The sequence below is a fragment of the Chenopodium album genome, chromosome 12 (assembly GCF_948465745.1).
Source record: "Chenopodium album chromosome 12, dcCheAlbu1.1, whole genome shotgun sequence".
Taxonomy (NCBI): Eukaryota; Viridiplantae; Streptophyta; class Magnoliopsida; order Caryophyllales; family Amaranthaceae; genus Chenopodium; species Chenopodium album.
The window spans coordinates 17,015,006-17,135,712 of record NC_137845.1 but is presented as its reverse complement, the minus strand read 5'-3'; the positions used below and the strand labels follow the sequence as shown (position 1 = coordinate 17,135,712).

The 120,707-nt window shown below is 34.4% G+C and overlaps 4 protein-coding genes across 6 annotated transcripts; 3 read left to right on the top strand and 1 right to left on the bottom strand.

Moving 5' to 3' along the window:
• The first annotated feature begins 28,823 nt into the window (after positions 1-28,823).
• LOC145572159 (uncharacterized) lies at positions 28,824-31,415 on the top strand. 2 transcript variants are annotated; one of them, XR_014096695.1, is made up of 3 exons: positions 28,824-28,912; positions 30,606-30,770; positions 30,869-31,415. XR_014096695.1 is itself a non-coding variant. In XM_081631179.1 (3 exons), the coding sequence occupies exons 1-3, from the start codon at positions 30,344-30,346 to the stop codon at positions 31,190-31,192; spliced, it is 639 nt and encodes a 212-aa protein (XP_081487305.1). In that variant the 5' UTR covers positions 29,438-30,343; the 3' UTR covers positions 31,193-31,415. The 2 variants fall into 2 exon arrangements, 1 of the variants encoding a protein (XP_081487305.1); XM_081631179.1 differs by lacking the exon at positions 28,824-28,912 and adding an exon at positions 29,438-30,493.
• Positions 31,416-33,118: 1,703 nt separating this feature from the next.
• Positions 33,119-41,620, bottom strand: LOC145570995 (nuclear pore complex protein NUP98B-like). Its single transcript, XM_081630103.1, has 11 exons — positions 40,720-41,620; positions 40,366-40,479; positions 37,786-38,004; positions 36,538-36,681; positions 35,888-36,327; positions 35,622-35,661; positions 35,451-35,508; positions 35,157-35,295; positions 34,936-35,052; positions 34,650-34,827; positions 33,119-33,774 (listed from the first exon to the last, which is right to left on the bottom strand). The coding sequence occupies exons 1-11, from the start codon at positions 41,618-41,620 to the stop codon at positions 33,227-33,229; spliced, it is 2,898 nt and encodes a 965-aa protein (XP_081486229.1). The 3' UTR covers positions 33,119-33,226.
• A 12,928-nt stretch (positions 41,621-54,548) lies between these two features.
• On the top strand, positions 54,549-58,453 carry LOC145572158 (UPF0664 stress-induced protein C29B12.11c-like). The gene is made up of 5 exons (XM_081631178.1): positions 54,549-54,788; positions 57,111-57,216; positions 57,666-57,737; positions 57,822-58,033; positions 58,119-58,453. Exons 1-5 carry the CDS (start codon positions 54,679-54,681, stop codon positions 58,222-58,224), a joined length of 606 nt encoding a protein of 201 aa, XP_081487304.1. The 5' UTR covers positions 54,549-54,678; the 3' UTR covers positions 58,225-58,453.
• Positions 58,454-88,333: 29,880 nt separating this feature from the next.
• On the top strand, positions 88,334-101,439 carry LOC145570428 (cysteine-tryptophan domain-containing zinc finger protein 3-like). 2 transcript variants are annotated; one of them, XM_081629501.1, is made up of 14 exons: positions 88,334-88,915; positions 91,507-91,579; positions 91,666-91,796; positions 91,955-92,314; positions 92,402-93,690; positions 94,243-94,556; positions 94,646-96,264; positions 96,369-96,526; positions 97,008-97,168; positions 97,560-97,720; positions 99,463-100,151; positions 100,230-100,291; positions 100,457-100,555; positions 101,029-101,439. In XM_081629501.1, exons 1-11 carry the CDS (start codon positions 88,754-88,756, stop codon positions 99,658-99,660), a joined length of 4,626 nt encoding a protein of 1,541 aa, XP_081485627.1. In that variant the 5' UTR covers positions 88,334-88,753; the 3' UTR covers positions 99,661-100,151; positions 100,230-100,291; positions 100,457-100,555; positions 101,029-101,439. The 2 variants fall into 2 exon arrangements, with proteins under 2 accessions (XP_081485627.1, XP_081485626.1); XM_081629500.1 differs by having other exon boundaries at positions 100,450-100,555; positions 101,029-101,438.
• The last annotated feature ends 19,268 nt before the right edge of the window (positions 101,440-120,707 follow it).

The following is a 120,707-nucleotide window of genomic DNA, read 5'->3' as shown; positions in this document are numbered from 1 at the left end:
CTACCAAGGGAAACCAACTCATTTATGATGTTAGTAAAACAGGTTAGCATCTCTTGGATGGTTTCCTTAGGTTGCATCTTAAATCTTTCATACTTTGACATAAGCAGATCGATTTTTGAGCATTTAACCTCATTGGTTCCTTCATGAGTAATCTGCAGCAAATCCCAGATTTCCTTAGCGTTCTTGCACCCCATAACACGATTGTGTTCATGAGGTCCAAGTCCACAGTGGAGTAATTTCACAGCCATAGCATTTATTTCCATTTTATCAAAATCCTCTTTCTCATATTCAAACATAGGCTTAGGGATTACCTCATTCTGAGCATTTGTTTTGGTGACTTCGAAATCACCAACCTCAATGACCCTCCAGACTTGGTAGTTCTCCGCCTTGATAAAGATTTTCATGCGGTTCTTCCAGTAGGTATAGAACTTGTCGTTGAACATAGGAGGCCTTTGAGTTGAGTATCCTTCCTCGAGCTTTTCATGAGTATTCATTTTCTCCAAGACCTTTCTTTTTCAGGGTTTCCTGATTTTCCTAGAAGTTAGGCTCTGATACCAATTGTTGTTTCAATGAATACTACAAGAAGGGGGGTTGAATTGTAGTATGAGAGTTTAGCCAAACTTTTTGCGGAATTAAAACTAAGGAAGATAAAGGAATAGAAAGATAAACTGAAGGAACTAAAAGATGCAAGAGAGATTTTTACGTGGAAAACTCTTTGGCCTTAACAAGGAGAAAAACCACGACCACTTGGGATTTTGGGAAAAGAATCTTCACTAGAACAGGGAAAATGGTCCTATTACAAACTAAAGACTCAAACTTCAAGTTCCTCAACAAACTTGAAACCCCAAGGAACAAGTCACCCAACATGTTACTCTTCTCTTTCTCTCCTCTTTCTCTTCTCTTTCTCACTTCTCTTTCTCTTCTTTTTCTCTCTTCTCTTTCTCACATACAGAAGTTCACTCAAACTTCCCCATTCCCAAAATACAACTCAAATGAAATAACTCTAGTATAAGAACATAAGAACACTCTTTTTCATAAGTGTGGAATTGACTCTTGACTCGATTAAAGAAAACAAAGGTTGAAATCTTAGTTGAGCAAGGGTAAGTTTTTCCATCTGAAATCAACAGCTATTTATAGATTAAAATTCGTTTAGGAAAAACTTCTTTGTGCAGCAAATCCATTACGCCACTACTCCAACCCACTAAGATGAACATGTTCCTAATTTCAAGGAAGCATGAACTCCTTAATGTGCTTTGACCATGATATGAAAGAGATCATGGGGAGTAGGCCGCAAGTTTTTCGAAAACATGGAAGATTTTATTTCCAAAAGATATTTTCAAAAATCAAAAATAAAATAAAATCTTTTCAGTTGAGAAAAAGATAATCGTTAGAAAATAATAGTTTTCCTAAAAACTAGCATGCACAATTTTATCAACTTAGACCAATTCCACACAGCTTTTTCGAGTGTAACTAATTTCTTATACTTACATAAATCCTAAAATATAAAAACATATTTAGTCTTCATGTTTCTCTGATGAAGCTTCTACTCCGAGGCTTCTGTTCCTCAAGGGGAACTTCTCTTCTCTGGTGAAGCTTCTGTTCTGAAGCTTCTGTTCCCTGAGGGGAACCTTCTTTTCTCAAGTCTCCATTTTTGAAGCACCAGTTCCTCCAAAGGAACTCTTCTTTTTGGATAGCTTTGCTTCTGGCCTTCTTGTTCCACATGGTATCTTTGCACGACACTTAATTCTCCTAGTCATTGCATCTGATCACACACTTAAACAATCAAGCTCTTATTTGTCTGTAAGTAAGTGAGGTTGTGTCATCATCAAAATCATTAAGTCCAACAGTACAGGTTAAAGAAAAAGAGTTAGTCAAATTTGACGAAAAAAAAGAAGAAAATCATACCTCACCGTTGTAGCGCGCCCGATCGGGTGCGAGAAAGAGGCCGATTGCGAAGGAAAATTGTAATCCCCCGTATTTTTAAATAATTTATAAATGAAATTTTATTTTATTTATAATATGTATTTGTATTTTTTTCGGAATTTAATTTCAAAAGTTTCAAATTATTAATTTGGGTCGAAAATTATTTTAGTACAAATTATTTTATGAGACTTCATTCTACAATTTATGCCATACAAACAAAGTCTCCATTTCATTTATCTAATTGGCCCATTATTTTATGAGGCCCAATATTCCTACTTACCCTACAACTCTCTCTCCTATAAATACCCCATACATCCCCAAAATTTCCCCACACAAAAGGTTAGTATTTTTTTTCCTTTTTCTTTTATTTTTCTTTATTTTCCTTTCTTTTTCTTTCTTTTTTTCCTTCCTCCTTATTCCTCCTTGCTGCTGCCCGCTACCACCTCTAGCGCACCCACCTGCCGCCACTGCCGCCAGACCGCCGGCGACCCTGCTGGCCCACCAGCAGCCCACGTGGCTTACCCCTTCTTCCTCCTCCTTTGTTTTCTTTTTATTTTTGTCTAAATTTGTTTAATTGTTTTGCGTTTTGGTTTTATTGTTTGAAATTAATTTCATTAGTATGAAAAAATATATTTTGATGATTAAAAGTTATAATTTAGATTATATAATGGTTTTAAATTTTCAAATTTTATGAGTTTTAAAACCTAGGGTTTTAATTTATTGAAATTTGGATTGTAGGGTTCTAATAATCAATTAATTTGGGCTTTTTGTTCCTATTCAATTTCTATTAATTAATTAAGCATAAAAACATGGTTTAAAGGAAGTTTTAAGGAGTTTTAATTAAAGTTATATTGCTGGAAATTTGTTTGGGTATTAATTTATTGTTGTTGGTTGTTTTCTAGGAGGTGATTATTCCTTAGAAGACTTTTAACTGATTAAAAGTGGCACAAAGGATTGTTTATACGAGGTACGTACATGTCTACTTCGTTGTAAGTAGTATCATGTTTACGTACCAAAAGGAAAGAACTTAGTTTCATGTTTAGAGAACACTTGGATGGAAATTGTTTGGTTATACATTTAATTAATTCATGTGCTTATGTTTATGAGATATGTTTTGGTGAATTGATTATGTTTGTATGGAATTATGGATGCAAGCATGTTGAATTATATTGGATTAATTGTTTGTATGGAATGTTGATACAAGCATGTTTTTATTGGATTGTTAACCATATTTTGATTATTGAAGGATTGGAATTAAAGGGTTTAAGTGGAATGAATTTATTAATTATTCCACAAGGTTATTATTATTTTATTTATTACTCAAGCATGACTTGTTAGTATGTTGATTAAAAGTGGATTAAGCCGACATGGCTAGGTGGGTTGACTATGTTCAACAATTTTGGATAATTTGGAAGTTTAAAGGATTTAAAGGTCAATTTGTGATGTGATCACCATTGTCCTAAATAATATTAAAAGTGAATTGATGTATGATTGTTGTGTATGGTCTACTTGAATGAGTCGGCTATTAATTAAATTGGTAATCACGTAAAGTAAAACAAGGATGAGCAATAAAACTCTAGAAAGTGTGCACTTCTAGAGTATTGACAATTATGGGTTGGGGTACACGGTGGTAGCCCGTGGCTTTCCGAGGCTTGTTTGATCAACATGTCTTCTTCTCTTTTGGTATTTACATTATTATTTTATAATGAAAGTTAAATGGGATCCTAGACTAACTTTGTGAGAATGGAGTTGCGCCCATTCTTGTATTGTGCTAAACTTTTATTTTAAATGGTCAATTGGGACCAAAATGATTTGGTGGGTTGGACAACCTCGTCTATTGCTTACTCCAAATTAAATTAATCAAAATTGAATATAAAGAGTCAAGTGTTTGGAATTGGTTAGTAAGTATGTTGAGTCAATTGAATTGTCTAAGTGTGGGGTCTTGATTAATGAAATCGTGTTGTATGTTTATTTACTTTAACTAGCTTTTGGACCCGTTCTACGCACGGGTTATGCTTAAGTTATAAATTTATTTGAAACTTTACAAATTATCTTGTCACCAAAAAAAAAAACCCTTTACAAATTATTTGAATGAATTATTTTATCGTCTTTTGACATATTATAATATTGTATGAAATAGTGGTAATAGACTAATAGTTGTAGAAAAAATGGCTTAAAATCGTAAAATCATATCTCTATCGCATGATATATTAATCAACAATTTGTATAAAAAACTACTTTATAAATACCAAACACTTATTATAATTTTACAATTTTTACATCAAATGTGAAGGCATGATATTCTTCTTTAGTCTTTACCAATATATGTCTCTTATATTGCGCTTAATATCTTCAAAATTAAAGCCCCATGACACGCAAACAATGTCATCCCATGGAATTTCCATAGTATTCTTGCCACCTCAATATTTCCCTTTTCAATCATCATCCTCATTGTTGTAGAAATTTCACATAGAATTTTGAGAGATGTTTCTCTAATTTTTTAGTTTTTGAAACTTAATGAGTGTGAAAAAATCTTTATTGAAAATTTGTATTTATATAAGAAGAGGGGGAAGATAAGGGGTCAAATTAAAGAAATGAATTATGAATGTGAATAAATTGAATTGATAGATGGAATAATGAGAAGAGGAGAAGGTTTAGGAAATTTAATTTGTTATTGAATTAAAATAAAGATTACAAAATATTAAAGTTATTGAGAAATAAAGGGGGAGATGAAGAGAGAATTTCTTTGAAAACATAAGGAGGGAGAATGAATAAAGAAAGGTGAAAAAGAATGATGACATGTGTCAATTTTGGTTTGTGTTTTTAAATACTAAGTATAGATTAATTGAGCATGCTAGGTTTTGTACGTTGTAGCTTGTATGTATTCAGCTTTGCTGATTGTGTGCTTTTGTGTGTGTTACTTCTGGTCATGGCCTTCGCCTTTCAATGACCCTGTGATGATCCAATTATTACACTTTATTATTGGGGAGCAGTATTGCACAGGTTAGCATGATGATATGAAGTTCGGGGATTTGACATACGCATTATCAAGGGATTGGTGTGATTGAGAGTATTCGTTCTTTGTGTTGAACTTATTTATGTTTCACTATTTTAATTATGTTTTGGGATTTTGAACATTGGTTTGGTTTTAATAAGGGTCTTTATGGTTCCAATTTGTAAGCTTTGACTTATTGGTTTTCTAAATTATATTATTTTAAGATTTAACTTGGATTTCCGCTGCGATACTTTTATAAAGTCTTAACGTTTTAACACGTGGCGGTAACATGCCAATGGTTCTCCTCTATTTTTATTTAAAGTAAGTGGTTTGGAAAAGGGAGAATTATTGGGGTGTTACAAAAATCGCCCGACCGGGCGAGATCCCGCCCGACGGGCGCTAGATGAAGGTTTGGAAAAAGGAAGAAATCGCCCGATTGGGCGCGAGCCTAAGGGAAAATTTCAGAGGCAATTTTGCCTGAATGGGTGAAGGTACGCCCGACCAAGCGCGAGAGTTGACAGAACGAAATCACAATTTTCACCCGATTGGGTGAAGGGGCGTCCGATCGGGCACGAGAGCTTGAAATCAGAAGATCCATTTTCCGCCCGATCGGACGAGACCCCGCCCGACCGGGGGCGCCTATTCCCCAGCCGTAACACCCCTTCTTTTCTCTATCTTTCTTCTTCCTTCTTCTTTCTTTTCCCCTTATTTCCTCTTTCCTCCATACTTTATCTCTCTAAAACTCTCAAATTCTCTACTTTCTCTTTAAAATCTCCTCTCCAATTCTTACCCAAATCCAAAAATGTTTACATATTTCTTCTCCTCTCTTCATCCTCTACAATTCTACACCACTTTTGTTCACTTTTGAACAAATTTGTTTCAAGCCCACTTCCAATCGTGGCTTCAAAGAGGGCAAGAATGCTAGGAGGACGTGGTTTGGGTTTAAGCCAAGCCTACAACCCGAAGTTGCAGTTGGAACAATGGCCTAGTATCCGGATTACAACCTCGACCCAAAAAGACCGGCTCATCAAACTCTATGAGTGTGAGGTAATTCCTTCTCTTTAGTTACACCGAGATTCCCTTGAATCTTTGGGTTTATTTGAGCAAATTAGACGATTTATGAATGATATTAGTATGCGAAAATTCATCGATATGCATTATCCGACCTATCATGAATTAACTTGCGAATTGCATGTAGATCAAACTAATAATGGTCCTAATTTTCACTTTAGGTTGAACAATAGAAATATTAGTTTGACTTATGTTGAATTTTGTAAATTGTTTGATCTTGATCCCCATCCCCCTACCGCTTGTCATGAAAATTATAAAATGGAAGATATTTTCACAATGCTTTAACGGCCCTACCTTGTCCGAACTCTCAACATACAAGTGCCTAAAATTATAAAATGATTTTCGAGGACTTGTTTTCTAGCTAGACATGAACCGCATAATATGCAAACAAATGAGCTAGCTATTATAGGCCACTATGTCCATGGGTTTGGTAAATTGAACATTGGGAAATATATTATTCACCACCTAAGTAGGCATGCCACATCCAGTGGTGGCCCGACTAGGACACCTATCCGATTAGGAGGCCTCGGAACTAGGATAGCAGTGAAAATGGCCGAGTTTAGTGAAGCTAGAAGTGAAGGTTTCACTAATTATTGGGGGGGGGGAACTCTCATGAACAAGAGATATTTGTAGAGTTTGGATTGGGTTGCATTAGATCATCAACAAATCCCCCAATGGTGTGTCAGGGTAGGAACGAACCCTTTGCCTATTTTTCCCTTCCTAACTCTGAATTGACTGCCTTTCCCCCTAGGCAAGATTCTTAAACCTATGACATTTTAGTTGCCCATGCCCAGGGGCAAGCACCACCACCGCCACGTGCACCACAGCCACAGCCTATGGTGCCACCATCACCACCTCGTGTCCCTAGACCACCCCTTAAGCATGATCCCGAGACTATCTAGGACTTCTAGAGTATAGGTCAGGTCATAGGTTGCATAGAGCAGACCCAGGGAAACCTTAGGAGGATGGTAGGCTCCCTAGACCAAAGACTAGGGTATGTTGAGAGGAACCAGGGTAGGGCCCTATTTCTGATGTACGATGACTATGCTCGTCGGGGTGCTATTCCCGACGATGCCATTTGGACTGGTACCAGCCACCACCTTAGAGATATGTATCCCACCTCTCATGACATTTACACTGATTATTCCTCTTTTACCGGCTATGCACTAGTAAAAAAATGTAGAATGGAACCAGTTCAAAACCCCCTATGGCACCGATTTTAAACCGTTGAGTATTTGAGAGATGCCAAAAGTGGGATTTTTGCCACCGGTGGCCAAAAAAGGGTTTTTTGCACCGGTTCTAATTCAAAACCAGTGCCAAAAATGGCCCAAAAAAATTTAAAAATTTTTTTTGTATTTTTTTCACTTAAATTGATGTATAAACTTACATATTTTCATTAAAAAAAAAAGGTTGTAATATTACAATTTTGGTCCAAAAAAAAATACAAGTTTGCTTCATAATTTTCTGACAGAGACAAAAGAAACAAAATAAAACAAATAACCAAATAAAGATATTCCAAGGTCACTGACTTGAGGGTACCACAGTGTAGACACCTAATTGTGTCTCCCAAAAAACCAAACCCAGTGATGAATATCTTTCACTTCAACGATTATTGAGCAAGGTGAAATGTGAAAGAGTCTCGTGATTCCTCTGTTTTTAATAAAAAAAATACTTCTTTCTGTTTTCAAAAATATTCCTTTTTGTACCCTATTTATGTAAAACGTCCAATCCAATTTAGTTTGATCCATGATAAGGGTCCAATAATGATGTAGTTGGATGGGGTTTGAAAAGACCTTTCCAAAGATATATTATAAGCCCAATTCCGATGAATAATGAGGAAGTTATGGCCAAAATACTAAACTGGGCTCAAACCGGAATTTACCTACGGCCCAATGATCATGTGGAGGGTCCAAAGGTTTAATCCCATTCCTAAACTAATTAGGATTTATTAGAAGTTTCTATAAGTTTCTAAAAGATCTTAATTATCCTTTTTAAAAAAGATAAGATCAAAGAATTCGAAATTGAATAAAACTTCTCTTTTTGAGAGTCCTTGTTCTGTGCGAAATGGAAGATGTTCAGATATTATTTTCGTTCCTCATAATATTTATCCAGATCTTATATGGTTTGATAGATCTTGAAATTATCTTTCCAATGATATATTATAATATTAATTCCGAGCTATAACGAAAAAGATATGAAAGAAATATAAAACTCTATCCAAAACTGACACCGTCCCACTATTTCGGCCATATATTTTATTCTACAAAATATTATAATCTGATTCTAATTGGGTTGGAAATTAGACTTCAATAGCTTTCCAACGACATATTATATGCCTTATTTGAACTTTTGGATCAAAAGTTATGATAAAAATAAAATCCGCAAAAATTGCTGACTGACGAGTTTTATTTCGATTCGAATTCGGATTCTTTTCTATTCCTTCGACCCTCTTTTTAACTCATAAATAGAGGTCACATCACCCCTTTTTCAATCAACAACAATTGACAATCATCAATTCTCTCTCTTCTCTCTCTCTCAAGCAATAACTTTTCTTTCTCCCTCTTGCTTTCTAGCTAACTTTTACAAACAAAATACCGCATTCACAAGTTCTAGACAAACCTAGCCAAGTTCGAAGTTGGCTTTGCCCTAGACGTGAAAGGTTGATAATTTCTGAGGGTTTGGTCCCAAATCCCTATTTAAATTAATTTTTTAATTTAATATTTTCATTGAAGTTACTAACGTGTGTATTTTGTTATTAGAAAGAGATACGAGGTAACCAAGTAAGTTGTTTGAATTGCTCTATATCTTTAGAAAGCATATTTAGATTTTATTAATTTCTAGTGTCATGTTAGGATGCTTTTATTGCTTTCTACTATCATGTTTAGGTTGCTTCCTATTTTCTTATATCATGTTAGTACCATGTTAGGGTTAAAGCTTTGATCAATGTTTAGTGACATGCTAGGGTTTGTTATTAATCTTGTTAGTATCATGCCTAGGATCTTGCTAATATTACTATGCTTTGAGAATATTATTATGATGATTATTATCATGTTGCTTGATATATTATTGTTATTGCTTGATCACGCCCTTTGTTGCAAGATTAAAGGGAATTTGTATTTGTAATCACGCTTAATAAGATAATTAATAATCTTGTTTAGGCTAATATGATTATAATTCAAGTGATCGCCAATAACAGTTTTGTTTGTGCATTAATATTCAACCAACTTAAACAGGTTTAGGGTTAATCTAAGGATTGTATGTTAGTCAGAAAGCGCACATGAATATGAGAAGAATAAAGTAGAGGCTTATTTTTAGGGCAGGTTCAATCTCTTTTAGGTTGGATTTGTACCTTCATCCCCGAATACCCAGTCATGGTTCTAGACCACTATGGAGTTAGCGATCTCTAGGAACGGTTTACAAGTTCCTAAAACTTGTTGGCGACTCTTTTGCTCTAGCTTCCTTCCCTTTGGACGCCACCATACTTAAGTGTAAGATCACAGTGGGGCTCAAGTATGGGATGCTTGAAATATTCCCCACAGTTTTTTGGCGACTCCACTGGGGGGGTTTCTATTTTAACTCCTAAAATTTATTTTGACGATAATTTAGAATGAGTGGATGAGACTCGAAAAGTTCTAATATTCAAGTGCGTAATTTTGATTGACATTATTGACATATGCATAAAAAGGTCCGAATTGGATAGACCATCCGTAATGCGTCAAAAATATAGGATTTTTACATGTAGGAAATTTGGGAAATAGGATTAGGCCAAGAATTGCAGCCCAATCGAGAGGTCCAAGGATTGCCATGAGCTTGCCCGACCGGATGGAGGCTCTCCCGGCCGGGCGAGGCGGAAGAAGGAAGAGGCACTCTTCGCCCTGTCTCGCGCCTGACCGGGCGCGAGAGAAGTACCCCCTCGAGAAAAGGCGGGCCCGACCGGGCGAGATGGCGCCCGACCGAGCCCGTGTTTTTTCGACGTTTTTTACTTAGTTTCTAATTAGGATTTTTAAGCTTTGTTTAAATACATTTTGTTTAGTTTTGATACAATGATCTCTTTCATTAGCTAAAATATTCTCATACTTAGTTTTAAGCTTAGATTTCTCTCTTGTTTCTCTCTCGACAACTCTTTGTTTATCCAATTCATTATTTCCGTTAATTTTGGTAACAATTTCTTCCCTTTTTATTTTCAGTAATTTAATCGCTTTGATTCATCATGTCTTGTTTAATTACTTTGTTTAGTTTAGATTTTAACATGTGTGAGTAGATTATTTTCTAAGGTTATGGGGATCCATAAATAATATGAAGGGGTAATTTATTATTGTTGATTATCAATGCTTGATTAATTTCCTATTGATTGATTTAATACTATGCAATTAGATTAGGCCTGGTTTAATTGTATGACTTATGCAATATTGATTCGAGATTCGAGAATTGACGTTTAGGCTTAGTTTCAGTAGGTAGGTTAATTTATAAATGGTTAAGTCAAGATTCGAGAGATGCGATTTAATACCGGTAGATTAATTATGTGATTGTAATACGTAACGAAAGCCCTTTATGATATGATCTGGTTAATTATTGCATTGTTGATTGATTATTATGTTTTACCCTAGAATATTGTTTATTGGTAAACTTATACCCTAGACTTTTATTTATTGATTTCATCCTATTTTAATTCTCCTTAGTTTAATTCGTCATATCTATAGTTTAGTTACTTAATAATTTAGATTATTTTAATTAATTAGGAATATAAAGACTTGTTTCCATGTGGATTTGACCCTACTTCCCTGTCTACTTTAGCTAGAGGACTTAGGAATTATTTTTTATTAGGTAATACGGTTTTAGCCTGTCAATATAAACTAAACCCCCCCTCCTAATTCTCAATTTTCCTTTCTCAATATCTTACTCTCTCACAAAGAATGTAGTTATCAAGAAAAGATTGAGTGATTGTAGGAATTTTCTAGGTGAGGTTCGGGTTTCGGGTTTGAATGTTGCAAAAGAAGAGAATAAATTTCAGTTTGGATTGGATTCTAATTTGAAAAACCGAATTAATTCAGTTTGCTTTGAATTGGGTTGAATCTTAATATGGTTTGGATTCAGATTAAGATTTCCGAAACCAAATTAATTCGGATTGGATTCGGTTTTGGCTATAATCAAAACCGCAAACCGAACTTTCACCCCTAGTTAACAAAGAATGACTTCGGCAACAATGTGGGTAATGTCTCAATGACTCAATCTCTAATTTATTTCCTTTTTTCTCCTTTCATAGTTTATTTTGAAATTTACCAATTGTAATTGTTTAACTTGTGGTTGTAGGAGTTTGACTACGTCGATGACAAAGTCTTGAAGGATAAATTGTTCGATTCAGGTATTATGACCATCATAGTCCATGTTTTCTTCTATTTATTCTTACCTATAATTTGGTTGTATTTTATTTAATAATTATTGTAAATGCTTTACTTATGTGAAAGTGGGGTAAATCTTACTCTTAAACAGTGCTAGGATTGAGCCCAACATGTATCGTCTATGTTTGATAAATTATAGTCTTTGTTAAAAATAGTATAGTTTATGATTGGCTTTTAGTAATCATTCGCATTCAAAGTCATGAAGAAGTAATTTGCAAATAAAAGCAATTGTTTAACAAAATTTATTGGAAGTGTCTTTTTCGATGTCGAAACACGAAATTTCTTACTCTTTTTACCTGCTACAGGATAGCTAGCAAGATCAACAATGGAAATTGTGCATTATATATGTTAATATGTATGGAAATATGGAATAAACAAGGCAACAACTTTGAGGTTAGGTTACAATGTTATATACTACGTAATGATTAGAAGAAAATGATGAGGTTAGGTTACAATGTTATATACTATGTATCATTTAACGTGAGCGAGGCATAATGGTGCATTGGTGCTTAAACCAACCTTTTACTCTTTTCTCATCTTTAAACTCTTTTCATAGATAGATTACCTTATTAACTCAATACACCCACTCTTTTGTAGTCTTGTTAGTAAATTAGTTTTGGCCAGGCCTAACCCTTAGTGCATGTGCGGCCTGTGCAACCGCTCAGGGCACAATATCTCTTGGGGCCTCAAAGTAATACAATATGTACAAATTGTTGTGATAATGATGTAGTGTGATTGTTAATGTTCTCTTCTAACTAGTTTTGCATACATTCACGAATTTTGCCAAATTCTCTTCGATTTTTTTTGCATTGGTAACCTCGGTTGTGAGAGGACTTCTTAATGTTCTTTTTACCTTGAATAAAATTTGGTTTTTGGCATGGATGACAATATAACATTAAAATACATAATAAATTTTTTATTCTCATATTCAAAAATAATTTTTTAAAGAACGTGTGTCAAAATCGCAAAAATTATACAGCATTCCTTTTTTAGGGAAAAGTCAGGGGTTTAAAACCCACTAACCCAGCATCTTGTTTATTTATTTATTAATTTTTTTAACTTATCCCCAAATCCCAATTATACAGATTGGTCAGCCTTCAATTCGTGGGCTTCTTTTCATCTCTTGGAGAGTTGGAGTCTTGTATCTGTTCTTCAATTCAAGTATAGTTTTTTTTTTTTTAAGTTTTAAATTGTTAATTAAATTCAAAAAAATTTATATACTTATATTATTAATTATATTGTTAATTGAAGATTTGAAGTTGTGAATGCTTGATTGGAATTGTAAAATTGTTAGGATTAGAGTAATTTTGAAAAGAACATGTATCAAAATCGCAAAAATTGTAGAAAGTCAAGTTCAATTGCAATTTAGTTAAACTTTTTTTTTTGGCTTTTTTGTTGTTATAATTGAAATGTAGTGTCCACACCCGAATTGGAAAAGTTAAATTTTATTTTGAATTATGATATTTGATATTCCTATATTTGTTTGGAGAGTCTAAACCTATAACGAGCAATTCCTGGAACCGCCACTGCTTATATGTACCTATTTTGTTGGCATGTTTTGACCGACATAATATGTTAAAGAATACTTACTTTGCCCGAAAATATGTTTTCTAAAAACTTAATTGACTTACTTTTTCTGACAATTAATAATTGTAGACACCTAATTGTGTCTCCCCAAAAACCAAACTCAGTGATGAGTGTCTTTAATTTCATGTCTTTGATTATCAAGATAGGTGAAGAGTTAAAGAGTCTCGTGAATTTCCCTTTAGCCTCGGCCATTTCTAACCTTTCCTAAACTATTTTAAACCAAAATCATTCATTTTGTGTCATTAAAATCATTCATTCCGTGTCCAATTTATAAAAACATCTAAACCATTTTATTTTGGTCCATGATCTCAGTTCAATTATTGTTTAGTTGGATGGGGTACGAAAAGAGCTTTCCAGCGATATATAATAAGCACAAATTCGACTTATAATGAATAAGTTATGGTCAAAATACTAAATCGAGTCCTAACTAAGCCTTACCTACGGCCCTATGATCATGTGGGGTGGTCCAATTACCTTAATCCCATTCCTAAATCCATTAGGATTCCTTAGGAGCTTCTAGAATCCTCTAGAAGGTTCTAATTTATCCTTTTCCCCAAAAGATAAAGATTTAAGAGTTTGATGTTGGATAAAACATTTGTTTTTTTATAATTTTAATCCCGGTCAAAATAAAATACGTACGGAAATCTAATTAACCCAATTCTATTGGAAGTCGGACTCTATACAGATTCTTATATTTTCAAAACCATCGTAAAACGATAGAACAATCGTGCCACGATGAACCTGTATTGCCGCAGCGCGATGGACCTGTTGTGTCGCGATGAACCTAACGCATCGCGATAAAAGCTGTTATATTCTGATTTGAATTTTAACTCTTTTATGATCCTTTTACCCTTTTTTTCCTTATAAATAGAGATCGTTTTATCCCGTTTCCAATCACCAACAATCATCATCAATACCCTCTTTAATATTCTCTCTCTTGATTTTTCATGTTCTTAGCCTAGCCTAAACACATCCAAATTACATCCTTGATACTCTCCCCAAACAGTCACAATACCTCATTCACGAGATTTGAATACTCCTACCCAACCTCGACGTTGCCTTTGACCTCAATATGAAAGGTTGATAGTTCTGAGGTTTTGGTCCCAAATCTATGTTTCAATTACCATCTCCGTATTTTAATAAGTGTTACGGTTTGACTTTTTTCACTATTCACATAATGGCATTGACTTGATTAATTTACTAATATATAAAAAAAACAAATGTTATTGTATAACAGATTGTTGGATTCGTTATAATGTATACTTTCATAATATCAATTTTATTATAATTTTACTAACATATAATTACATAAATTAATGGTCAAAATCGTGTATCGACATGCGTGTTTGGTCAAACTGTAACACTTATTAAAACACGGAAGGAGTATTCGTTTGATTTATTTACTTTATTGATTTAATCTTTCTTAAAGTTTATTAACGTATATATTGTTTTAATAGCAAGAAAGCCGAGGCATCAAGGTGAGTAAATCTACTATCTTTACTCTTAGATTTTGGAGTAGAATTCATGTTTAGAATAATATTTTAATTTCTAATATCATGTTAGGATGTCTTTATGATTTCTAGTATCATGTTTAGGATGTTGATTATGATTTCTAGTATCATGTTTAGGTTAAAGCTTTGATTTGTTATTATTATTGACATGCTAGGATTTAATTTGTTATTAATTCATTTAGTATCATGCCTAGGAACTTACTATTGATGATATTATGATGATTTGATTATGATGATGATTACTTTTGAATTTATTATATGTTGTTTGATTATTCATGATTTATTGTTATTGCTTGATTACGCCCCTTTTTGCAGGTTTAAAGGGAATTTGTACTTGAAATCACGCCTAATAAGATTCAAATGATGCATCCGGACTCATAATCATGGATCCTCTTGAACACCATAATCCTTGACCTTAGAGAACTAGAGCAATGGTCAGGTGGCAAACTTAGTGCATCATATTGTGACTACTTGTGCATCTCTTAGTTATGCATACCTTGTTTGTGATTAAACTAACCCTTTGTGTTGACTTGTTTCTTGTAAATAAATTCTAATCAACTAACCAAGGACTAAAACCTAGCAATCCATATGCTTAAAACCTTCGAAAGAATCACCCAAAACATATTAGATTAATGTTCCAGTATCAGCGCGTAAATCTGGTCTGTAGCGCAAAGCGCTAGCTTTCAACGCACCGCGATGGTCTTATCACACCGTGATGGTTCCAGCATCCTGCGATAGTCCCATCGACATGCAATGTGTGTTCGTGTCCAGTCACCATAATTAACCGGTTTAATAGATAAATGAGGTCTTAATTACTTGGTCTTTGTTTGAGTCTAATCACATGGTCATTACACGAGTTTTGAACATATCACCTTCACTCACGAGTCTTTTCACCATGGCCATGCTAAGAGTCTTGTATGTGTTTTTTCTGTCATTTTTGTAGGGGGGGTAAGTCGGATATTATCCTCCTAACATAAGTCATGTTGCTTGAAAACTTGATTCCCCATACTTGATTCCCACAAAATATGCACCCATTTTTTGCTTCTTCAACCCAATAAAAGTACAAGTCAATTTGAGTCAAGTCATTAAAAGAGTCAATGGTTTAATTTTACAGTGTTTAGTAAAGGAAAGAAGGACGTTTAATCAAAGATAACACTTTCGTACAAGTACTCCTTTTCCAAAGTCTGTTTCAAACAAGAAGACAGGCAAAACCAATGACAGTTAGGCAAGCAGATGTCGATAGACGCCAAGAAATCGTGGATAACCTTGCTGAAATGCTCAAGGGACTTAGCAATCGAATGGAGAATGCGGTGGACCCTAACAAGAAAGTACCAACAGAGACAATCAAGCGCATTGAAGATAGATTAAGTCAAATCTCCAACGACTGTAAGTACCTTGGCATAAGCTCTAAGGGGTTCTCAATGGACAAGGACCTTCTTCTGCAGAAGTTCTCAATGACATCCCTAAGTTCAAGGCTACCTGAAAATCCCTACTTCCACTTGAAAGCTTTTGAGACAATCATGGAGATCAAGGGCATCGACAAGAAAGTCTTCCCCTCGTTTTTCTCTCTTTCACTTGAACTAAAATGTCAACAATGGTTCTTTTCTATAGGTGCTGAGAAAATTGCTGATTGGGACAATATTACACATGATTTTATTGATAGATACAAATGTAATATTCAAGTTGAAACTGACCATAGAGAACTTGAAATTCTTAAACAAAAAGAAAATGAAGGTTTTACTGCATTTTACAATAAATGGAAGGCGAAACTTCCGCTGAAATGATTGAAGTCCCTAATGAAAGAGAATTTGTGAGAATGTTCAATAGGAATCTTCAAGAAAAAAAAAGGAAAATTTGCCAATTACTACAGCGTGTTAATAGCATTTTGAAAATTACTACCGCGAATTAAAAAAAAAATTGAATTACTACTGTAAAAAAATTTGAAAATTTTATTTTACTACCATACTCAACTTTAGACCATTTATGACGTCATTTTTCTCCTTAATCCACATTTAACCATTAGTTAAGCATTTAAAAGACCAAAAATAAAAAGAAAAATAAAACTAAAATTCCCCTAACCCATGATTACCGTAGCTAAACTAAAACCCCCTTTTCCATTCTTTCTCTCTCATAATTTCACTTTAATCCTCTAACCTTCAACCTCCTTGAAGAACACCACTCTACAAATTAGTGTCACGAATCTTTTACTTTGCAAAATTGACAAGAAATTCGAGCAGTGAAGGAAAAGGGAGGGATCACTAAAGTAGGAGGACCGAAAAGAAACAATTTACGATTCCACGTTAGAAGTCGTTGATTACTTAATTCAAATAAAAATCACATAATATGCTTAATTAATAGGTTAATTCGAAGAAAAATACAAAAGCCCTATGTTAATTAACCAAAATCATAATCTATTAACCCTAAAATTCAAAAACCCTAAAATTCAAAAACCCTAAAGACGAATTTATAAGAGGCCGCGAATTAAATGTTCACTTGCAGCACTTGGAGGATAGATTGGAAGAATTAGTGTTAATTTGGAGCAAAAAACTTGGAGGATGTTTAACAATGGTGAAGGAGGAAGATTAGTTAGTTAGAGTAACTAACCATGGTTTAGGGGTGTTTTGGGTTGTTTAAATGGTTAAACATGGGTTAAGGGAAAAAATGACGTCATAAATGGCCTTAAGTGGAATCTGGTAGTAAAATCAGTTTTTTAAAAATCTTTACAATAGTAATTCACAAGTTTTTTAATTTGTGGTAGTAATTATGAAAATGATATTAATACGCGGTAGTAAATGGCAAATTTTCCAGAAAAATATCAAAAGCATCTAAAATATCAATTCAATCTGAGCATCTTCAAGGTCGTTTACAAAGTAGGCATTGAAATTGAAGATGACCTTATAAAATCAAAGGGTGCTAACACTAGTAACAACAGTGGCTGAAAAGGAAAAAAGAATGACCATCATTCTTCTTCTAAGAACACCCACTTTAGTAATAATGTTAGTACCTTTAACCTTAATGATGTCTTAGCCATGGATAATCAAGGGCCGAGAAGATAGTTGAGAAATGAGTTCACCCCTATTGGGATGAGCTATGACAGCGCCTTCGGTCGTCTTTATGCCAAGGAACTCATTACTCCTATTGGACCTATTCAAGACCCTGCGCCTGAAAACAGGCCATCCAACTAGAATCCCAATGCCCATTGCAAGTATCATCAAGGTAGGGGCCACTCTACTGAAAGTTGTTGGAAGCTCAAAGAATCCATTCAATATTTGATTGATAACAACTAACTTCCAGTGCCTTCTGTTGGAAAGAATCCGAGCATCAACAATTCTCCACTTTTCGACGCCTTGTCTATTTCTAATGATCAAACCTCACCCGATCCATCACTCCTTATTAAGCCTGCTGAAGATGCTTCCATGGAAGAAGTCAATTCCATTGAAGAAGAAGAGGAGGTTTTCTTCGATGCCATGACTGATTTCCAAGATGAGACTACTAATAAAGATATTGTTAGTTCCTCTCAAAAGACTACTAATGGAGATATTGCTGGTCTTTGTAATGTTATTCAAGAAATAAATCTTGAACTTCAAGTTCTTCTTAGAAGGTAGATAAACTTAAAAGGAAGCCTATCCTTAAAAGAAAATGTGACTCCCATTCTTCCTCTCATAAACCAAATACCGTTGAAAGAAAGCCATTTATTTTCAACGTTAGTTACTAAGCATCAAGAGAAAAGGAACAAGAGGGCTTACATGCTTATAGACACGACTTATGAAAGATCCTTTGACATGCTCCTTGACAGGGGTATGGTCAAGCCTTTTAAACCTAAGCCATTTGAGTCCCTTAAAAGAATGGACAGATTCTATTGCAAGTATCATCAATTTAAAGGTCACACAACCGAAAATTACTTTAAGTTCAAAGACTTATTGATAATGGGCAACTTTTCATCAACACCCCAAGAAAATATGACACTATCCCTACTACCAATGATACCACTATCAATGGAATTTGAGACAGTGATGACGAGGATATATAACTCAAGAACATGGTTGAATCAGCACTTGCTGCACTCTACCCACTCGACGACATTGATGATATATGGGATGAATACTCCCCAATTACTATGCTTACAAGGTCTAGAATAGTGCAACAACTAGTCACGAATGTGTCTCCACCTGTAACTCAACAAACTCCAACATCCATCATTGAAGACAACAACATAGTCGAACAACTTAAGAAGACTAAAGTTGAGATGAATGTATGGAAACTCTTAGCCTCATCTCATGAGCATAGAGTAGTAGTGATGGATGATCTAGCAAAAGTAGGAATAGATTCTGAGACTACTTCAAAAGGGTTGACCAATTGCCTCACAAATAATGGAAATTATTATAATTTTTTATTTTTAAATATCAAAAGTGGCATGTTGAGAAGGTTGTAAGTCATCTGACCTATTTAAGAAAAACACCTCTTAAAAGTCAACCTACAGAGTATTTTAAGTTAATCAATAAATTTGCTTAGTTTGGGAAAACCGAGCAAGTATTTGCTTATTTTTTGACAAATTTACCTTTATATTATTGTTTTAATTAACAATTTTTTACTTCCCGTTCAAAAACGAAAAAAAAAACAATTTTTAACCACTACTTATTTGTTTTTTTATTAGAACTAGGTTAAAATCCCGTGCAATGCACGATTGTTAAATATTTTTTATAATAATATTACAAAATACTACATAAAGTATATAAAAGATATTCAGAAATACGGAGTATTTCATTAGGGTATATATGGAATATGATTGTCAAATTGGGAAAAAAAAAATCACAAGGTATAAATAGTATACTTTTAGATTTTGCGGAAAAAAAAATAAAAAGGAAAAAGTGCGGAAAATTTTTTCAAAAGGTAATGACAAGTGTTATGAATGGATTCGCGTTTAGTATAGGTTATTAGATAGATTAAGAGAAAATATTAAAAAATAATAATAATAAAACGAGCCTGATAAATTAGTTATATTACACACGCACGCATGCTTAATTTGTAACTTTAAAACACTTGCTCCACAACATAGTAAATCACAGTAGTTAAACACAAATATTCATTAAAGGCGGATTTACACTAATTTAGTGAAAATCGTGCCTCATAAGGAAACCGTTTTGTTTCCTGTTTTCTCATCGCACGTGCTTTGCCGTTTTTTTAAGTTTACAAAACCAATTATTTCTCTCTCTTTTTCATTTATTTCAGAAGCTTCTTTCCCTCTCTTAGCTTCTTTCTCTCTCTTCTTTCTTCCTCAAGTTGCGATTTCGTTCGAGTTCTTCGCCGTCTTCAACCTCTCTTCAAACGGCGATTATTTTCTTGTTTTTTTAGTTGCGAAGTTGTTATTTAAGGTTCGTTTACTTAATTTTTTTAGATTTTTGTTAGTCTAAGTTGTTTTGATTCTTCGATTTTAGGTTTTTTTATTTTCTTTCTTTTTAATTTCGTTTTTTGTAGTGTTTGATTGCAATGGTGAAGAAGAATACTACAAAGAAGTCGTCAGATGATGCTGAAGGTGTGTTTTTTGAATTTTTTTAAAATTTTTCAAAATTTTCAACTGAATTTTCACTTTAAATCTGTTCTTATATGTCGAATTACTAGTGCATGTTATTTTCAGATTTTGCACTTGCTTTTTTACTTATTTTGTATGCAGATTATGATAATTGGATTTGAATTTTGAAGTTAATGTGTTTATTTTTGTTTTAATTTTTTGTTTATTGTATTTAAAAGGCTAAAAATTGCTTATTCATGTGTTGTTATGTGTTAAACAACTTTTGCATGTTATTTTTGTGAATTTGCTCTTTGATTTTTTGCTTTTTTTAAACGGAAACTATGATAATTTGAATTGATAATTGTATTTATTTGTTGTATGTGCATTAACTAGTGCATGTTATTTTCAGAATTTTCTTTTTTTTTTATTTTTCAATGCTTAGATTTTAGGTATAGTATGCTAATTGGAATTGATCTTGGTTTTAGGTTGAGTATGCTAATTGGCAGTATGTCATTGTGTTTAGAATGGTCAGTTTATGCATATTTTTTGCTGTGAAAAGGGACACTTTATGCTATTAAAAGGGTCACTTTGTGCTGTTAAAATGGTCACTTTGTGCTGTTAAAAAGGTCATTTTTTTCTGTTAAAAGGGTCACTTTTGTAGCTTATAGTTTTGCTAGAGTAGCTTATGAATTGTTATTTTATTTTTTTTTTTTTTTTTGTATTAATCAGATGTAGGTGGTTTTGGTTCTATAGGTGGATATTGATATAAAGAGTCTATTGTGAAGGCAAAAGTAGTACCTAAGAAAGCAAAAGCAGTCCCTAAGAAAGCTAAAACAGTGCCTGAAGAGTCTCCTAAGGGTAAAGTGGTGCCTAAGAAGGCCAAAACTTTGACTAAAGAAGCTCCTAAAGGTAAAATAGTACCTAAGAAGGGCAAAGTAGTGCCTGAAGAGTCTTTTAAGGAAAAAATAGTACGTAAGAAGAGAAAGATGAGTTCTCAACTGGAATTGGATTATGATTCTGACTCTGATACTTCATTGTAAGTGAACTTGTTTTGGATTTGTTTATACATGATTTGACTGATACTTGATTGGTTCTGACTCTGATTTTTTTTAAAAAAATTATATAGGGACCAGAGTCGTTTGATTACAAGGTGTAGACCATATACTTTGGAAAGCTTAATGTAGGGATTTAGTGTTAATAAAAAAAACAAGTTGTTCAAGAAGTTGGTTTTGGTGGTTTATTAGATTTAAAGTTGAAAAATCTCTGTCGTAAAATGCTTCCTTGGCTCGTTAAAAACTTTAATGGTGGTAGCTGCATGTTTACTATTGGTAGTGGTAAAGAATTCATAGTTACTAGGAATGATGTATGTGAAGTGTTTTTTTTTCCTATGAGTGATGTTCCTATTCTTGAACTGAAGAAAAATGCTGAAGATGCAAGTGTAGATAATTGTATTATTCAGGCATGGAGATTTGATTTTGATATTTCTAATTAGAAACCTATTCCTTTGTCAAAATTGGAGGTTGGATGAAAGCTTTGGTTGGTGGAGGGGAATTTAAGAGGTATTTGTGATTCATGCTATGTCTAGCTTTTTAGCTCCTACTACTAATAGGACTGCTTCATTGAAGTTGCTAAAGGTTGTTGAAGAATTTGATTAAATCAAAACTTTTTATTGGTGTTCTTATGTTTTGAAGAAGTTAAAGAAATCTGTTGATAACTATAACAATGATCCAACTGCTCAGAATGTTCGTGGATGTTTAGTGCTTTTACAAATTCTGTACTTTCATCGTTTAAATTTTCAAGGAGTAAAGGAGAGTAGTAGCATTCCTTTGATTCAGCATTGGACAGATGCTAAGATTAAAAGTTGGATTAATTTGGAGATTAAAGCTGGTAGTTTTGGATAAGGACCATTGGATACTACTACATATCCTGTGTCACATGCTCATGTTAGTCAATCTGTTGTTGTTAAGCAACCTGTTACTTTGGGATCTGCTCAGGGTGATTTAAGAATTGGTGGAGGTTCTTCAAGTGGTACAATTGGCCGCTTTGTTCAATTTGAGCTTCCAGAAGGTGTGATGACTGATGAAGAAATAAAAGAAATTTCAACTGATGTAAGTGTGTTTTTTCATGTGTAGAAGTTATCCTTTTATGTGCATAAAAGTTACCCTTTATGTGAATAGAAGTTACCCTTTATGTGCATAAATGTTTTCCTCTATGTTTACAAAAGTAACCTTTTATGTGATCAAAAGTTACCCTTTTTGTGCACTAAAGTTACCCTTTATGTGCATTAAAGTTACTCTTTTTGTGCACTAAAGTTACCCTGAATATTCAGTTTCAGTTACTTTTTTTATTATTTTTCTTTGTCATATTTGTTTAATTCTTTCTTTGTTTCTATGGTTTGTAGGCTATTCATGAATCACTTCTTTTGCTTAAAAGAATATGGATGTTCTATCAAGTGTTCATGCAAATGGTTTTAAAACCTTGGGTGATTTGGTTTCCAATGTTCTTTCTAAAAGAACTGTTTCATTATCTTTTGAGGATCTCGTTCCAGTTTTTCAAACTCAACAATTACTCTCTGATCCTCATTATCATAAGCTTATAGATGGTATTATTGAGGAGTGTATTAAGTTAAAGTCTGCACATGAGTTGTTTCGTGAAGCGTATGGTGGTAAACAACATAATAACGATGAAAATGCTGATGAAGTTGTTCCTGAAGTTAATGTTGATGTTGGTGGTAGAGTTAATGAAAATGAGGATCAGGGAGGAGGAGTCAATGAAAATGTTTCTGTATCTAAAGAAGTTATTTTCGAGCATATTATCAGATCGAATAAATCTTTATGCTCAGTTAACTGTGGGCCATTAGGTCAAAATGTGCTTGTTGTTACTCGTTTTTTGAAGGCTCGTGCTCGGATTTTCAACGGTTTGCCTCGGATACATTTGGAAGTTCTTAATTATTGGTTGCTGAAGGATGAATCAAGCATAGGAAGTTAAGTGTCATTTTCTATGAGTATTATTTTTTTTTCCCTTTTTTTTCCTTTTATTTTTTTAAATGTTGATCTTCTTTTTTATTGTGCGGTGAGAATCTTGTGACATTTGGAATGAATTTTCTAATTCCAAGAGAAGATATGGTGTCCCTTAATGCTCCTCTTCAGATTCGATGGTGCATTGTTGATTGCTTTGCTCTGTATTTGAATGAGAGAGCTTGTTTTGAGTCTTCTGGTCCTCGAAGATTCTTTTTTGGTTCGAGGAAAAGTGTAAGTAACTTGAAATTTTTATACTTAAACACATTCACTTTATATTTGTATATAAACAAGATCTTATACTTTAATAGTTTGCGTTGTTGCATGTTTGTGAAAACATTGGCCGACGTGACATTTCAAGTGTTGTTAACGATTTGCATGGTGTATGGGAAGGGTGGGTCAGGAATGAGAATCCTGAATGTGATATAATGGATGCTGAACTAGTATGCTTCATGCTAAACTAATATAATACCCTTAAAAGAGTTATATTCCTATTATGTGAGATGATTTGTCTAAATCACTTTTAATTTTTCTGTTTCAGATCTATATTCCTATTCTTATTGAGAATCACTACATTTTGTTTGTTCTTGATCATTCAAAAGAGTTGATCTATTATCTTGACAATATTATTTGGCGTGATTCTAATCTTCAGTCTATGAAAGATTTGTCTGCTTAAGTGGTATGTTTCTGGCTAAAGTGGTAACTTTTTTTAGTTAAAAGGGTCACTTTTTGCAGTTAAAAGGGTTAATTTTAACTTTAGATTTTAAGCTTTTTTTTTGTATTTAATGTATTCTAAACTTTTGTATTTTTTTATCAGTGTAATCAATTTGGTGCTTTTCTTGGCAAAAGAAATCATCCAAAGAGTTCTCAGATACCTTCTTATTGCTTTGAAATTGTTGAGTTGGAATGGAGAAAGGATAAGGTTGACAATTTGGACTGTGGGATCTTTGTCATGTATCACATGCTCCATTTTGTTGGTGAATCATTCAAATTAAATAATCTCAAAAAAGTAATTATTCATCTATCTGTCTTTTATTTTTCCCTTTCTGTTTTATTAATTTCATATTGATATTTTTTTTTCTTCTGTTGTGAGGTTGCTAGAAGAAAATTTTTGCGTGGAGAGATCTGTACCGCACTTGTATTGTGTGATTTGAATGAATCTAGGGATAATGTCTTGTCAGAAGTAGCCAAGTTCAATGAGAGGAAGAAAGATGCTGCTTATGTTGAGGAAGTTGAAGCAAGATTAAAGGCTGCAGTTGCTGAGAAGAAGAAAAAAGAAGCTGAAGAGAGAAAAAAGATAGCAAAAGGACAAGCAAAGGCTGAGGCGAAAGAAGAAAAGCCCAAAGATAAAAGGGGAAAAAAGCAAACAAAGAAGTACACTCCTTCCAAAGACTGAAATGTCATTTTAGTGATTAGGTGTAGAAATATTTTTTGAAAACTTAATGTATGTGCATACATCAATTGCAATGATGTAATTAAATCTTCTATGGTATAGTGTTTGGTGGGTTTTTTTAAAAAAATTGAATGTATTTTTTGGATGCTTTGTTTTGAAAACCGAATGTATGTGCATACATTAAGTAATTTAAAATTTTATTTTGTACATATTTTAATTGTGCATTTATACATAAAAAGGGACAAACACTTGATGTAGGTAAAAAGAGTTGCTTCATGCAAGTAAAAGGTTCAATTTAGTTTTTTTATGGGTTACTTTAGTTTATAAAAGGGTAGTTGTTTCATTCTAGTGAAAACTGGAAGCACGTAAAAGGGTAACTTTTTGCATTAAAAAAGGTCACTTTATGCACTAAAAAGGGTCTCTTTTGTGGATAGAAAGGGTAATTGTCATTCTAATGAAAACTAAATGTCTATGCCTTTTTTTTTTTTAAGCACCTACATTCAAAGTAAGTGGGTAAATTTATGCATCAAAAAGAGTCACTTTATGCACTTAAAAGGGTCACTTTTGTGGGTAAAAAGGGAAACTAAACATATGATAATTAAGTAATAAGAGCATCATTCAAATTTTAATCAAACTAGTCATAGAGTAAAATAAAAAAAATAAAGTATAACAATACAAATTAATATAACATTAATAAAAAAAAATGTTCTAAGGTAGTAATAAATTTTTCTAAAAGAGTCGTATGTTTGGTGTCTTTGATCCAAAATCTGAATGAGGTGGCAGTGCTGGTTTCCTTTTTCTCTTGCCTTTTTCAAGTCCTCCTTTTGCTCTCTTGCTTCTTCATTTTGTTACAACTCTTTTAGGATCAAGTATTGTTGGTGCACTTGTGCTTGTACTGGATGCCGAAGAAACATCATTGCTATGAGTGCTGTCTGCCACATCAGGAATGTTAGAAGCAGCTTCTGCACCTTCTTCTCTCTGAGCAACAGTAGCAAGTAAGTCTTCCACCATTTTTAGACTATTTCTGAAGCTTTCTTCCATAAATGCTCTTGTCTCTTCATTTTCTTGACTTTTTAAGATTAGATTGTAGTATTTCCTCATCATTGTTTGCCTCCATGGTATATATGGCTGTGTAGGATCCTGACTCTTCAACCTATTACATGTCTCTGTTTTTGCAAACTTAGTCCATCTTTTTGTAACATACTTGTCTGGTATTCTTGTTACTGAATGTAGGTGTAGAATTCTGATGCAATGATAACATAGCCATCCAGATGCTTCAAAATTTTTGCAAGTACACCATACACTTTGGGTCTCTTGTACATAGTTTATTTGATGTGCAGACCATGGCTTGTCTTCTAGGGTTACTTGATATACTAAGCATTCTTCAGTTGTCCCTATCATTTGAACAGTTGTTGCCATAGAGTATCCAAACTCCTCTTCAAAGTCTCGGAAGAGTGATAAAGTGAATACTTGTCCACCAAAATCATGAGCTAGATTTAAGCTGTTATATATTATGTGTTATTTACGAACTTTTGAGTGAACTTTTCACCTGTGCAGCATGCTTTAGCATTCCAGACAGTGGCAATGAAGTGAATTCTATTGACTTGCTACAGGTAAACTCATCATATTTCTCTGTGCTTCTCCAACGATTGGTTGTCTTCTTGAATATGGTATAAAATTCTGTCAAGGTAGTTTCTTTACTTGCTTTGAATCCTATAGCATGATTAGTGCTTTTACTCCTTTGTGATGACAAGATTCCTGCTAAAAAGAAATCTCTACTAAGGGCAGGACACCATTTCTCTTTCAATTCGTACACTCTTTTGTACCAAGAGTGTGTTGTCAAGTTATATTTCTGCATCATTTCCTGCCACTTTTCTTCAAATTACTGTTCTATCACACACCACTTTAAGCACTGGTTGAATGCATACTTGAACTCTTTGTCTTTTTTTAGAGCCCCATGTCTGGTTATTGTATACATTTTGTTCCAAATGCCAGATACAAAGTCTATGCCTTGTATTGGGAAGCACCTACATTCAAAATTAGAGGGTCACTTTATGCATTAAAAAGGGTCACTTTATGTATTAAAAAGGGTCACTTTTCAAACTAAAATGTGTAACTTATTACTGTCACTTTATGCAGTAAATATAAACTTATTACCTGCTCAATTGCATTTGCCATTTCTTGGTCCTGGTCAGTGAATATTGAAGTTGGTTTTTTACCCTCCATAAATTTCAAGAAGGTTTCTAGTAGCCACACAAACGATTCACTTTTTTCATCCCCAATAAAAGCACATGCAAACATACAATTATGCTAGTGATTGTTTATGCCAACAAATGGAGCACATATAAGATTATACCGGTTAGTTCTGTATATTGTATCAAAGACAAGAACATCTCCATATATTTTATAGTCTTCTAGCATCATCTAATCTCTCCAAAATATATTGGAAATTCTTCCTTCATTGTCAAACTTCACTATAAAAAAGAAGTTTGGATCCTCTGATTGTTCTTGATTTAAAAGGTTCACTAAAGTTTGAGCATCTCCAGCCTCAATTTGCTCCATTCTTAACCGTGAACAGAAATTTAGGAGATCTACAACATTATGCCCTATATTTAGTTCTCCTTCAGCTTCAGTAGCCATGTAATATAATTGTAACTGTCCATTGTAGTCAAACCTGAAGATTTCATTATTTTAATTGCTTCAACTTTTTCTTTTGTCATTTTTCTTTCAGAACGATGCAAGTAATGCCACTGTGACCTTGTTAGTTCGTGGCTTTATTGTATTACATGTGACACCACCTCAACCTCTCCTTCTTTATTAAGTTTTGCTCTTATGCTTGCCTTTCAATCAGATCGTGTGATGGCTACTTGTCTTTGTTTTCTTGCTTTCACATTTACATTCTCTTCATCAATCATTTCAACCAATTTTGTTTTCTTGTCACCTGAATTTCTTTTTCCTTCAGCAGAACACACATAATATTTTTCACTCACTATGTTTGTCTTTGTGATGTATCTAGTTGTATGTTTTCTAATTGAAAACTCGAGTATAGCTGCATGCTTTTCATACAATTCCAAGATTTCTCCAAAAGTTTGTCTTACCACACCAACAAATGATCCTCTAAGATCTAAACCAGAAGCATCAATTGGATTTGCATCTGTGATTTAATACTGTCATATCAGATAAGCAGTAGCAGCATATAATTATGTTTAAAGAAATACTATGTTTTATATGGGTCACTGTTATGCATAAAAAGGTTACTTTTATGCATAAAAATGATCACCTTTATGCATAAAAAGAGTTACGTTTATGCATAATAAGGGTCACTTTTATGCATAATATAGGTCACCTTTATGCATAAAAAGGATTACATTTTATCATAATAAGGATCACCTTTACACTGTGTTTGGATAAAAAAGGAGGAAGGAAAAGAAGGGGAGGGAAGAATGTTGAATTTTCCTTCCAAATCTCTCCATTGTTGGAGAAATCAATTTCCAACAATTTAATCTCTCCATTTTTCTCCCTTCCAATTCCCTTCCTTCCTTATTTGTTATCCAAATGAAAGGTATTCCATGTCTCCATTTCCTTCAATCCAAACACACCGTTATGCATAAAAAGGATCACCTTTATGCATAATAATTACAAGGTTGATTGTACGTTTTATAACAAAAAGGTAACATGTGAGTTTACAAAAGAGTAACATTTGTGTATACAAAGGGTCACCTTTATGCATAAAAAGGGTAACATTCGTTCACAAAAAGAGTAACAAAACTCAGCGCATTAACTTCAAAATTCAGTTTCATTCCAAGGTTGATTGTATCAAAATTACCTTTAGTTTGATTTGATTTGGATGTTTGTGCTGAATTTGAATCAATTGACTTATGAGGAACCACTTGATTTTCTTCTGCATTGTCCTGATTCGTGTTTGTACTTTCTCTATCCTCGTTCATTAATGGCGCTTCTCTGTGTTCATCATCAATTCGAGTAGTTTCGATGTTATCTTCTACCAAATTCTCTATTTCATCTTCTATTATTGTGCGATTTAGGTCGAAATCACCTAACAATGTTGTTTGAATTTGTCTTTGTTGTTATAGAAAATCGTGGTTCAAATTACTGCAATTTGATGAATTGAAATTCGCTGATGAATCCTCCATTGATGATCGAATCCCTAAGGTAATCAATTTTTCTCTCTCCTCCATTGTTGCATTTTCTCTCTCTTCCATTGGTGCATTTTCTCTCTCCTTCATTGTTATGTTTTTTCTACGTTTTCTCAGTTTCTCTCTCCTCCATTTTTCTCACTTTTTTACGTTTTATGAAATGTAAAAAATAAAAAATAAAAATAAAAAAAATCGCACGTGTGGCGACGCCAATTTACAATAAATTATTGTAAATCGGTTCAATGCAAAATTTTTTGATGGTTAAATACTTTAAATGTTAAATTAGCCCTATCCCTCTCTCTGAGTTTCCCATTGAAGCGCACTCCACGTTCTCCACTAAGGCAACTTCTGAGGTAAGTTCTTATTCCTTTTATGTAATTATCATATCAATTTCATAATCTAGGGTTTATCGTTGATCTAATGTAATATCAATTTCGTAATCTAGGGTTCGAACTTTTGAACTATTCGTCCTAATTACTGACGAGATAATTAAATTATTAGCTTAATTTGATAATTGAATTAAATATGCCTTTTCTCCCTATAAAATTATGAGCCTGAATCAAATTTGGTTGCTAATGTGTCGAAGAACCTTTATTGTATGCCCTGTTCCTGTTTCAAGGATTTTCGTACTGTGATTTCCTGAATTTGAACTTTGAAACTTTGAACCAGGTTGTTTCGTCCCCAGTTGCTCTTTCAATTTATCGCTTTCATATTATAATCCACTTTTTGTTCCAGATAAAATAAAAAAGTTTGATTTTTGATTTTGTTTTTTAAATGATTCATCCTATTTGATCAGAGAGGGCATTGGTGGGGGAGTCTTGCTATATCTGGGTTTTAATAGTATCGTCTATTTATTTATCATGGGTGCAGGTGTATAGTCAGTATGGATAGGAGCTTGAAACCATGTACTGGTAATTATGCTACTATATGGGATGTTCAAAATCACAACTTTACTCAAATGTTGGTAGATAGGCTCACCAGTTTGCCTGATGAATATTAATTCTGATCCTCTCTTTGCTTCCTACCAAGGATGCTGCTGCTACTTGTGCCTTGTCTACCAAATTGAGGCGCATTTTCCCTTTGATTACAACTCTTGATTTTGATGGTTCACCTATCTCTCTTTGTTTGAAACATCCCTATGCAATTCAGCGTTTCCCCACTTTTGTGAGCTTTGTTGATACTGTACTCCAAACACACCAATCGCAGTATCTTAACAAGTTTAGGCTTAAACTTACCAGCAAGGACTTTGGTAAAGTGTACTTTTTTGGTTGCGATAGTAGCTTTGGGTGTAAGCAAGGTTGCCTCCCTGACTTGAAATCTCCGCAATTGAATGTGTGGATCTCTTATCCATTGTCTTTTTGTGGCCTTAGGGAACTTGACCTCTCTATACTGGTGAGGGAGTCAGGTGATTTTCAGCTGCCCCCAGCTATATTCACCTGTGAAACGTTGGAGGTGTTGAAACTTGAGGTCAACATTGGTTTTGATCAAATTTACGCCATGCCCTCTTATCGTCTTCCAAAATTGAAACAGCTCGTCTTGTTTGCATCTCTCATTTCTGAGGATGACTTTTTGCTGAGGCTAGTATCAAGTTGCCCTCTACTTGAAGATCTTACATTCCAACCCTTTACCAGGCATGTGAACATCACGGCTATCACGTCAACTTCCCTTCGAAGATTGACTTTAAGGATGCTTAAATGTCATGATTTTATAGAAGATAACAGCGACTGTGTGCTGATCAATACTCCCAATCTAGAGTACATTGAATACTCTGATAATTTAGCAAGATGTTAATCCCTGTAATGCATGGTCTTGTTAAAGCATCTCTGACAATATGTATGGCCTTAAAATTTGAAAGATCATTTGAGCAAATAATTAACCTCATTAGACCCTTTTCTTATTCTCAACACTTATCATTGTTTGGCGTTTTAATGTGGGTAATGTCTCAATCTCTAATTTATCTCTTTTAAGCTGAATAATCCTTTTTCTCCTTTCATAGTTGATTTTGAAATTTACCAATTGTAATAATTGTTTAACTTGTGGTTGTAGGAGTTTGACTTCGTCGATGAGAAAGTCTTAAAGGATAAACTGCCCGTGTTTCCTAATCTGAAACATCTAGAGTTGGGTGGTGCTACTGAAGATAGCTGCTGGGATAATCTGTTGTTGCCTTTTCTCAACTGTTCACCTGTCTTAGAAACACTTGAATTTGCACAGGTTGGTGTGGTTTTAGTAAATCATATGAGCAATGTTGTTCAACTTCTAAGAGAGTTTCTTAATTTTAATTTTATTGATTATTGCTGTTTACTTCTTAGGGACTCGCTGGATATCATGGCGGCCCTTTGTGTGAGTATAGGATAAAGGTGCTGGAGCAGGAACGTGAATTTTTTACCCGTACAGATCATGAAACTCCCGTATGTTGCAGGAATCGTCTCAAAAGAGTAGTGATAAGGGAATACTGTGGATTAGATCAGGAGATAGTAATAACCCAGTTTCTCCTTAGACATGCGTTAGTTTTGGAGGAACTGGTCATATGCTTAGCCCGAAATCCAAATTCAAATCCATATCAGATGTTAATCGAGAACACATTGAGGAATTTACCAAAAGCTTCAGTCACCTGTTCGATTCAAGTATTGTGATCATCATGGTCCATGTTAACTTCTATTCATTCTTATCTACAAGTTATCTTAGTTTGGTTGTATTTTTATGTAATAACTATTTTTAAATGCTTTACTTATGTGAAGGCGGGGTAATTTTTACCCTTGAACTGTGCTAGGATTGAGCCCAACATATATCGTCTATGTTTGATAAATTAGTCTTTGTTAAAAATAGTAAGTATAGTTTATGATTGGCTTTTGGTAATCATTCGCATTCAAAGTCATGAAGTAATTTGCAAATGAAAGCAATTATTTAAAAGAATTTGTTGGAATATTTGATAAAAATTTACTTACTAAAAAAAGGAAAATAGAAATGTAATTTTGAAATAACCAAAAAGGAAAGTAGAAATGTAAAAAGGGACGGAGGGAGTATAGTTTATGATTGGCTTTTGGTAATCATTCGCATTCAAAGTCATGAAGAAGTAATTTGCAAATGAAAGCAATTATTTAAAAGAATTTGTTGGAAGTGTCTCTTCTGATGTCGAAACACGAAATTTCTTACTATTTTACCTGCCACGGAGTAGTTAGCAAGCTCAACAATGGAAATTGTGCATTATATGTGTTAATATGTATGTAAATATGGAATAAACAAGGCAACAACTTGGAGGATAACACCATTGATGTAATGATTAGAAGAAAATGATGAGGTTAGGTTACAATGTTATATATCATTTAATGTGAGTCATAATGGTGCTTAAACCAACCTTTTACTCTTTTCTCATTTTTGAACTCTTTCAATTCACCCACTTTTGTAGTTGTTAGTAAATTGGTTTTGGCATAAATTTGTTTTTTTGAATAAAATTTGTTTTTTTGGAACAGTATAACTTTTTTTTTCTCATATTCAAAAATAAAAATTTTATAGATCGGCTATTGCTCAAGGGTGGGGATTATTTTAGTGAAGAAAAAACCTCCATGCTATGCCTATTCAAAGCTGTATCCCGTGTGCGAGGGTCTGATTCAGAGATTTGGCTTCAGTAGAGTTTGTTCTTAACATCACAATTGTCATTTATATTCACCATCCCTGGGTTCATGGCAAGCCGCCTGTTTTGGAGTAGCCAAGCTACGATCACAGATGTTAGAGTAGCCTCCCTCAGCAAAAATAATGCCGAGTGGGATATTGATGCCTGCAAACTCTGTTTTGATGAGGAGACGACAGTCGAGAATGGAACATAAGGCGGGTTCTGGTATCATGACAGCTAAAGATGATGACCTTGCAGCTGATTCTGAATCAAAACAAAGCTGCCCCCCAGGCTTCGAATCAAGGCAGGTCAGCAGGGAAGCACACCAACAGAGTAAGTGTTACATTTTAATTGCAGGAAGTGGTGTTCGCAGGCCTACTATTCTGGAGATCAGGCAAGCAAGAAGCAAAAACAAAATTCGAGGATGGTGGTGGATACTTAGAACTACTGCAGTCTGCAGATGCCATTAAAGAGGGAGAGGGGTCCTTGCAGCCAGCAGATAGTTTCATGCATGCTGGAAACGATCTTCAAGGGAGTCAAAGAAGCGGTGAAGCTGCATTTGCAAATTTCTACCCCTGACAGAAGACTTCTTAAATGGTTGCAGGGAGATTATACAAGAGCTCAACATGCAAGAATGCATCTTCGAAACATTATTTACTGTTAAACTTCCATTGTGTTAGTATTTGTATTTTTACTGGGGATTAACTCTCCTTTTTTCAGCTGTCAAAAAAAAAAAAAAAAAAAAAAAAAAAAAAAAAAACTTCTTTATGTTCTTTTTACCTTGAATAAAACTTGATGGTGGTTAAATTTCCAAACCTATACTTCCTTCATTCTTTTCATACTGCAATGTGGGGAAAAATACTCTAAACATCTAATGAAATGCATTCAAAAATTCATCACTAGATACTGAAACTCTTTACATTCGAAATTCTTATCATTAAACCATCATTAAACCTATGAACAAACACTTAAGGAACTCGACATTCTGAACTAAGAAAAAACCTGGGGTTTTTATTTGTACCTTCAACTATTTCTTACATTACGAAAAATCTACTCACTAAAAATGCTGCACACTAAACCTCCATTCCCCTTTCACTGGATCATAGGAGACAAACTCGGCACCTTGTTTTCCAGCTGCCTGCTTCAACTTCTCAACGTATTTCTCAACCATTTTCCCACTAGTATGCTGTTTTCCAATCTTGTCAACACATTTAACATTCAAAAGAGTAACTTCAGCTGCCTTGTTAAGGCCTTGTCCAACTGGAGGCTTCTCACTCTCATCATCATACACTATCACCTCTCGATAATTGAAGTGGACTAAGGAGTCCAGATTGAGTCCACGTACATTTGTCTCCCCGTAAAACTTCACCCAACCATAGCCATCTCGGCCCACTACAAAGTCCTTTACATGGGAGCAAAATCCTGGACTAGAGCTTTCGATTGATGCTAACTTCTCAATTTTGGGCTCTGTGTAGTAGTCAGAGCGTTGTAGCTTTGGAAGCAAGAGCTCCAACTCTTTTGCACTGTCATTGGTTTTAGCAAAATCATCTTTACTAGAGATGGGTGCAGAACTGCTGATTTGGGCTTTTATAGCATTGCCTGTACCTGAAACATTAGAAGAGATGAAACTAGGATCACTACGTAAAATAATTCACAGGTAAAGGCAAGTGACAATTATAGGGAAAGCAAAACGATAGAAATTATAAATTTGTTATAAATGATAATATAGAACAAGGACGCAAATTTCATTCAAGTAGTTACACCCAGATGCTTAACCTCTTATACACTATAAATATTAGAATAATAATTGGCAATGCAATCATATACTGAAGCATCAAGAGATTTATATGGTGGCCAGAATGTGATATGATCTGGATATGGGAACATTTTTTATTCAAGACTAGAAAATAAAACCAAGTCTTAGCTTAGACCGTCTCATACTTTTTTATTGTGATAAATTAACAAACCCACCTCCTTAACATGTAATGCACCCTCCCCTAGAATTAAGATTGGCAACATCTCATGCACGAGTTTTTCTAAATCCAAAACATAAAATTAAAGACAAAAGCCAATAAAGTTTTTGAAAGCCTTGTCCAGGAGTGTTCCAAAATACTAAATCATAGAAATAATTCCCAACAGAACAAGAAGATCAGGAACTTCACTCAATTTAACCAAACATATCTTCCGTGTGTTTATTCTACTCAAAATTTCCTCACCTTTGTAATAAGCTTTCTTATCATAGTTAGTGTCTGATTTATTTTTAATCCATTTTATACCTTTGTTGCGTGTATAGTGAAAATGTATGATGCATAAAAACCTATAAGACATACATATGCACACATAATCTGCAAATCACAACCTGGCATATAATTCTTTAAAGGATTTTAGAACAAAATAAAAAATAAAATAGGGAAAGCTCCTAAAACAGTCAGACCAATTTATCAGAGCTTGACTGAAAACACACAAAATAAATAACATACCATCCTCATACTCCACAGTAGCTGCATGATTCAGTGAAGATGCCTCTTTTCTGGAAGCACTGTCAAAAGTTGGCTCAGGGGATGCAGCAATCACTGACCTAGGATTCTCCCTTGGAATTATATAATTGTATCCTTTGCTTATATTTAGACCTTCCGCAGCCCGATCAAAGAAGGGCACCTACATTGGACAATGAGTGGAAACAAAGACTTTGACAAAGTAAGGGAAAAGAAAAGGTACAGATACAACAAATTCACAGAATTTCAACATAAATAATACCCTCCTCACCTCTGTACCATCACTGCTAGGATGATATTTCCTGACACTCACTGTCAACGGCTTAAGTGAATGGTGCCTTGATGTAAAATAAGATGGAACTCTGGTTTTTGCAGATTTACTAGACACCTATTTGGCACAATAACAAAGCTTGTGAGATTTTTAAGAGAAAATCATGCTAGATAATAAAGTTTATTTTCAATGTAGCATGGAAAGCGTGTGGAAGTACTCACGGGCAAGCTAGAGATTCCATGTTGAATAAATGAAGAACGGGCAGAGTGATCAATCACTGGCTGAAATGTTGCAGTTTCAGATCCAAAAGGATCTTTCACAGCTATAATGCTTTCCGTGACCTTGCTTGTTGCTGTGAACCTGTAAAGAAATAAGATGATTGTCTAAATATTTTGTGGCTAGTCAACTAAGTGTTTTTTAAAAAAATGTATACAGCAAAAAGAATGACATAAAAGTGTGATACTACTGAACAAATTTTTACAAAAGTAAAAATGAAGATAAAAACATCAGCTTACTGTTGAGGAGGATTGGGCTTAGGTGAGCCAACATCGAGTGAAACATCTCCATTATTCCCTAATGGTATAGCAAAGAAAGTATGTTATGCAAAAAATAGCAGTTACTAATGTATGATAGATGTTAAACCATTAGTTTATTTTCGTAATGTCATATGAACTGTTTCAAAATACCTGCTGAGACAAGAGGTGCTGTCCAGGGATATGGTGCTTGCTGATGAGGGAAGAAAAAAGGAGGTTACAGAAGTAAGACAAATTAAACAAGAAAATATTACCCAAAAAAAAAAAAAATTAAAATACCTAAGAGACATCAATGAGCATAAAACTATAACATAATCCAAATAAGGAAATCATGCATTGTAATTTCAACCAGATCAGATGAAAAGTGCTTGATGAGCAACACACAGAAATAAGTGATAGGAATACTGCACATTACTTACAATTGTATGGATCACTGAATTTCCATTGTTTGGCCATGGTTTTGCCGATCTAATAGCAGAACTACTTGCTACTTGGTCACATCCAATTCCAGTAGACGGTGAGTGGATTGACATATGTTTAGGTGTTGTTCTTAGTAAGTAATCAGGCCAGAGTCTTAAAACTTGAGTTGATAACTGAGGATTCTGTAGTGGCAGATTATTTGGATCACCGGCAGTGACTTGGTCGCATTCAGATCCAGTAAAAATGGGTGTTCTGGTGTTAAATGCAGATATATTTGGTGATGGGATTTGGAAAGTAGGAGTATTCATATTTGTTGAGAACGCTGGAGCACTACAGGATGGAGTAAGGATTCCCAAGGAACTTGTAACTGAAGGAAGAGGGATGCTCAAGTGCTGTTTGTTAATCCCTTGTACCTGGTTACTGACAGAATTCTGCTTGACTGGGAAAAAAAAAAAAAAAAAAAACAAAAACAAAAACAAAAACAAAAAAGCAAAAATAAAAACAAAAACAAGACAAAACAAATCAAAAATTCAAAATTATTTGATAGCAATATTATCAATAGACTTCTACAGACTACAGCAGCATGTGATGAGGGTATAAAGAAGAGAACAAAAGGTAGAAAAACTTGTAACCTATTAAGCATGCATACCTCCAGATTTTAGGCCATAGTTCTCCCATCTCAATTCTTCATGGCTTTTACCAGCGTAACAAGGCATGCCTGATATTGAGATTAGTCTGCAATTTTTTGAATTATCCTCTATAATGGTTTGCTCATATGATTTAATTCTGCATCCTGTATATTGGCCACAAAAAAGATTGCAGCAAATTTACATCACAGAGAAAAGTTACTAAAATTTACCAGAACAAAGCTGTGGCGGGAAATCAGCAGTATTAGAAGAATGTATACACACACACACACACACACACAAAACAAAAAAAATAAAATAAAAAAATAAAAATCTGCATTTGGATAGGTTATACTCAAAATAAAGTCCCCAAGGCAACAGGACCAAGAAATGATATACTATAAAAACACAGAATTGCTACCCAACAATATAGTAGACAAAGAAAAACATTTAGAATTAGAGATTTTACTTGATGTCTTATACATAGTATCCGCTACTCCTTTTTACTTTTGGGTGGCAGATAACTTCAGAATTAGTACAACTTTTGGGGAAGCCTTCCTGCTTGTTTAGAATTTGATGATTGCAGAACGAATTCAATTAGGCAAAGTAGATTTGTTATCACTACAATCCGTTAGTAATCAGACATTACCTTCAAAGTTTCCAGCATACTTGGTTCAAGCGTGAGAGAAATTTATTGCCTATTTGCCTCACACCCCTAGTACAAAAGTGTTGGATGATATATAAAATTAATCCATAGATGTATACTACTTTAAAATAATCACAGCAGATTTTTAGCATATCAGCAGTTGATCAGGATTCCACGATTTATTGCAACTAATTATGCCCATTACTGGTCTGACGAACTTCCAAACTCTAATTACTCTGTATCACAAGTCTCTGTAGGATCAACAAACCAACCACAAGTTTCTCACTCAAAATCCAAATTCCAAAGTCTCAGTCACACTGGACATTGATTAGAATAGAAGAATGTTAAGATGGTCAAAAGACAAAACAAAACAAAACAAAACAAAAAAAAAAAAAAAATCCCTCACAACAGTCACAAGTCAAACATTATTCCAGATATTATTCAGTTCTTCAAATTAGTAATTCCAAGTGATAGCCATAACTGATATTGTTTATTTACCTAACTGAACTTAAATGGAGCCCAAAATGTGCAGGTGTTCCAACAATTTAATGACAGTGTATTCATAATGTGAATTAAAAGCAGATAAAAAAAATTAATTAAATAATCATAAAATTCACTATTTCACCTTCTAGTAATGATGGGGAAGCCACAGAAATGGAAGTTGAAAATGGGTTGGCAGGCATAATTCCAAGTTCATATGAAGTTTGCCCAAAATTTGACCCTGTGACATGTGAAGCTAGTACATTTCTCGATGGCATAAAAGCAGCTGCATTGCTACTATTATTACTGATAAGTCCAACTGTTGCAGGTGGTCCAGGAGCTCCCGCTGGTGTATCTTCAATCCCTAAATCATAAAAAAAATTATTCGAAGATGACATTGTTTACATCATCAGTAAGATGTTTGACATGGAAGCTAAGGAAATGGAAACCCTCTCCAAAGAAAATCTATAAGGGGGTAGGGTAGTAGAACAACTCAGTGGGTCACAGAGAGCAAGAGAAAGTATAAAACACATGAAGCTCCAAATTCTTGATCAAATAGTTGAAGTTCATATAGCCTCGTGTCAGCAAACTCTATGTAATAGAATGATTTTCAAAGTTTAGGAAGCCAAAGGAATGAATCTCCTCAACAGGTGAATACTGATTTCAGACCCTGTCGAATACTCCACAGGTTCACAAGAAAGAAAGTACTAATTAGATAAGGGCTAAGTGTTAAATTTACTCAATAATAATAATTAAAAAATATATATATTGTTGAATAGGAAAAATTAAGATATAAGAGGGTAATCTATTTAAAGCAATACACTTCCTGTCTATTACTCATTGTGAAAAAATGAATTGTCATACACAAAATTAAAGGTTGATTTTTTCACCCACCATGAGTTAATAAAGGTTGTGGCATACTCCTATGCCTTAATGATTATTCTTATCACATCATTGACAATCACTCGGCATACAGATAATTTCTACTGTTTCATTGCCCATAAAAGCGTACCCTAAGAATTAAGATGCTTGAGAACTTTTATTAGAGATCTAAAAGTAAAGGGCTTAAGAATCTGATCAGTATTGAGAGGAATCTACTACATAATGTGAATGTAGTAATGGAAAAAAACACAGTAAGGCAGTGTCTATGTGCACCATCATCAATGAATCAACATAAAACAAGAAGCAGCAGCATGCAAATGTACAGTATCAATAGTGAAAAGGAAATGCAGTTATTTACTACATAAAGGATGCAGAAATTAAGCAAGGCATAAGTACCACCAGAAACTACACCTTCTTTGACTGATATTGGGCGAATAGCAGGATTTGAACCTGCATCTTCTCCTGGGTAGGAGAAGACTTACCATTTTTATTATATTCGCAAATGTAGAGTATCAATGTTGAAAAGAAAAGGTAGATATTCACCAATCACCACACAAAGGATGCAGAAAATGTGCAAGATTAAGTACCAGCATAATGTTACAAGTTTAGGTAGTTTTTGACAAATAGTGAGGACCGATCCTACATCCCCTCCTCCTTGAGGGAAGAGTAACTAAAAACTGGTATAAGAGATACTGTGGCTATATGTGCCAATGGAACATATGACCATCAAATAATCATAACTTAAGAAAGTACCAATATTCAAAATCAAAGCAATCAAATCATAAACATATTAGTTAGTTTCAATTTGTTTCCCCTTCCCAGATTCTTCTTTAATTTAGGCTATTACACTAATTACAGCATAACCCATGACAAAGAGCATTGATTCAATAACTAGTACTTATTACTAGATAAGTATCACTCTCTTCCATATTTACCTTCACCTATCTTAAAATCTATCCAATTCAAGAAGCTATGATGTCAGCCAATCTAGAGGCTTGAAACCTGAGTACATGACACACCACCTCCTCAACGAAAAAAAAAAAAAAACAAAAAGAAAGTAAAGCCGATACATGTATTGAAGGTGGCAGGAGAAGTCAGAAATGAAGATGATGATGATGAAATGAAGATGATGATGCTCCAAATTATCCAGCTGAAGTTCCACCAAAAAGTGACTTCTGTATCAAGGAACTTGGGATGATTTCACTCTCTATTGTATTAAAAGCAACTGAATTATGTCCAGGAATTTTCTAATTCCCAAATAATGACAAGGCAAAAAAATGAAGAGGAACTAGAACCTTGTCAAAACACTGTCGACTTGAAATGAATAATGTATAAAAATATAAATAAATATAAGGACACACATATCCAATGAAGTTCAGAGAAAATTTTTGTTAGACAGTTGATCTGTTAGTTTGTTTTGGTGTTGTTTTGGCTGTTCACCTTTGAGTCAGGATTTTTGCTCCAAAGAGGAACTATTGTAATGGTTTTTTGCTTTCTTCCTTAGTAATTAATAAAATTTCTTTTAACTGCCAAAAAATGAAAGGACACACAGTTATAATACCAGAAAAATGTTTGTTTAGCAAATGACAGATGAGAATGCAATAAATGATATGCATCGGCAGTAAATGTAACTTAGAAGGACTAAGTAAGATTGATTTTAATTTTCCGGAGATAGAAGATTCCTAAGTTCTCAAACATGAACAATACAAAAGCACACTAACTGCTACGGATAATATGTAAAATAAACTCCTCATCCTGTTAAATAGATTTAACAAGTAAGCACGAAAGTAAATAAATGCTTCAATCAAGGATAATACAGAAACCAAACATGATGATGACAGACCTGCAAATGCTCCTCTTGAAGTAGTAGAACCAAATGCACCATAATTTCCAACGCTTGTGGTCCCAAATGTTGATGATGATCCAAAGAAAGCAGCTGGTTGTCGTTCTCCAAATGCTGGCACATAGAAGCAAACAAAGAAATTAGCACAAACTGACCAGAGAGCCGTGCATTTGACTTCCACTTGAATTGAAGCATAAATCATTATTCATTTTTTCCTTAACGAAGATAAAAAAATTCTAGAACTGCCAAGCTATGGACAAAATCATATAAATTATCAAGAAAATATTTAGAAGAAAACAAAATGATCCTAAAAATACATTGTGTAAAACCTGACATGAATCATTTATCACTTACTCAAGGATGGAGAAGAAGCCGACGACACTCCAAATACACCTGTTGAACTTCCACCAATAAACGATCCCTGATTAATGAAACTTGGGGAAGCAGTACTTCCGGTTGTATTAGGAGCAAACATATAACTCGAATTGCTATCCTTTCCGAACAAACTTGACATTCCCAAAGAAGACGATGTTGATCCTAATACATTGGTTGTACTACCCCCAAAAATTGACCCTTGGGTCGGTAAACTTGTAGTCCCTGGTATATTTGGAGCGAACACATTACTCAAATTGCTACCATTTCCAAACAAACTTGACATCCCCAAGGAAGAAGATGCTTCTCCAAATACATTCGTTGTAGTACCCCCGAAAGCTGACCCTTGGGTAGATACATTAGGGAAATTTGTAGTCCCCAATGCATTAGAAGCAAACGGATTACTCGAATTGCTACCACTCCCAAACACAATTGATGTCCCCAAGGAAGGAGATGCTTCTCCAAATGCATTGGTGGCATTATAGTCAAAACCAGACCCTTGGGTAGATACATTAGGGAAATTTGTGGTCCCCATTGCATTAGAAGGAAACGGATTATTCAAATTGCTACCACTCCCAAACACACTTGATGTCCCAAAGGAAGATGATGGAGCTCCAAATGCATTGGTGTCATTGCAGCCAAAACCTGACCCTTGGGTAGATATATGAGAGGAATTTGTAGTCCCCATTGCATTAGAAGCAAATGGATTACTAAGATTGCTACCACTCCCAAACACACTTGACGTCTCAAAAGGAGACAATGCAGCACCAAATACATTGGTGACATTACCACCAAAACCTTGGGAAGCAAACAAATTACTCAAATTGCTAACTTTTCCAAACTCACGTGACGTCTCCAAGGAAGCTGAAATTCGCCCGAACATTGTAAAATGGAGAATTAAAAAGCTCACATGATATTACAAAGCCATTCAAAGTACCATATCCACAACAACACTTTAAGTATGTTTAAGCATGAATGACTATACATTTTAAGTAAGAAATCAAACTATACAATCAAACCTTTTTTTTAATCTCTTTATTTTAAAATACACTCTTTATTTTTATCGTTTTATAAACAATCTCAAATATACGAAATTTAAGACAATACTACCATTGTTTTTTGGTAACAACGAAAAACAAAAGAATAAACTGAATACTAACAAAGTATAATTTTCACATAAAATATCTAAAATACCTTTATTATACAATACAACACGAAATATTTTTAAAAATTTAAAACACGCATCAAATAGTATGTTCGAAAATTGGGTCATATCAAATGTGAGGTTTGAAAAATCACAAGAAAACAGATTTGTTATTGGCCCAAATTGTTGGCATTCAAAAATAAAAGCCCAAAAGATTAAATTAAAATATTCCACTTCCAATAAAAACTTTAAGCATAACTCTTGTAATTTTCTCACCATCTCACCGACATTCCCTCTTTCTCTTCTTTCTTCCTTCCTTCAACCACTACTCACTACACTACTACCAGTCATTCCAAATCAAACAAACATAACCAAAAATCATGAAAACAAATTATAATTTGGTTCTCATTTTATTTATATTTGCAATTATACCCTTTACTTTACCTCTAAAAATTATGTTGATACTCTCTCTAAGAGTCTTTTGTATTTTGAAGAAACTTATTTTATGCTTCAAAAAAAAAAAAAAAAGTGAAATTTATTTTGGGTTCATATTGCCTAATTTCATTTTTAAAAATACATGTACATGTAGGTATAGATTGATTTGGTGGGAGGGTACTATGATGCCCGCGACAATGTCAAATTCGGGTTTCTGATGGTGTTTAACAAATCATGCAGGTACAAATATCCCAAATTTATTCTATAGTCAATAAGAAATCAGGAAATATTTCAATTAAGCAATTAATTTCGTTCCCTTTTTTTTTTTATTTGAATAACTCTGCAAAATCTTCAACTTATTCTATCAAAAATTAAGCCGTTTTCCACTATTTTTACTAGAAATTCGATGAATCTCGTTGTATTTTCTCTTTTCAGAAGTTCTCAAATTCTTAATACAACCTCACTAAAAAATAAAATAAAATAAAATAAAATAAAATAAAAAACACTTATCATCAACGTAAACCCTAGCGAAGATATTCAACAATCACCATAAAAAAAATTGCAAACAACTAAATAAGTATACAGAAAACCCCTAAATATCATCAATTCAAATCCTAGACAAATGAAATTGAGCAATTATGAACAGAAACTTATGAAAATTTCAAAAAATAACATAGAAATTCATTTTAACAATTAAAAAGATGTCGTAAATTACCTCCAGCCATCAATTATGGTTGAAATCTGGGTCGCTAGAATCTTCAATAAATCACGATGAATGCAACAAATTTGAATTTTGTAATTTGGAAAGGAATTAAAATTAAAGTAATTAAAAAGAGGGAAAATAAAGGAATCCATATATATAGTCAGAACTTAGCTTGAAAATGGAGCAGGAAATAATATGAATTGCCCAGATCTTATGTTGCTCGGCGTCAGAAGAACGCTCGGCGTCAGAAGAACGCAGATATATGAAGTCTTCAACTCCCGCGTTTAATTTTTAAATCCAACTGCTACTACTCGTATTAAGGGATGGGTTAGATCAAGTCTAGACTTGAGACGTCTAGTCACGTTAGTTGTAGTTTAGGTTTGAGTCATGCTAAATCATTATGTCTATGCATATCAAATTTTGGATAAATTCGTTTTTGGGTTAAGTCTCTCTAATTAGGGGTGTTCAAAAATCGGTCTGACCAAAAAAAAGACCTGAATTAGGCCGAACCGATCTCAGACTGGACCAGATCGAATTAACCTGTCCGGTCTCTGGGTCTAGAAATTTATTTTTTCGGTCCGGTCCGGTCCAAAACTGTACACCCTAGAAATTCCTTTCTTTTGAAATATCTAATTTGCCCTGTTTAAAAGTTTAAATAGGAATATCTAAGATATTATCGCCACCGTGAAAACGGCTAAGGCAACTATCAAAGACACACAGCGGAAAACTCTCCTTTAAAATATTTTAAAACGACTCAACTTAAAAAGTCAACTCACGAAAGTAAAGTCAACCAAAGTAAAATAAAGTCAAACCTACAACTTGGAACCATTGTAGGCCCTTAACAAAACAATCCAATTTAAAAACCTTCATGTTAGACTCGCAATAGAAATATCATAGAATAAATAAAAGCAATAACACATCATAAACTTATGAAAACTAGCATGATTCGCTCTTCACTCATGCCCATCATGAATATGTTTCATCACCTGAAAAGCTTCTCTCCACTTGTTTCCACTACTCTCCATTAAAAATGGGTCATCATAGGGCCAAGGTAAAGACAAGGCCAATAAACACACAATCAGCAAAGCTGAGTACATAAGCGTATGTAAATACACTAACATGCATTTACCTATCAACACACAACTTACCTTGTTGCACCTGTTTTTCAAGCACACAAAATTCAACAAAACTTCTCAACTAAGTAACTAAATAATTTATTTAGTTTTGATTACGCATCGAACGGGTTTTCCCCCCTAACCTGCCCCAATAAAGGGGTACTAACACGGGAGCTAACCGTGCCAGTATAAAAGAACCACTCGTAAGTGCGCGGAATTCCTACGCATAATAATAAAAGGAATGTACAGCATCCTGTACTCCAGTAGAAGTTATGGTTAAATATAAAACCCCATAACTTCCCCCATGTAACACCCCCAAAATTCGAGTCTTTTAAAAACAATAAGAGTAACCTTTAACTTTCAAACCGAACCATCGAACCCTGGGTGTGTTACTGCTACACTTATTTCCGTAGAAAATAAATGCAAAGCAAAATGAAATAATATTAAATAAACTAAGTGGTCTAAGTTGTAGCAAAATAAAATAGTCATTACATCAAAACTGCAATTAATTTGAAACCAATATTTGAGAGGAAATAATTAAATTCGGAAATAAACTAAGTTGTCTTAGCTACGTGATTATTCTAACGTCTCCTCACACGTAACCGAGTACCCTTTTACCAACCTGCAAAATAAATCAGAAACAAGAAAAGAGAGAAAACTCCCAAAAATCAGATAAACTGAGTAATTCCAACTCCATCCCGTAAAATTAATAATTTTAGTTCAAAACATTTTATACATAATATAGTCTCATAAATGTTTTAATACTCAACCAAGTTCAAATAGTCACATAACATACTATTTCTTTATATAAGAAAGGGAAAGAGAACACCAGTAAGCCGGGACTAGTCCCTGTCACCACCTACTTACCTACTTTACAGAGGGTCGCGCGTAACCCCAATTGGCCATAAAATGAAACAGAATGTCCCTAGTGTGCACACCCCTCACTAATACCCAGTGATTAGGAGGAAGACTAACAGTAACATACAATAATTTAAACCAACTAGTAGTAACCATAACCACTAGTGGGCAACCTGTTCTTCACCCTTTCGGGTTTCATTTCCCTTCTTAAGTACTGTACATTTTATTAGGTTACATTGTCCGATCACATTGCACACAAGCATTGCACACATCAATTTAATCCTAGTTGTTTCCGAGTTTAATTACTTCCTTTTAACTAGTGTTTTCAAAATAATTGCAGTTTTGATGTAATGACTATATTTTTTTTTTGCCACAACTTAGACCACTTAGTTTATTTAATATTATTTCATTTTGCTTTGCATTTATTTTCTACGGAAATAAGTGTAGCAGTAACACACCCAGGGTTCGATGGTTCGGTTTGAAAGTTAAAGGTTACTCTTATTGGTAGCAGTAACATTTATTGTCTATTGAGCTAATGTAATACCAACTTAGCCTTTGTCATCACATGAGCCTTATTTGAGAGCCTTATTTAAAGTTCGAGGACGAACTTTCGCTTTAAGGGGGAGTAGATGTAATACCCCAAAATTTTCTAGTAAGTATGAATTATAAATTTATAATTTATTTTTCAAATATATATATATATATATATATATATATATTAATAATTTTCTTCTGTTTTCGGTTTAGTATTTAAAAAAAAAAAAAAAAAAAAAAAAAAAAAAAAAAAAAAAAAAAAAACTGATTTATGATCCTTACGGAAACCGATTTTTGAAATTTGATAAAATAATTAAGATTGAAGCTTATCTTTAGGAATTTGCAACAAACTCAATCTAAATTGAGTCTTATCTTATGAATATTCTAGAGATGTTCAACCTAAGCTTTTAATATATATATATACCCCAAAATCCTAAATCTAATACCACACTCAGCTCTTTCAATTTACCCAGTTGTCATTCCGATCAATCTCTCGTCGGTAAGCGATGGTTCCCTAATTGATACTCTAACACTAAGCCTTTTTCATGGTTTCAAGTCTTACCCACTCAATTTTTTTGTAAACTTTCTGTAATTAACGAACTAAGACTTCATCAAAGAGTAGAGTGATTTTCTTTCTGCCAAAAGTAGACACCATTGAAGTAGACACCATTGATTTTTTTAGAGAGTTTGGAGTTGGTGCATGCGTAGGATTTGCAGAGTAGGAGGAAGATGTAATAGTGGACCACTACTGCTTATTACTCTTTACCTCTAATTTTCTCACCTAACATATACTTATAAGAATTTGCCTATTAATTTTCCCTCGTACTAATACTAACTTCGTATTAGATTATTAACTTTCAAAATAAAACAATAAGAGTCAATGTGTGCAATGCTTGTGTGCAATGTGATCGGACAATGTAACCTAATAAAATGTACAGTACTTAAGAAGGGAAATGAAACCCGAAAGGGTGAAGAATAGGTTGCCCACTAGTGGTTATGGTTGCTACTAGTTGGTTTAAATTATTGTATGTTACTGTTAAATTAAAATAGGGTTTTAAAACTTTCCAAACTCTAAAATAAAAATTATATGAGATTAGACTAGTTATTTAATAAATAAAAAATAAACTATTTATTATTTAATTACCCATGTTACAAATTTCATGGGAACTTTTCTTGTGATCTATTGGTCGTGGTTCCGAGTGGCGTGCAACATATTGATTAAATTAATTTGCTCATCATTTAGTGTAATTTGCGTGTCATTTTACTTAAATTGCTGGAGTAATAGTTTCATATTCGGTTCTCAAATGTTTTATTGTTTTGGTATTCGTCGAAAAGGTAATCACACGAAACTTTTAGAGATGTTTGTATTATATTTCGTACTATTATGTGTGATATGATTTGTTATTAGTACTCTGTATTATTTTTATGGGTAAATTTTATAATTGTAATTCGTGTGATCAAATTTGTATATGATGTGATTGATTATTGGTGTTATATAATTTGATTGGATATGAGTATTGTATTAGTTTAATTGTTTATGATTGATAATTTCTAGGGTTTTAATGTTGTTGCTATAGGGAGTATTGTTTTATTGAGGTTTAGGATTATTAATACAGAGTATTATTTTTGGGTTGAAAATTAATTAATTTTGGGTACTAGTATTAGCCATATAAGAGTTGAGATATTTTATGAACCGAATATGTCGTCATATATGAATTGGGAACTTGTGCCAATATTGAGATATTATTTATTATCATGTGAAAGATTATTTGATCAAGTATGAGATCAAAAGGTTGAGAATTATTATATTTTATTCTTGGTTTGAGGCTCGGCGTTATAGACCTTAGTCCTTGGCATGTTGGTAAGGAGATAATGATCATGAGTTAAGAATTAGGTACAATCTTTATTATTTATTTTTTTTATGGTCCCCTACAGTGGGAATTGGCCCGTACGTGGTCTGGTTCAAGACACACTTATTGGGTATGATCAGTTAATTGAGTAAAAGGTTCGTACTACTATTCGAGGTTGAGTTGCTAAAGGTTATTTTTCATTGTACAATGTGTAATGTAGTTTTAAACTACATTATTTAATTGAGCTTGTGTTGTCAATCATTCTATTAACTATATATTCTGATATGTGGTGATTACTCAACTTTTTGCTGACGTGTGTATTGTTTTGTTGTGATACTTTTGTTTGCGGCCATGTCTTTTTCTTATGGTGGCCCTGCAACGATCTATTTTGGAATTTGTCCTTAATGGTGAGCAGTCAAGTTTGTCTAAGCAGGTTAATCAAGTGATCGTAGCTAAAGGAGCTCAAGTGATCGATTAGTATGCTATAACGATTTTATAATTAAAGTTGTACAAATAGCTCACCTAGATTACTGGGTTGTAATTATTGGGATTTTGTAAGCCTTAACATTTGACAGGTTGTCGAGTGTGGCGGTAATACCTCCGATTTAAGTGTATGCTTCCGTAATTTTATTTAAAGGTTGTTTATTTCTCCTTTATTTATTGTTTATTATTAGTTAGTAAATCGGGGGTGTTACCCCATATGTTCATACTCAAGGTATATACGTTCCAAGAGTTTTGGTGCGTAATCTCTTTCACTTTACGTTATTTACATATTATTGGACTTGGTGCTGACTCTCAAATTATAATCATTCAATCATAATAATTATTCAAACAATCAAACATACTAATTTAATTCTTGAATAATTAGTGACCACATAATATTTAATGTTGAACCCTTTTTAAATCTACCTCGGTGTCAAAGATACCTTAAACACATAATGCGCCACAATTCCTATCCCTCATTGTTAGAAACACCTTAAGTGCACTAAGGCACCAACATACAATTTATTCCTCGTGAACATTTACACTTATATAGCTCCTTTCTCATGCTTAAAGCATCAATAAAAATTATATGAACCATAATAAAATTCCCTTTTAATATTCCAATCCAAATTAAACATTTAGTTTAATTAAACATGCTTTCTCTCATGCCATAAATAAAAGTGTGGTTCATAGTCAACATTTCAAACTATTATTTTCCAACCATTAATCCATCACAAATAAATCATGCTTCATAATTCTATTACCAATAACGACTAAATCACAATTTCCATTCCAAATCTAGCATGATACTACTTGTAATCAGTTAATCACACCTAGCATGCTACTACATCATCAAAAATATGCTAAGTACGCGAACGTACCTTGAATACGATCTTAATATCGCCACGACTAATAGAATTCACTCACTTCGAAGTCTCCTACAATTTAAAATAATAAAAGAGTATTAAAACCCTCTCTACACAAATTTCCAGCAATATATACTATTATTAAACCCCTCATAATTTAATTAAAATAAGCTGAAATTATATTTAAAACATCATTCTTTAATCCCAATTAATGGGTAATTAAAATTCCTTAAGGAAACTTGATTTTTAATGTACTACCAAAAATTCCAGCATTATATATTAATAAAAACTTGCTGTAATTAGGCTTTAAAACACTTAAATCAAAGGTTTAAACTACCCTAAATCATAATCCTTCAATAATTAATAATTTATGAATCTAGGGTTTCACAATTGGGGCTTTTTAATTAGAGTTAAAATCTAAAAATTAAATTACATACTACTTATAATCAAACATCATAATATTAATCACAAAACCCATATTTAATAATTAGATCTAAGATTTAACAAAAATTAAAACAAAGATTAATTTTTTATTTTTCGGAAAAGCCGCAAGGCAACAGCCACCACGGCACGGCTGGGCTGCTGCCGCGCCCTGCCGGTGCCGCTGTGGTTGCTGGCCCTTGCGCCGGTGGCTGTGGTGGCGGCTGGTGGTGCTTGGTGGTGGAGCCGGCCAGCCATGGTGAAAGGGGAAGGGGAAAAAGAAAGAAAAAGAAAAGAAAAATAAAGGAGAAGAAAGAGAAAGTTTACCTTGGGTTTTCTCCACTCTGGGCAAATTATAAAGTTTGATTTGCCCAAGTGTTGAATATTTATACCCTTTCTCTAGAAACCCTTCTTCCTAAACTTTCCTTTTTTAATCTTTCCTAATCCCTTTCCTAATAAAACTTTACTAAAATAAAACTTTCTTAAATTAAACCCCAACTTAAATAAAATAATTAATTAAATAAATTTTTCTTTTATAAAATATTTTCAACTTATTTAAAATAAATAATTAAAATACCATAAATAAAACATTTTAAATTATTTAAATACTTCACAAAATAACTATTTTAAATAAAAATACGTATAAAAATACGGGGTATTACTAAAACCCCATAAAAACTGATCTTGGACCGGACCGCTTTTTTCCTTAAATTTATGCATGAAATCTTAGATAATGGTTAAGATTATTGTTAATAACCTTTAAAAAATTTAATTATATGAGCTTTCTTGTACTTAAGTAAACATATAAAAAAGGAAAAATTGATGAAAATAATCCCAACTTTGCCTCATTCGCTTTAATAGTCCGAACTATAATATCAATTTGCTTCCAATGGTCCCAACCAGTCATCAAACTTGTTATAACAAGTTATCTGACACGTGTCATAACATAATTGGTCAAAAAAATAAAAAATAAAAGAAATTTAAAAAAAAATATTTAAAATTAAATAAATTCAATTAATTAATCAACTAATTAAAGAGCACCACCACCTCCCCAGCATCTTCAGCCACCTCCGTCACCACACTCCCGCTGCAGCCAAGGCCCCCGACCCCAAACTCACCTCTCTTGCACTTGCCGGAACCAGCGCCGCCCTTCCCCTTTCCCCCATTCGTCGTTCGCCACCCCAAAACCCCCATCTCCCCTCTGAAATCCCTGAAAAATACCTCCCCACCGCAAAAACCCCTAATTTCCACCTTGCCCATCCTCGGAACCCTAGCGAATAGGGGTTTCGAGGGTTGGGGGAAGGGCGATGGGCACTCTTTCTCCTCACTTCTACGTCCGCCATTTTCCTCACAACCTTACCTAAAACCTTTAGATTTTGGGTTTATGGTCAGAGTTCGATAGTATTAAGGCAATTCCTACTTTTAATCTTAATAATTTTATTAGGATTTGGGGGGGGGGGTGTTTCATGGTGGACCTATGGTGGTTTAGGGGGAAGGGCGAAGACGGGGGCAAGCAGGGGAATGGGTCTAGGCGCGGTACATGGGGTTGACAGGTTACTTGGGATGGGCGGTAGGTGGTGGTCAGGGAGGTGGCCAACGCTGAACGCTGGTACCAACTGGTGGTGCTGTTTTTATTAAACAACTTTTTTTTAAATAGGTATTTAAAAATATTAGTTAATATTTAATTAGCAACTAAATTAAACATTAAACTTTATTTGACCAATCATGTAGTGACACATGTACATTAAACTTTTTTTTGAAAAAAATTTACCTATTCAATAGGTTAAAGGTCACTTTGGACCATTGGAAGCAAATTGATATTAAAGTTCGGATTATTAAAAAATAATCGAAAGTTGGGAGTATTTTGAGCGAATGAGACAAAGTTGGGATTATTCTTGTCAATTTTTCCTACAAAAAAAGACACTAAAGTAGAGTTTTTCCTATATTGTTTTTTGAGTTTTTCATAATAATATTAAAAATTTAGCGTTTTTAAATAAAATTCTAAATCGGCCCAAAACGGTCCGGTCCAGGTCTTGGACCGATTTTTTTGGTCCGGACCGGGTTCGGTCCTAGCTTAATCTGTCTGGTCTTCAATTCTTGAAATTAAATTTTTTGGTCTGGTCCAGGTCGGTACGGTCTGGTCTTAGACCGATGAACATCCCTATTCCTGATTACCCAAGGTTTGACTTTATGATAAGAGCTTGTTTGGTTGCACAAAAAATGGGGGAAGCAGAAAATCATGGGAATTGGAAATTGGATGAGTTGTTTGGTTGACAATAAAAAGTGTAAATGTGGGAATTACAAATTCACGAGAATTGTGACTTCCAAACATGGGAAATTAAGTACCTAACCCCCCTAAGATAAGTCAAAGTTCCCATGATTTGCAACTTCCTTCATCCCAAGTTCCCAACCGAATAAGTTTAGACAATTACTAGGTTTTGGATGTAGGTATTTAATTCCCATGAAATACAAATTCCCATGGGAAGTAAATTCCCATATCAAACAAACAACACCTAATTAAAAAAGCTTTTGGATATTAGACCGGTTATGCTTAGAGAAATAATTCCTTCTAGTAAAGGTTTGAGTCATGTTGAATCAAAATTTGCAATTATTTTTGTACAATACCTATATTCAAAAGAAAACTAACAATAGCGGTTGGGTAGAGGTAGAGAGTTAAAAAACAAATTTTAAAATTGTAAATAAATCAACAAAAATGTTCAACTAACGTGACATTTTTGTTAGAGGTGATAAAAAATCGAGCCGGGGCGGGCCTTGACACAATTTCTTGTGCCCAACCCACAAATAAGTAGCGGGTTAGTCAGATGAAAGCATGCTTTTTGGGCCGGGTTTGGGCTTTTTAACTAAAAATGTATTTTTATGTTTGTCCAAACCCGTCCTATTTTCAGGTCGGGCTAGCGGGCCGGACAAACGTTGATCACCTCTAATTTTTGTAATTATACAATCAACCACAACTCTACATTTAATGATTTATTTTTTATTTTAAATTTTGCCACCTGGTTGTGTTGAAGGAAATAAACTTGATTTTAATGAGGGTAGTAGTACTAGAGGTGTCAATTCAAATACTCAGATTAGGTTTGGTGAGGTCGGGTTCATTTCAAAGTTAAATCACACTCAACTATTGTATTCATACAAGACAAAGTCTAAACACAAAAATTTATTAAAATCCGATGTACAATATCATTATTGTAAATCGACTAGTTTGGACTCCACGTGCCGCTCTATGCCCCTCTCTTTCTCTCTCTATAATGATATAATATCTGCAATGGCAACCAACAAAGGAAAGAACGCTTTGATTAATCTTTCTTCATCTTCTTCTTCCGACGATAATGGCGACGATTCCGATTCTGCTTCATCTTCTAGGTATAGCAATTTTCATTTGTTTTTTTTTAAATGATAAATTATTTGCTGAATTTGAAGATATTTGTGAAATTTATTGAATTTGATTGATTTTTGCTAAAAATTTGGAAGAATGAAAAGTTTGAATTTGATTTAGTGGAGATGAATGTGAGTTGATTGACGATGACGATGATTACGAGATTGAAGATGATGAATCTGAGGAAGATGATTGTATAAAAGATGACTGCCATGGAACTGAAGATGATGATCATTCTCTCTCTAATCGAGTCATTCACTTTCTTCAAGGTTTTTAGTACTATTCTTTTCTGCTACTGTTTTAAAATTAGCTGCTTATCTTATTTCTTCGTTGTTGTTTATCTTGAAAAAAAAGGTCACTTTTGTGAAAAAAAAGGTCACTTTTGTGAAAAAAAGATGATTTTAGAGTAGTCGTTTGAAAAATGACTACCATATTATTTTAATAGTATATAATATGATTGGTTTATTTTTTTTCACCTTATAAAATGGTCACAATTAGTCTTATTATATCTACTATTCATACATATGTTTTGAAAATTTTAATCCAACATATAATAATTTTTTTTCAAGAAATTATAAAATAAGAATAAAAATTACATAAATGTAACTAAAAATTTGATAAATAAAAAAAATGTTGATGATACTATTTTATACCTAAAATAAAGTAAAATAATTAATTATCTGGAAAAAAATCCATCAATTATAAACTTTATAATCATGAAAACATTATGGTAGTCATACTTCAAATGACTACTGTAAAATTTTCAAAAAAAAGGGGGTTGTTAAATATCGTCCTCGAATATCTAACTAACGCCCGCAAAATAAAATAAAATTACGTATTTATCCTTATAATAACGATTATAAAAATAATTAATTTTACCTCAATTTCACACTTTTACCGTACACAAAACTTTTTACCGTTCTCTCTAGTGGTCAACGGCCACTAACGCTCATCGAACAACCACCCCAACCACCGTGAGTTTCAAAATCAAACAAATTTTTTACATTTTGCAAAATCAAATTCGTTAGATGTTATGGACAACGACGAAATACCAGAAACACAACCTTAGACGCTCGCCAAAGGCTCGTCAAATCGTACGGAATCGGTACGTCGCGATAATTTTTTTAAAAAAATTTGAAACCCAAGAAACGCCTAGAATTTTCGAATACCCTAGGCTGAAACGCCTAGTTTTTTCGAAACATCCTAGGCTATTCGAAAAAACTAGGCGTTTCTACCTAGGGTATTCTAAAAAACTAGGCGTTTCACCTCAAACGCCTAGATTTTTCATACAACCACACGGTTGTTCGCATGAACTAGGCGTTTGAGCCTAGGACGTGTGAAAAATCTAGGCGTTTGCCGCGAATTCAGAAAATAAAAAAAAACATTTTCTCCGTCGACGACCGACTTCCCTTTGTCCTTAATTACTCGTCATTATCGCGGCTGTGTAGATCGTGAAACCAGAGGTTAGGAGTTGGTGGTTAAAAGAGGAGGAGGAGGGGGAGGAGGTGGTGGTGGTGGTTAGTATGAAGAGGTTGTAGTGGTAGGTAGTATGAAGAGGGGGTAAATTGAAGGGGGTAATTTTTTTTTTATTAAAAAAGGGTAAATTTGTAATTTTAGTTTATTTTGCGGGCGTTAATTAGATATTTGAGGGCGACGTTTAGCTTTCCGCAAAAAGAAAGAGTCACTTTTGTGAAAAAAAAGTCACATTTGTGAAAAAAGGATCCCTTTTGTGAAATATGGGTCACTTTTGTAAACGAAAAAGGGTCACTTATATACGAAAAAGGGTCACTTTTTACAAAATGTTCGATGTACAATAAAATTATTGTAAATCGGGGACATGTAAAAGTTTTTGAAGTCTAATTACTAGTATTGAGTTTTTTCGAATCAGATCGGTCGGATTAGTGTTGGTTTGACACCTTACAAGTACTAGTACATTCGATTGCGCGCACGCACATACACGCAAGTATATAAATACATCTCACAAACAAAACTAAATCAAAAAGGGGGTAAATTGATCTGTCGAGAAGCTGGTGGAATACCCCTAACACGAAACACCCAGAGTGTTAAATTTTCAGATCATATAATCTCAAAAGAAGAGAGAATTTCATATTAATCCAAAAATTTCAAGAGAAATTAAACATGGCTCAAAACCCTCAATTGTTTCCTAATGGTATGCCTGTTCCTTTTTATGCTGAATTGTTCGTCTTGGCTAGAGATGGTGTTGAATTTGAGATCGATAAAATCCCCGGGTTAGAATTTCTCCTCCTTCAATTTCTGTTTTATAATGTTGTCGTTGTTTTTTTTTTTTTTTTTTTTTTTAATTTGGTATTCTGATGAATTTGAGGGTTGATTTGTTTAATTGAACGGGGGATTTGTGTATTTTTAGATTAGAAATTGGTTAATTGCTACGAGTTGTTTTGGTATCGAATTGAGCATTTTATTTCTTTTTCAAGATTCGTTTAATTTCTTCTAAGTTATGCGATTATTTTAATTTTTTAATTTTACTTTTTTTGGGTTTGGTGTTGAATTGGGTTTTTGGTTCTGCAGATATGATATTGTTTAAAGAGAATTCGAGCTTATAAATTGTTATTTAAAAAAAAAAAATCCTCTTTTTGGATGGAGCATTAAATTTGGATTATAGAGGACAAGAAGAGAATTGAGTAATTAAAACAAGTAGATTGAAAATACCAGAAGCTACATTGAACTGAACTTTTGCTTTAATTGGTTTGATACAAGCAAGTTTATGGGAGATGATATGTGATAGTATATGAGAGAGTTTTTGTAGAATAATGAAGGTGGTAGTATATGAGAGATGATATGTGATAGGTAAGCAAAAGGGATAAGATGAAGTGTTAGTCGACATTATCTTGATTTTTATGATTTTAGGGACGATTCTGAATTTGTAGTAACCTCCCTCCATCCCTACGAACTTGTTTATTTAAGGGACGATTCGTAATTTGTAAGCAAAAGGGATAAGATGAAGTGTTAGTGGATTAGATTATTGAAATTTTCTTTGCCTACATTTGCTGGCTATGAACAAAATTTCTGAAGGGTAGTGTGAATTTTCTCTTGGCAAATTCTCTTTACCTACATTTGTTGGATGTGAACAAAGGTAGCGTGAATGTTCTTTTGGGGTAGGACTTTGAGAGATGAAAGAAATGCTTTTATTCATGACGAATAGGGAGGGATACGATTGAAGCTTGAACTTGGTAGGGGTTGTTTCTTTTGCAAGAGCAGTGTAAAATATCATAAATTCTTTCCTTTAAGTACCGCCAATATTGAACTACCATAACTTCCTAAGTCCTTAAAGTACCGCCTGTATTAGATGAACTTGTATCATAATATTGGCATTATTCAAAATTCATGGTTTAGCCTTTTAAGAGATATCCTTCACAAGCACTTATTGCTAGCTAAGTATATAGTGGATTGGTGTTGAGGTTTGTATATGAATTTTTTTCAAAGACTTTGTGCTCTTGTATTATTCTTAGCTTTGTACAAAGATTTTAGGTTAATACTTCGACCACCGGAATCCTATTAGTAACCAAACCACAATGCTTGATCATGAGCTGTATCCTGTAATCTACCTCACGTGTTTGTCCTGCAACCTTTATTCCAAACTAGTTTCTTGAGCTGTTAGCTACACTTGCATTTTTTTATTTTCACAATTTTGGAAGATGGTCTACAGTAATACAATGTGCCATTAATTAATAGCGGTTTAAGTGACTAGGAAATTTGCAAATATGTATTACATCCACTCATCCAGTACCTACGGATAATTGTTAGAGCCTAATAATGAGGCACTCCATTTTGCCTGTGGGTAGGTTCATGACCAGGTGTCTGCTTGATTAGTTGTTATGTGTCATTTCCTAGTACCGTCACGAGATTAATAACTAAATTTGATTTTATAATTCTGCCTTCAAATTTTGTTTTTGAACGTGTGAAGGTGTTTATTGCTATGGCTTTCATGTGTGCTACATTGCTACAGTGCTATTGTATGGAGTATGGATATATGAGGATCTCATCAATTATAATAAAAAAGTATCCTTTCGGTTAGAGATATCATCAAATTTTTATGCATCATTTTTGCTTTACCAGTGACATCTTTGTCTGGAATGAGTGATGAGTGGAAGACACCACTGCTACAAGATTTTTTTTATTTATTTTATTTTTTTAAAATCATGTTAAATCCTTGAACTTTTAAGTTTTAGAAACGTGAAAATTACTTTTAGATGGAGGGAGTCTCATTATTTACCAAAATTTTCTTTGTACATGCACAAAAGGAAAAGACTAAGATGTAGATGGAATTATATTTTGAAGTTGAGTCAAATAACTTAACTATGACTTGCTGAATTTATTGATAAACCCTGTCAAAAAATAAAAAATAAAAAATAAAAAAATAAATAAATAAAGGATTTTTTTTTATAAACAAAGGTTATAGCTTTAGGGAGAAGTTCTGCAGCTTTAAAATTATTGTTTCTTTCAGTTCTGCAATTATTACCTCGTCTTCAAGTTGCTTAATATTATCCATTATGCACTATTGTTTGTCTCATTTGTGCTTTACTGGCTTCTAGGAGCGGAAAAGTGAAAGCTAAGGGGACTATCTACTTGTCAAATGTGCGCATGGTATTTGTTGCAAGCAAGCCTGTTGGGAATTTTTATGCATTTGATATGCCTCTGGTATACGAACTTTTCCTTGGTGAATGCTTATGTGTTGATTTTTACTTTCTAGTTGAATTAAAAAGCTAATCCATTAACCACTTTTTATTATGTGCTCAGCAATTGTTTATCGTTTTATTATGCGTCTTTGTCATTCCAATTTTAAACCTTTTTTCGTCCTTCCCTACTACCCTCTATTGATTTAGAGTTGTTTGTAGCGAATTCTTGGTGTCATGTATTTCTTTCTTGCCAACAGAAACTGTCTTATGCTTATAGTGTAGCATTTTTTTATTTATTTTTTTTATTTTTGGAATTGAAGAAGAATTCAACTATTTTAATGAAAAGCTTCATCTGAAGTGGAAGTCACATAAGTATATGTATTATTTTTTTGTTTTTTTGTTTTTTGGGGTATTTTGTATTCTGTATTTTGATGGTTTAACACTATAGTGATCTACGTTGCTTTTCTGCAGTTGCATGTTCATAGTGAGAAATTCAACCAACCAATATTTCATTGCAACAACATTTCCGGACATGTGGAACCAGTGAGTTTTCAAACTATCAATTTGCGCAATGGTCACTCTTTAGAGTTTGGACAGTCCTTGTTTTCTGACACTTCAAACGTGCAGGTTATACCTGAAAATGAGAACAGGGCTTTATACTCAACCCACTCATTCAAGATTTTGTTCAAGGAGGGCGGCTGTGGTACCTTTGTCCCATTGTTCTTTAACTTGATCAATTCCGTAAGGCGCTACAATCAGCACGCTGCACCTGCTCCAGAGCCTCGTATTGATCCTCTACGTGCAGCACAAACTCCTGTGGATGAAATGATGAGACATGCGTAAGTATATTTTTAATATTTTAGAGTCATTGAGATAATAGTGGACCTTGAGGTAGTTTACAAAACCAGAACTATATTTCTGCAGGTATGTTGATCCAAATGATCCTACAAAGATCTTTCTGCAGCAACCTACACCAGAGTCAAATTTGAGACGACGTACATACCATTCACAAGGGGACACCTCCATGTAGTACTAACTTGTTTCTTGTGTGGAAGGTCTACCAAGTAAAGATAAGAACATTATGCTTTCAGTTCATATTCGTGATGACTAAGATGCTCTCATGGATTGTTAATACCTCTTGTATTTTCATCATTTTATGGAGTCAGGACCTTGTATTATACTAACATCATTGGCTTTATAATAATAATGTATTGTATATTCTGCAGTAAGATTTATGAGTTTTTTTTTGGGTTTTCTGATATATATTGATTATATTCTGAAGGTTGCAGTCATGTTATGTGTATATGATGTTATCTACAGACTACTAATACACAAGTATGATTTTTCCTACTTATTGAAAATGCCACCAAATTGCTAGGCATTAACACCCTACACATAACAAAAACATGCATGACTGCATGAGGCTGTAACGAGTGAGCATACAAGTGATTATGAATCACTAACAAACGTCTTCCTAGAAGACACTAACAGTCTTGTTTTTCTTTTTCTTTTTCTTAAGTTTTTCGTTGGTGTAAGTGTATAACCACCCTTTTGGTATTTTATTAGATTATCCCAACAACTATCTTAAATATCTTTATAATATCAGTTAACTAACAAACTATAATACTAGTTAAAGAAAAAGCTTTATAAGATTGATGATCATTTGTTCTTGATTAATGGTTAATATCCCACCATGCTATGGAATAACCGAATAACTATTTAACTAGAGAGTTTTGACCAATATTTGAACTTCTTTGTCAATGAAATCTCTGACGTTCGGTGCTTATGGCTTAACTAAGATAGTTAATCTTAATCTTGTCTTCCTTAGATTAAGCACAACATAGAGTAGTCTATAATCAAACAATATACATTATGTTATGATGAAGCTTTTAAACAGAAAAATAATTCATTTGAGGTATAAGGTTTGAGAGCATAACGTTCTCTTTTGGAAATAACTTTTACTTAATTTGATAAGATTGCAACACTCATATATTACAATACTTTAAACTTAAACTTCAAACAAATATGACAAGATCTAGAGTTTTTTTCTACTTTAACAACGATGGAAAATCAATCTTTCTCTTACGGTGAGGATTTTCTCTAAAGGACACTTTAAGAACTCAAAAAGACTCTGAAACTTTCTTCAAGTTTGCCTTGCACACCTTGCCTACAAATCTTTATATAGAGGAACTAAAGTTACATACTCCATAGGATTCCAATCTACAAAGTGAACAATTGATGATTGTTGTGGACTTGTGGGCAGGGGCAGACCCACGAAGGTATAAAGGGGGTAGCATAGCAAAAAAAAAAAAAAATATTGATAAAAGAGACCGGTTGTCTAGACAACATAAATCTTTTATGCTTCCTTATGAAATTAATGCCAAAATGCCGTTGCTTTCTATTTTAAACTAAAAGAGACCTATGTTTTATATGTGTGCATGATTAATTTGTATTCATCTAATTTTTTTTAAAATTAATTTTGCTAAAGGCTCTCATTAAGCTATAAAAAATAATAAAGTAGTAGAATCTATGATTTTTAAATTATAAAATAAATATATACTCAAAGTTTGATGCGTTAGTCGTGCATAATAAGAATATCATAAATAATTAAAGCATTAAACACATCATATACTTATAGAAATAGCATGATTCGCTCTTCACTCTTGCCCATTCATGATTATGCTTCATCACCTGAAAAGCTTCTCTCTACTTGTTTCCACTACTCTCCATTAAAAATGGGTCATCATAGGGCCAAGATAAAGACAAGGCCAACAAACACACAAAACACACAATTAGCAAAGCTAAGTACATAAGCTTAATTAACACACTAACATACAATTACCTATCAACACACAACTTACCTTGTTGCACCTGTTTTTCAAGCATACAACATTCAACAAAACTTCTCACTAGACAACTACAAAATTTATTTAGCGTTGACTACGCATCGAACGGGTTTCCCACTAACCCCCCCCAAATGAATTGAAGTTACTGACACGGGAGCTAACCGTGCCAGCATCAATAACCACTCGTAAGTGGCGGAATTCCTGCGCATAATAATAATAAAAGGAATGTACAACGTCCTGTACTCCAGCAGAAGTTATGATCAAATATAAAGTCACATAACTCCCCCCATATGTTCATACTCAAGGTATATACGTTCCAAGAGTTTTGGTGCGTAATCTCTTTCACTTTACGTTATTTACAGATTATTAAACTTGGTGATGACTCTCAAACCATAATAATTCAATCAACAATAATTATTCAAACAATCAAATATACCGATTTAATTCTTGAATAACTAATGACCACATATTATTTAATGTTGAACCCTTTTTAAATCTACCTCGGTGTCAATGACACCTTAAACGCTTAATGCACCAAAATCCTATCCCTCGGTGTTAAAAACACCTTAAGTGCACTAAAGCACCGACATACAATTTATTCCTCGTGTACATAGACACTTACATAGCTCCTTTCTCATGCTTAAAGCATCAATAAAAATTATATGAACCATAATAAAATTTCCTTTTAATATTCCAAACCAAATTAAACATTTAGTTTAATTAAACATGCTCTCTAACATGCCATAAATAAAAGTGTGGTTCATAAACAATATTCCAAACTATAATTTTCCATCCATTAATCCATGACAAATAAATCATGCTTCATAATTCAATCACCAACAACAACCAAAACATAATTTCCATTCCAAAACTAGCATGATACTACTTTTAATCAATTGAACACATTTAGCATGCTACTACATCAATAAAATTATGCTAAGTACGCGAACGTACCTTGAATAAGATTTTAAAATCGCCACGATTAATAGAAATCACTCACTTCGAAGTCTCCTACAATTTAAAATAATAAAAGAGTATTAAAATCCTCTCTACACAAATTTCCAGCAATATATACTATTATAAAACCCCTCATAATTTAATTAAAATAAGCTTAAATTATATTTAAAACATCATACTTTAATCCCAATTAATGGGTAATTGAAATTCATTAAAGAAACTTGATTTTTAATGCACTACCAAAAATTCCAGCATTATATTTTAATGAAAACTTACTGTATTTAGGCCTTAAAACACTTTAATCAAAGATTTAAACCATTGTATATCATAATCCTTCAATAATTCATAATTCAAGAACCTAGGGTTTCAAAAATTAGGGCTTTTCAATTAAAATAAAATCTAAAAATAATTTACATGATACTCATAATCAAACATCATAATCTAATCACAAAACTCATAATTAATAATTAGATCTAGGATTAAATTAGTTTTAAAAACAAAAGATTAAATTTTTTTTTTGTTTTTTGTTCGTGAAAACCGGGCAGCCGACAGTCACCACGGTTTCTGCCAGCGCCGGTGGCTACCTGCTGCTGGCGGCTGGTGGTGGTCGGAGGTGAGGGTGAAGGCCGAAAGGGGAGGGGGAAAAAGAAAGAAAAGAAAAAGAAAAATAAGGAAAAGGAGAGAGAAGTTTACCTTGGGTTTTTCTCCACTCTAGGCAAAGTTTGATTTGCCTAAAGTGTTGAATATTTATACCCCTTCTCTAGAAACCGTTCTCCCTAAACTTTCCTTTTTTCAATCTTTCCTAATCCCTTCCCTAATAAAACTTTACTAAAATAAAACTTTCCTAAATTAAACCTCAACTTAAATAAAATAATTAATTAAATAAACTTTCCTTTTATAAAATATTTCTAAACTTATTAAAATGAATAATTAAAATACTTTAAATAAAACCTTTTAATTTATTTAAATACTTCTCAAGATACTTATTTTAAATAAAATACGTATAAAAATACGAGGTATTACAGTCGCCGCCGACCACCAGCCCCCGCGCCTGCTGTTCGTCCTTTCTCTCTCCTATTTTCTTTACTTTTCTTTGTTTTATTAATGATTTAAAGGTTCAATCTTTGTTAAAATTTTATTCTAAATTATTATTATTATGGTTTGATATTATACATGAGTTATAAAAGATTATGAATTTATGAGTTTTGACATGTTTAATTTATAATACAAAATTTCAAATTTGTTTAATTAAGAAAATAAGGGCTTAAATATTGATTTTTTATGTTTTAGAGCTTGAAAACGTGCTAATCAAGTTATCTAATCATACTATGTTTAAATTACGTTAAAGTATAATTATTTTGATTATGTATAAAATTTCAGAAAATTAAAGTTTCAATTTTTATGAACAAGTTGTGTTAATTTCATATTTTTATGCTTCTAATCTTATAAAATAATTATTATGGGTATTTCATGATTAAAAAGCCTTGAACTTTAAATTCTAATCTCAAGGATAAATTTTCAGATTTTATACTTTTTATTTTGAAGCCTCTAATTGCATTGAATTGGTATTTTTTGGATTTTTAACACACTAATCTACTATATAATGATTATTTCAAGTAATTATGTTTATGGGGTTATTTTATAAACTTAAACCAAATTTTCAGATTATTCACTTATTTTAAAGTTGTTGGAATTTTATGTTATAAGCTATATTTTTATGATTTTAGCACATAAACTTATAGTGAACTAATGAATTATTAACCTTGACTATTGGGAGTAATTTAAAAGCAATATTTTGATGGTTTAAGAGGTTTTAAAGTAGTTTGGTACTGCTGTAGATTCAATTGCTTGGGTGTTGATTTAATTCTTGTTGTTTGGTTTAGGAGAGGACTTTGTAGAAGGCGACTTCTAGTTCCTAAAGTGGCCAATCGAATCGTTTACACAAGGTACGTACGAGTTACGAAACCTTGCTTTTAGATGCATGTTTAGGGACGGATCGAGAACTTAGTATCATGTATAGAGAAGACTGGGCTAAATTATTTGGTTATACACTGTGATTTCCGTATGTTATGCATTACTCTATATTGCAAGTATTGTTTATGCTCTAATTATGCATGATGCGCTTAGAGGCAAAGGTATGTGATTTGGTGAAATGATTCATTTATTACTCGTTCATGATCATGAAGATAGAATGAGTAAAGGAGGAAATTTAAGTCTTATAAGACGAGGTTAAGATTGTGGGGTGTTTTATGCACTCAAGGTGTTTATACACCGAGGTAGTTAAATGAATAAATGATAAATGTTGCTTGTCACTAATAAATCAAGAATTGAAATTAGAAGCTTACTTTACTTGATTGAATTGATATTGGATTGATTGTATTGTTTTGCAAATGAGTCATCACCAAGTCTAAACTTGTAAATCACGTAAAGGACAAGATGGATGAGCAATAAAACTCTGGATTTGTGCATATCTAGAGTAATGACAATCAGGGGTTGGTGTATACGGGGTATTAGCCGTGCCCTTTTCTTGAGGCCGCCTGATCTACGAGTCTCTTATTTCAAATACTTTTCAAAAACTAGGAGTTAGGTGAGATCTCATACTAGCTACGGTCACGGAGTCGCGCCCGTGGTCGTTGGATGTTTTATTGATGTTTTCGAAAGGAGGCATGAGGTTTTTCTTTTATGATGTTCCAAATGGAGCATGGGTTGGACAACCTTGTCTATTGCTTAATCCAATGAATAAAATGATGAGTTAACTACTTTTAATTAGTGAAGTCTTAGTAAACTAATAGTCGAGTCGTGTGTTGAGTCTAAAATTTGATAATATATGATGATTGATTATTAGTAGCATGCTAGGGATTTCTTATTATGTTTCGCAGCTTGTATGTACTCAGCTTTGCTGATTACGTGCTTTGTGTGTCTTTCCCTGGTCATGGCCTTCGCCTTTCAATGACCCTGTGACGATCCAATTTTTTTACACTTGTAATATTGGGGAGCAGATTAACCACAGGTTCTTACACATGCAGCATTCGTATCTAGGTGGTGGGATCTTGAGTTGAGTGTTGGTTGCTTTTCTCAATTATTTTGCTATTTACTTTTGAAGTTATTTAAACTCGATTTCATTTTTATACTACTTCTACTGGTTTGAGTATTGAATAAGGGCCTTGATGGTTCCAAGTTGTAAGACTTAACTTGGTTTTGTTTGTTGGTTTTGAAACTTACTTATAACTGATTTAGTTTTTCCGCTGCTAATTTTTGATATAGCCTTAACGTTTGAACACGTGGGGATAGTACGTCAGTATTTCTCTTGGTGTAGACACCAAATTTTGATCCCCTATTTTCCATAATTTTTATTACTTTCAGTTAACTAATAAATTATAATAATAAGATCTGATTTTGCTAACGACAACCGCAATAATTAGACATAAAAGACAAATTCAAGTAGTGTTTATTTATAATTTTGGAGTATACAAAACTCTTACAATTTGTACTCCTAATTTACGAACAAAATACGATATTAATTCGAAGCATAACTCGAACCTTGTACACTCCGTGCCGGGAACTTCAAGTCTTCATTTATTCATGATTATGAAAATCATTAACGCCATTAGTAGCACCACTAACGCCATGATCAAAGCTAAATATAAATTTAGCACTCGAAAATGCTCGTCGAACGGAGATGGAGCTTGACGATTTTGGTTGCCGGGATCCATGGAAACCGAAGAGGAAAAGGCAAGGGGTGTGTTTTTTGAGTAAAGGGTGATTTCGGATAAGGGAAATCTCCCTTTTATAAGGGATAAATCTTATCCGTATTTTTGTCATATCCCAATTGTATAATCGTTTAGTCTAATAATAGTAGTAAGTGTATCTTTTAAAAATAACATAAAATAAAAACAATGTTGTTACCAGTGACATATGTAATAATCATGTCGTTTGACATATCCTGGTCAATAGTATCAAATTTTGACCCTTTAATCTGTACATTTTTAAAACCGTGACCATTTCTAAAGTATCACTTTCTAACCCCTAATAAATTTTTAGTACTACTGATTCCTTTTTATCCTATTGTTATTATAATTATTCTACTATTTTTATATTATAAGTGGGTTCATCATATGTTATGTAAATAATTGTTACATTGTTGTTGGATTTTGTTTGACGATATGCCTAACCCATTAACATATTCATGGCTTTTGTTCCTTTATAATTTTATTATTTTCTTTTTTTAAAAAAAAAGGGAAAAATACAAATCATAAAGGATAAATTAGCATATTTTGATTATGTAAAAGAATGCAAAGCATGCATGCATTACACTAAGCTATTACCAATGCTAACAAATTAAAGTCACGGTTTTCCCCCTCCCCAACTTATCATTTTTATTTTTATTTTATTGTGTACTTTAATTTTTTTATTTTTCACTCATAAAATGCATTTTTGTTAGATTTCACTTTGTTAATAACGTAATGCTACTACCTTATATTTCATCTTCTTCCTTCCTATTCAACTTCCCACCAAAACACCATTACCACTTACCTTCATGAGTCATCTTTTCTCTGTTTCACACACTCAGAAATAACAAGTGTAAGTATGCATGCTATTTCTCTTCCGGGTTATTGCAATGACGACAATATTGACAGTAAAAGAGTGGCTCCAAGCAAAGATACCTCTGCCATTACCACTCATTTGATATGTCAAATCTCTACAGGAAAAGAAAATGGTAAGCCATGGTTGTAATTTAGCAACGAGAATCAGAAAATGGTGTGATATGACAATACGTTGTATCACTGAGCTGTGTTTCTTCCCAAATGGTAAGGTGATATGACTATCCACAATCAATGACAAACAACTTTTTTTTCTTGTTATTTTCTGATAAGTAGGTGGTGTAATAGTCGTATTTTGCTATGGTGAGTTTAATATACGAAGAGTAAGTACACTCTTCAAAAGAAAGTAGTACTAATTAACCATTGTATTTAAATTATATTAGTACTTTTAATTATTTTTAGTCATTAATAATATTGTCTTTTGTTCAGTCAATAGTAATTAAGTTTTACATAAAGTAGTAGGCTATTCTATTTGTCCTCTACCTCATTAAGACGTTTTTTGGTTATAATTTCTACCTAACTCTTGTATTCGTACGTATTTATTTCGTATAACAGTATATTCTTTGTATTTTGTATTTTAGCTCCCATTTGCTCCCATATATATACCACCCCACTCTTCACGAAAAGGGGGAAGGAAAAAATATCGAAGAGAATAGTAAAAAAAAAAAAAAAAAAACCATAAAAGAAGTATAAATTATTTCAGCATTATTATTAGACTTAAAAAAAAAAAAAGCAATCAAAATTTTTATCTTTCGTAAAAAAAAAAAAAAAAAAAAATATTGTAGAAAGACTTGGCCTAATTTTAATTCGATCATTTTGACACTATCACGCTACTCTTACTAACTCCTCAAGATAGCTACTCAAAGTCAAAGGTAATATTTTCTTTCTTTTTATTTGTGATTTCATATTATTTTTACATACATTTACTAACTTTTCTACTTTTGTGTGTTCCATAACCTCCTAGGACACTATACGTGCCGGTTTCCTAATTTGGAAACCAAGTAGAATTTGACCGACCGCGAGCGAGTTTGAGAGTGAGTATACATGGTTTGTTTGATTTTTCTTTTCTTGTATGTATCATCATTATGTAGAGTATGAAATGGAAGCAATGATAATTGTACAAAATGCATAAGGAAGCTCCAAAGAATGAATGATGGAATTCTAGCAAGATAGCATTTTCGACCACTTTATTTTATTATGTAAAAAAATCTTTTTTTATTATAAAATTAAGAAAGAAAATTTTTACAGTAAGCTTATGTATTTAGGAGTGTATGAGACTTGGAATTTTATAAAAATAAATTTTAACCAATCCACAATAAATCAGACATGAAGACATAGTAAGACCACAAATTTTTTACTACAAGTCTGTCTATTTGCCAATTTTCGACCAATATCCTTTTTAATAATAAAATTTGAATTGACTATCTAGAAAGAAGATTCCTTAAGTTTTGTAAATTGGGGTCACACGTTCCCATAGGATAAATACTCGATTTTTTATGATTTTTACAAAACAAGGTAACAAAATGATAAACTGATTTGAGGCTGTCTTCCCCAACCAAGCTTACTCTTTTTATTTGGCATATCAAATGACTTCTAAAAAGGGAGAATTTTCTACAAAGCATTTATATGCTTGTCCTTAACATACCATTAAAAGGATCATGCCAATTTCGGAGTACTTTGACCATTATCACCCAATTCCCCATGAACGTCTCAAACTGGAGTGTTTTTAAAGAAAATTCATTATTTTTCAATTCCACCGTTGGATGAATCCCAATTTATTATATGTTATAGAAGACTGATAGACCTTTCCAGGGATCTATCATATGCTCAAATCCGACCGTTAAAACTTGAGTTATGGTGTCCGAAATATTAAGGAAATTTTCTAAACACTTAAGTTCCTTTTTTTTTTTTTAAAGAAAGAATGAACTTTATTATATAATTTGTGTCACCATATTATATACACCTCTGGTATTTTTTTTTTCTTTAAAAGATTTAAATTTAAGTCATTTGAGGAAGCTATAAATTACTCATGCCTTAAGTTGATATTAATCCAAAAAAGAGACACATATGTGTCACTTTTAGACTAACACTCTTTTTTCTTAAAAAAAAAAAGGGGTCTTCTTCCTCCTATGACTATATGAAAGGAGAGGTATAAATAATTCATTTATTTCGGAATAGAATGTCTTACTTTTTTATATATATAAATCTTGTTTAAGTTTTAATTCCATCACCGTTCGGAGGAGCAAAATTTCCTTATGCATTTCTTAATAAAGAGACAACTAATTTTTAATTAAGTGAAATATTGCTTTGCATGCTTGTATCATTTTATTAATAAAATAAACCTTTCGAGTTGTGGTTTATGGCCTATATTTAAATGATAGGGTAAAATTGAATATTCAATCATGATAGGTTATGAGATGATCTTTTGCCACAGAGAACTATACTTTTAAAGTTTTATTATCTCTGATAGATCGTTTACGTAATCTGACATGATCAAGGTTTTCAATTCACTACCTATCATTTAGATTTAAGCCATATGGAATGTCCATTTTGCATAAGTCAATTTCCTACAATCCAAATAAATTTCCTTTGTATTCTTCTCGATTCATACCAAGTAAAATACCCCTTTTTATCAGACTCCAATAAAGCCCATACAATCTCTTTTCAGAAGTTGGTCAACCCTAAGTAAAGCCGTTGATTGAAACGCATTTTCCAAATAAAAAAGCATTCTCCTCAAAGAAACTCCTATGGTGTCGCTAATTTTAGTGACTTCCTCAACCTTGATAAATTGACCTCCATCTTGAAAGCAAGATTGCTCAGCCTCATTCAAATAACCCCATACGGATCGACCACCCTTCCCAAAAAAAAATATAAACCTTCTTGAAACCTCGTATGGAATCTTTGACCATGTATAAATGGACGTTCGTAAGAACTACGTAGGGTTTTGATCCGGGAGTGGATTCAAATCCCACAATGAACGGTACGTAGGGCAACTTTAATGCTCAAACCCACCATATATCGTAAGGTTTAATTCACTTTTATTTTACATTTGAGTGTGATTGACAATGTGGAAATTTTCGTGTTTTTATGCATTAGTTTAAGGAAAAGTATGTGAATAACCATAACCAATTAGCAACGTACTAGTAAGAGCTTGTTCATTAGAACAGAGGAAGAGACGAGTTCCAAACGTTCGATCTTCCTAACTTATACCCCGTACCTAGATCTCTAATTTTCCTAAGACCATACTTATATAGTGCCTCACCTAATGGAGTCAATGTCGTTTTCTATTTGAAAACGATCATAAACAAAAAGACCGTATCTATTCGGGCAAAAATAGAGTGGCGACTCTAATTTCTTTTTTTTAGTCAAATTATCGACTTACGTGGGATTTTGACTTCTGATTCTAATTAGTCAAAAATGGGGTACCACACTTGTATATTGTTCAGGGTACTCACAGGTTTAAAGAGAGAATTATTGAGGTGTTACATAAACCTAAATCGGAAGTATTACCGCCACACTCAACAACTTATCAAGTGCTAAGGCTTACAAAATCCCAATAATTACAACTCAATAAACTAAGTGAGCTAGCTTTTTATACAACTTTACAAACTTATTATAATAGACTTATCGAAACACTTGAGCTCCTTTAGCTACGATCACTTAATCAACTTGACTTCTTACCATTAAGAACAAATTCCAAAATAGATCGTCGTAGGGCCACCATAAAAAAACACATGGCCGCAAACACAAGTAGCACAACAAAACAAACACACACATGCGTCAGCAAAAATAAAGCTGAGTAATCACCACTTATAAAACACATGATAAAAATAATAAAATAATTAATATAACTAGATCACTTAAATAGCCGCAAACACAAGTAGCACAACAAAACAAACACACACATGCGTCAGCAAAAATAAAGCTGAGTAATCACCACTTATAAAACACATGATAAAAATAATAAAATAATTAATATAACTAGATCACTTAAATAACGTTTTTAAACTAGATTACACTTATATACCTCAAAGGTAAAATAACTTTGTACTCTGAAACAACCTTTGTCAAACCCAACCTTGAATAATAATAAAATCCTTCACTCAATTAATTCATATAACTAATAATTGTGACATGCTCTTAGTTCTATATATACCTAGCCTTGGATAGATACGGGTAATTTGAATAAATAAACCAACAAGTATAAAACCTTGAATACTCTCGATAACTAGAAAATACCTTGAATCTCACTATAGGGGACCATATAAAAATATTCGGGTATTACATTTTTAATCCCTCTAATGACTGCAACAATTTCCTTTTGCATTGTAGGATAATTTAACTCGGCTTTATTAAAACTTCCACTGTTAGTTGTATCTATAAAGTCTTTCATTTTCTTTGATTTTTAACAACACTCCAGTGCTTATTGATAGCATTTGTGATGAGCGTCATTTATGGCGCTCAAAAGAATAAGATTTAGGTTCTTTTTCTCTATTTTCTTTCATTATTTTCCTATATTTTTCTTAGTTTTATTTGGTTTTCCATTTTAATAACTCATTTTGAGTTTTGTTTAGTTTTTATGTGTTTTTCATTATTTTAGTCCTTAATTCGTAGTTTTAGTTTTATTTCCTTTATATTCAATTTTACTTTATTTATTTTTATTTTATTTATTTTTATTTTATTATGTCCCGATCCTTTCCTCGTATTGTGTGTAGGTGTGAGTTCGACCTTCGGTTTCAAGTCAAGCAAGTCCGACTTTCGGGTTAGAGTCAAGTGCCAACTTTCATAAAGCGTTGCTGCCTCCTAGTCTTCTGCACATCACCCTTGCTGCCAACATACCCTTCACCCCACCATTTCTTATCCTTCACCACACCGAGCTCCCCTGCTCCCAGCCAACACAACATCCATCTATCCACCAATTTCCCAACGCCATCACTCCGACCACCAATCACCACCACTTCCCCTATTCCCTGCTCCTCCACACAGCAGACTCCACCTCACATAGCTGCTGCCCCCCTCACGCACACTCCACCACCAGCAAACACAAATCAGCCATTCGCACCTTTCCTCCCTCAATTAACCACAGCTGCAACTCTACTTTCCCCTGCAACCCGCATCAACCACCAGCCGCAGCTTCCACCTCCAATCATCACCGAAACCACCAGCCCAAACCGCCAGCACCTGCCACCACCAATTACCACCTTCGCACCAGCTTCCCCTGTTCCCGCAACTTCCCCTAGCTGCCAACAGCCACCTCTGCAGCCCCTGCTGCCCGCAAACAACCACCAACATCCCGCAGCAACCACAGCCGTAAGACCACCCAAAACCGCCACCACCTGCTGCCTCCTTCGCCAATTAAATCAAGCTAAACCACCCACCGTAGCCACCCTTTTCCACCGCACTAAATCAACCCCAATTCAATTGAAATTCCCCGATGACGCGGGTGTGAGAGTAGCGGACGCGGGCTCGATGTCACAAATCAGGCAGTAAGTAGCCGCGGTTGTCCCGAGGTCTTCCCGCGGACGCGGTGGCTCTAGAGAGGGCGCGGCTTAGACCACCATGGGCGCGGCTTTCTGGGTTCAATTTGAACCGTATCACAAGCTTCTCACGTGATTTTAATGAAATCCAACGGCCTTGATTGATGCTTGATGATAGATGATGAAGATGAGTGGCGGTGATTGAAGTTGATGATGGTCGATGGACGGTGGTGATGTGATGAGCTTCAATGAGGACGAGCAGCCAATTAATCGAGGAAGAAGGGGATAGTTGAGGGGGTCTGATATTTTGGTTTTGGGTGGGATTTATTTTCATTTTCTTTTCCTTTTATTTATTTATTTTCTTTTCCTTTTATTTTTATTTCTCTTTTCTTATTTTCTTTTCTTGATTTATTTTTTTCCTTTCTTATTTTTATTTTCCTTTTCCTAGTTTATTTATTTTATTTTCCTTCTTTTATTATTTTCTTAGCTTAGTTTAAATACCCATTCTTGGGGATTATTAGGAACCAACTTTTATTCTATTTTTCCAATTTAGCTTAGTTTTCTCTCTCTTAGGTTGAGAGCTTCTCTCTCTAGATTAGGCTATTTTAGGAGTAGTTTTAGAGAGAGAAAGTGAGAGATTTCAATGGTGATTAAGAGATTGAAGATGCAAGTGTGACAATTGTGTTTGAGATCTTCTCTATTATCAACGAGCATTTCTAAACTCTATCTCATTTAATTGCTTTGTTTAATTTGATGTTTGTTTGGTTTGAATTTGTTATTTGATGTTTGATTAGAGTAATTGTTTTTGATATTTTGTTGATTCTTGTTCTCTATAGTTGATAGTAGATTTGATCATGTTTCTTGAGTAGTTTACTTGCTAGGGTTTGGGTAAACATGTGTGATTGATGGATTGAGATTGATTTGGGAATTTGAGTAGTTCTTGTGTTGTGATTAAATTGATTCATAGAGGTTTGCATGTTGCATAAGTTTGATTGGAGTAGCTAACCATGATTGCTAGCATTGATTGCATGATTGAATTGATTGACATGACCACTTGATATCGATTTGATCATAATTAGTTGAGTATTTGATTATGTTTCTTCATATTGTTTAGCACTAGAGAAATCTATGTTAGAGAGTGTGAGGATGATTAGTTGAATGCCCCTAATTGCTCCTACTATTTGTCTTTGCATTGCTTGGATTGCTTGACTCCCTAATTACCTTGGTTATCATGAATGCATGTTGATCCCCATTCCCTAGTGTTTCATTTGTTTGGTTCTTGATTTAGGAAGTAGAATAGCGTTACCTTTCACCTTGGACTTCGACCTAGCTTAGGTGTTAATTAGAAATACTTGAACATAACCGTTCCTAGTGGTTCGACCCTTGACTTACCTCTATACTTGTATTTAGGTAGTCGAGTGATTATAAATTTGTTTGACCGTAGGGAGGATTAGTTCAACGACATAGTTTTCCCCATGTCAATTTGTTTTAAGGATTAAATCATTCTCACTAATAGAAAGTGTTAGTACTGGATTTTAAATCATTCTCACTAAACCGTTCATAGTTGTTTTCTATCTTCAAAATATAATATTATTTATATAATTATAAAATATATTTTGGGTCAAACTATTTTAATTATTGGATTATAAATAGAAGAAGTATTAACATTTGGGTCAATAAGTATTTAATTTAAATGTAGCCCATCTTCATAGTAAATCCAATCATCCTATTTTTATAATTGGGCTAACTTTTTCATCATCCAAGTCCATAATTCTTATAAGCCCAAAATTTACCCTAACCTACTCTACACTATAAATACTCCTTCAATCCCCAAAATTTCCCACACAAAAAGTCAATTGATCAAGGTAATTATTCTCCTCCTTATTTCTCCTTTCTTATTCTTTTTCCTTTTTCCTTTTTCCTTTTCTTTTCTTTCTTTTCTTATTTTTCCTTTCTTTTGCTTGTTCTTTCACGTGGGATTCCATGAGTTCTAAATTGCTACTGCTCCAAACAACACCTACTGTCGGCTGCCACTGCTTCTCGTCGACCCCACCGCCGCTCTGCCACCACCTGCCACGTCGCTGTCGGGCAGCCGCCGCCCAGCTGGCTGGCCACGGTGGTTCTTCCCTTCTCTCTCTTCTTTATTTTGTTTTAATTATTACTCATATACTTTATATTTTGGGTGTTAATTTTAATTGTTTAAACATGATTAATATATTTTATAATGTTGTTTTAATGATTAAAGATTGTAAATTTTATATTATAAGGTGTTTAATTTTCAGATTTTATAAAATATTAAAAGTTAAGGTTTTTATTATTAAAGTGTTGATTTTTAGGGTTCTAACTTGCAATTGATTTGGGGGCTTTATATACCCATTGATTGTAAGTAATAATAAAGCTTAAAGATTGTATCATTGTGGAGTTTTGATGAAGTTTTAATGGGTTTTTAATTAAACTATAATGCTGGAATTTTGCCCAAAGTACTACTTTTGATGGTTTTATGAAAAGGGTTTAATTACCCATTAAAGAAGAGATTAATTAAGGGTTTTACTATAATTTACAGATTATTATAAGTTGTTTAAAGTGAGTTTAAGTTGGTTAAAATTGTGTATACAAGGGTAATTAATATAGCATTATTGTCTCTTTATGTAGGAGACTTGGTTCGGAAAGTGTTGTAGTGTTTTCGGCCACTTTAAGGGCTTAATTGTGGTACGTTCGCGTACTTGGCATATAATTGATTATGTAGGAGCATGCTAGGCTTTGATTAATTAATTCCAAGTAGTATCATGCTAGCTTATGATTGAAATTTGTGATTTGGTAGGTATTGGTTATTGAATCATGAAGCATGATTTATTTGTGATAGATTAATGATTGGAAAATAATAATCGTTTGGCATGTTGTATATGAACCACACTTTTATTTATGGCATGATAGAAAGCATGTTTAATTAAACTACATGTTTAATTGAGTTTGGAATATTGAGAAGGAATTTTATTATGGTTCATACAATTCTTTATTGATGCTTTAAGTATGAGGAAAGAGCTACTTAAGTGTCTTTGAACACGAGGAATAAATTATATTTTGGTGTCTTAGTGCACTTAAGGTGTTTTTAACACCGAGGGATAGGATTTGTGGCGCTTTATACGTTTAAGGTGTCTTTGACACCAAGGTAGATTTAAAAAGGGTTCAACATTAAATATTATGTGGTTACTAATTATTCAAGAACTAAATTGATATGTTTGATTGTTTGAATAATTATAATTATTGTTTGTGTTATGGTTTGAGAGTCATCACCAAGTCTAATAATATGTAAACAACGTAAAGTGAAAGAGATTACGCACCAAAATTCTTGGAACGTATATACCTTGAGTATGAACATATGCGGGGAGTTATACGATTTTATATTTGACCATAACTTCTACTGGGGGTAAAGGACACTGTACTTTCCATTTTATTACACGCAGGAATTCCGCCACTTACGAGTGGTTCTTTTATACTGGCACGGTTAGCTCCCGTGTTAGTACCCCTTTATTAGGGGCAAGTTAGGAGGAAACCCGTTCGATGCGTAATCAAGCTAAATAAATAATATAGCTATGTATTAGTTGGTCATTGAGTATGTTGTATGCTTGTAAACAGGTGCAACAAGGTAAGTTGTGTGATGTAGGGTCAAAGCATGTTAGTGTGTTTTATTTACGTTTATGTATTCATCATTACTGATTGTGTGTTTGTATGTTTGTATGTTTGTTTGGCCTTGTCTTTACTTTGGCCCTATGACGACCCATTTCTAATGGTGAGTAGTGGGGACAAGTAGAGAGGAACTTTTCAGGTGATGAAGCTTATTCATGATGGGGCATGAGTGAAGAGCGAATGATGCTTAGTTTCCATAAGATTACGTCGTGATTTATCGCTTTAGTTATTTATATTATGCTTGTGAGACTAACGCAAAGGTTTTTAAGTTTGTTTGGTTTTAATAAGGGCCTACAATGGTTCTAAGTTGTACGTTGACTTTGTTTGACTTTGGTTTGGCCTTACTTTCGTTTTGGTTGACTTTATAGTTGACTTGTACTGTTTTGAATATTTTTAAAGATAGTCTTCCGCTGTGTGTCTTTGATAATTGCCTTAGCCGTTTTCACGGTGGCGGCTATGTCTTAGATTTTCCTATTTCGAGTTTTAAAAAGAGCAAAACAGGTTTTTTTTTAAAGGAAAGGAATTTCTAGGGTGTTACAAAGTGGTATCTGGGAGCTATGGTTGAGATTTTTCTTACCACTAAAGCCAAAATGTGTTTTTAAGGTACCTATGTTTTAAAAGGTTGGCCAACTGCTTATTTAAATGATTTTAAAAATATTTTAAGAGTACTTATTTTATTTTAAGTTCGTTTATTTTAGTGTTCAAATTTCAAAAAGAGAAGGAGGACCGAATTTGTTTTTTTTTTTATTTTATTTAAATTGGTCCAAATTTTTTTTAATAAAAGGGCCGAATTTTCCTTTCATTTTTAAGGGAGTTTGAATTTTTTTTAGTTCGGACTTGTATTTCAAAAGTTAAAGTTCGTTTTTAAAACAAAAATGTGTGCAGGAATGCGAAGGAATTAAGGTATGTAATTATGTGTTAATCGCTTTCTAAGCATTTGGTGAGCTTGGGTAGGAGAAGAAAGGAAATATAGGCTAGAATTTAATTTCTTTCCTACGTGTATATTTTTGTATGAGGTGTTCAAGCATGTTGTATGACTAAATGTTTATTGATGAAAGCATGCAATATGTGAATTATTATATGTGAGCTATCAAAATTGTATGATTGAACACCGAACTTAACTTTCTGCAAGAACTGTATTATATTGTTATGGGAAGGGTTTACTATTGGTAGTTAAGCCTGTTTTCTTGTAAGATCCCTAAACCTATACCTTGTGAGTTTCTATGATGAGAATTTTGAGGAATGTTAAGGATTTTGAGAGTTCAATTGCTTATGTTAGGATTGTTCGCCTTAATGTTTTTATTTGAGATGTATTTTGGAAAAATATTAGGATGCACATCACCTCATGGGTGTGAGTATTGTGTTTTGGGATAGTTGTTGTTGTGACACCTTGTCTAGTTATTAAGAATGAGTACTTGGGTTTTGTGCACTTGTGTATTGAGACACAGAGGTATGAGAATTAAGAGTTTGATACTAACGATTAAAGAGCTTGTATGTGAGAGCATTTGGGATGTTATCTAGTTTGAGTAATATATTATGTTTATGAGCACAAGTTGTGTTGAGGACAAGATTAAGCAAGAGCCCATGAGAAATGATGATAGGAATTGTATAGAGATGAGTAATGAGGGAGGTCATTATATGAGTTAAGGGATACTCAAATCGAATTAATTGGAGTTTGACATTGTAAACTTAGTGACTTATCATTTCTTATGATGAAGGTTATTTGTTTTGGGATGGAGAATTGAGCATATATATTTTAATATAATATTGGAGTCTTGAGAACTTATGAGTCTATTGAAATATTGAGGACTCTCAACTTGTTGAACTTTGAAGATATTTTCACATGTTATTTTGGATTATGAGTTTGACTCTTTAGCCTTGAGCTATGAAAATAATTGTTTTCAACAAAAGGTTATCATATGTAGGTATCCTACCATTTTGGAGAATTCTTGTGTTCATTCACCTACTCATTTAGAGTTGTTTAACAAATTTACTATTTTCCAAGTGCTACTCATTTCTTTCTCCCTTTCGAGTAGTAGTTTCTCCATTTTGAGTAGCAGTTCATGGGGATATTTTTAGTTTTGATTGTTTGTTTAATTATATGAACTAGGGCTGGCCATTTCGGATACCCGATCCGATCCGATCCAAAAAATCCGAATATCGGAAAATTTCGGATCGGCAAAAATTTAATCCGAAAAATCCGGACATCTGAAATTATCGGATCGGATCATCGGATATCCGATCCGAAACACTATGCAGTTTTTTTACTTTTTATTCTTTAATGCGATCAAGTTACAAAGTTAATCTGAGTATCTGGCATACTTGTTCAGTATGTTCACCTGCATGGGCTGCATCTTGGTACCTAAAATAACAACTATACTAACAATAACAATTTTGATAATAATAAAAATAATACTACAATCACATAATAAAGTTCTCTAAATAACAAAGCAAACTAAATACTTTAAGTCTTTAACAACATAGGAAATTCTTCTACAAATATTACATCATATATAACTAAAACATAACAAATGGTTTATCATGCATCGAAAAATTCCAACGATTCGTCAATTGTAATAGTTGGTTGCTCCATCACCAATTCTGTCATACCTACAATTGAATCATCACCAAAAAGAAAGGAAAAATATTAATACAAGGTTAATAAGTTTACAATGTAGTATGTAATTAAAAAAAAAAAATCTTACCATCTTCCATATTCTCCAATTCAAGCAAATTTTCTTCAATAAAAAGAGGATCCATGAGAAGTCCGAAACCAATCTTGAGCACAAACAAGTGCCTCCACCATTTTTGTAGACAAAGAGGTACGAAATGAATCAAGGACACGACCACCGGTGCTAAAAGCGGACTCCGAAGCGATGGTAGAAACCGGTATAGCAAGTACATCTCGTGCCATGAGTTGAAGAATGGGATGTGTCTTAGTTCTATCTTTCCACCATTGTAAGATATTAAATATTGGATCATCATTCTCACAACTTTCACTCAAATATTTCTCCAACTCATTTCTCCTCTCACTTTCATCACCACCCTTCTCTCTTTGAAATTTTGAAGTAAAAAAATGTGCAAAGTTCATGACTTCCTTCATTTCTTCAATTTCATTTGAAGTCAAACTAGGTGAAGAGCTTGAAGAACTAGATTCACGAGGTGTCTTCTTTGATGAAGGTATAAAAGAAACATAGGACCCAAATAAATCCCGCATAGTAACTCTTATCTTTAGAAATAAAAGGTTACTTTCTTCTTCTCCATAAGAAGATTCCAAAATCCAATCAACATACTTAAACTTACGTCGTGGATCAAGCACCAATGAAACAAACATGAAAATATTAATATTGTTCACATTTCTCCAATATTTATCATGTTTAGACTTCATTTGTCTAGCCATATTTCTCACCCCTTCATTCTCATTTTCACATAAATTAGAAATCACTTGTCCAAGACCATACACATCAAAAACATAAGAATTTGCAGTCACATAACGAGAACCCGACAATCTCAAAGTAGCATCATAAAAAATTTGCAAAAAAGGCACAAACACTTTCACTTTGTTCCAATCTTCCTCTTCTGGTTTACCACCAGATTTTCTAAGCTCTTTCACACATGTGCTATCTCGAGAATGCATGTTTGTAAACGCTTTTTTAAACCTCAGAGCAGATTCAAGCATAAGGTAAGTTGAATTCCATCTTGTTTCCACATCTAAACACACAAGACTCTTTGTATCCAAACCCTCTTCACGTGCACATGCTTTAAATTTTTGAAGTCTAGTGGGAGAAGACTGTACATACTTCACACTATTACGGATTTTCATTATAGACTCATCCATATCTTTCAAACCATCTTTCACAACTAAATTCAAAATATGGGCAGCACATCTCATATGTAAATAGTCCCCATTCAATACATTAGTTCCACGATGATTCATTATTCTTTTCAAATATTGAATGGCTAAATCATTTGAACTAGCATTGTCCACTGTCACAGTTAGTATCTTTTGAATCCCCCATTCAATCAAGCATATTTCAATAGATTAACCAATAACTTCTCCACTATGGCCAGAGACAGAACAAAAATTCAAGATTTTTTTTATGCAACTTCCAATTTTCATCAATAAAGTGTGCAGTGAGACACATATAACTAAAATTTTGACCAGAAGTCCATGTGTTAGTGGTAAGACAAACTCTATAAGACAAACTCTTGAAGAAATCAACCATTTTCTTTCTTTCTTCAATGTATAAACTATAACAATCCCTTGTAACAGTTTACGTGAAGGAACAACAAAGGCGGGGTTAAGAGTTTTACAAAAGTTCCTAAAACCCTCTCTCTCCACAAAAATGAAAGGCAACTCATCAACAATAATCATCTTAGCAAATGCTTTTCTAGTGGACTCCTGATCAAAATCCCATAAAGAACCATGAAAGTTCACTATGTCGGGGAACATTAGTGAGAAGATCGTTTTAGGACTCCAAACGATTAAAGGTATAAAGAAGCAAGAAAAGTATCCATGAATGGATTTAAGTGGTGCAAGTTAAACAAGGGACAAGGGACAAGGGACAAGTGTTATTGAAAGTGTAACCCATAAAACAAAGGATAAATTTTGGAAAGAATAAAGAGGATGAGCCAAAGTATATAATAATGCGAGTTTGCGTAAATTTGGTAAAGTGACGAATAAAGCCTTATCATTGGACCTTGGTAGTTGGTAAGGTATAAGACATTTTTCATAAGTCATTGTGAAGAACATTGACTAAAGTATGAGTTGAAAAAGAAACTATAGAGTGTAACCAATTTGAACAAGAGAAAGCTAGACAAAATTAAGGTTTTGAATAGCAAAGTGCTTCATACTTTTACTAAAGGATTGGTAAAAGGTGGTATAGATGGAAATTGATAATTTTTGGTATAATGAGTGAGGAATTGATGAGATTTTTGGTACTCGCAACAAGGAATGAATATAGAGAAGTATTATGATTTTACCAAGGATGGAATGAGAAAGAGAACAACATAACTCTAAAGTTGAGTTAAGTGGAGTTACGGGGGCGTAGCTCATTTTCTTTAAGGGGGGTAGAGTGCGATAGAACTACGCGTTTTTTCCCTTAATTTTGGCATTTTAAGTGCTTTTCGGTCAGTTTTACACTGATTTTGTTATTTAGTTTGATTGTCTTACACACTAGGATGTGTAAGTTTATTACCAAAGTTGAATCTTCACTAATAGTAGTGTGAGTTTGTTAGACAGTCTGATAGTTTACACATTATTTTGTGTAAGTTTGTTAGTAAAGTTGTTATCTTACACACTAGTTTGTGTAAGATGGATAGTAAGTTGGTTACTTTGCACACTACTTTTGTGTGGATGAATCGATGAGGTAGAAATTAAGTATCACAAATAGACAACAACTATAAGTATCAAGATAAGTTTTTGAGATTTTAAGTATTTATTCGTCTTTAAACATGTTTTTTTTAAAAAGTTTTCATACCTAAGTTTCGAGGACGAAACTTCTTTTAAGGGAGATAGACTGTAATACCCTGTATTTTTAATGTATTTTATAAATTATTTATTTAATTGTAAAATATATTTTGGGTCAAACTATTTTAATTATTGGATTATAAATAAAACAAGTATTAACATTTGGGTCAATAAGTATTTAATTTAAATGTAGCTCATCTTCATAATAAACCTAATCATCCTATTTTTATAATTAGGCTAACTTTTTCATTATCCAAGTCTATAATTTTTATAAGACCAAAATTTACCCTAACCTACTCTACACTATTTATTTTTTTTTGAGGTATACTCTACACTATTAATACTCCTTCAATCTCCAAAATTTTCCACAAAAAGTCAATTGGTCAAAGTAATTATTTCTTCTCCTTATTTCTCTTTTCTTATTCTTTTTTCTTTTTCCTTGTCTTTTCTTTCTTTTCTTATTTTTCCTTTCTTTTGCTTGTTCTTTCACGTGGGATTCCATGAGCTCCAAATTGCTAATACTCCCAACAACACCTACTGCCGGCTGCCACTACTTCTCGTCGACCCCACCGTCGGTCTGCCACCACCTGTCACGCCGCCGCCACCGCACAGCTGGCCGGCCACCACCCACGGTGGTTCTTCCCTTCTCTCCCTCTTTTATTTTGTTTTAATTATTATTCCTATACTTTATATTTTGGGTATTAATTTTAATTGTTTAAACACGATTAATATATTTTATAATGGTGTTTTAATGATTAAAGATTTTAAATTTTATATTATAAGGTGTTTAATTTTCAAATTTTATAAAATATTAAAAGTTAAGGTTTTTATTATTAAAGTGTTGATTTTTAGGGTTCTAACTTGCAATTGATTTGGGGGTTTTATATACCCATTGATTGTAAATGATAATAAAGCTTAAAGATTGTATCTTTGTTGAGTTTTGATGAAGTTTTAATGGGTTTTTAATTAAATTATAATGCTGGAATTTTGCCCAAAGTACTACTTTCGATGGTTTTACGAAAAGGGTTTAATTACCCATTAAAGAAGAGTTAATTAAGGGTTTTACTATAATTTTTAGAATATTATAATTTGTTTAAAGTGAGTTTAAGTTGCTGGAAAGTGTGTATACAAGGGTAATTAATATAGTATTATTGTCCCTTTATTTAGAAGACTTGGTTCGGGAAGTGTTGTAGTGTTTTCGGCCACTTTAAGGGCTTAATTGAGGTTCGTTCGCGTACTTGGCATATAATTGATTATACAGGAGCATGCTAGGCTTTGATTAATTAATTCCAAGTAGTATCATGCTATAATTAAAATTTGTGATTTGGTTGGTATTGGTGATTGAATTATGAAGCATGATTTATTTGTGATGGATTAATGATTGGAAAATAAACGTTTGACATGTTGTATATGAACCACACTTTTATTTATGGCATGATAGAAAGCATGTTTAATTAAACTACATGTTTGATTGAGTTGGGAATATTGAGAAGGAATTTTATTATGGTTCATATAATTTTTTAAAGATGCTTTAAGCATGAGGAAAGAGCTACTTAAGTGTCTTTGAACACGAGGAATAAATTATATTTTGGTGTCTTAGTGCACTTAAGGTGTTTTCAACACCGAGGGATAGGATTTATGGCGCTTTATGCGTTTAAGGTGTCTTTGACACCGAGGTAGATTTAAAAAGGGTTCAACATTAAATATTATGTGGTCACTAATTATTCAAGAACTAAATTGATATGTTTGATTGTTTGAATAATTATATGATTGTTTGTGTTATGGTTTGAGAGTCATCACCAAGTCTAATAATATGTAAACAACGTAAAGTGAAAGAAATTATGCACCAAAACTCTTGGAACGTATATACCTTGAGTATGAATATATCGGGGGAGTTATGCGATTTTATATTTGACCATAACTTCTACTGGGGGTAAAGAATGTTGCACTTTCCATTTTATTATGCACAGGAATTCCCCCACTTACGAGTGATTCTTTTACACTGGCACGGTTAGTGCCCGTGTTAGTACCCCTTTATTGGGGCAGGTTAGGGGGAAACTCGTTCGATATGTAATCAAGCTAAATAAATAATGTAGCTATGTACTAGTTGGTTATTGAGTATGTTGTATGCTTGTAAACAAGTGCAACAAAGTAAGTTGTGTGATGATAGGGTGAAAGCATGTTAATATGTTTTATTTACGCTTATGTACTCAGCATTGCTGATTGTGTGTTTGTATGTTTGTTTGGCCTTGTCTTTACTTTGGCCCTATAACGACCCATTTCCAATGGCGACTAGTGGGGACAAGTAGAGAGGAGCTTTTCAGGCGATGAACCTTATTCATGATGGGGCATGAGTGAAGAGCGAATAATGCTTAGTTTCCATAAGATTACGTCGTGATTTATCGCTTTAGTTATTTTATATTATGCTTGTGAGACTAACGCAAAGGTTTTTATGTTTGTTTGGTTTTAATAAGGGCCTACAATGGTTCTAAGTTGTAGGTTGACTTCGTTTGACTTTGGTTTGACTTTACTTTCGTTTTGGTTGACTTTATAGTTGACTTGTTTTGAATGTTTTTAAAGATAGTCTTTCGCTGTGTGTCTTTGATAATTGCCTTATCCGTTTTCACGGTGGCGGTAATGTCTTAGATTTTCCTATTTTGAGTTTTAAAAAGAGCAAAACAGGTTTTTTTTAAAGGAAAAGAATTTCTAAGGTGTTACACAAAATCATTAGGGAAATTTTCAATCTTTTCAAGAACATATATTTTTGCAAAATAATTATTCCTACCTTAATTTCTAATCCTAGCAATTCAATTTCTTGCTTAGCAAAGGCACATTTATCTTTTTCTAGATTTATTCCATGTTTAACACACACACACACACCCATATATATATATATATATATATATATATATATATATATATATATATATATATATATATATATATATATATATATATATATATATATATATATATTCTTCCTTCTTAAAATATTTAATTTGTGGAGCTTTTTTTCCAAAAGGCATTACTAATTAGCCATTCACAATGTCCTTGGGGGGCATCGAATGCATGCAATTATTAGAAATTCTAAGTGCTACCTATCGTTGTATAGGAGTAACCTATCATTATGTTGGGTGTACATAATTAGTTTCATAGTTTGATGAGTATAAATTTTTGTTATGAATAGGAACAGAATGACCATTAATGGTGAAGATAATTTGATCAACATATATTATGAGTGCATGGATAATATAATCTTTTGCTTATTTTCACAAGAATTCTAAAAATAAAAATCTTTTTTCAAAACATGTAGAATAGCCACTAACAAAATGTACACATGTTGATATTTATTGTAACCTTTGATGCATATATTAATTGATATGTTATGTAAATACTATTAAGATTAGTGCTATTTACTTCATTAAAAGTTGGGTTAAATCAATGCCAACTAAATAGATCCTATGAGGTCCCACGTTATAATGTTTGGAAGAAAAACTGGTCCAAAAGTTGAGCTTAGTGAATGACCGGCCATATGGAGTACAAAGGATTAGGGTTGTTCATAAGTCCAAGACTTGACCGGACCAGACCGACCCAGACTGAAGACCGAACATTAGAATTTTAATAACCGAAGACCGGACCGATTAAGCTAGAACCAAACCCGGACCGGACCAAAAGAATCGGTCCGAAACTCGGACCGGACCGCTTTGGACCGATTTAAGAATTTTTTAAAAAAATTTATGGAAAACTCGAAAAAAATAATGGAAACTTTAACATCTTTTTTTTTTATATATATATTTAGTAAAAAGCTCATAAATTTAAAGTTTTCTAAGCTTATTGAGGATAATTTTAACCATTATTTAAGGTTTCACGCATATTTTTAATAAAAAAATCGGTCCAGTCCAAGATCGGTTTTTATAGGGTTTTGGACCGGACTGAAGACCGAAAAAAATACATTTCTAGACCCAAAGACCGGACCGATTAATTCGGTCCGGGGTCGGTCCACAACCCTATAAAAACCGATCTTGGATCGAGGTGGTCCGGTCCATTTTTTCGATTCAGACCGATTTATGAACACCCCTAAAAGGCATGAGTCTTGCCCTAATTAGATAATAGGATTACATAATTAAGGATTTAAGGAAAAATAAAACTTTTTTTCTTCATCTCTCTATAACCGGTTAGAAGTTCTCCATAGAAGAGGATATTAATCTCTCCTGTCCAACTAGCATTGGTGGATGTTTGTGGACTAGTTATAGAGGATCGGAGCAACAATTGGGGCTCTAAGTATATAAATATAAACCATACACCTAGAATATTCTAGCGTGTATAGGGTACAATGTGCATCCACAAATATTTTACAATAATTTATAATTTTTAAATCTAGAGGCTAGATTGATTGCTATAATTAAACCCAAATTGGACCAATAAAAGCAATCCAAAACCCGGGCTGAACAAATTTGGATCATTTTTATAAGTATATCTATATCTATCTATACTTTTTTTTTTTTTACACTAAGTCTTATATGTTGCTAGCCGCATGGTGTGTCCACTTCATGTAATCACATATAAGGCAATTAATTAAGTAGTAGGGGGTTACGGTGATGAGCAAATGAGATTACTTTAACGTATGTGGGTTACTTAAATGAGTAAAAAGGGTTACTCCATTAAAAAAAACTGGAATTATTCTTTCATTTTTAAAACAAAAAAATAAGGGCTACTCGAATGAACAAATAGGGTTACGTATTTCTAAATTTCTTGATTTAATTTGTATAATGAATTTGGGTTACTTTTATGGACAACATGGAGGTACTCTTATGAAAAAATGAGGTTACTTATACATATAAATTAAGATTACATGCAACACCCCAATAATTCTCCCTTTTCCAAACCACTTAATTTAAATAAAATAGAGGAGAACCATTGGCATGGTACCGCCACGTGTTAAAACGTTAAGGCTTTATCAAAGTATCGCAGCGGAAATCCAACTTAAATCTTAAAATAATATAATTTAGAAAACCAATAAGTCAAAGCTTACAAATTGGAACCATAAAGGCCCTTATTAAAACCAAACCAATATTCAAAATCCCAAAACATAATGGAAATAGTAAACTTAAATACCAAAGAACGAATACTCTCAATCACACCAATCCCTTGACAATGCGTATGTCAAATCCTCGAACTTCACATCATTAAGCTAACCTGTGCAATACTTCTCCCCAACAATACAAGTGTAATAATTGAATCATCACAGGGTCATTGAAAGGCGAAGGCCATGACCAAAAGAAACACACACAAAAGCACGCAATCAGCAAAGCTGAGTACATACAAGCTACAACGTACAAAACCTAGCATGCTCAATTAATTTAAGTAAATAAACATACAACACGAATTCATTAATCAAGACTTCACACTTAAACAATTCAATTGACTCAACATACTTACTAACCAATTCTAAACACTTGACTCTTTATATTTAATTTGGTTAATTTAATTTGGAGTAAGCAATAGACGAGGTTGTCCAACCCACCAAATCATTTTAGTCCCAAAAGACCATTTAAAATAAAAGTTTAGCGCAATGCAAGAATGAACACGACTCCATTCTCACAAAGTTAGTCTAGGATCTCATCTAACTTTCATTATAAAATAAAAATGTAAATACCAAAAAGAGAAAAGGACATGTTGATCAAACAAGCCTCGGAAAGCCACGGGCTACCACCGTGTACCCCAACCCCTAATTGTCAATACTCCACAAGTGCATGCTTTCTAGAGTTTTATTGCTCATCCATGTGTTCACTTTACGTGATTACAAATTTAATTAATAGCCGACTCATTTAAGTAGACCATACATAACAATCATACATCAATTCACTTTTAATCTTATTTAGGACAATGATGATCACAACACAAATTGACCTTTAAATCCTTTAAATCCAAATTATCCAAAATTGTTGAACATAGTCAACCCACCTAGACATGTCGGCTTAATCCACTTTTACTCAACATACTAACAAGTCATGCTTGAGTAATAAATAAAATAATAATAACCTTGTGGAATAATTAATAAATTCATTCCAGTTAAACCATTTAATTCCAATCCTTCAATAATCAAAATATGGTTAACAAACCAATCCAATAAAAACATGCTTGTATCAACATTCCATACAAACAATTAATCCAATATAATTCAACATGCTTGCATCCATAATTCCATACAAACATAATCAATTCACCAAAACATGTCTCATAAACATAAGCACATGAATTAATTAAATGTATAACCAAACAATTTCCATCAAAGTGTTCTCTAAACATGAAACTAAATTATTTCCTTTTGGTACCTAAACATGATACTACTTACAACGAAATAGACATGTACGTACCTCGTATAAACAATCCTTTGTGCCACTTTTAATCACTTAAAAGTCTCATAGGGAATAATCACTTCCTAGAAAACAACCAACAACAATAAATTAATACTTAACCAAATTTCTAGCAATATAATCCTTAAAACTTCCTTTAAAACATGTTTTTATGCTTAATTAATCAATAGAAATTGAATAGGAACAAAAGCCCTAAATTAATTGATCATAAGAACCCTAAAATCCCAAATTAAATAAATTAAAACCCTAGGTTTATATTTATAAAATCTGAAAAATCAACAACAATTATAAATTTGAAATTATAATCTTTATACTATCAAAATATAGTTTTTCATACTAATTTAATCAATTTCAAACAATTAAAACCAAAACCCAAAACAATTAGATTAAATATTAAGCAAAATAAAAAAAAATAAATAAAAAAAACAAAGGAGGAGGAAGAAGAGGGGGCAACCACGGTGGGCCATGGCTGGGCCTGGTGGTCGCCGACGACGACGTCAGGTGGCCGGTGGTGGTGAGAAAGCAGGTGGCAGCAGCTAGTGCGGGTGGCAGTGAGAACTTTCTTACGTGAAGGAGGAGGAAAAGAAAAAAAGAAAAAAAAAAGGAAAAAGAGAAGAAAAGAAAAAATAAAGGAAAAATAAATAAAATAAAATAAAGAGAAAATAAAATAAGACTAACCTTTTGTGTGGGGAAAATTTTGGGGATGTATGGGGTATTTATTGGAGAGAGAGTTGTAGGGTAAGTAGGAATATTGGACCTCATAAAATAATGGGCCAAATGAATGAAATGGACTAAGCTTTATTTGTATTGACATGGATTATAAAATGAAGGTTCACAAATAGTTTGTACTAAAATAATTTTCAACCGAAATTAATAATTTGAAACTTTTGAAATTAAATTCCGGAAAAATACAAATAAATATTATAAATAAAATAAAATTTCATTTATAAAATATTTAAAAATACAGGGATTACATTACACAAATAAACCAATGTGACCATACCATATGACTAGCCACATACAAGACTTACCCTTTTTTTTTTTAAGGAAAATATATATCGATATTCTATACTTTAGTATTTAAAAACACAAACCCTCATCTCCATCATACCACATTTTTCAGGTCACATGTCATCTCGTTTAACCTTTCTTTTTCTAATCCTCTTTCTCATATTGAAAAAAAAAACACATTAACATTAATTCAACACATGTATGAATGTTGTTTGGTTCACTTTCCCCCAACTTAATATCTTCTACAACTACATTCAATTTTCACCTCTTCTTTTCCTTTTTAAACTATTCATTTTTCTATAAACAATCCGTTTATTGCACTAGCAAAAAAACTAGTTAAAAGGTAAATAATTGATTTAATACCTTTCTAAAATTCTAATATATAATACAGAGTATTAAATTTTTAGTAACTCATCCGAACATATTAAATGTAACATTGAATTATTCCAGAGTTTATTATAAATTATTTTGGACCGAATCGACCCGAAACTGAACCGATTAAACCCTCTACATGGTAGAAGCCAAAATTGAAACAAGCAAATTATGATGAAAACATATAATTATGGGAACCATCAATTTAGTTTTCTCCTATTTCTCTAGTTGGATCGGCCCACTTCTGACAAAATAAGAAGATAGGAGAAGTAGTATAATATTTTTTACCTTCAAAATATTTAGAAAGTGGGGCATTAAAATTAAAACATAAATAAGAAAAAAGAAAAATAAAATTAAAAACGCGGCTGCTTTACACCAAAACAACCGTAGTTCATCTCTGCTAATCAAATTCCAGCTCCCACAGATCGTCAATTTTACGATCCACAACTAAAAAGGGGTTTTTAATACTCCTCAATTTTCGATCAATTACAATTTAATTACCCTCAAAAAACCCAGAAAAATTTATTCTTTTTCTTCCCAATTTAATTCATTTATTTTTAATTTTTTTTTTCTTTCAATAAGGTGTTTTTTCTGGGTTTCAGCTATTGATCTTGATCTAATAAGGTGAAATAACTGATGGGGTTTTGTAGATTTCGATATTCTTCAATGGGTAGAATAGAATTTGTGATTTTATTTTCTGGGATATTGTGAAATAGCTTGGTGAGTAAATTTTGTCAATCGAAACGTTTCGCGTTTCTGAGATGATTTCTTTGGGAAGGAAGGGATTAGAGCAGAGATTTAGCAGTAATAATAATAAGAGAGAGATGGAGGTTGAGACTGAGCTTGAAGAAGGAGAAGCTTGCTCTTACCAAGAGGATGATGATGATACAACCATTGACCCTGATGTTGCCCTTTCTTACTTAGTAAGCTTTAATTGTTATTGGGTTTTGTTTTGATTTTATGGATTAATTTTGTGCAAATTTTGTAATTCAATTATATGGTGTTCTTCTAATTTAAGCTGTTTTTAGATCAGGACTCTTTAGTAAGCATTGAAATTTTGCTTAATATAATCTGTTTGTTTTTATAATTGTATAATTCTTTAGGCATTGTTATTGTATTAGTTAGCTATCATTGATACTTAGATATTCGAGGTCGAGGTGGGAGCGTTTTTGATGGGGTTTTGTTAGTGGGTGAATGGTGTTGAATTTGGTATGTCATGTGGGCAATGAAGTCGGAATTGTTGTTTTGAGAATTAAGATGCTAGTTTCGATCAAATATTAGTGAATGTGAGCTTCGTGAATGTAAAATTTGAAACCAACTTTGTGTAATGAGAATAATTGGTTTCGAAGATATATGATATAAAGTTTGGGATTTTACCTCAGTGCTTGAAGGTTGAGGATTTTTCTTGTTTGATAATTGGGATACTATCCTAAGTTCATGAAATAATAAAACTTGGAACTTCTCAAAGACTATAGCTGATTAATAATAGGTGTGGACCACAGAAGAAACTTTTATCTTCTTGGAGGTTGGAATGAACTATACAACAGTTGTTCTAGGTTATCCGACTACATTTGAGATTTCATGGACTATGGTGGCTGATTAAAATGATCCAAACTTGCTGAAAATTTGTGAAATGTCATCGAATGATAGTCCTTGAATAAATACTTGGCCTTTTTCATGCTGGGGGAGGTAGGGAAGAGAGTGGGGAGGGGTTGAGGTTCCCTTAACTTGTTGATGATTTCATTCTAAGTTTCATAACGGAAATTACTCTATAATCCAAAAAATCTAGATCTGCTTGCCTGCACATTTTATGACCAGCTACTCTTGAGCAGCAAAAGAAAGTGCTAGCTCTACTCATTAACTATATGGATTCATTAATTTGTTATTAACTACCTTGCAATATCTGACAGCTTATTTTGATCAAAGTGTCCGTTGATGATACTTTCATATTAATAAAGTTAAAATATCTTGTATAGTGTGCTCTTGCTTTGTCAAACATTGTCTTTTATCTTGGAGGAACTGCCTCAGTTTAACCGTAGGAATATATGAGAATGCCACCCCGATTTGGAAGGATAATATTAGCATATAAGGCTATATCTTGAATGAATAGTAGACTGTCATAGAAAAGGACCATGAGGAGAGATAACAAGTATTATTTGGTATATCAAGGTTTTACCCTTATATGCTAATACCATATATGCCAATCAATGTAATTTTCCAATTAAATAGCTGGGAAGTGCTCGTTATTTCTCAACTTTCCTGATATCTTAATTGAGGAGGAATTTACTTATTAACTAACCAGCGTCCAACATATAAGATTCTTATTACAAGTCATAGAAGAATGTACTATTTTGCTTTTTTAAGTATTTAATTACTATTGACTAAGTAAACTATTGACTAAGTTGTGATTAAAGAAAGAGGGTCCAGGAACTACTAACTTGCTGAAAGCATACTGTCTATTAAGCTAGTATATTGCAGAACAATATGGCATAGTTTAGCATGTTTGACAAGATTAGTATTCCTAGCATTATCTCGTTGCTGGATAAAGATTGTGAGAGTCACCATATGTTGTTCTGATAGAGTAGAACAGATGACTAGACTTGCTTTTAATTCTTTTTTATATCCGGCTAAGATGGCACTTAAGATCAGAAAATTAATTTTTTTTCTTATAGATGCAGAGACTTTTCTTTGTTAATTCTTTGTTAAACTTTCTAGTGACATCGGTCAGTTTCTCTATCAGGTGGTTAAAAGGAAGTATTTGAGAAAAGTTAATAGTAGTACTATGTTTTTCACCTTTCATGATGGTATGGCATATAATGATGGACCAAGTTTATCTCTATTTTGAATTTAATCCCTCATCTCAGCCACATGTTAAAGTCAATTGCATAAGTGATGGTGAATTTTTCCTTATTAGTGCATGGTAAATGTTTGTTATCTCTATTTTTGTTATGGCCCATGATACCATTTCATGACAAATATAAGCTTTTGACTTAGGATATAGAATGATTGATGGCTAGCCACTACTTCAGATATCTATTTCAAAACCCAAAAACTCCATCCTAATTGATTTTCCACCTCCTGAGTTCGGTGGCTAACAAGATTGCAAGTCACAAGTTTTACAGAGGACAAATGATCTAGGATGAATTGGTACCCATTGTTTCTTTTCCTCCGTACTCCCCTTTTTCATTTTTTTTTTCACGATTTAGATATGTTTTTTCAAAATAGAAATCTGATAATGCACATGCCCACACAGAGATGAAGATAAATCTTTACGGATCTGAAATTTTTTTGTCCTAACTTTGTCAATAACTATATCAGTAATGAAATATGGGTGTATGATGTTTTCAAGGTGAAATATTTTGGCAGTAGAGTAATGACCAAACTGTTGGCTTCTTTTTTCTGATACAAGCCATTTGTGTACCCATTCTTGTTATCAATTTTGACTCGGTTTGTCACTTTGTTTTGGTGCTGTGCACTATATTATTGGTGACTATATTTTAATTGTCTTTTCAAGGATGATAAACTTCAAGATGTACTGGGGCACTTTAAGAAAGATTTTGAAGGGGTGGTTTCGGCCGAGAGTTTGGGTGAGTCAATTATTACTAATCATCTACTCTTTTCTATGATTTGAAAGATTTGGCACATTCATTATCCTTGCCTCATGATATTTCAGGAGCAAAATATGGTATATATGGTTCGTTCTTGCCAACTTATCGCCGGTCACCTGTTGGATCTCAATCTAAAAGTCCACCAAGAGTTCAAAATAATATTACTCCCCAGTCTCCAAATACATTACAAACGGAGGTACTCTTACTATATTATTTTATGACGTGTCTCTTGTTAAATTTATTGGTGGAAACATTATTCATTTGCATAGAAGGCTTTGTCTTTACTTTTAATTTGTTTATAAGTTTTAAAAATGGCTATTTTGGATATTTCTTATTTGTCGGACTTGTCTCTAGGCTGCTCAACATAAATCTCTTGCTCCAGCCAATGTCTTGTATTCAATAAAACAAGGATCTGCTTCTACTGGTTCTGCATTACCCCAAAATGACCTGAGTAGAAAAAATGGGAGGAATAATTCTATTAAGTCATTAGATTTGTGTGCAACTAAATCTGAAGTTCGTGATCAGAAAACGCTGAAAGTTCGAATTAAAGTGGGTTCAGATAATTTGTCAGTGAAGAAAAATGCTGCAATCTATAGTGGTCTTGGCCTTGATGGTTCTCCAACTTCATCACATGATGATAGCCCAATGGAGAATGAAAGGCTGTCTTGTAGACTTTCATTAGATGGTTTCAAGTCTCCAACTCAAATTATTCAAGTGAGTTCACGGTTTTGTTTACTTTTTTTTTATGAAATTTACTTATTCTCTCTTATTCTTATTGATCTCTATTATATTTCTGGGCAGATGATGACATCCTCCCTGCTATTAGGAGGTTGCTTTTTGTCTCCTCTTCCAGATGACCTGATGTGTTTGAGTGGAAGGCCAAAACAAATCCAAGACATTCTTACTGAAACTTCCTCCAAGGTCGAACTGAAAAATTTTGTCACAGGGCACCCAACTTTTCCAATCAAAGATAAGACGACAAGTTCTGTTGAGAACAGCGTGAAGTTGTTGGATAGAAAAGGGTTATCTTTGCAAGATAAGGGAGATGGGAAGGACAGCAATATAGGTTTTGGTTCCCAATTGAAGGAGACAGACATTGATGCTGTTTCTTGTGATGAGCTTGTTTCTAAAGCTTTGAAACTTCCCCTTCTATCTAATGCTCACAGTGAGGTGAGAGGCTCTCCAACAGCTTCTTTGAAGCAAACAGTTTTCAGTGATACATCAGAGAGGGAACCTTTAGAACCAGTTTTTGTCCATGTCAGCTTAAGTGAGAAATCAACTGGGAAGGTATCCTATGCTGCAAATAACTTAAATAGCAAAGCTGCTGAAGTCCGAAACAATATGGGGACCGATTCAGAAAAAGTTGGTGCTGACAAAATTAAAACAGTTGACAGTACTACTAATTTAAGTGTTGGTGCTTCCAATTTAAAAAAGGCTTCAAAGAATGGACTGAAAGATCCTGTAAATCAAGGGACCAACAAATTTACTTCCCGTGATGATGCTATGGCTGTATCTTGTGGGAATGGAAAGTTCTCGTCTGGGGATGAAAAAAGACCAAAGAAAAGTCAAGCTCGTGGATTTGCTACTGGAAAAATAGCCATGGAAATTAATGAAGTTAGTTCTCCAGTGCTGAAAGACATGAAGTATACTGATGCTGAGAAAACTGCTTGTAGAACTGAAGTGCAAAAGGATTCCAAGCTAGGCATGGGTCAATATGTTGACTTCTTTGGAGAGATGAATGATGAAGAAGGTGACGTAATGGACTCCCCAGATGTCCCTTCTGGAGAGATGTTGAAGACCTCTGAGGTGGTTGACAAGAACAGCTTAGTTTATGAGAACAATTCTAAGGAGAGGACAATTTCCTTGGATACACGCAAGGGAACAACTCTTGGGGAGAAACTTAAAGGGCACTCTACCAATCCTCCAGTGCCAGAAAATGGCCGCCCTATATTTGAAACAGCTCCTACTAGCAATGAAGCAAATGTTGATTGGGTTGGCTGTGACAAATGCCAGAAATGGCGAGTTTTCCCACCTGGCTGTAAACCTGACAACCTTCCTGATAAGTGGGACTGCAGTATGATGACCTGGCTGTAAGCTTCTTTTTGATCAAATCTTTGTTTCCTTGCTTTTCATCCAATTCACACTGCTTTCAAACATTTTTTTTGGCTTGTGATGGTTGATGGGTTATCATGCAGGAAAGAGTTTCTGGTGTTAATTTTTCTTACACATTCAAAAACTAGGGTGGCTAATGCGCGCGCCATAGCTAGCCTTGTTTGGGAGCTTTTTCAGTTGTTGGTTAGATTAATGAGGAAAAATATGTAAACAAATGTTTTAGGGGTATAATTGTCCGCACACTATTCTAAATAGTGTTTTTTTTTTTTTTTTTTTTTTTTTTTTTTTTTTTTTTTTAAAAAAAAACAATTAACATTAATGAAGGGGAAAAAAAAAGGAAAAGAAAAAAAGAAAGGGGGCAATTAACTTTAATGAAGGTAAAATAACAAGTTGTACATATTAATTGGGGTAAACATGTAAATGCATATTAAGGGTAAAATTGGCAGCACACTATTCGTAAGATTAATCTCATACTTTTTACAAGGTAGGGATTATGTTGAGTTCTTATACACTTTTGATTTTATCTCTAGGCCTGATATGAACCGTTGCAGCGCTAGTGAGGAGGAAACCAACAATTTCCATGTCCCTCCTCCTGGAATGACTTCAGCTGATATTATGAACTCTGGGAGAATAACCAGTAAAGTAAGAAAACCATCAAAGTCATCTTTCCAAAATTCTCCAAAAAAGCCTCCAAGCTCTGTAAAGAAGCAACTGTCAGCAAAAGAGCCATACCACTTGAACAGACTAGATCCTGAGCAACAAGCTAAGTCTGGTGACATATATCCAGATACTGGTCAACATAAAAAAATAGAGAAGCACAGAATGGATTGTTACTCTGATGGAGGTATTAAATGTCAAGTATCCTTGTGTAATTGTTCTGATCTAAGCACTCTTATTTGTTATGGAGAATTGATTTTCTTGGTGTTCCCACAGGTCATGCTAAGAACCCAAAAATAAAAAGCAAAAGGGAATCCGATCAAGATTTTTCTAGAACTCCTAAGAAAAGTAAAACACGTAGCATGCAAACTGGGGATAATGATCGGGTAGCTGCTCATGATCAAGGTTTTGAGACTTTGGGTATTAGCTCAGGCTATGGGCTGGGAGCTGGTATATCTGGAAAGGATCAGGCATCTGACTCAGAATTCTTTGCTTCTCAGAACTCTAAGGATGACATCGATAGCATCCGTCCAGATTATTTTGGGAAATCAAAATTGCAAGTTGAGGACCTCCCAGTTGTTGGTTCCGTGCATGTCAGCAAGTCTGGTAGTGGAAATAAGAAGAGAAAGAGTGATAATTTCAAGGATCCTCCAAATTCTATTCTATCTTCTGGAAAATTGAGGGATGATAATGAAAAATCTAGCAGGAAGAGGCATAGGATTTCCAAGTCAGAGGGAAAAGATTCCAGTGCAAGTAAAAGAAATGGTAAAGCAGACAAGAAGACTAAAAATGTTTCACAACACAGATTGGTTAGTAATGAATCTGTGCAAAAGGATTCGTTAGGTGCAAATCCTGTTGTGGCAGCTACATCAAGCTCTTCAAAAATTTCTGGATCTCTTAAAGTCAAATCAAAGTTCCAGGAAATAAAAGGTTCACCTGTTGAATCAGTTTCTTCTTCTCCCTTGAGAATTCCAAATCCAGATAATTTCATTTCTGGGTACAAAGTAACAGTAGGGAATGATGACGTCCAAGAGGCCACCAAACTGGCAACAAACAGTCCTGCAAGGTGCTCTGCTGTTGATTATGATGGCAACGATGATCAATCTGGAGCTATACTGAACGATAAAATTGCAACAGGCACACTTCATGGCTCTTCAAATTTTATTGGCTTGCAAGACAAAATTACAGGAGATTCACAGCTGACTAATGGTGACAGCCGCATTGAAAACTTGAACCTAGATAATGGGTTCCCCTCAGAGACACAAGCTTCACATAGATGTGTGAATGAAACAGCAGCTAGAGGTGAACTCCGTCTTGGTGCCAATATTTCTAACTCAGGAAAATCTTATAAGGATTCTCCTTCACTCTCCAATGATAAGAATCAAACTTTGAAATCTAATTCTGGGAAGAGCAAAGTTAAGATGTCCGACTCATATGAGAACTCACTGAATCATACAATAGCTCATGAAGAGAGAGAACGGGATAGGAAAGTAAAAGTTGATGAAAAATGTGGGTCAAATGCTGATAAGAAGGTTGATGTGGATAAATCTGAGGACTTGGTACCAATATCTGCAAAAGAGAAGTCCAGGCATATACCGCGTTCTGATGTTGAGAAAAAGGAGATGTTAGATAATCTGCAACCTAAGCAAGGTATTAAGGCCAGTACTTCAGCCAGTGATGCTCGTCCCGATGCTCTTCCTAGGGAGCCCAGACTGAATAAAAAAGCTGATAGTCAGAATGGAACTCATATTTTGTCAAAGCAAACAATATCTAATGGCCACAGGATCAAGAATCAGGATGCTCCAAGTCCTCTTGGAAGGGATTCTTCTAGTCAAGCTGCAAGCAGTGCTATTAAAGAAGCCACAAACCTCAAACACTTGGCTGATCGACTGAAGGTGATAATAGTCTTTGTTCTCTCCTCTGAAAAGAAATCAGAAAATGAAAGAAATGCCTAAGTATCCTTTATTTCTAAATTTGTGTTATTTGCTGATTGTTGCAGAGCTCAAGTCCAACAGAAAGTATAGCAATGTACTTTGAAGCAGCACTGAAGTTTCTTCATGGAGCCTCCCTTCTAGAATCTGGAAAAACTGAGAACATTAAACATGCAGATATTGCTCAATCTAAGCAAATCTATAGTAGTACCGCAAAGCTTTGCCAGTAAGTAAACAAGTCAAGCACATATTCACTATTAATATTGTCTGTATCATATAATGACTGGATGCACAGCACTGAAATTGCTAAGAGTAATTCTTTCCAGCATTCTAATACTGGGTGGCATATTGTTTCAACTAAAAAGGCAGATACTTTGACAAATTAGTTGTGCTTCATGCATCCTTTGATATCTCTCTGTGGCTATCTAATGTCTGCAATTTCAGAGAACTTGAACTTGCACGTGCGCGCGCACACACACAACACATTATATCAACTTTGCTGTAAATTATTTCCTCTAGTAATATATACATGTTGATCTATTATCACACACACACGTGCTGCTTAAATTATTAACCTGAGTCACTGCAGTGATTGTTTCCATATTTTATTTCAACAATTTGCTATAACCTCTAGTAATATGTAGTCATATGCATCTTGATTTATTACGTTCGCTAACTAAAGTTTCTCCTCCCCAAATGGAATATAGGTTTTGTGCCCATGAATTTGAGAAGATGAAAGACATGGCTACTGCTGCACTGGCATACAAATGTGTGGAAGTGGCATATATGAGGGTAATTTATTCTTCACATAATTCTGCAAGCAGAGATAGGCATGAGTTGCAGGCTGCTCTGCAGATGGTTCCTCCAGGTAATGGAATATGCTTGTACTTATGACCTTGTTTTCCTTTTTCTTTTGTGCTATTCTTTTTATCCGCTTTCGATATTCTGGGACTTTCAATTAGTTATTTATTTTCATCTTCCTAACAAAATACATAGCAGACCAATTTTATGTTTTTATGCTTCACTGCACCAGCGGTGTTTCTGCCAATAGGCCCTATTTTTGACATGTGTTTGGGGTTGAGGGCAGTAGGGCTGGTGGTCAAACCCCTTACATCAACCTGAATTATATTGTTGCTTCTTTCTAGTAGCTGTTTATCATTTTCATAATACTGACCCCTGTCCAATTTTTGTCTTTGATCAGCTGCTGCTACTGATGTTTAGCAAAGTAGAAGCCACTAATTTTGAATTTGTATGTGTAGGAGAGTCGCCTTCTTCATCTGCCTCTGATATTGACAACTTAAACAACAATGCTAATGGGGACAAGGCTGCTCAGGCCAGAAGTGGTGGTTCACCTCAACTTGCAGCAAACCTCGTCATTGCAGCCAAGAACCGTCCAAACTTTTCTAGGCTTCTTAGTTTTGTAAGTTCCCCTGTTTCTTGTCTGAAATAATGGTGTATCTACTTATGCTACTGCAACCTGATGTTACTTGCCTTGAAACTGAGAAATAATTATTCTGTTTATGTTTATATCAGCCTGAATAACTAATATTTGGGAAAATAATTCTAAATATTCCAATTTTAATCTTTTATCTTTTGTGAATCCCAACTTTGAATGAATTCAGATTAATCCTAACCTAAGAGGGGGAGGGGAGGGGGGTGGGGGTGGGGGTTGGGTTTCCCAAACGATTCCTCTCTAACGGATTATGAACTATTGCAGTATTTCTAGTTCCAAATCAATGGCATTTAGGCTAAGTTTAGTTTGCCTTATTTTTGCTCATCTGAACTTATTTCTTCTGATGTGATGTGATTTGATCTAATTGTCTAATTTGACTAAACTTTGACCTTTTATTGTACGTTAATTCATAAGGAAAAATATAGTAAACGAGGTCTTATTAGATTTGTATAAATGTATATTTTCTAAATTTGTAATTTTCATAATCGCTTTCATTATGGAATTAAAAATATCAAGTGACAAAACTTTGCGCATAAAACAATATAGTGTGATCTTAACTTTTACTTTCTGATCTCTAACCAGTCATATTTCATATTTCGTAAAATGTGGGCTTAATTTAGTTTGGAGAGTTGGGGAAAGTATGGGTGGTGGTGGAGATGAGGTGGTGGTTTACATTTTTTGAGTTGATGGGGAATAGGGGGAAAGTGAATGTGTATGAAAGAGATAGTGGGGAGGGGCCAACTAAGGGTATGAAGGAAGAGAGAAAACACGCAAGGACTTTTTTGGACAATAAACATTGCAAATTAACCTTGGATCATGCTAATGGTTATCCCCTTGAAAGTTGAACTTATATTGCGTCAACTCAAAGTTGAGATTATATTTAACATGCCGCTCAAAGTCAGATATGCTTATTTCTCTTTGTATGTTACATGAATCTTAAAGCATGTTGGACTGTTAAGTCTTGACATTGCATAGTTATGTTTCAATTGATTATTCTCTTTGGTGAATGTAGAAGCTCCTGCAACCAAACCGTCAAGTAACCATATTCTTTAGCTGACTCTTGTCTCTTGCTAGCTAGTTATTCAGAAAACGTCCCCTAAGTCAAAGTGAGGATCCAAAACCTTGCATTCACAATTTCTTGTAGGTAATAATAAATGGCGATGACTTTGAGGAAGTGTCATGCTAAAAGTCCATAATTATGCAATTATACCTCTAGATGCATTTATCTCTATAAATTTCCATCACCACACTGCTCATTAGTCATACCAACAATCATTATCACTTACCAATGGGGACTTTGTATAATTTTACTAGCAAGTGGCATACTAAAAGTCCATAATTATGCAATTATACCTCTAGAAGTATATTTTTTTTTTTTTTTTTATATATATATAAATTTTCATCACCACACCACTCACTAGTCATAACCGACAATTGTTATCACTTACCAATGGCTTAGCTGGTCCCACTAGCTTGTGAAATCATTTTTTATTACCTAAGATGTCCCTTGCCCTCAGACCGCTGAAACCAAGATTAGAGGTTTGACTGAAATCAACATCTATAATGAGCTCAATCAGTAACAAGCTATTCCATAAAATATTCGTATATACCCCTGAAGTGCCGTGGCTTAGAGAAGGTACTTTATCTTCATATAAATTTCTCTAAAGTTAAGATTGATGTTATGCCCTGATAAGGTTTATCTTTTGCAGGCTCAGGATGTAAATTCTGCAATGGAAGCTTCAAGAAAATCACGCACTGCTTTTGCAGCTGCTAATGTTAGCACGGGTCAGGCAAATTTAAAAGAGGGAGGAATCACTTCCATTAAGAGAGCTCTGGATTTCAACTTCTATGATGTTGACGGGCTGCTGCGTTTGGTACGGCTTGCTAAGGAAACAATCAGCCGTTAAGCAGTTATTTTTGGCAGTTCATGTTGTCCAGAGGAAGCTTGTCTTTTGTGGAACTGTCTTGTGGAGGTAAAAGTGGACGGGTTTCATTTTTTGCTTGCATGTGGTGATATGGACCAGAAATCATTTCATGTCTTCAGCTGGTTCCTTACATGGACAAGAGACTCATTGCAAGCTGTTGACAATAGTATCAAGGCTATCAATTATCTTATGTTTCTTGGGGTAGCAGTTTATGAGAATTCTTTTTGCCGCTAATTATTATTGAAAGGGATGGCAATTACCATTCTTGGATTTCCATCCTGTTATGGCAAGAGAATTCCTATCCCGTTCATATTATTTTAATTCATGTATGATTGTGTACATAAAAGAGATTAGAACATGAGAAATGTAGCTCATATGGAGTAACAGTCACTGGAGCTTGCTGGGAACCCTGAAACCACATCACTCTTGTTTCTAGACAATCCCAGAAGATTGAGGAAAAACTACAATTTGAGGTAACTACTTTTTCCAAGGCATATCATGATGGTTTTGTGAAGATTGTAATTTGATTGTTTCTGTTTCATTTATGGCAGTGCTGACATTTTCTAAATGAGAGGATACAAGTGGTATGAAGCACCGAATACATGTACATAAGGTAATAAATGAAAGTCTTTATAACATTTGTAGTATCACATCTCATTAATGTTTATATACTTGAAGGCATGTCTTTATATTATATATGATGTTCTGAACTAAGTCTGGTATCCCATTGCTTGTATTAGGCTATATTACTCATTTTTTTTTCTCTATCAGCAAACAGGCAGCAAAATCTTCCGTATATTTTTAGGAAGATACACTGCAGAGTTTGCACAGCACACTCCTAAACTGGGATCACTAACGATGGGATCAGCTCTGACAGGTAAATTTAAATTGCCTACTAGATCTCCAGCTCTTTGATTAACTGGATGCCTTTTGTTAATTAATATGAAGAAATAAGTTAGTTCTGAATTTGTACTGTGTATATTTTCATTGTTGACTGCATAGCATTAATTTTAGTTTAGTATTGATCTACCTTATTGATGTCACACATAAACATTATTGTACATTGAAAAGGTTGGACTTAAAAGACTCAAACTGAATTGGTGCAACATCATATTGTCGTCGTTTCTAGATGAATTGTCATCTTTAAAACCTATCCTTTTGTGAATTTGTTAGTTTTGATTCTTTTAATCTTCCCGCTATGTTTCTTTGCTGAATCTTTTCAGACGAGTAACATTGATTATTGGCATCATTGTTTGTAATATCTTCTGCTTGATTCGAATATATTCATCCACAACACTTTTCCTTTTGCTTTATGCACTAGATTGATGAGATTTTTATTTTGATTTTCAGGAGTGTGCTGCAGGTTTTAATTAACTTTGATAACTGTAAATACAAGAAACATGAATACCACTACCTATTTTAAGGTTTTCCCCCCTCTAAATTCGTTTATTTTTTTCCGGAAACAATGTATAAGCAATTTTTTTTTTTTTTTTTTTTTTTGACGAAAACAAGTAACTTATTGTCTTACTACAACCTATGTATTCTGTTTATCTCTTAAATACACCCCAAACGGCATGTATATCATTATATGATACACTAGTACAATCCTGATCTTAAAGGGCATTGCCCGGTTACCTGAGTCAGGTTGTTTTGTGAAAGGTTCTGACTTGATAAAGCCCTCTTCTTACCTTTTAAGAAAGGGACAATATCTTTCATAGCACCAAACAATAAACTTTGGTGCTTTTAGTGAATATATATGTTTGAGCATAGATATCGGCCTCTTAAATAAATAATTTCCACCGGTCATCCCTAGTTTTTTCTCTTACAAATTACTTCTTTTATGAGCTACACAGTTTCCACTTCTTTTCACAAAAGAGAACGTACAAGATTGGCAGCCTTTGACAATCTGTAGAATGTCATGAACAATCGAACCAAATTCAGTAGGGGGAGCGTTTCCTTTCGAGACATGGCTATGAAGCTCCACATATACTCCGCGGAACCTTGACTCTAGAGCGATACTAAGTGCGTGTCTCATAGCTAGAGCTTCAGCAATATCAACCCCAAACTGACCATCTACTCACAAGCAAGTAGCAGCAACCACATCTCCCACTGCATCACGCATAACCCCTCCTAATCCCACATAGCTCGAGTTGGGAATGGAAGCGTTAGAATTAATTTTAATCACCCCCTACACTTGTGCACTCCACCTGCCTTCCTGACTTGTATGACCAGCAGCCACTGCCTGAGGATCTTGAGCACTTTCGAAGTCACTAACCAAGCGAACAGCCTTGCGTATAACCTCACTAACATCCTTCTTCCAGCCATCAAAGATTCGTGTGTTCCTTTGAAGCCAAATTCCCCATAATAAACTCCAAAAGACATCCCACCACATCGGGTCCTTATGACTCTTACGCACTGAAACACACCAGCCGCCAAATGTATCCCCATCAAACTTTTCTACCTCCAAGCGCAGCGGGGACAAATACCACAGAAGTTTGGCCTCTTTACAAGACACCAGCATATGTAACACACTCTTAATCTCTTCCCTACACACAGGACAAATCGGGTCAACAGACATACCTCTTGTCACCAGTGTCTGACGAGCACCAACCGCCCCTTTAGTAGCACGCCACGCAAAATGCTTGATCTTGGGGGGGTAGCTCAGCATTCCACATTATATCCAGCCAAAATTACAGCTTGAAACAGAAGTGGAAGGCTTATTATTTTTCTGTTCCAATGTGATAATGTTGTACGCACTTCTCACTGAGTATTGCCCGTCTTTTGTATAATGCCACATCCAAGAATCGGTCCTGTCATTAAGGGGAATTTGAAGGTACGTTGCAATTCTCCTTCACCTCAACAGTATTAAAATTATCATGGAGCATATGAGAATTCCATGAACTATTTACCTATAGATCACGAACATAATAAGGTGCATCATCACTCAAAGACTGGCCTAAAAGTACCTTAAATGCGGGAAGGTTTGGAACCCGAGGATCATGCCAAATACGGATTGAGGCTCCATTACCAACTGATTTTCTAACACCTTTCTCAAGCAAGTCCCATGCTCCCAAGATCGATCTCCAATGTAGCTTGAATTTGGAGTCACCTTGTAACACCCCTGATTTAATAACTAATAATAAACAAGAATTGAAGGAAAAATAAACAACCTTTGAATAAAATTGCGGAAGCCATACCCCTAAATCGGAGGTATTACCGCCACACTCGACAACCTGTCAAGTGTTAAGGCATACAAATTCCAACAATACAACCCAATAAATCCAAGTGAGCTATTTATACAACTTTACAAACTCATTATAGCATACTAATAGAAACACTTGAGCTCCTTTAACTACGATCACTTGCTTAAATTAACCTACTTAGAAAATCTTGACTGCTCACCATTAAGGACAAATTCCAAAATGGATCGTCGCAAGGCTACCATAAGAAAAAGACATGGTCGCAAACACAAATAGCACAATAAAATAACACACACGCGTCGGCAAAAAGCTAAGTAATCATCACATATCAGAATACAAAGAATAATAGAATAGTTAACATTACTAGCTCAGTGAAACAATGTATTTCAAAACTACATTACACACTGTACTCTGGAAATAACCTTTGTCAAATCAACCTCAATTAATAATACTAACCTTCACTCAATTAACTCATAACCAATAAGTGTGCCATGCTCTGTGTTCTATACTTAGCCTTGGACATGAGTTATTCGAATAAATAAACCAATAAGTATAAAAACTTGAATACTCTCAATAACCAGAAAACACCTTGAACCAGACCACATACGAGCCAAATTTCACTGTAGGGGACCATAGAAAAATATAAATAAAGATCATACCTCATTTTTAACTCATGATTATCATCCTCTTACCAACATGCCAAGGAATAAGGTATATAACGCCGAGCCTCAAACCAAGAATAAATATAATAATTCTCAACCCTTTTGATGTCATACTTGATCAAATAATCATTCACATATTCATAAACAATATCTTAATAATGGCACATGTTCCCAAATAATATGACATGACGTACTCAATTCATAAATTAACTCAACTCGTAAAGAGCAATAATACTAATTCCCAAATATAATTAACTCACAACCCAAAAACAATACTCTGCATTAGCAACCCTAAAACCTCGATAAAACGATGCTCCTTATAGCAACAACATTAAAAACCCTAGAAAAATAACAAAATCAATCAATATCACAAAAATAACACGACAACTACAATCATATTATAACACTCACTAATCATGTATATATATAAATCATGATCATATATAATTCACAAATTATAAAATTTACATATAACAATACGAAGACAATTAATAATAACAATTAATAATCAAACAAATCCAAAAATTAAGGTCGTGTGATTACCTTTCGATAGTAATTAGGCAAGAATTAAGCAAGATAATCCACCTTCACCTTTAGCAAACAATTCACGTACATGACTTGTAAGTTTAGAGAAAGTAATTGGTTGATCATAATGTTATCATGGAGATTATAAAGATTAATTGCACATATGGGGTTGCTACAATAAACCCATGGATAAAATGTAAAGAGAAAGGAGTTTCAATATGAAAACGGCTGCACAAAATTATTTAGGTATAAAAAACTTAATAGGGTTAAAATAATTTATATATGCTTAAAAAAAATATAATTCTATTTAAATTAAAATAGGGTTTTAGATTTTTATCAAATAATAGAATATAATACAAAAAAATACTATACTCAACTCCCTCGAAAGAAAGGGTTTTCTCTCTAGAAAGTAAGGTTTGGCTACCGTTTCGACGGCTTCATTGTTCTTCTCTTTACTTGTATTCCGCCATGGCTGATGATATTCTGGATCGCAACGCGAACTTGAAACTTGATGATGAAGATGGAGGAGTGGTGGACCTTGGGACGGTAAACTCGATGCCTTTAAAGGATAAATTCCATCTTCTCTTGATTGGTAGACTGGTGACTGATCGGCCATATAATATTGATGCCTTTAAGTCCACAATGACAAAAGTATGGTGTTTACATAATAAATGGGGTTTATAAGCTTATTACTAAGGTTTTGGAAAATCGTCTGAAATTATTTCTCTCTGATATTACTTCTCTGAATCAAATTGCTTTTACTCCGGTGAGATTAAATACAGATAATATTTTGGTGGCTTTTGAAGTGTTTCATCATATGAAGAACTCGACAAGTACTGGTGGTTCATTAGCGTTAAAATTAGACATGGCCACAGTTTATGATAGGGTTGAGTGGGGCTTCCTAAGAGCAGTTATGTTAAAGCTGGGGTTAGCAGAGAGCTGGGTGGATCGTGTGATGCATTGTATTTCTTCAATTTCCTACTCTGTTCTTATAAATGGGGCACCTTCAGGGGAGTTTACTCCATCAAGGGGTTTACGTCAAGGTGATCCTCTATCCCCTTATTTGTTTATTTTTTGTGCTGAGGCTTTGTCTGGGTTGTTGAATAACGCTGTTGAAAATGGTAGTCTGCATGGTGTTAATGTTACACCGTCTCCTCCGAAAATCTCACATTTACTTTCTGCGGATGATAGTATTATTTTTTCAAAGGCAAATGTGGGAGAGGTTAATAAGATCCGGGAGATCCTTCACTGTTATGAGATGGCGTCGGGACATATGGTGAATTTGAGTAAAACGATGGTGTCCTTTAGTAAGATGGTTTCGGAGGCAAAGAGGAGTAAGTTAGCAGATTTATTGGGAGTGTAGAGAGTGGATAATCATGATAAATACTTGGGGCTTCCTAATGTTCTAGGGAGGTCTAAGAGGGTTCTTATGAAGGGCATTCGTGAGAAATTATGGAAAAGGCTACAAGGGTGGAAGAGTGGAATATTATCTAAGGCGGGTCGGGAGGTCCTGATTAAGGCGGTTGCCCAATTTATCCTAACCTATGCGATGAGTGTGTTCAAATTTCCTTCTTCTTTTTGTGATGAATCGCGGTAGTTGGTTTCTAAATTTTTGGTGGGGGCAAAAGAAAGGTGAAAGAAAAATTCACTAGGTTGCTTAGCGGAAGTTATGTGAGCCTAAAGCAGCTGGCGGTTTGGGGTTTAGGGACTTTAAGAGTTTCAATGCAGCTTTGCTGAGGAAGCAGGCTTGGAGGTTATTACAACATCCAAATAGCTTAATAGCTCGGGTTTTGAAAGCTTAATACTATAAGGGAGGAGATTATTTGAGCTCTGAGCTTGGGATTAATCCAAGTTATACTTGGAGAGGGATTTGGGGTGCGAAGTAGGTTGTTAACAGGGGAATGCAGTGGCGTGTAGGTGATGGGATTAATATTCAAATTTGGGATGGCCCTTCGATCTCGAAGACTCAAACAAGGAAAATTATATCTCCATGTGATGATGCGAGGAGGGGGGTGAAGGTTTGTGATATTATTAATCTGTCCACAGCCTCTTGGAACATTCCTCTCATTAAGGAATTGTTCTTGCCATTTGAATGTGACAGAGATTTAAGCATCCCTTTGAGCTTTTGATTGTCTGAAGATTCTTTGTGTTGGGATTTGGAGAAAAATGGTGAGTATTCTATACGTTCAGCATACTGAGCTATATGGGGGGAGTCTTTGGATGAGAATGAAGCTGCTTCTTCGGGGAATCCGTCTTTGTGGAACAACATTTGGAATGCAAATACAATACCAAAAATCAAGATATTTTTTTGGCGTGCTTGTAGGGGTGCGTTTCCTACCTCGAAAGAGTTGGGTAAGCGGATTCAAAGATGCGATGGGGTATGTAATTTGTGTGGTGTTGAAGAAGAGACGGTGTTACATTGTCTTCGTGATTGCATTATTGCTAGATTGATTTGGGGTAAGTGTGAGATTAAGGTGGATAAGAGAGCGAAATGCTATGATTTTACGGGGCGGGCTTCGATTTTAATGGAAGGGCTGCATAGCTCTCACCATGACTTACTCATGTCTACTTGTTGGGCAATATGGATAGCTAGAAACAGATGGATTTTTGAATGTAACACCCTCGATTTACTAACTAATAATAAACAATATATAAAGGAAAAATAGACAACCTTAAAATAAAATTGCGGAAGCATACACCTAAATTGGAGGTCTTACTGCCACACTCGACAACATTTCAAGTGTTAAGGCTTACAAAATCCCAATAATACAACCCAATAATCTAAGTGAGCTATTTATACAACTTTACAAACTCATTATTACAACACTAATCGATCACTTGAGCTCCCTTAGCTACGATCACTTGATCAACCTGCTTAAAGAATCTTGACTGCTCACCATTAAAGACAAATTCCAAAATAGATCGTCGCAGAGCCACCATAAGAAAAAGACATGGCCGTAAACATAGATAACACAACAAACAAACACACACGTCAGCAAAAAGCTGAGTAATCACCACATATCAGAATACAGAGTATAATAGGATAATCAACATTACTAGCTCAATTAAATAATGTAGTTTAAAACTACATTACACATTGTACTCTAGAAGCAACCTTTGTCAAACCCAACCTCCAATAATAAAATGAATCTCTACTCAATTAGCTCATATAACCCATAAGTGTGCCATGCTCTTTGTTCTATACCTAGCCTTGGACATGAGGTAATTCGAATAACAAACCACAAGTATAAAAACTTGAATACTCTCAATAACCAGAAAAATACCTTAAACTAGACCACATATGGGTCAACCCCACTGTAGAGGACCATAGAAAAATATAAATAAAGATTGTACCTCATTCTTAACTCATGATCATTATCTCATTACCAACATGCCAAGGACTAAGGTCTATAACGCTGAGCCTCAAACCAAAAACAAAATAATCATTCTCAACCTTTTGATCTCATACTTGATCAAATAATCATTTACATATAATATCTCAACAATGGCACATGTTCCCAAATAATACAACAATTCGAACTCAATTGAATCATAGTATATCTCAACTCTTATAGGGAAATGAAACTAATACCCAAATATAATCAACTCACAACCCAAAAATAACACTCTGCATTAACAACCCTAAAACCTCGATAAAACAATACTCCCTATAAAAACAACATTAAAACCCCTAGAAATAATACACAATCAATCAATATAATCATTAAGGAAACTACTTCTCTCTAGAAAAGAAATTCTCTCTTCTCTCTCCTCTTGCCCTTAACTCCCTCCTCTTTAAAACCCTAGGTACTCGCCGGAGTTCCGGCGCCGCGGCCGTACTCCGGCGAGTATCCTCCTCTTCTTCTATTCCTCTCTTTTCACCCCCCTTATTTCTTCTTTGGTGTCTTACCTCATAAAAAATAGCCAACACCCTCAACCTTTTATTTTGAAAATCGATTGTTTTTTATTCTAAGGGTGTTCATTCTTGTGACTTTATCTTGGTTAAGAAGATTTGGAGGCCGGGGAGATTTGTTATTGGTCTATAAGGTACCTTGAAATTCCTTGCAATTTCCACTTTAGAGTGGAAGCTATTTGTATCAAAAGATTTCATCGGCAAAACAAGGTCTAAGGACTAGGCCTAACGCCGCCGTCAAAAGGTCATTGGTAATTTTGACTATGACGGAAACGATAAAGTTAGGGTTAGGGTTTTGTGGCTCCTTGCGCCGGAAGGCTAGGCTTAACACTGCCGTCAAGAGTGGATCATGACGGAAATGGTGAAGTTAGGGCTAGGGTTTTGAAGTTCTTTGCTTTTGGCTTTTGGGTTTTGGGTATTGACTGGTGCTCTACCTTTGGTTTGTTCTTCTCACCTAAGTTTCTTTTGTCTTAGTTTTAATCAGAGTTTGCTTGCCTTCTTAAGTTTGTTTATTGTTCATTTAAACTTTTTTTTGGTTTTTTAATACTCTTAGTTTGGAGTTTTGTCTTGAGGGGCAGTGTTGGCAGAGGAAGCTAGGATCCTATGTTATGGGTCTTAGTTGTATTCTAATGGGAAAGTTAAGTGGTACGGTTTGTGTTGGGAGGTTGAACAAGAATTTGGCCATGGTTGTGATGTTGTGTGTATATTGTTGGTTTAGTATTTGGTGTCCTCCTTTTCCCTTGTCTGTAATGATTCTTGTGATCATTACACTTGAAAATTGTTATCTGAAGCAGGCGCCCAAACTTGTTTTGGGATTTCTCGAGCCTCGACGTTATCAGAGTTATCTTGCTAACAAGGACAACTTTTGATTGAAAGGTCATATGTGCAAGTGACCTATTTGAAGATCTTACTTGGTGATGAGTTGATCCCGTCAAGTAAGGTAAAGCTAGCCGCCATGATCAAACAGTTTCAATACTCTTATCAGTCACTCTCTCAGTGTTATGAAGTTTGTATTTGCTCCTTGTTCGATAAGAAGGTCCTCGTTTGCAACTTGTCCATCTAACTCCCTTTATGTATTAATGTTTTTAGTGTCAAGAATGGTAAAGGCTTAAATGTTTAAAGCCATATTTATGTTTATGTTGTTTTAAGATCGAAGGCGGTAGTGGTAAGTTTGGTTGTAAACTCTGATTTTTAATATTAATATAAATTCTGCTATTGTCAAAAAAAAAAAAAAAAAAAAATAAAGAAAAAAAAACAATCAATATAATCAATAATACAACAAAATAATACGACAATTTGATCATATATCACGACATATTAAAAAATATATATACGAAAATTGATCATACAAATCGTAGAATTAACACATAATCGTAAAAAATATAAAACAAACATCTCAATGAAAAGTCTAGTGTGATTACCTTCGAAGTACTAAATTACATAAACAATAAATGGTATTCACTTCGTTAGACTTGGGACAAATAAAAGAATTGGTGAAAATGCGTTATCATCATCAATGATCGCAACGGTATGCATAGAATAGGGAAAATACGAGTAGTCGAGCACTATATATATATATATATATATATATATATATATATATATATATATATATATATATATATATATATATATATATATATATAGAAGCAATGGAATTGCACTACAATAACTTTAGTGCCTAAGTTTCCTAATCCTTCTTATGTGAAAGATTTTAGGCCCATAGCTGGTTGTACTATGATCTATAAGCTTATTTCTAAAGTGAAGACAGCTAGGCTAGCTCAAGTTATTGGAGAGGTTGTTGATGAAGCTCAGGCAGGGTTCATTCTAGGGAAGTATATTGGGGATAATATCTTTCTAGCAACTGAGTTAATTAAAGGGTATTCCCATAGATTTATTAACCCTAGATGCATGCCTAAAATAGATTTGAAAAAGGCTTATGACTCTCTCGAAAGGAGTTTTTTAGGTTCTGTCATTGAAGAGATGGGTTTCCCTAGGTAGTTTATTGACTTGGTTATGGGGTGTATTACCTCTGTCTCCTTCTCAATCCTGTTAAATGGGTTCCCTAGTGTTCCTTTTGAGGCAAAGAAAGGGCTAGGGCAAGGAGATCCTATGTCTCATTTTTTATTTGCCATTGGGATGGAATATCTTACAAGTTGCTTGCATGAGTTGAGATTAAATCCTAATTTCAATTGTCATCCAAGGTGTGAGAAGCTGGGTATTACTCATCTTATGTTTGCAGATGATTTGCTGATGTTTGCTAGAGCTGACATGGTTTCTGTTCAGTTGTTGTTTCAAGCATTTCAAAATTTTTCTATGGCCTCTGGACTTTCTGTAAACCTGGATAAGAGTGAAGTGTTTAGGGGTATCAATGAAGATGATAAGCAATTCTTAAGAGAAGTTCTTGGGGTTTCTCAAGGCACTCTTCCTTTTAGGTACCTACGGTGCCTCTCTCTTCAAAGAAGTTAACTATTAACTAATGTAGACCCTTGGTTGAGAGAGTTACTTCTAGAATCACAAGTTGGGCTGCTAGGCATCTCTCATATGCTGGCAAGATCCAATTGCTTAAGGGGATTTTGTTTGGAATCCAAACATATTGGGCTTAGATCTTCATCCTTCCAAAGAAGATTCTTAAAGAAATTGAAGCTAGATTTAGAGCCTTTCTTTGGACAGGAACTGCTAATTTGTAAAGGAAAGCCCTTGTTCCTTGGGCTACAGTTTGTTTGCTCAAGGTGAGTGGGGGTTGGAATGTTCTTTCTCTCCCACTTCGGAATAAAGCAGCTGTGACCAATTTGCTTTGGGATTTGTCTCATAAAGCAGATAGCTTGTGGGTGAAATGGGTTCACAGCTACTATTTCAAAGAAAGGAATTGTTGGGATTTTCCTGTTCCTCAGAAGTGTTCTCGGGTTCTTCGGAAAATTCTGCAATGTAGGAAGGTGGTAGATAGTGTTGGAGGGTAGGGCAATGTTGTTCAAGGCCATGTTATGAAGATCAAGAAGCTTTATGCCTTGCTCAGACCCTCAAAGACAAAAAGTGGAGTAGAGAAGTTTTGTGTGTAATAATAGAGCTACCCCTAAAAGTGTTTTTATCTTGTGGCTTGCTCTTTGGAACAGACTTGTTACAAAATATAGGCTGTTGTCTTGGAATATCTCTTGTGATCTAGTCTTTTTTCTTTGTGTGCAGAAGACTAAAACAGTTCAACACTTGTTTTTTGAATGTAACTATTCTCAGAAAGTGTGGAGAGCTGTTCGGAAGGTACTGCAATACCATAGACAGATCATGCAGTTTGTTGATGAAATTAAGTTGATAATGAAGAAATGCAGAGCCAAGAATGGAAGCTTGCTGCTTATGGCTTTTGCTGAGACAGTTTACAGCATCTGGATTCAAAGGAACTTAGTGGTTTTAATGGTGTTTGTAAACATGTTGAGATTGCTGTTAGAGATATTATTTTTAACATGGCTTGTAGATGTAATGAGACAGATTGCTCTCTCTTGCTTGTTTAGCTTTTATGTCTGTTTGTTTATTGTATTTGTGTTGTATGGCCTATTTGTCCAGTCCTTTTGTTTGTTATAACTGAGTCTAGGAGGGCCTTGGGGTTGTTTTGTTGCTGTCCTGTTCCTTGCTTCTTTCACCCTTCCTAGAAGGTGGTTAGAAGTTTTGGGGGCAGACCTAGTTCCTGTTTCTAGGGTGAACCCTTCCTAGAAGGTGGAATTCTAGTCACAGGAACTAGTTGGGGTTGGTTGCTTGTTTCAGGCTGTGTAGTTTGGGTTTTGCAACTTAGCTTTCTATAAGTTTTAATTTTTTTTTCTCTTTTGGTAATGAAATTCTAATTTACCAAAAAAAAATATATACATGTCAAACAAAATAGAAATTTTAAAAAATTTAAAGCAAGATGTCAATATAGTCAAAACTGGTCAGATTGACCGGATGCTTCATTAAAATTAAACAGCCGCCTCAATGGACGACTGGAAGAGTTAACCGGTAAAATCGGGAGAAATTATTGAATTACCCGACCCCTTAGTTGGTAAAGATACATAAATTCTCAGCACGTAGGCTGGAAATAGAAATACTTGGCCATTTGGCCACAGAATGATACTTAAAAAGCTTAAAAGGATCAGGAGAGGTTTTTAGCATCAACAGACGCATCATCCTTGTTGCCCCCTTGTGGTTGTCCATTGTTGTTTCCTTTCTCCTCCTGATCATCATCATCCCTCGAGGACGAATCCTCCGATGTGTCAGAATCCTCGACACCACTAGCCGCCTCGTCCACCTGCTTCATGAGCCGGTCGTTAAACTCATTATTGGCTACGTTAAACTTAATTTTCTAAATTTGTTAGTCAGAGTCCGGCTTCAATGATTTCCAAGCCATCCTCATGGGAGTTATATCCGCCATCATTTGTTTGACTAGGTCCTTTTGTCCTCCTCTGCCAGAGACTTCTATTTAGACCTGAGCTGGGTCTCTTGGTTCTATAGTCGGCCTTTGAGTTATCAACCTGCCCTGCAGGTGTTCATTCTTCTTGTTCGCCTCATCAAGGGGCTCGAGCATGGCCTTGAGGGCCTTAATCTCATCTTGAAGCTCGGTAATCTGCCCCCTCACTACATCCAAGTCCTGCTTGACTTGTAAATTTGCAGACGCCTAGGAGTACATCATATCAAGTGTCAGTAGTTCTTTTTGTGCAATCTGTAACTGAGTAGTGTCTAATGAGGAGGTGGCCCTAGCTTGAGCAGTCGTTACCTCTTTGGACTTGTCGCTAATCGGCTTTTTAAGCCCATTCACGCGCAGCATAACCTGCATTCATCCAACATTGAGAATGGTCAATATTAAACTCCCATAAGCATCACCTAAGATGAAAAATCACAAACAAAAAATCATAAGTATATTACATCACAGAGAAGCGCTAAGATGGCGTCGAGGTTAAGGGTGCCGACTTCTCTCACGGATGCCTTGACCTCAGGATCCTCAGCATCTTCTTGGCCATCAGAAGGACAGTTGACCTCTAAGGGTTCTCTGCACAATCAAACATTGTAAGTAAATTGGACGAAAGGTCTCTTGCCTTTTGAGGTACTAGGCGTTTGTTTACGTTACTCAACAGCCTAAGGTAAAAGGTTAGTGATTATACCTTCCTCCTCTTCCCCCTCTTTGGCGTCCTTACTCCCGCCCTTTGCTGAGCCGACAACAGTAGTGAGTGGCTTGCCACTCTTTGACACCATTTGGGCATTCGGCTTACTGGGAACCCTATCAATAAAAGGGCGGGGGCCGTCTGTGACTCTCTTGGGTTTATGGGATATGTGTTTTCTAGGCTTGCCAGAATTGCCAACATCACCACCCGACTTCTTTTGAAGCTTCGGGTCTGGCTATTTTGAGGGAGAGGGTTTGGATGATTCGCCCTGTATAGAAACCGCCAGTTAATATGAATACGGCCTCAAGAAACATGAACCAAAGTATAGTGGGAAAGTTCCTCATCTTAGGAGCTCCGCCTGACGGCTGCTTCTCATTAGTCCGTTTGCTCAGGATGGACGAACGATAATAAGCTGCAGAATGTGCAGCCGGCTTCTTAGTGGTCGAGAGTTTCTCCATTGCTTGGTCGCCACAAAAAATTAAAGAGTTAGAAACTATAGAAAAGTCAAGAACAATAAAGTAAAATAAAACCAAGTGGCCTACTACCTCTTGGCCTCTCAGTACTAAGACCACAAGCGGCCAAATATGTCCAGTCACATAGCCACTCATGACGGGTAATGTAGCTTTGTGGGGTTACTTCCTTCTCTCCCATCTCTTCATTAATTCGAACAGCCACAATAAATAGGCCTCGATCCAGTATCTCCTCCTGCGCCTGCCTTGGGACAGGCAGAAGGGATTTCTTCCCAGCAAGGAGAGGAGGATTCCGGTTCCACCGATTCTATCTCTTATTGCGCAAGAGGTTGGGGGAGGAGACTATGTAAAAATTCTTTCTCAAGTCCTTCCATTTCGGCTCCTTTCCCACCGCCATCATATAACCCTTTTGGCTAGTAAGGTTAGACCATCTAGTGCCTCTTGTTTGAGGAATCTTGCTCAGATAATGCATGTGAGCAAATGCCTCAAAGTAGGGATCTACCTTCATTATTTAATAGGCGGCAACGTAGCCCATGATGTTGACCCAAGAGTTGGGGGCTAGTTTTCAGATACCCAGTTGGTATCCATCTCGAATCCACTCCATGGCCGGATGGAGAGGGAAGCGAAGACCAGCTTGAATGGCCGCCTCATAGCAGCCAAAGCATTGGTCATCGTAGTTGGCGTTCTTTGGCTAGACGACTTTATCCACAGCGTTTGGCACAGAGAGAAGAAACCCATGTCCCATGACATTGTTGGAAATGAACTTCCCAAAGTCCCCCGTCATAAGGAGCACGTTCCAGCCGGCGCGAAGTAGATGGCTCTGCCCATCCTTTCCCCTTCTCCACTGACAGGGACTCTCTAGAAAAGTTTAATTTTGAATGCGCCGCCTCCGAGTTAATGGAGGCGCTGTCAAAAGATGGTGAATCAAAGTCATCATCAAAGTTATCTTCCAAGTTGGAGGCCTACTAGCTAGTTCAGCAGTGTCCTCCTCCATTTCCTCATCCGGCAAAGAATCACTCGACCTGGGAATTTGTTATTCCTCATCCGACTCCTTCAGAATCGAGGAGCTCGCGGTGCTAATAGTGCTGGGCGGGTGATCATGAATTTCAGCAACAAGCGCCCTAATGGAGCCTTCCGAGTATACATTTGAACTCTTCAAATGGTACCAAGAACCATCAACCCTATACGTCCTACTGGTCCGCTTTGTTCTGGCCATGGTATCCTGTAAAGGCACAGACATAGTCGAATTTGGAGAAGTTCTCAAAGGGGAGTCCTCGAAAGAGCATTCGACACTCCTAGTTCTAGATTCAGTCGTCCCCGGTGTTTGACTGATTGCTAACCTAGGCTGTGTCGGGTACATTTGGGAAACTGTTTTTGAAAATGAAAAACAAAAATAAATAAGAGAAGATCAGACTATTACCTTACTAAATGTCGGTACGAGAGCTGTTTGGTCTGGTAATCTGCTTACAAGCAGACTAGTGGCCGGGTGTCGGATGCTATCACACAAGGAGACAAAGTTCTCAAAGTCAAAGATTCGAAAGATTCTCTCTAAAATTCACGCAAACGTGTGAACATAATGGGGAGTCAACCCCTTTTTATAAAAAGGGTGAAAAGTCTAGGGTAAAAACTGTTAGGGTTTGGTGAGTCCGACTCACCGTGGAAACAAACCCCAAAACAATACCACACTCGCAATAAATAAAACCAAACATAATTAAATTAATCAACAAGGTTAAGATAAAACGATTACCTTTTGGATCGTGCTTCGCCCGACCACTTGGGCTCTTACTTGAAAGCTAGCTTCAAAATTACAAAGCCTCCGACGATGATCCACCCGCAACAACGATCATCGACAAGGTCCAATGTCTTGGAGTTCAAGGGTTTTCACTTACTTGTGATCCCCTTTCCAACTCTTACTCAAGCATCATTTCCAATGCCCTTACTTGGGTATTTATAAGAAATGATGACAGTATGATTGTCTTTCCCATCAATGTGGGATAGTGAGATTTTCACATTTTATTTTAAAGGTAAAATAAAATTATTTAAGCAAGCTAATACTAAATCAACAAGTGTCAACTATTCATGAGAGAGCAAGTGAGGACCACTTGGAGAGGGGGGACCAAACTTGCTCACCACTCTCTCCCTCACCTTGCGCCACATGTCCTTTCCCACTTGGGCATCTAGGCTCCCAAGTGGGCTTCCCATTTATTCCTCCCTTGGTCTCGGCCCAGCCACCCGCACCTAGGAGTTGCGGGCTGCTGCTGCTCTCGGCCAGCATGCCGCGCACTCCAAGTGCGGGCTGCTGCTGCTCCTTGGTGCCGAGGCTTGCCTTGGCTTCTAACATTGGTGCGCTAGCAGGCACAAGCCAGCCAAGGCTTGGCTTGGTGCGCATGCTAGCCACCATGCTACGCATTGTGCCCCTAGCACTCGGATTGCTCGGGGCATTCCGTTATTAGGGTATTTTGGGAAATATGGTAATTTATTATTTTTTGCACGTCTCGTCTTTTATTATTTTCGAATTGACTTCCGACGCTCGGTTTCAACGCTCTAAGCTCGAATTTCCGACGTCTAAATAAATATTACTCGGTCGACCCATTAATTTCTTCCGAATTAATTTGTTGCTTCGGCTCGTTAGTTGCTTGGGTGTGACCCGAAGGGTTCAGTCATGATTAAGCTGTAATATTAATTATACATTAATATTACTGATCGGAAGCAGCCTCCACCCAGGCATTCTGATCACTTGACCTTACTGAATATATTAGCTTTCTTATAATTCTGAACCCACTAATAATACACTTGTTCGAAGGACACTATTCCTTTTTAATCTCCCACTTGTCCTTCCGGACAAGTGTGCTCGAGTGTATAGCCCTTTTCCTATGTCGCTTAATGCATCTTCATGAACTATAAGGTAAGATTTTATTTGTCATCCTTATTACGTCCAGAAGTGTTTCTCGATTCCGAGTCCGACTGTCAATAAACAGATGATTTTTAAAATCCATCCGAGCACGGCCATGCATTTTTACAGTCTCGCTCTACGAGAGGCCTTGTAAACAACAAAGACATCTTCCCTATTTTAGTAGGGGGACATTTCCAGTCTTGTAATGTAGCTTCTCTTACTAAGAGGACCTAGCCGCCCGAGTGATGCCGTTATAATCCTCTATTATGGCAGACGTTTGATAATCATCAAAGCGGACTAGTACTCAAACAAGAAAGCTCACAATACTCATGGTCGAGGAAAAACGTTCCAATAGCAATAATGAGAAGTATACTTATGATGATTTTTAATCTCTTAAAGTATTCTCATAGGTCAATCCGGTTGGGTTCTAAAACAATACCTGTGTAAATGATTCATGACGATCATGTCCTTGTAGCACAAGAAACAGTGCTATAAATCAAACTACACACTAATCTCAAATGGTCATTATCGTCCATCGTTTAAATAACCTCGATTAGGGATAATTTTCGATTATAATATTCAACGTTAACTTAATTGGTGTTTCCTTATCAAGACTGGTCTTGATACCCTATTTTGAATATTCTCATAATCGAATGAACTCATTATTTAATCCTAAACCATAATTAAATAGCAAACGGAGTGATAAAGTTACATGAAATTTTAAATTACTCCAAAACCTGAATGGTTTATCTTATGATAAATGGTTTTTCCGAATGTTTTAAGAGTAACACTCTTTATAAAACATTTACAGAAATCACTCCCATATCTAATATGCTTGATTTCTTTCATGCAATTATGAATGTTGTCGTTCACTTATTGCATAGGTTTAGTTATAACTACTTTGCTAATCTTATCATCTTTATTACTGATCACTTTCATAATAAGATGATAAAATTTAAGAGTGCCATGGATTATATGTGATTTAGGATTTATTGTCCAAGTGATGGCTCCCACTCATTTTCTTGATTGAGATCTTGAACTTGACAATCTACAATCATTAACGTTTAACAACGAACTTTCCATAGAACATCTTCTTTATTATCACCTTTAAGGCAACAATATTCTCAACATATATTTTAGTAGACTTACTGATGAGGCTTTGCTTGGGTTTCACACCAAATGACTTACAATGATTTGGGATACCCTATTCACTTGTGATCATGGAAATTTACTTTAACTTCCTGCACTTTACACATGGATGCATCTCCATGTTACCATTCTCAAGCCACGACTTATTGTTAGCTCGTGCTTATAAATGGCTTCCTTGTTAAGGATCTAATCGTTGTTAAGGTTTGTTCTTGCAACATCAATTCTCAAATTGTATTTGTTTCCAAAAGTCAAGAATTCATCCTGTTACTTATCCAAGTACTTTGGATGTTCTTGGCTAACAATCTATTACATAGATTCAGGTTGATTGGTTCTTCATACATACTTCACATGCTCTAAGCAAGTAAGTCGTGCGATGATTCCATATCATAGCATACATGATGGATTAAGTTGCAGAGTAATTCTCAATCTTATTCCATCCTTGTGACATTTCAGCTCATTCAGTTTCACTAAGTCTTGATAAATTATTTGCTATGTGATATGGTTGAAAGTCTATATTAGAGTCTTTCATGTTTGACTTAGTATTTAGCCTAGCTCATACTTAGTTCAAACATTTACTTAGTTTTATACATACGGGTCGAAAGTCTTTCAAAGTCCTTCAATTCATGTTTAACACGGTAAATTCCTTTACACGTTCAAACATTTTATTAAGTCTATACAATATATCTTAATACCCAATATGTACTAAGTATCGCCTTTAGCTTGGTCTATTGTCAAAATTACTTTTAAATCTAAGCATTTAGCATTTTATAGTTATTTGTCACAATAGAGTTTGTAAACTTTTCGTTGGACCTTTACTTTTGCTCCCACTAAACTTCTTATTCATAAGAATTTCTATGTTTCTCCATAAGTAAATTCTATTATTAACTTCATGAGAAAACATGTTCCAATTCCTACATGCAATGCTTCCTTAAATCCCATAATGGATTCCTTGAGCTTGCTTTCAAATCTAGCATTATTTAGATTTTCAAAACCCTTAGACTATTTTCATAGTCACTTCCAAAAACCTATTTTAGGAAGGCGACTTTGGTATCTATTTTGTCATACTTCATATGTGCAATTTTGCTAGAACAATCACGAAAAGACTTTAGCATTCCGATTGGTGAATAGGTTTTTATTAAAATCAACTTCATGAATTTAATTGTATCCTTTTCAACCAATCTAGCTATGTATACATATACATTTCCACATTTGTTAGTTTTCTCCTTGAAAACTTATTTGCAATCGATGGGTCTTTCACCCTTTATGCAAATTAATCAAGTTTTAAGAAATGATTTTCAAACATGGAGTCTATTTCGGATTTTTATGGCCTCTAACCATTATTCGCAATTTGGATTTGTCATAGCTATTTTACAAGACATTATTCCCTTACTATCTAATAGTAAATAGTATGCTTGTAAGTCTTAGGTTTGTTTCCAACTTAATAGAAAATTTATAGGATTCAATCCAAGCCTTTGGTGAATTCTATACCTATACGGGGTTATTGCATCAAACACTGAGTTTCAAGGCACTTCTTAAGCCCTTTGATTTTCTTGATCTTACTCCAACTTTTCAAAAGTTTTGTGAGAAATGAATTCTCTTTTAAGGAACTTGCAAAGTCTTTTGAGTATTCTTGATAAAGTATTCTCATGAAGCCCTTTTAAGGTCTTCCGAGATTCTCAGTTCTAGTTTGTTGCTAAGCTCGATTGTCATCGAGTTCATTTTCGTCCCACTTGTCGTTTTGGAAATGTGTTATTTTCTAGAAAGACACCACTTAGAGCAACAAACACTATGTTCTCAATTAGGGTGTGGAGGTAATGCCCGTGGTCTCACTTGAATGCTTACAAAGAGACATGTATATTGTCTTTGGGTAAAAGTTCGTTATAAAACAAACTGTTAGCTCCCACTTGAGATATCTTAGCCTTTAATGAGCCATTAGGCTCCCACTCAATCACCTAGCTATTGCTAAGCTGGTGAGCTCCCACTGAGTAACTTAGCTCCCACTGAGCCAGTGAACTCCCACTGTGGCTAAGAGTTTTAGACATATATATACTTGAAAAGACATTTAGAAGTTAATTCTATCCATAACTGAATATGACGTCCTTTCTTAGCTTTGACATTTTGTTTAGTGTAACATTAGTCCTTCGTGCAAATCTTTAAGAACTTTGTAAGAAGGGATGTGAACCATCATTGTTCGAGTCATTTTTAAATCACTAGTAGAAAAAAACATAAAGGCAACGCCAAAAGCCACCGGTTCTGTCCAAACCGGTGGCAAAAACCGGCTAAAAAATGGTGGGGTTTTTAGACCAGGCACAATGGCACCGGTTTAGTGCAAACCGGTGGCAAAAATGTAAAGGCCATCGGTTTGAACCGGTGCCACTGAACTGGTGCCTTATTAAAAAAAAAAACTCGCGTTTTAGCTTTTTCCTCTTCCTTCTCTTTCTCTTTCATTTTCATTTTGGCTTGCTTCCTTCTCTCTTCACTGTTGCATTCCCGAAACCCCTTACCTGCACTGTTTCCGCCACTGCCGCCGGCCACCTGCACCGTTGTCTCCCCTGCCCTTCTCTTTCTCCCCTGTCGTTCTCTTTCTCCCCTCAACCCCCTCCACCTCGTCTCTTCGTTTCCCTCTTTATTCCAGGGTTGAAATCGCCACGCCACCGCCCTGAAGTTCGCCGCCGCGCCACCGCACCACCAACCACGGCTGTTGCTCCATCTCTCCTTCCCTTCAAGCTACATTAAACCACAATTCCAAGGTTTTAGGTATAATTTTTTTTGCTTTATTCGCAATTATTTTCCAATTATGTACTTCTATTAATTTCTTTTGCATGTTGAACAATTGTTAGGCAAATTAAAATTTAGGTTTGAATATAATTTTACTTCAATTTTTATCAATTTTTGGTTTTTTTATTGGGAAATTATGAAAATATTAGAGATTAGTAACCATGTTACTTAATTAGTTGGATTTTAGTATGTTTTAATGGTTAATTTAATTTGTTTTGATGGGTAATTTTGAATAAAGTAGAGAATATTAACCTTGTTACTTAATTAGTTGAAATTTGGTATGTTTTAATGGTTAATTTGAAGTTGTTTTGATGGGTAA

Bases quoted from the DNA above. Each gene is read 5' to 3' on its own strand.
- LOC145572159 (XM_081631179.1), top strand. From the start codon at position 30,344: ATGTTAATCCCTGTAATGCATGGTCTTGTTAAAGCATCTCTGACAATA. The intron at 30,494-30,605 runs GTAATGTCTCAA...TTGTGGTTGTAG, and splicing joins TGTTTGGCGTTTTAATGTGG to GAGTTTGACTTCGTCGATGA. The intron at 30,771-30,868 runs GTTGGTGTGGTT...TTTACTTCTTAG, and splicing joins AAACACTTGAATTTGCACAG to GGACTCGCTGGATATCATGG.
- LOC145570995 (XM_081630103.1), bottom strand. From the start codon at position 41,620: ATGTTCGGGCGAATTTCAGCTTCCTTGGAGACGTCACGTGAGTTTGGA. The intron at 38,005-40,365 runs GTCTGTCATCAT...TTTATGATTTAG, and splicing joins TTCAAGAGGAGCATTTGCAG to GGATTGAAGATACACCAGCG. The intron at 35,053-35,156 runs GTGAGTACTTCC...TGTGCCAAATAG, and splicing joins ATGGAATCTCTAGCTTGCCC to GTGTCTAGTAAATCTGCAAA.
- LOC145572158 (XM_081631178.1), top strand. From the start codon at position 54,679: ATGGCTCAAAACCCTCAATTGTTTCCTAATGGTATGCCTGTTCCTTTT. The intron at 54,789-57,110 runs GTTAGAATTTCT...ACTGGCTTCTAG, and splicing joins GAGATCGATAAAATCCCCGG to GAGCGGAAAAGTGAAAGCTA. The intron at 58,034-58,118 runs GTAAGTATATTT...ATATTTCTGCAG, and splicing joins GATGAAATGATGAGACATGC to GTATGTTGATCCAAATGATC.
- LOC145570428 (XM_081629501.1), top strand. From the start codon at position 88,754: ATGATTTCTTTGGGAAGGAAGGGATTAGAGCAGAGATTTAGCAGTAAT. The intron at 92,315-92,401 runs GTGAGTTCACGG...ATTTCTGGGCAG, and splicing joins CTCCAACTCAAATTATTCAA to ATGATGACATCCTCCCTGCT. The intron at 97,721-99,462 runs GTAAGTTCCCCT...TATCTTTTGCAG, and splicing joins TTTCTAGGCTTCTTAGTTTT to GCTCAGGATGTAAATTCTGC.